This window comes from Melanaphis sacchari, unplaced genomic scaffold (genome assembly GCF_002803265.2).
Source record: "Melanaphis sacchari strain LSU unplaced genomic scaffold, SCAv2.0 Contig7_pilon_pilon, whole genome shotgun sequence".
Classification (NCBI taxonomy): domain Eukaryota; kingdom Metazoa; phylum Arthropoda; class Insecta; order Hemiptera; family Aphididae; genus Melanaphis; species Melanaphis sacchari.
This window is the reverse complement of record NW_020271560.1, coordinates 243960-380180: the sequence shown is the minus strand read 5'-3', so window position 1 is coordinate 380180 and position 136221 is coordinate 243960. Positions and strand designations below refer to the sequence as shown.

General features: G+C 26.5%; 8 protein-coding genes across 16 annotated transcripts; 3 read left to right on the top strand and 5 right to left on the bottom strand.

Annotated features, from left to right (window-relative positions):
• Window positions 1-14804: 14804 nt before the first annotated feature.
• Window positions 14805-27888, bottom strand: LOC112601800 (homeobox protein goosecoid-like). Its single transcript, XM_025349582.1, has 3 exons — window positions 26962-27888; window positions 20636-20904; window positions 14805-15117 (listed from the first exon to the last, which is right to left on the bottom strand). The coding sequence occupies exons 1-3, from the start codon at window positions 27431-27433 to the stop codon at window positions 14884-14886; spliced, it is 975 nt and encodes a 324-aa protein (XP_025205367.1). The 5' UTR covers window positions 27434-27888; the 3' UTR covers window positions 14805-14883.
• Window positions 27889-49305: 21417 nt separating this feature from the next.
• LOC112601836 (ATP-binding cassette sub-family G member 4) lies at window positions 49306-69250 on the bottom strand. Of its 6 annotated transcripts, none has more exons than XM_025349645.1 (12): window positions 68885-69250; window positions 55130-55269; window positions 54227-54344; window positions 53977-54166; window positions 53759-53904; window positions 53456-53694; window positions 53260-53388; window positions 52931-53043; window positions 52409-52577; window positions 52231-52331; window positions 52004-52159; window positions 49306-49848 (listed from the first exon to the last, which is right to left on the bottom strand). In XM_025349645.1, exons 1-12 carry the CDS (start codon window positions 68905-68907, stop codon window positions 49501-49503), a joined length of 1872 nt encoding a protein of 623 aa, XP_025205430.1. In that variant the 5' UTR covers window positions 68908-69250; the 3' UTR covers window positions 49306-49500. The 6 variants fall into 6 exon arrangements, with proteins under 6 accessions (XP_025205430.1, XP_025205434.1, XP_025205431.1 ...); XM_025349649.1 differs by having other exon boundaries at window positions 49307-49848; window positions 55130-55286; XM_025349646.1 differs by having other exon boundaries at window positions 49307-49848; window positions 52931-53040; window positions 68885-69249.
• A 9413-nt stretch (window positions 69251-78663) lies between these two features.
• Window positions 78664-84069, bottom strand: LOC112601869 (cap-specific mRNA (nucleoside-2'-O-)-methyltransferase 1). The gene is made up of 17 exons (XM_025349723.1): window positions 84032-84069; window positions 83728-83974; window positions 82951-83071; window positions 82665-82894; window positions 82410-82571; window positions 82190-82357; window positions 81952-82119; window positions 81698-81893; window positions 81104-81213; window positions 80809-81038; window positions 80548-80724; window positions 80107-80300; window positions 79906-80025; window positions 79627-79846; window positions 79340-79563; window positions 78957-79068; window positions 78664-78895 (listed from the first exon to the last, which is right to left on the bottom strand). Coding segments are annotated over exons 1-17 (2787 nt in total). The 5' UTR covers window positions 84034-84069; the 3' UTR covers window positions 78664-78789.
• A 2317-nt stretch (window positions 84070-86386) lies between these two features.
• Window positions 86387-91123, bottom strand: LOC112601735 (brahma-associated protein of 60 kDa). Its single transcript, XM_025349494.1, has 10 exons — window positions 90893-91123; window positions 90627-90826; window positions 89264-89453; window positions 89028-89195; window positions 88848-88976; window positions 88608-88781; window positions 88394-88539; window positions 88214-88334; window positions 88016-88153; window positions 86387-86713 (listed from the first exon to the last, which is right to left on the bottom strand). Exons 1-10 carry the CDS (start codon window positions 90968-90970, stop codon window positions 86558-86560), a joined length of 1500 nt encoding a protein of 499 aa, XP_025205279.1. The 5' UTR covers window positions 90971-91123; the 3' UTR covers window positions 86387-86557.
• Window positions 91124-91438: 315 nt separating this feature from the next.
• Window positions 91439-96469, top strand: LOC112601719 (mediator of RNA polymerase II transcription subunit 17). The gene is made up of 11 exons (XM_025349468.1): window positions 91439-91709; window positions 91792-91965; window positions 92035-92170; window positions 93340-93520; window positions 94363-94566; window positions 94918-95123; window positions 95214-95473; window positions 95543-95633; window positions 95692-95910; window positions 95998-96146; window positions 96208-96469. The coding sequence occupies exons 1-11, from the start codon at window positions 91615-91617 to the stop codon at window positions 96419-96421; spliced, it is 1929 nt and encodes a 642-aa protein (XP_025205253.1). The 5' UTR covers window positions 91439-91614; the 3' UTR covers window positions 96422-96469.
• A 7277-nt stretch (window positions 96470-103746) lies between these two features.
• On the top strand, window positions 103747-110052 carry LOC112601656 (embryonic polarity protein dorsal-like). Of its 4 annotated transcripts, none has more exons than XM_025349382.1 (12): window positions 103747-104063; window positions 104418-104500; window positions 105273-105493; window positions 105576-105819; window positions 105918-106058; window positions 106147-106245; window positions 106311-106444; window positions 106533-106629; window positions 107778-107855; window positions 108905-108982; window positions 109046-109228; window positions 109570-110052. In XM_025349382.1, exons 2-12 carry the CDS (start codon window positions 104446-104448, stop codon window positions 109980-109982), a joined length of 1743 nt encoding a protein of 580 aa, XP_025205167.1. In that variant the 5' UTR covers window positions 103747-104063; window positions 104418-104445; the 3' UTR covers window positions 109983-110052. The 4 variants fall into 4 exon arrangements, with proteins under 4 accessions (XP_025205167.1, XP_025205166.1, XP_025205165.1 ...); XM_025349381.1 differs by having other exon boundaries at window positions 104392-104500; XM_025349380.1 differs by having other exon boundaries at window positions 104382-104500.
• Window positions 110037-112040, bottom strand: LOC112601657 (ubiquinol-cytochrome-c reductase complex assembly factor 1). Its single transcript, XM_025349384.1, has 6 exons — window positions 111675-112040; window positions 111029-111232; window positions 110878-110950; window positions 110645-110814; window positions 110217-110408; window positions 110037-110142 (listed from the first exon to the last, which is right to left on the bottom strand). Exons 1-6 carry the CDS (start codon window positions 111675-111677, stop codon window positions 110068-110070), a joined length of 717 nt encoding a protein of 238 aa, XP_025205169.1. The 5' UTR covers window positions 111678-112040; the 3' UTR covers window positions 110037-110067.
• A 475-nt stretch (window positions 112041-112515) lies between these two features.
• LOC112601655 (tyrosine-protein kinase Abl) lies at window positions 112516-122518 on the top strand. Its single transcript, XM_025349379.1, has 13 exons — window positions 112516-112651; window positions 114894-115148; window positions 115218-115519; window positions 115595-115867; window positions 116002-116086; window positions 116169-116346; window positions 116406-116577; window positions 116637-116749; window positions 117911-118053; window positions 118124-118225; window positions 118290-118419; window positions 118487-118611; window positions 119121-122518. Exons 1-13 carry the CDS (start codon window positions 112516-112518, stop codon window positions 120836-120838), a joined length of 3732 nt encoding a protein of 1243 aa, XP_025205164.1. The 3' UTR covers window positions 120839-122518.
• The last annotated feature ends 13703 nt before the right edge of the window (window positions 122519-136221 follow it).

The window sequence follows — 136221 nt, the reverse complement described above, 5'->3', positions numbered from 1 at the left end:
ATGTATGACGAAATATAACAATAAAATTTAAGCTTTATAACTCAAGAAAAAATATTTATAACATTATAATTTATTTTATTTATTGCTAAGACTCGTTAGACACGACATTCATACAATGGTCAGAGGTTGTGAGTGAGTTTACGACTATACCAAAGTTATACACATACCTATTATCGTTCTATGTTGCGTCAATCGCCCGGGCCCGCGATTTATCGGCAATCATTGTTATCTAAGTATTATATTTTTATATGACTAGTCTTGTCTAGGCGGTCAGCGTCCAGCGGTTCGGGTACCCGTGACGAAATTATTCACAGTAATAATTTATAAGTTTTTAATTTAATAATAATACACACACAAAAAAAAAAATTACCATTGGCCAAACAGTACCTACATTTTTAAACTTAAAATCATAAATACTCAGTGGGCAAATTAAGTTCTTACACAAAATCTAGTAGATAAAAAAACATACATGTTGACACATGGCAGAAAAATGATATGTACGAATTTCTACTCGGTACGTACCTATGTTAGTTTCTATATGGCAGAAAAATGATAAATGTAAGTACCTATTCCAACACTATTTTTTCATCTGTTATAATAACTAGCGAGTTACCCGTCGCCACATTGTCCTTGAAATTTTAATAGGTAATAAAAATAATAATTTATGACAAGAATTTAATTTTATTATAAAACTTCTATTTAAACCTATGTATAACTAAACTTTTCATTTTATGTCAAAATTACTTAACTTGTCGGCGTGCTGACTCTGGAGCATGACACATAAAACTGTTCATATAAAAAAGAGCCTAAAAATGTGAGCTAGAGGCTCACGGTCTATAAGCGTTTACTCATCGACATATATAGGAGTACAATTTAGTATTTACACGTAAAAATTTGTTTTTTACCAATTTTAACTTCTTAAAATCAAAATTTAAAAAATTCTTTCTTTGTACACCGTGAAGTTATAATATTAATTTACCCTCGAAATTTTAAATCAATAAATCTAATAGATTCGGCTTTGCGTTGATTATGAAATATGAATCAGTGACTCAGGATAGTATCGTTTAAATACTAAGATATAATACCTATAGGAAATACATAACATAAATCATAATAGTAATTAATAATGTATTTTATTTTATATTACCTATACCAGGGATGGGCAACTCAAAGTTATAGTGGGCCAGAACATAAAAAGCAAAAAAAAAAAAAAGGACATTCAAAATATATATTTTGAATAACATTTATTTTGTTTATAATGAAATAGGACATAGGTTAAAATTGTATACCTATACCATTGATTATAGAATCAATACCTAATGCAATTTGAAAATGTAGCACGGGCCAGATATAAAAGGCTCGCGGGCCGCCAGTTGCCCGGCTGTAACACGATTGAGCATAAAACACCTTTTTTGTGACACGATTGAGCAAAATTGTCGGCGTATCAAAGAAAACCTACACGATTGAGCATAAAAAACTATGCAACGTTGTCGTTTTTAAATTTGAAGTGTATTATACAAAATTATTTATTCAAACACATTTATTATTGGTACACTTCCATCTTAAAAGATTATCTTTTTTTCGTTCTCCAATTAATTTATATTTGTATTAATTAACTAGGGCCAATTCTTTGCCTCTTTCTGACAAAATAATAGTTATATTTTCTAAACCCATATTAAAAAATATAGAAACTATACGTATTTATATAAGAAACGCACTTTATGTGACACGACGATAGGTGATCGAACACTGATATTATTTCTATAATCTATAACAATTTTAGAATTGTATCTTAATTATCTTATATTTTCCCCCAATGCTAAATGTTTAATACGCTGTAGAACTTTTTTGTTCTAAAATTAATTTATTAATCGATAACATTGTCGATAAAGTTGGGCCGGCTCACAACTCGAACCTGATTTATTTTAATAATTGGTGTAATAATATGTGAAAATAATAAACTACAAAATGTTCGCAACGTGAATGTGGCAACATCGCATAAAATATTCTATGCTTAATCGTGTTGCTAAAAAGGTATAATATGCTCAATCGTGTTTTACCGAGTTACCCACCCCTGACCTATACAATAAATTTCATAATTTTATAATAATTATAAAAAAGTATACTATATTTTACAAACTGTAGGTATGTTATTAAACTAATGATATTGTCTTAAAAAAAAGGTAGGTAAGTGCGGGTACCGTTCTGGTTCTGCTGTACATTAAGTGTAGAGTGGGTCACTATGATGGGTGCGTTAAATTTGAATCAAATGATATATTTATTATTGTATACAAAAAAATAATCCTGTCAGTCTATATCACTAATTTCATGCTGTTTTTTGATACTACTATTAAAGAAATTTATCATACTTTTATTAATAGTATTAATGTATAATATTACAGCTGCGCACTCAGGGGGAGGGCCTTTAGAGCTGAAGCTCCCCCAAAACAAAAAAAAATTTTTAACATTAAATTATACATTATTATAGCATATTGTCACAAATATAGACAATAATATAGTAGGTATTATAACGATGAATTGATGAATGATAATGTTTTTTTTCTAAACTTTATTATTATGCTTGATACACATTAATACTTAATAGTTCAATAGTACGTAATGTAGTTTGTGGCAATCGCCAAACACTATTTCGTTGAAAATTATTTTTAAATTTATAGGTGCCAGCGTATTCTAGGTACTAGCGATTACGTTGGATCGGCAGCCGTCGACTTTGATAATTATGATAACATAACAATAATAATTAATAATTATGACTGTTGACTGTCAGTAAAGTTGTCAGTGGCATGAAAATCACGTTTGTACTTTGTAGTTTGTACATTTCAGTTTGTTAAATTTAGCCGTTATGATTGTTGTGTTGAATGAATATGTATTTTGTGTAAAACAAGCCGAGTCCAAATGAGTAAAAAGTACAAACCAGTTGGTACTAACTACTAGTAGTACTTAACTATATCAGTATTAAACAGAAAATTCTAAAAATCAATGATCCGCCCAATCCTCAAAAACTATGTGTTTCACCGTTTATTGGTAATTATGAAATTTTGTATTATTATGACATATGTATATTTGTTTATAAAAAACTCAACGATAAAGAAAAAAATCAAATTTTACAAAATGTGTGGCTCCCAAGTATCAATTTTAATTTTCTTAATCAATAAATCAGCAATCAAAATGGAAAATTTAATATATTTTAATTAAGAGAACGTCGCTCCAACATGTATTGTCTCCATCTTACACACGTACGATATAGTAAATTTTCGTTCACCAGTTTGAATAGTGTGCTTTTAGTTTTATTGAGTAAATTGGTTTATTATCAAACTTTTAGGTAAGAACATTTTCTGTGTTGTCTCATTGGTTTTTTACAATATTTTAAATTTAAGCAAATTATGAGCATTTAAAAATATTTATATTTTATACTTTATGAGAGTACCTACTAACGTCCAATTCGCAAAACTAATTTCAAGAAATAATTTAACATTGTTAATTCAAATAATTAGAAAACATATTTAATATATAGTAGAACATTGTTATTGCAGTTAATTCATAAAAAAAAGATTAGATGTAGATTTAGAATTTTATTTTGACAAAATGGCAAAAGCAAAAAACCTATTACAAGACGTGCTTCTAAGTTTTAGGACCTAAGAGGTGAGATTTACCAGGGTTTGCAAGTAAATTCTAAACTTATTTGTTCTCATATTTCCGTAATTTCTTTTGTCAAATATTTATCAATAATTGTGATTTAATTTACAACATTTTTTTTAAAATTGCATTACTATACATTAGTTAATAATAATATTATTGCCTTAGGCTTATATCACATCTATTAAATTTACTAATTATCAAATCAAATAATATGCATATTATTACTCAATGATTTTAGCCATAATAATTAAGGTCATCAATAAATTGACAGTAAAAATGTTGTATTGATCGTCTTGACTATTAGTTATTACTTAACTATCTTGTTCTAATGGGTAAAAAGGTACTTTTTATCTGTAAAATTTACAATAAAATAGTTATTGTATTATAGGAATGTTGTAGTATTAACGAATACATTTACATTTGATTTTGTGACGACGACTAAATTTTGTTATTAAATTTCTACCTACATGTATTATAACTTATAACTTTTAAGTAGGTAAATTAATCATAAAAAAATTTGGAGGTTCCATGTCATAATATTTTGGTAAAATATCTTTGATCAATATATCTTTTAAACTGATTTAAAAAAAAAATCTTTGTTCATAAAATTAATTTAATAAACTGTTATACATATTATAAGTGTACAAAATGGGTACAAATTAACATTCCTGCAAAAGCCAAAAATATAATGTATTATTATTTATTATTATAAATATTAAAAATTCAATTAATTAAACTAAAATTAGTGATTAATACTAGATATTATATGATAAGCCTCTTAAATATTGAAATGTTGGACGTTGGTATTTCAGAGCAATTTTCCATAATTCTTTCTATTTTTTTATCATAACTCTTGTACTTTTTACAGCATGGTGAACTTGATTTTCCAAATAAATGTTTTTCAAATCAAATCTGATATCACGGTATAGCGCTAAATATATTTGTTTTTACCATTGTTATAAAAATATGGAGATATCTATGGTGTAATAATAGGTTATAACCTTTTTGACTTTTAATGAAAGGAAGAGTCATATTTAAATAAATTTTATTTAATAAAATTTAAGGGAGAAAAATCAAAAATAAATTGACAAGTAAAACTCTTAACTAAATGACAATATATTAACTGCTAAAATGTTTATCTCCAGTTAAGTTATAAAAATCCCACCTAATAAACAAATAAGGCTTCTATCATTTTTATCTTAATGGCATAATATTTATACGTAGTAAATACCTATGAATTAGTAAATTATATAGCAACTATTTTCAAATATTATATATCATAAAATTTGAAATGTCGATCGTAGATACAATGATATACATATAATAATTAATAACTAATAAGCTAATAAAAATCAGTATAAATGATATTTTGACCAAAGATATTATTCTGAAAATGTTTTGACCGGTCATCAGATTATAGGTGTTTTATTTAATTAACACCTTATTTTAAATTTAATATTGAAAAAATATAGATCAACAATTTTGTATAATTAATCATAATATTAATAGTAATTTAAAGTATTTATTTATTTAATTTTATTTCATTTGAAAAATATTTAATAATACCTATTATAGATATGTATGTTATCCTATTGGACTAATAATATAAAAAACATTTAAAATCGATTATACGCCATATAACTACCTGTCAACAGGGTAGTAGGTATAATCTGTCGTTACAGACGAGTTTATAAGTATTGTTATTTGTCAAATGTATTTACCGAACGTGCTTTTCTCCCTCAAGCATTATCCCCCTCTGTATATCCACGGGTATTTAAAACTCAATAGGTAGGTACTAAGCTTAGGATTAGATTTTCGCTTAATATCGTACGATAAATAAGAGGAACATAGTAAGTTGAATGTAATAAAAGAGATAATAAGCAATAAGGTCGTCAAAATGATTTTTAAGATTTCTTTGAATCCCAAAAGAGGGTACATATAAACATTTCGCTTAACAAACTACAATATTATGCACCCCTTAGTATACCCTACATATGTCACATAAAAGTGTACACGGGTATACAATACCAACGATAGGTACTGACAATACATAAAATATTATATTTATTATTGATATTTTATACCAGGTCACTACTGCCTATATATATCAAATAAAATTGTAATAAAACAAAATATGGTTTATTCTATCTGCTTGAGTTCATGACTTTCAATACTATATATATTACATTTATTATTTGTATTGATTTATTTTATTTTTGTACCTACTTAATGAAATTAATAATTTGAACTATTTAAAAAAATATCTGTTTTATAAATTAACTAGATATTTAGTATGATAGATATTTTGTTCAAGTAAATTAATACTTAATGATAATGATAATTAACAAGTAAAACATGCTGTGATTATTACGGACAAAAGGGGTGTTTGGTACTCTGATTAAGCGGATGATGGTGATTATTGTATAATATATTATATATGACAACATAGTATTAAAATAATACATAAGTATTAAGTACATTAATAATGGTAAAAAACAAATTAATTCAACTTATATGCTTAATGTAACTAATACTTATTTATCAAAAGTATCACAAAGTTTTTAGAGTTAATACTTAATAGAAATAATATTAAATTATTATTCGAAGAATCACAAAGGATCCAATCACATAATTATTTTGCTTTGTGTTAAATTTAGTATTAACTGATTATTATTACGGAAATTTTAAAATTTTGACTAAGATTTTTTTATAGAAATAAAAATCAAACGTTCAAACAAACAACTCTATGATGCATATAGTATTTCTTAATTCTACGCTCCTTCCAGGTTTATTTTTTTATTCGAAACTATTATATTCTCGCTTGACGAAGCATAAAATGCACTATACTAGCGGATTTCAATGAATCAAACTGTTTACCAATACCTTCCCAAACAAATATATGTTATAATATAGCGTCATCCAAACTCATATCACAAATTATAATGAAATATCTGGTTATTTTTGTTATAAATAAAAATTTTTAAAATATTAACTTTACATATATAAAATGTTTTTTTTCTTGTTGTAAACCAAAATATATTTTTAATGGGGAATTTTACTTATACGGTTAATATTATTTATATATCAATTATAATTTATAAAAAGCATAATACTAGAGATTATTTAAATTATTGATATAATAATATAAGTGTGAAAAGTGTCCTCTGCGGTTATCGATCAAAATATCCAACAGTTAAAGTATTTACGAATGAAATGTTTAAATTTGTAAATACTTTAATTTCTAATGAAATTAGCTCAATTATTAAATTATAAAATTAGCTTGTGAAATTAATTCAACCTAGATTTATTGAATTACTAATAGTAAAATAAATAAGTTTAGTCTCTAATAGTAATAATATCACAATATTATATACTTCCTATAACTTCAAGGCGTAAAGGTATAATACAACAAAGTCAAATAAATAATAATCAGATAAAGTCGTTATAGTTACTCACACTTGTCGAAAATGTAAATGATAAAATACGTATATTATGGCGTTGTGTCTCGTAAAATTTCCAGGTGGAAATAAAATTTTTATTATGTATTATAATTTATAACATATTACCTTCGTCATAGGTGGGTGTGTGTATACAGCGCACGATAAATTAATTAACTTGGCGAGATTTGATAATAATATTATAAACGTTGTTATTTTTATAGCTCTTAGCAAAAATTAAAAGCTCAACTCTGTAGGGGTGGGTGGATTGGAGAAAGATTTCGGCCTGAGAGAATACAAAAGTACTGAACATAAAAGTACATGAATAAAATTAATTCACAAAATCTGTGTATATATTTGTATTTAAAAAAATATATTTTCTTATAAGTTTGCATTTTATGATTTAATATTTGAAGTTTGAACCAAGTTTATTAGAAAATATACTCTTTAATAATCTATGTATTTGAAACGTAACATTTTAACTTAAACTTTATATTATTTGAGTAAATTGACGTTTTAAAATGTTTGCCGCTTATTAAGAAAAAAATAGCTTTTTACTAAATTTTTAAACTTTAATGTTTTGTCCATGGATTTTTGACCTATATTTCGTTTTTTGCAGTTATAATTCATTGTTGTTTGCTAAAAATCTAAAAGGAAGACCTACGTTTTTCTGTGTTTTTTTCATTAGTAATGAAATTGTTAATTAGTTAGTAATTTGTTAAATAAACAGACCAATGATCAATAGGTAATTATATCAATTAATATTTTAGATACGAATAATACTCTATGACAATATGACGTAATAAGCAAATAGTACCATTACAATTCATCAGTGTCATATAAGTAGAAATAGTAGAATTAAAGGATAATATTAAAAGAATTTTTTTTTACTTGGCATTATAAGTTAACATGAATATTGTTATGTATTTAAGGATTTAAGAATTTAAAACAATTGTATATAAATCCTAACTCTAAATTAATACATTTTATGGTAAACTTTGTTAATAGTAACAGGTGTTTATTTATCAATCGTAGGTATCTGCGACTTAAACTGCTAGTAAATACAATATAATAATATACCATTATGATTTATCTCTATATAATTACTGTTAACTAGACGACAAGTACCAAATACTTAATAGTATGTTTAGGTTTTTTATGAATGTGATGAATTGATGGCTAATAACAATTAATTAATGTTTTGAACTAGTTACTTAGTCATCAAAATAAAACGCTTATGTATATTGTACTTGGAGGGTGAAGTTGGGAATACATCAATAGTGCCCGCTTATTACCATCAATGGCCTCTATTTGCACCACTAGAATATATGAATAATAGGAGCTATACAACATAGTAAATAAAGTACATTCATTTCCATGAGAAACTAATTTCGATATTTTAAAATTGTTTTTATAGCTCTTCGCATATTTCATTAAAATAAAATAAATTTCCTATTTTAATAACAAACTAGGCATAAAAAAAAAAAATTAGAATGCATCTATTACGTAAATACTAATTATTTTTAATAACTCGATTACATCTTTAAGTCTATTTAATATTTTATCCGCATTCCTGTGCTCATTACCTTTCACCACCAAATAGTTTATTTTACTCCTGATATTGCCATAGTTTTTAAAATGTTTTAAATTGTAATGTATTCATTGTTTATTGTAGCCAATTGCCTATACACTCCGTAATATAGATTTTACAACATTAAAACGTAACAAAACTACATCTGTGAGATGGTCACATAGCCCGACCTAGGATATTGCACACAATGTGAATAATAATAATTAAAATGTAGCTTGTAAAAATTTCGTTCGATTAATAAAAATTGGTTTATATTCTATAGGATCAAAACGCATATTTCGCGGTTGGATTTGGTAAATTCACCGTCGTTTGATGGAGGACGGCATCTGTATATTATTATAATATACTATCAATTCGCTATTAAAAAATAATAGAATGCACGCGCGTTTACTGTCCGTTTGAAGGAATTCGCAAAAAAAAAAAAAAAAAAAATGTTTATACAGTCGCGATATAGGTATAACATTTTATTCATTATATTATACATCACACACTGTACATACATGAAACCATTTACGTCCTACCTATAGTTTACAGGAATAGGTTATAATATGCTCGGCAAAGGCGGCGGTTCGTCTGAAATAACATGCATATAATAATAAAGGCGGTAGGTATGTTATATGTATATATATATATATATATCAACAGAATAATATAATATTGAAGTGTGTGTGTGTGTGTGCGTGTACGTGTGTATACAGAAGGTAAGAGTAGTGTTAATAAATTTGAAAAAATTGTATTATGGAGGTACATCGTACCCATGCACACAAATAATTGAATATAATAATATGATGTGTATAAATCGATAAAGATTTTGCGGCTACGGATCCAATCGAGTGGCAACGCCGTGATGATCCGAGGCTAATTGTTTGAAAAAGCGGCGGCGGATAGGTTGGGTCATCGACACACACACACACGCACACTTTATATATATATAATTACACAAGACCGACTTCAAATAAACACACACACACACACACACACACACATAGGTAACTATAATATAATATAGTCGTATGTGTACCCGCCGCCGAGGCCACCCCACGACAACGGATTTTGTACATAATACTGGTTTACAGGGTGGAGCCTAAAACTCGCATATAATATGCGTATAAATGTGTGCTCACACTCACAGATATACGCGCGTATACACATATTTTATAGTAATTCACACACACACACACACACACACACGCACACAATGAAAGATCTGTAGGTGGTGTGTGCGTGTGTACACACAAATCCGGGGGGCCACCGGGGTGCAAATCCAAACTCCAATTTCACACTGGAGCGGACACACCGGATCATTGGATGAAACCGGCCGCCGCCGCAGACAATATTATATTATATAAAATACGCCGTGTGCGTGTACAGTATATAATATATCGGTTACACAAAAGGCCAAACAATGCGCACCGCGGATTAACTTATTTATACAACATGTGTTCTGTCGGCTTTAAACGGTTCAGATGGGTGGTCCCAAGCCCGGTGGCCGTACACACACACACACACACACAGACACACGTTGGCACACAAATCACATATATACAATATGATGGTATACCTAAACAGCTAGCCACAGTGGCGGCACAATATAAAATATATATTACCTGGCGCGCGCGAGTGTTTGTGTGTGTATGTGTGTGTGTGTGTGTGTGTGTTTAAAATGTAGGTAATCGCGGAAATTGTTGAGTGAGGAGCAATAATAAAGGACTATATTATATTACGGTGTGCATTATAAAAATATATTGGACGTAGGTATTAAAGGTATATATAGTTTATATATATTTAATGTATTAATATTATGTATGTGATGCATATTATATGATAATATAATGTACACAATAGCCGCGTACAGTTTCTGCCGCAAAGAACGCGCGTCCTACTATTTCTGTAACACACCCGCTCACTAAAGCAATGTCGCTCGTCATTTTTTTTCCCAAAACTCTGGAGGATTATCGCGAATCCAGCTCTTTTTACGCGCATTGTGATAATAATGTGCAGGTATAAATATCGTCATGTACCCATAATACACGTATCACATGTTAATATGTTATTTAACCCATATATTATATATATATATATACATATATAAGTAACTTACATACTATATGAATGCTTATATAAAATGAGACCCTATAAACGCACATTGTACATGATTGGAAAACTTCCGTGGGAAAAATCTCAATGGTTTTGTATTTATTATTATATGGATATGTTTTTACTCGAACGTTTATCATATAAATAATATATACCTACCTATTTTGAAGATTATTTAATATTATATTAATGTATATCCATTGAGGAAAACTAAAGCAAATTTTGATCTAAACAATCAATGTATTTAAATATAATATAATGTATCATTTCTTATAATTTTATAATCCTAATTGTAATTATTATTCTTGACAGCAAGCCACACGTGGCGTGAAATATAAAATACTTTATTTAACTGTCATACGCACGTATGTGCAATATGTGCTTAACATAAATATTGTTGAAATAGTTGAATAAAATACTATAAATGGCTATATATATATATATATATATATATATATTACTGTGTAAATTATAATGTATTAAATATTAGACAAATTTATGTGATTTTATTATTATTGTTATTTTTTTTTTTATTAAGAATAAAAGTTTTAACAACTACAACTTCACTAGGTCATTATCCTACAATGATTACATTTTCATTGCTATAATTTGATTATAGTTATTTGCTTAATTGTATGAGCTGGTAATTACTAATTAGTCACTATTAACATTGTTAGATTTACATTCATACTTTGTTTTATTACCATATGATTATTATATATTATAATTATCTATGTGAAGTATTTGTGGTGGCGTGGTACATATTATATGATGATATACGAAATTGTATGTATAGTTTCTGCGAAAGGACGCGCGTTTTCCTATTCCTGCAAAAACATATTGAATAATTTGATATCATCATTATATATTTACATAATAAATTAATTTTTAAATAAAAAAACAATAACCATCAACAATTTAATAAAATAATAAGATACTTTATTCTTTAATCAATTAAAATATTATTGTTAAAATACAAAGTTGTAGAGCATACAGTTTTTCAATTTATGTATGCACTTTCATGATTTTTAAAAAATGCTCTAGTGATAAAAATACGATATACGTAATATGGAATGATTTCAAACAAATACGTATTGCCTTATTTGTAAAAATAAATATGAATAATATTTTAGTTGAAATATTAAACTTGAAATAAAGTTGAATAGGTTTTGAATTATTAACTCATTTTTTACAAAAATACTGGAAATAATATAGAAGGATACTATACGACTAGTTATCGGCATAGGACTGAAAGTCTCATGTATTCTTCTATTTATTGGATAAGTATATTGATAATTGAATTAAAAAATAATAATAATAATAATATTGGTTAGAAAATAAAAAAAAACAAATGTAATCTTTATTAATTTATCGGCCCTATCGTCAGTGAAGTACGACGTGGGGAAATCAATTTAATATATGAAAAACAACGGTTCTAAAGTATAAAGTTCAAATGTAAAAAGATCTGTTTACCTATTATGTCTTGGTCTATTTCAAGGCCGCTCGCAGAAATTTTTCTCAGGGAGGAGGGCAGCGAAAAATAATACACTTACCATAAATTCTGTTTTTTATATCACATCGTAAAAAAAAATTATTTACTTATTTTAATATCGCAAGTGTCACCTTATCAGTTATCAGTCCTCCTTATCGCCCTCCAAGACGCTATATAAAATGCAAATAAATGCAATAAAAATTAGGTAATATCTTAATTAGCGGGGAGCGGCCTTGGTCTATTTATATTAAGAAGTTTTTAATTTTTAGTGTACTTTTAATAGTAAAATAAACAAAATTAATTATTATTTGTTATTTTTCATTGCCTTTTTTCGAGTAATATTTTACTAGGAAATTTTTCTCAATTATCAAGATAATATCTTTTGCGTTAAACATGTGATTTATTTTCCGGAAGAAAAAAAGCCACATTTAATTTAGTATTTTTGTCGTATAATTGTGTCTATAAACATATTACATTGGCACATAGACCGAGGAGAAATCTACACTTTACCTAGCCGCAGTAACTCTATGTGTATAATGTAATTTTTTACATGAATAAAATAATATTTTTACACTTCCATAAATGATAAGATTTTGCTTTTGTCGATATACTGTCTTAAGTCAGCCTTGCCTTACCCACACGGGTATATATAGTTTATTATAGGTAAATATTTTAAAAGTCACGCGTTTGAGGCGGTGCTTTCGTGAAGGGTGGTGCTCTTCCGAGTTCTCAGTATAGGATTTTGATTTTCACCATTTCACATTGCGCTATTGTTGTCACTTTTTGTTAGTATCGACTGCCACGGGGAAGCGCGTGCTCGAGAAAATCCGATATGAGGAACTTTGAAGGTGCCATGACCTGTGCGCACTGCACGCAAATTACATCTTTTATTTTATGAACGATTGCCGTAGATACACTGGTTTTTAGCTTTTTAGACACTTGAGTGTTTATGAAAATTTTTATATCTAATTTATAAACTCGTAATAAATTAATGAGATTTGTTGAGCAAATTAATGAAGTACTTTTTTACATCCAAAATACATTTTTATCTTTAAAACATGCAAATAATAAACTAGTTACTTTTACAAGTTGTTCAAGGAGTGCTGTTATTGTAAAAATAGAGGTATATACATGTGAGTGGTGATTTAAGAAGATTAATATTTCGATCCGCCACTAGGTCAGGTACCTATAAGTTATGAGTATTCTGAATATAGATCTAAATTATTGGAATGGTTAATTTTTAATAGAAAAATACGATATGGTGTAATGAATTTATATATTTAACTAACTAAAACAATGTACAAAATAATAATAATGCATATTAAGCCATATTACAATAGGTATATTTTATAATATTATAATAATACTTATTTTATAATATGAATATATTAAATATTAGTGACTAGAAATTGAATTAAATAATATTATCATACCTATTTATGTATGATGTATATTATTTACGCATCATTATGAATATAAATTATAAACTATTTTTTAAAACACATTTAAATCTGTTGCAAAATAGCAAGTATAACGAAAAGCTTACATAATTATATAACATCTTGCTAATTTTCATATCCTATAATTATTAATAATCAAACCTACAATGTTTCTGTGAACTATTTACTATTAAACTTATATTTGCTTTAAATATTTGGAATTTGCTTATAGATTCCGTAAAATGCATAGATATATGATGTATACATACAGTAGTGCAGCTATATATAATTAAAAACATGGGAAATATACATTAACAATTTGAGTTCAAATAAACATTATAAGAATATATACACTATGCTTAAAATTTCTTGCTGTCGAATGCTGCAGAAATTTTTATTTAAAATTAAGTAATAACTATCATGTAAAATTAACATGTTGCGTAAATTATTTAATTTAACGATTATTACAATATACACAAATAATTTAAACATAAATAAATAATTCATAAGAATATACACGCAGTATTATTGTGTAATAAAATAAGTAATAACATAGTATGTGAGATGTTTATATGATTATATAGCTTATATCAATTACATTATTAGTATAATACATCGCATAAAGTTTTTGATTTTTTGTCAAATCTTCAAGAATATGAAACTTTGTAAAAGCTCAGCGAATATAATATATAATATGGAACCAATAGTTATTAGTTTGGTACAAATACATTTCGTTATTAACGTTATTTTTATTTTGTTATACAAATTTATAAGACGTAATATAATAATATTATTTTTAAATAATATGAACATTTTTAGTTAAAATATTTAATTTATGTAGGTATTAAATATAATATTGTATTATACTGTTATATGTGTAATATATATAACCTATATGTTGCGTTAGATTTTCATAACACACATTATAATAAGTATAAAAAGCATATAGGTAACAAATGATGATATTTTTAGCTATTCGGGTGTTTAATATTATCAATAAAAAAGACAAATTTTAATAATTATAATTATTGATGCAAAGAAACGCTTTTAAAATATCAAAACACATCTTAAAAATAAAAACGCATCGTTTCAGGTTAAAAATAAACCACTTCTTCAGAAAATGTATAAAAAATGCAAACAATTATTTATTCAGTCAATAGAATTTACTCAAGCAACTTCTAAGTCTGAAGAATCGGGATCTTCTTCAAGTTCTTCTTCGTCCACGTGCAGATGAACTAACCGCATGGGATCACCCCCCCTAGCCGCAGCTGCCGCTACTGCAGCTGCTAGACCATTAGACACTCCAGGCTGTTCCACTAGATGATGTTGCATTTTCCTCAGTCTATCTTGTTCTTCACGTCTTTGCTTTCTCCACTTTGCTCGACGGTTTTTAAACCATACCTATGGACACAAGATATAACTAATTTATTTTAATAAACTTATAATGCAACAAAGACAAAGACTTAATTTAAAATAACGTGAAAAAATTCTAAAATGTCATAAATACCTATTAATATGACTTAACATATTATAGGATATTGTTGATCGAGTCACACATTGAGTAATAATTATTGAAATCTAATTAAGATAATGTTGTTTTTATTTTTTATTTCTGAAACAAAATTTCCCAATACTTTGGATATTTTATAGTTTTTGATATTTTTCATCTGTTAATTATACACATTTCAGTGTATACTTGTAGATTCGTGACTTTGGGATCACTATAACTCCATGGGTATTGATGATAAAAATCGAAATGCGTAATGAACAGTATTTAAAATTTAGCTTAAATATTTTTAAACTCTGTTGTTCGTTACGGATTTTTTAGAATAATTAATTATTAAATATTTAAAATTAATGAAATAAAATTTTTGAAATCTTAAATTACAATTTATCCAGTCATTGAATCTAATTTAAACATATAATCATCTAATTTATTATAAGTAGTGTAAATAAAAACATGTGCACGCTTACATTTTTAGATTCACATTAGAAACTTGTCTTCAATTTTAAAATATTTACTTTATTTAAATAATACCTGAAAACTGTAAATTACATTTAAGATAAGTGCTTAATAACTAATTGCTGTTTACTATATAATATATATTATTGTTTCATTGTAATTTAATATTTTAATAACACCTACAGGTGTCCGAGTGTCTGATGGTCTACGATATAATGTATTTATACGAGTTGATACTTCAATAATAAATAGTAATTCGATAGTAATTATTATGCACATTATGCAGCATAATGTGGAATATGTATTTAAATACCAAATAATTTTATTTGTAAGTATGGGTTAAAATATTTATAAATAGGCATAATGGAACGATCGAGTGTTTAATAAAAAAAAAAAAAACAACAGTAAAACAATAAAAAAGGCTTTGTAATTGAATTAAAATGTTTTATTTCTATTACGTAAAAATATGTCTCCTTGTTTTTCATTTAAATTACAATAATAAATGATACTTTTTAATAAATTGTGATTAAACATATCATTACATGGTAAGTACATAGTTACACTAATGAAATACATAAATGTTGCGTAATATTCAGACAGGCAGATAGACACACACACACACATATATATATGATAAATTAACCTTTAAATATTTAATATTAATACATTTATTATTTTATTTTCATGTTTAAACTATATTTATATCTTTGATAAATAGAATAAAAATAAATAAATGTTGGTGTTCGCAAATGTAGAAAAATATATTTAATAATCTTAGAAGTACGCTTTTACATAACTATGTTATTACCTACATAGCGAACGAGGGGTGTTTTTTTTTATTATGTTTTGCTTTTATTTTACATTTTTATAAAATATTCTTTTTATAGATACAAAGAATTCTGATTATCATCATTGAAAAAATGTCATACCTCCCCTGCGCATGCATGATGAAAACGTCAAAATACGCTACACGTAGCAATAAGATAATAAATTGTAATATTATCATGTATTGGGGAACATCAGTCAAAGACGGCCTTTGTACCAATTATTTCGGTCTCATAAACACACCAATGTTTTCACGGATCAGTTGAATTTTCCCGTGAAACACAGGTAATGTGCTATAGTGTTCAATGGTGTGAGATTTGTCAAATTTTATGCAGACATGATATTTAGTATTTATACATAAAATATTATATTTTTATAGAATTATATTTAGCTCTGGTATAATCATTGTTTTACATTTACTAAACAATTCAACAAAGAGGATATTCAGTTGTATTTGCATTTTGTAGATCAAAAAAATAAATAAAATATAATAATATTAAATATTTGTATATAACATGTCTTATAACGTTGTATAATACACCTATAAATTATAATATGTTGTATTTATCAAAATTAATCTAATTTTTACGGGAAATGCTTTATATTCAAGTAATAATAGTTTATATAGTTCTAGTATATATATGAAAAAAAAAAATTCTAAAATGTTGCGATAATAAAGACATAAGTTGACTAATATAATACATAATATACGTTATGACTATTTTTTTAGGAGGTGGTGCTGAAAATGTTATTATATGAAATATATGCAGAAATAATTCAAATTTTTCTATTGGTTCCAAGTGTCCTTATTTCCCACGTCCGGATTTGAATGATGACCAGGGATGGCACGGCCCTCAGGGAGCTTATTGTATTTTCCGCGTTACAGTTGAATAGCCTTATGATAATAATAAAAAAAAATACTTCAGCCAGCTATATTCTTATGAATATATGGTATGAAAAAAAATATTTACTATGTATATAGTATTATAAAATAATAATATTTTATGAAAAAATAACACACAGCTCGCCTTAGTGCCCTTAGTAGTTGTTTATGTTTCGTTAAAAGGATTCTTTATCAAATTGACGTATTGTTTTTGCGTAATTCCTTCCCTTTTCCTTGCGGGTATCAAGATACATTTTATAAAAAGTTTAGGGTTCTTTCTGGATTTTGTATTATTTTTAATTTTTTGTCTGCTTTTTTAAACTTATGTAAAGATGAGGTATACTTATTAAGTCAACGAAAGTCGACACACAGATGTGCATTGTACACAATCAAAATAAACGAAGAAGAGCGGTTTTATTTTTAAATATTACGACAAAGTATAAGTATTGATAAATGTTTTAAATTTTAATTGTGAGACTAAAATAATGATAATATTTCTTTTAAGAAATACAACAACTTCCGCCACACAATATTTTTATATTGTATTATTATAATGTTACTGATGAGCATTTTGAATTCTTAGAAAGTTTTTTCCATTTGTTTATACCATACAATTTATTTGTGTATATCACATGCTTTAATTTATAAATATTTACTATAGGTACGTACTAATAACAATATATATTTTAGTTAAAATAAGTACTAATAAACACAAATCTTAAAATGCTTATTAGCTAGAAATATATTAATTTTAAATATTTAAAAAAGTAGATTTTAACATTAATATTATAATTGTAATAAATATAAGTACGTTTCGTAAATTGAAGATTCTGCAGTTTATGTTAAAAAAAAAAATAAATAAATAACACATTTTAGTTTTGTAATGATGGTTAAATTAATATATTTTGATGAAAATCCATTATTCTCTTTTATGGGTTTATGAATTCTAATGGCAAAACGGCTAATAATAATAAAAAGCTTTTGACACAATTGGAGATTTTCATTTATAAGGGTTCGAAGATCAACAAAGCACAGAGTGCCCTAAGTTGGTTAATCATCGCCGAGGAAACTGTATAAAAGCCATTTCCCATTAATTCGTCTTGTAAACATGCGAATATTGTTACGGAAATAGAGAAAACGAAACCATATCATGAAATTTAATTAAAATAAATCCAGAAGGTTCATTGTTACCCTAAAGCCATTCGACCGAACCCAATCAAAACACTTCAGAACGTGATTCCTCGCCCCTAAAACGAGTAGCTAAAGAGAGAGAAAAAACCTCTTAACCCCGACAACTACATTATATTATATAGATTTCCTATCAATTACACCCCTAAAATAATAAACATGTGCGAGTTTTCACAATCGTTTATGGCAGGCTTCGGTAATAACCGCATTAGAAAATGAGAGAAAAGAAAATATTGTACCACAACGATACTTACTGTACATTTATATCGTTATATTATTAGATTAGGAATTATTTCTCTTCATGATTCTTTATTAGAATATGTAGTTTTGTAAATGATAATTATTTTTTTCAAAGCTTTTTAGTCATTTATTATTATAGTTTATTATATAAATTAATTAAATATACAACAAAATAATACATACACCAATATTTGAATATTTAAATCGAACATTAAAACGATTTAAATTAATAATCTTGCGGTTTAATGAAACTTGATTTTATATTAAATGTTTAAATATAAGCATATTAATACTTTTTACTTTACTTAGACTTGTATTAAATACAGTACCTTGTTCTTAGTTACGTTTGATTTTGAAATACTTGTAGATAACTAAGTTGTATAAAAAAAAAATGTAATTTTAGATGTGAACGATAAAATTGTTTATAGTGAGAGGATTGACTATTAAAAGGTATAAAACAAAGAAACTAATTGTATATTAGTTAATATTATTTTTAAGATAGCTACACTAGATTTTGCTTAATTAATTAATATTCATAGAAAAATATCTTTATACAATTATTTAACATTAGTATTTGAAATTTAAAAATTAGTTTGTTATTATGAAAATAAGTTTAAAAGTCGAGGATGTTACAGAAATTGAATATTTATTATATGCTTTGCTCATCTTGATGCAGGTTAATAGCATAATATAGATTCTATATAAAGTATATTGTAACATTAAATTGTATTATTGAGATTCACGTCATGATCGTGTTTTAAAATTATTTGACAGAAATTAGTAATATTTTTTTCTCATTTTGTTTGAATAACATTTGATTGTAAACTATCTTTACTTAGTAAGTATTTACAAAATATAATTATTTTTGTTTTTTTAATAGTTTTTCTAAGGAAAAGTTAGAACGAATGATACAAATAATGTACAGATGTTGATTTAATTTTACTTAGCTTTAAATTATTATAAAAATGCTAACATATTGCAGCCATTAGGTTTACAATTCACAATATATCACTATCCAATGTTCAGGTGATTGATATGGGGCAAGTGTATCCAAGTATCCAACAACCGGTTTTCCGGTGTCTTAGGTATTTTAAATCGTAGAATGTGTACTTAAAAGAAATATTTATTACTTATAAATTATAATTGTATATATCTATGTGGGTGCATAGTAGTTTTGAATTGTTTTTTTTAATATGTTTGTTTATATTCGTATAATCTGAATGTAAGTATTTAGGTACTTATCAACTTATTCTACTTAAAAGTAACGTATAGTCTCTAGTATTAAATGTGTAATAATATAATACATAATACCTATGTATAATATACATTGTATAATATATATATATATATAAATATGTAAACGTTTATAGGCTAACTAGGTTTACTTTAAAGCAGTGGCGGAACCAGGATTGAATTTTGGAGGCCTAAAAAATTACTTCTGAGCAATTTATACATTATAATTTTCTAGTTCTTGTGTTCCTAAAAATGTGAAAAAAAATGGTTAAGCGAACGTTATTAATTTTATTATGGCTGAATTAGGAATCGCTTATGTTTAATAGGTACCTATAATAATTATACTATTATAAATTTTAACTATTTTACTTTAAATAACTTCTATTATACAAAATCTAATCTGCACTTATTTTTTAGAAGTAAAGTTATTTATAATTATTATTATAATGCGTTATTACACAATTTAAAATATTTGTGTAAGCAAAACGACTGTTGAAGAGGTCTGGGCGGGGCTGAGGCCTTTAGCTCCCCCTCTGGATTCGCCACTGCTTTTAAGTTTAAATGAGGACTAAAAACTAAGTTCTAACCTCAACTCGTTCTTCTTTTAAATCTACTTTCAGCGCTAACTGCTCCCTGAGCACTACGTCTGGGTAATGTGTCTTTTCGAAAGTCGCTTCTAACTGTTCGAGTTGTTCTTCGGTGAATATTGTCCGGTGCCTTCTCTTTCTCTTGGCTGGTGGGCCGGCAAACATGGACGCGGGACCGTGATGGTGACCGCTGGCAGTCCCGTGGCCTCCCGTCACCGCCATGGCCATCATGTAACTAGGATAGATACTTTGGTAACCAGCCGCGGCAACTAAAACGACCGAAAAAAAAAAAAATTACAAATTAAATAACTAACACAGTGTTTTTATCGAGAATTTAAAAACCGAAAACCTGCAATTACTGCAGCGGTCGCATAACGTTAATTTTTTTTCATCGGTTTATTCGAAGCCCGCAGTGTTTTGGTTTCCCGAACAATATTAGGTATTAGGTATATGGTTATTACTTGTTATACTTTCGGTGACCGTGGAAATTATTTGGCGGAGAACTTTAAAGAACAAATACGCGTCTTATAAATATTGTTTGTTGGAGTTGGGGGAGGGGGAACTGGAAAGCAATTTGAAGAAAAACCCGCGAATAGTGTACAACATAACACGGGCGGCGGGAAGGTCGATATTCGTATATATACGTTATTATATCATGTAGCGCATGTATACATATGCATACATAACACAATACCGCCGGGCACCGTTGATCTGATTTGAACCGCAGACACGGGGAACAATACAAACACGCACGGCCGTCGTTGTGCATTACTTATTCATGGTTGATTAAAGTTCGATCCGCGTGCGCGGGCATTGGCGTGGTCTCTTCGACCCGAGTACAGAGGTGCGTATATGTACGAGGGGGCGAAACAAAGCTCTTAGGATTTGTTAGATTTAAGTATCGCGTATGTATACACACACACACACACACACACACACACACAAACAAACACACACCCACACACACATATATGTATAAAGATAGATTTGTTAACCGCGAGCTCGGGGAGCCGAAACAAAACGTTGAAAACAGAAAAAAAACCAAGGATTTGCCCGGAAGTTGTGAATATTACAAATTAAAAACCGTACCCGCCACGGTTCTAAGTGATTTATAATATACGTAGGTACTCACCTACTATATAGTAGTAACCTACCTACTACGAGTACACAGTATACTAAAACAATAAAATACGAAAAATACAAACTGATTGATTGACTGCGCATTTTACCGATGTCGTCGACGTATAATTTTGTGTTTACGAAGCGCATTACTATTATTGATCAGGGTTTATAATATTATGATGCAATGATCATATTTATTTTTTAATACTATTTTAATCTTTTGATTACGTGTTGTCTTTAGATTATAATAATTTATAAAATTTTCCTTTTCAAAAAAGTGTATGGTTATTGTTTTGATAAACACTGTAGGAAATTTGGCGAGTATTATAATATTTTTGTACGGCGCGAGATATAATTATAACTTGTACTTGTATGTTAGAAAATTATACCAAGTGTGTATAATTATATTATTTTCTTGACGAGATCAACGTACTCGTAGCTTTTCAACTATTTCAATAATGATTTAACGAGTGTAAAAATGTATTTATCATATGTTTTTATTAGAGCAGAAATATTATTCAATACTGCAATCTATACTATATATTTTATTATGTATATCGTATAATGTAATATATATATATTTATATAAATATGAACGCTTGAACGTATTTATTATTTATTAAGAATTTGGAAAAATCACTGTTTCATATTTTTTTCTCAATCTATGTTGAAGTCGTGTTTACTTTAAACCAACGCGTTTATTTAATACGTGTATTGTGGCAGTCAGTGATTTTTTAAATGTTAAAGTACGAATATCAACAAGCGATTTTGTCAGTTTGTGCAGGTTTAAGCGTTTTCGTCATCCCCGCAAATATATCTTCGATCCGCAAAAACCCCATTATGCTCGATCAGGTGTATTTGCATTACATTATTATTATACTTGAAAATATCAGAAATTGAATGTCACACTGTGCACAAAGCATTGCACGGCCGCGCGGCTTCACACGGTTCACGGGATCTTTTTGAATGCGCGAAGCAATTACTCGCGAAGCCTTTGCATATTGCAAATGGATTTAAAATACCACACAAAACACAGATGTTTACTGGGTGGCAAAGGGGAGATTTGAGTGTAATATTATCGGCTGTCCACGTGTCGAAAAAACACAGTGCTTGGAAATAAAATATGCAATATGTTATGTATAAAAGCATTTATATCACGTGAGGCGAGTATATATTTTACACCGTGCCAGAATTGTGCATTGACACTTCTGTGTTATATCGATAAAATTTAATACCTCATACAAATTATATTATTTGAAAATATATTAACTTTATATGCGCGATTCAATAATAAATAAGATGAAGCCAAACTCGGTAATATTGTACTTTTATTCATCTATATTTGTTTTATTCACAATTGTATTGTATTATTTGTTTTTTTTATTTTTATTGTCATTAAAAAAAATCACGGAAGATGGCTCATAAATTTTACATATTATTTACATTTTATTGAAATTTGTCATCAATAGACAATTTCTTTTAAGAATTTTATTATTAGAGTCTCACGCAGTACACAATGTTCTATGCTTTCAGTCATAACTATAAGTAATCACTTTAATTACGGGGATAGAATAATTCAGTTGAAGTCTCTGAAATATTTGATCTGAATCAACAATGTATTTATATTTACAATTAGAAATAATTTTACTTAAAATACATTAAATAATATAGTTCATGTTTAAAAGTTGCCTTCGTGAGCGTCTAAATAAATAATGTTACTTCTACAAAAATCTATAAAACGTTAGTTATTTAGGATAAAACTAAAATGTTTAAAAGTAAACCACATTTAAAATTCTCAATTAAAAATTAGTAAAACTATTTATGAAACACAATTTGACAATAAAACCAACTTTGAAATTTGAAATGAATGTTTACTGTTTAGATAAATGAATGGTTAATTTCTTTTTTACTCTACATAATTTTGCAAAACAATAAATAATTTATCAAAGATTACCATATTTACCCATCCAAAATTAACCCAGTTTCCATATTATGGTCCTGTTAACACTTATTGTAAACAATTATTTTATAGATTGTGTAACAAAAAATTTAAGTTAGAAAATAAATTAAGTATTTAAATGATACAGAACAACTATTTTATACTATTTAGTAATATTCAAATGTTTATATAAAAACAATTGTAGTTTAACGATTAGCTTTTTATTTTTAAATTCCAACTAGAAAAAGTAATGAAAAATTTTCTATTAAATTATGAAGATTTTTGACAAAGCAATAGTACTGTTTATCGGCATTTATAGAAAAAAAAATCAAAAATTTCAAATGGCAATTAAAAGTTCAAAAAGAGTCAAAATATTTAAAATATGTATTTAAATGTTAGTTGAAAATTTCAAGTATTTACGGTTATTTGACTTTGAATTAAAACCAAATTTTGTCAAAAATAACTAATGTTGCTTAAATATTCCTGTTTTTTTTTCTTTTAATTATTCTTAATTATTAAATAAGTAGTAGTCATTTTTCTTTCTTTAATATTCCAATTTGAATTTGCTTCTAGAAACCTACCACTAACTTGAAGATCAAAGCATTTCAACTACTACAAAATGTGTTTTGCTAATAAATACATTTATTTCTCTTCTCGGACTTAAAAAAATAAGTGATAATAATATGAACAAGTATTATATAAATATAGTATTATACCTTATTGTTTGTTTTATCGATATAATTCAAACAAATACTCAATATGTAATTTTTTTCATTGTACACTATTCACAATTTAATATGCGAGGTAATAATATAAATAAATGAGCGATGTATAATATGCTGGGTTTGAGTTGCACTTGCTTGGTATACCTGTACATAATAAGGCGTTTGTCTCACTTCGCTGATATTGATTAATGATTATGAATCCCGTTTTTACTTTTTAGTTGAATTATGTTTGGAAAATATGTAATAAATATTTTTTAATTATTTAAGTATAGATTTGGAAGAATTAGTAAGCAAAACTATAATATTAGTTACGCGTTACCATCATTCAACTAAATAAAAATTAAGTCATATTCAAAAGTCGTAATTTAACATAGTTATATGTATATTTAGGAAAACGATAAATGATTTGATATTTTAATCAATACTTATTGAACTTTAATATATTATGTTATATGGAATAACATTTCATATTTAATTTTAAAACTTTCATTTAATAACTTTAATAAGTATATTTGGAGGGCATTGTTGGAAATTTTGGAAAATAAAATAGATGTTATGGAAAATATACTAAAGAAAATATGAAATAAAAATCAGAAATTATTACATCTTGCTTACGAGTAAATACAATTTTTTTTTCAGTTAACTGTTTAAAATATTTACTGGTTATAAAAGATATGGTTACTAAAATTTTATTTAGATTATTGTGAAGAAATTTAACGAATATTTGAAAGAACTATATAGAAGTGGGCGAATGTCCCAGCCGCTAATTTTGTTAGATTAGGTAGTAGGTATTTTTTTTTCTAAAGCCAATTTTAAAATTGTTTTGAATCAAAAATGTAAACTATAAACTGTAATTTAGATTCTAGATTATCAACTCTGGCTATCATTAAGGATTTATTGATTTATAATTTGTTTTGTACACATTTGACGTTGCTTACAGATATAATATATCCTGTGTCGGTTCATATAATTGTATAATGAATTGATAAGTAGAATCTATAATCCTCACGTAATCACGTGTTACATTGTAAAATATATGTGTTTAATTCTAATAGAGTATGTCCAGAGATTATGAGTAGACTATATAAAGACTTAAATCTGACTTATTATATACATCAGATTTTACTCATCTTTTTAAACTAAATACTAATAAAAATATTTTACAGTAATTACTGAGGCATGTTTTGTACAATTATGTATTTCAACTTACATTACCAAAACACTGAAATATGATGATATAAATTAACTTAATATATTCAATACTCACAAAAAATAAAATGTAAACAGTTAAAATTATTTTATTATTTATACAAGCATCATATTATGATTGTTAAAAAAAAAAAAAAAAAAATAGTAAATATATAATATTATAAGATAAGAAAAAATCATCTATTACCAGTGGCGGCGCGTTAGGGTAGACAATGAGACATAGTCTACCCAAAAATCCCAAAAATATAAAACAATTTAATTAAAAAAATTAGTTATTTATTATAATATGATACTATACCTACTATATAAGTATTTTATTTGTTCATAATTTTATAAATAAAATGTTATTTACACTGATTCGTCTCTACAATGTCTGTGTGAGTAACGACTAACGAGTATGACTAAATAATAAATATATATAGTATAATTTTATTTATATCTTATCAATAATTATGTAATCGCTCCGTTGTCGCCGTCAAATCGGTCGAGACATATTGAATTGTGTCTCACTATTGATGACGAGGGCTTATGACATGGTAAACGGGGACGTAGTGGGGTATTACCAAAATTATATGCATGGACGAGACATGTCTCAACGTAATATTTTAGTAATTTAATTGCACATTTGCATTCCGATTGTGGTTAATGGCACACGTTTAATGTTTATCATTTTTTCTTAATGAAGTGATATACATTTAAAACTTAATATGTCAGATATTATTGATATTATTTTAAATAAAGGTCTTGGTTCTTTTTCGCAACAAAACAAAATCGGCGAATTAATTTAAATTATATTCAAATATAGTTATTTTATGTAATTTACTTTTTTTTATGATGATCTAATTTTTAAATAAATTTTATATAACACCATATTATCTTTGGTTGTCTTGTTGTCTACCCTACGAAATTGTTCACGCGCCGCCACTGTCTATTACCAACTATTGATAAAGAGTGTATTAAAGTGGAATAAATAGTATTGGAGCTTATGGGTTGTAACTATTTCCAAAATTCCAACAGCCTTAATAAATGCTTAGTACGACTAGTAAACTAAGTCAAAAATTTGAAATAACTAACTATTTTTTATTTTATGTTACAACTGCAGTTAATTGTTATAAGAAATCTTATTTGAATAAGGCAAAAGAGTGGCGAAATAACAATAAAAAAAAAAAAAAAAAAAAAAAACACGGTGGAAAATGGTCTAGCCCCCCTCTAGAGTTTAATCACGGACATTGATATTATCACAGTGCTCATAATAAATTAATATGCAAGCTAGACAAAAATACATTATACGTAATTAAAGTACCGCGCAGGTACTCGACGCGAAAACTCACCTAAAAAGTTTGCGGCAGTGGAGTGCGCATATCCGGACGCGGCCGCTGCGGCTGCCAGGTGTCCAAAGCTTAACGGCTGTTTGAAAAACCCGGTGGCCGCTGCCGTGGCTGCGGTCACGTTGTTGCGGCCAGAGGCCACCGCGACGGCCGAGTCGTCAGACGACCTGGACGGGGCTAGTATACTGTCGATGGTGAACAGCGATGAACCGACAGCAGACGTCTTCGGCACAGCCGCGGAACCGGCCGCCGTGCAGGTGGCCATCGCCTGTCTCCGGGCGTCGGAGTCGCAATCGCACTGTTCCCGCGGCAGCGGCGACGACGACAAGCCGCGCTCGTCCACCGCGGTCGTGGCGACGGTGGAGTTCGGTGGCCGTTCCGGTCGATCGCCGTTGTCGCCGAGACCCGCCGAAGGTCCGTAAACAGCACCGCCGCCGTCACACGCCGTCCCGCCGAGTCGTCCGTCCAATTTCATCGGTTTCTGCGGACGCGGGCGCACTAAAAGGATGTTGTCCGGGACCCGGTTCGCGGATATCCGGTGCAAGAGAGTGCAGGCTACGGCGGCGGCGTTCACCGTACGGCCGCAATCGTCATCGCCGGTCCCGTGCAGTCGTGTTTAAAATACGTTATTGGCGTTTAGTGCGCGACAGCGGCGAACACTGCTCGCGACAATACACGCAATAATTATAATGTTTGGTGGGTATCAATAACGTTCGACGGCGAACGAGCGAAAACAACAAAAATCGATTTATCCGATGTACACCTACCTTCCTACACGTGCAATCGCGCGTTCTACACGTCGTACACACGCCAGTGTTATTATTAACATGTATTATATGCTCAGTGTTTTTCAGTATTACGCGCCAACGATAAACGTTTAATAGAGCCGTCAATCGTTTAAGTGCCGCGCGTTACGTTTGATTACCGCCGTCGCGGACTAGTGTGCGGGCTACAGCGGGGTGTCGGCTACACCGCGTCGGGTTCGGGTGTCGCGCGCGCCATTGGTCGACTGCCCGTGGGGCTGGTACACCCCGGCTTGTTCTACGGTCCCGAGGGGCGTGTTCGGCGGCGTTCGCATAATCGGCGCCGTTCGGCATTTATTCGCCACCCTCCTCCAGCTACAATCGCCGCCGCGCCGTGGATCAACCCCGCGCAACGTTTTACCGCCACCGCGCCGCCGCCGCTGACAGCACACCACCGGTCCCTGTCGTTGTATTTACATTGACACATGGGTCGCGCGCGTTCAGTTTCCTCGCCAGCCACCGCCGCCGCTGCCACCGCCCCTGATGCTATTTTGTGATTTGTCAACATAATCTATTGCCAATAGCACCCTACACCCCGGAGGAAAATTTTTTCCGAACGCTCACCGAATACCATTGTAATAATGATATCAGGTTTTCTAAACATTTTAAATCGAGGTATTTACAAACATACTGTAAATTTTACAGCCCGCACATAGCAGTGAGTACCTACCTACCTACCTAAGTAATAATATAATGTGTATGCGACGACCATAGTAATAATATAATATGTATGCGTGCAACGGAACAATTAACGTCTGTAATAATATTATTATATGTGTGACAGGATGCATATTATGCAAGTTGAGCACACTACTACATGAAGGTTTGTTATCTGGTAGTTAGACGTTGCGGCTGTCGCTCGTAAGCTCAAAATATGAGACCTCATGCGCAAAATAACATTCACTTTTTAACGAACCGCATAAGCACAAATACTTTCGTTTTGATACAGTTAATCATTGTTAATATTGTTTCAAGTAAATTTCCGTTTGGCGTTCTTTAAGTATTTACAGATGACCAGTTGTGATTTTGAACCATCAGTATAATCTTTGCCTTGTTCGAAGGTGACTTGGTCCAGAAGTGTGATAAATACTTGCTGACGTTGTCAATAAAATTATGTAGATAATATAGTTATCAAAAAAATTTATTTGACGTAAGTTTATACTGCTTATACTGTATAATATATTGTTTATTTGTCTTTAATGATTATCAAACGTCATCACAATTAGTTATCATAAAATACGATGTAATAAAACCAAATGTTAACTGAACATGATCACTAATGTTTTAAACACCATATAATATATTTGTGAACGAATTATAACAAGCGTTAAATTTTAAACTGAAACTTATACAGAGCAACAGGTAAAATAGTGTACAATATAGTAAAATTTATTTTTGCATTTTGTCTCATTACTAAAGTACTTAATTTTGAGCTTTTAAGTATCACTGATACATTTCATTAGCTATCTTCAATATATCTACGTTATTAATATTATTATATTATGAAAGTATTTATTTTAAGAAAACAATAAAATATTATTAAAAATAATGAACTTTTATAAAAGAATTTGGGTCAGTAATGGTTTTTACAGTCCAAATTGCTAAAGCAAGATATATGCATGTAAGTTAAATAACAGATAGCCTTAAAAAAGATTAACCATTAACATAATATTATAATGTATTTTTAGTGTAACGAGATACTATAGTATTTTAATTTTTAATATACTTTATTAAAAGAAATACAAAATCTGTAGATAAAGACAAATGAGTAGGCTTATGATATGTAAGTAAAATTACGTATGGATATTTTACATTTGAGGCTAACCATTATAAATGACAATAATTGAATTTTAATTGGTGTTCAATTACAATTAACTTAAACATAGTACATATTGTCGAAACGATTATAGTACAATATCGGCTTCTTGCCAAAATTGCGTTTTAAATAATTGAAAATTTTCTCTAGGATTTTGATTATTTTATTTCCTACAATATATAAAAAAAAAAAAAAGTAATATTATTCTTTTGTTGTTTTATATTTCACAAATTCATCAGTCATCACACTAATCAATCATATTAATGGTATAATGATTTTTAACATTGAAAAAGCTAAATAAAAATATGTTTTATGAAGATTTCAATGTTTAGTACCTCCATATTAATTATTGAGCTCAAATAGATTAAAAAATAGTGCTTAAAAAAAAAAAATTGAAATTTTTTTGATAATAAGTTTTGTCAAGAAGCCGTCGATATTATTGTATATTAATTATTAACCAATATAAACAAGAAAAAAATCTTTAAATTAGTAAGTATTTAAAGAGAATCAATCATAGTCTCCTCCTAATGAGTTATAATACAAGCACACCCCTGTGTGATATAAAATATAAAATGAATATTGAGTGAATAACAACTTAAAATGTTTAGCTTTTATATGATACCCGACAACGGACACATAAATTGGATTTCATTTTTGAAGACTTGGATAAATTTTGTTTAAATCGTAATTTAAAATTCATTAGATTCAATAAATCTATTAAAATAAGATTATATGTACATATAATATATTTATACCTACTTATATGTAGTTAAATATAGTATAATAATTATCGGAAAAAATAGAACTTTATAAAATAACAAATACATTTAATTTAATTTTCTTAAATCACAGGTTTTCATGTTAAATTTAATTGCTTTCTAAGAGTTTATTGGAATTATTCTTGGAAATTTGTAAGCTTTTAAGCATTCATGTACATATTACATATAATTTAACTGTAAAGGTGTATTCGTAAATTAAAGAATATTATTCTTAGTTGAATTATTATTTTTTTTATTCATTTTTAAAATTTTTAACTATACGTATTATAAACAGTTATGATAAAATATTGTGTTTGTCACATAAAACAATGCGGTAGACTAAAATATTCTCATGCATAAAATACATGTAGGTACTATTATTGTTTGATATACTCGTAATGACGAAAAATAAAAACTATATTATAGATAAATATCTAAACAGATTGAATATATTGATAAATTTTTAAAGGTATTCTTAAACGAATTTTTAAGCACCCATCAAGTCAGTTAACTTTTATTTTTCAAGGTTTGAGAAGTATTTATGAAAATTTGTAAATTTTAAATTCTATGCAAAATGGTGAATATATTTAGTTTAATATAGTGTACATTTTATTATTATTTTTATTTAGGACTCATCGTATTTCAGAGAAATAAAAATGCTTCCATTTTCAATATCGAGGGTGTTTTCTTAGTTATTACAGAGTTAAAAATTCATAACATTTTTAATTTTTAATTTTAAGCTTGAGAATTCATTACAAAATTTCTCTTAAGAGGATTTGAAAAAAATAAGTCTAATGTAAAGCTACATTAATTTTTATTAGTGTTTGAAATTCTTATTATTTTGTTACTATTAAAAAAACGTTTAACCATAGAAACTTGAATTATTATTTAAATTCTTACTTTCTATGTACAATGCAATTATCAAAATATTTAAACTAGTTTTAAAGTATTTAATATTTTAGTTTTTATTTTTCTATAAATGTTAAGAAGAAGTTTTATTGGTAAAAAGGATAGGAAAATTAATTCAAAACTCTTTTTTCAGAAATCTAAAAATATCGGAAATTCATGTATAATATAAATATTTTTTTTTTCAATAAACATTTTATATTTAAATGTTTATAAAATCGTATTTTTAAACAAAAAATAAAAATTTTAGTTATTTTAAAGTAATAAAAAAAAAATATTATTTGAAGTGATCTTAAACTTTTTACCATAATGTATATTACTATTTATTATGAAAAAAGAAATTTTCATACACGAATACCTACATAATAAAATACATCATATAAATACTTTAATTCTATCAGTATAGCCATATAGTTACTACTTTATTTTTTATTAACTTAGCTAATACTTATAATTAAACATTAGTTATAAATGTTATAATAAATCACAATTCATAATTTACAGAATAATAATTATTGATTTGTCTATCATTCAATACATAATAAATCTTACACATATTACACATACTATAACTTATAAAATACAAATAATTAATTAATATATGACAGTAATCCGTTTTTGTAACCACCCACCCATTTTACAGGGTAGTTAAATTGAACTATATTGAAGTACAAGTTTAGCAATATTGTTACGACCTTCCTCGATAATTAAAAAAACAAACACATACGTCTCATATGTGAACAAAAAAAAATCGATAAATTTTTATTTTTATTTTTATTTTTGAATATCTATCATACATCCATGATGTATTCGGACTCGGAATGCCGTTAAAAATAAAATTCCTGTACGCAAAGGTAACAAAATGGTGTACCTAGGTGTATATTATGTATGGTCAAACAGCAGCTGCTGCAGTCGCGTACAGAACTCTGCATAAACACAAATCGATTTGATCACAGTTGGAAAGATACACCAAAATACATACCATAATACACATAATAATAAGATATTATAATATGCCACTGCAATATTATACTTTAAAACGGTTTAGGACTTTGGCAATGATCGTTTTATTGGGCGTACTTATATATTTCGCTCGCACACACACAAACACATGCTGAACACATTGTTGTATTAAATGCACTGCAACGATGTTACGAGGGCCGTAAGCAAATAAACATTAATCGTTCGAGTAAACAAATAAAATATATAGCAGCAAACGCGACCATCGTGGTCGATGTAAACGTGGACAGAATGTCAGAATACGTGTTTTGTATAAACTATAAATAATATAATATAATGCGGTATACCATGTATTGTGTCGTTCTATATTAAAATATGAGTACGTATATGTATAGGTTTATTTTATTATTATTATTATTATTGTGTTCGAAGAGTGGCTGAGCGGTTCGCGCCGGTCAAAGGTGTATTATTCAATCGACCGATTTGTGTCCCGGTGCGAGAATGCCGCCAGTCGCGGACGCGCAAGATCATCGCGACACCGGCCTGCCGACCCTAAACGAGCAGCACCTCCCTCATGCGAACTACGACTGCGTCAACGGTCGTAACGTTTCTCGTGAGTTATCATCAACTTTCTCCTCCACTATGCTAAGTCTTATCCTTTTCATCTCTCTCTCTTTCTCTCTATTGTCTTTCTTCCTCAACAACCCTTAATTCTAACCATCACATCGCGTTCTCCTTGGTGCGTGGTAAATGTAAGTATAAGTACCTCTGCAGATATGCTTTCACGAAATAATGTAATAGTCATCCGGTGATTGAAAAATTATGTTAATATTACTGTAATTTTAGAAAAGTTATAATATGATAGTTTGTTTATTACCCCGTCGTTGAAATAGATTTTATGTTTGAAATATTATCATTTTCTATATAATATGAGCCGTGTTTTTAACCCAGTTTTCCAACATTCAAAAAAAAATTGTGTAGATAAAAATTTGGGAACAATTTAATTTTTAATATTTTATTACAAAAATTAATTAATTAATTATTTAAAATGCACAAGGTTAATTTTTAACACCTTATTAAAGCTTAAAAATGTAATTATAGATTTATCAAAGATTTTTTTAAAGGAATTTAATCAAGTAAAATTTAGTATAAGGTCTCATACATCATTATAAGAGCTTTATGTTTGTTATTCAAAAACATTTTATATTAACTGTAGTTAAAAAATTCAGAATTTTTTTTTAATTACAAATTAAAACTAAATACTGCGTAAAAATATTGTTTAATAACAATAAAAAATTTCACAAATAATTAAATATTAGAAATTTAGAAATTAATTTGTGAAAATTTTATAATTTTCTTGTTTAGTAATCGGTTTAAATACTGTAATGTTTCAACACTAATCAGGACAAGCTTTTCCTATTATTTTGTTTACTAATATTGAATTGGATAACTTATAGAGAGTGGCAATTTATTAACTACTCATGTTGGAAGTTTAACTAAAATATGTTGAAACTAAACATAGATTTTTAAAGAAATTTGCAATTTATGTTTTTAAATGTTCAAATCTAGAATGTGAAAATTTAAAGTGTTTTACACAGAAAAAGTATTTTTATTTATAATTGTTTTTAAATAATATTAACTAAGTGCGCAATCAGTAGGAGAGTTACCGATTACAATCTCTATTAATTTGTTTATCAACATTTGGTTTAGAAAGAATTGTCTATAATACGTGCGTGAAGTTAGTCCTTCCCCTACTCTATTCTATCTACCTCAAACCTACATCAATATTTCGGAATTTATTTGGAATTATTTAAAACCAAGTTTTTCAAATTTGAAACATTTTTAGAAAATATATAAATTTTAAATTAAGAAAATAATAATTTATTCAATGTAAAAATTATTAAGTTATGGGTTTTATGATTGTTAAAAAATGGTTTTTACTCACCAACTAATGCATCAGAGGCTAATAGTGGGGTGCTCATTATATAAATTTTTAAATTTTTAAAATGTCAATATATAGCACGCATTTGACATGAATTTGCACAATAAAATTTCAATTAATATTTAAAGATTTCTCAAAAATAATATTTCAACAACAATTTTTAATTTCTTATATTCATCAAGATTAAAAAGAAAGTAATTTTTTCAACTTGTGGAAGTTAATTATAAAAGTGGTTAAGAATTAGTCAATACAACACTTAAAGCCTCAAAATATTGAAAACACGGGACTCAACTTAAACTATTTAATAATTAGTAATTGGACAATGCTAAAATAGCATGATGTCTATTTCTATTATCTAATTTTAGAATTAATATTTGCCTACCAAGAACCACTTTCTGAAACACAAATCGAAGCAATATATTATTGCAAACAATTAAGAAGAATATTACAGTCTACAGAGTTTCAATGCTTGTTTAATTTCTTGATAACTTTATAGAACAATATTGAATGAACGATTTTTGAACATAGAGACAAACTAAAAAGTTTTAATTGTTTATTACTAAAACGTTAAAAATAAATTCCGGAAAACCTTTCAAGACTCAAAAATTATTTACAAGTTTTACTATAACATACTAAATAATATATTAAAATTTTATATAATATACTTAATAATATGACTGTATCACAAGCTTAGAAACATATGGATGAACTTAACTTATGATGATATTAGTTGTAGGTATATTTAAACTACCAAAAATAAATAAAACAGAAAATTTTTTTTACTGCAATCCAAAGTTTTACACAGTTAGTTCTAAGTTTTATGCATACTTATTAGTAAAGCTCAGAAGTTTTAACATTAAAAAAGTAAATTTTTAGTGATTTTTTTTTTAGTAGTATAAATTATAAATAAATTTTATATTTATATAAATATAAATTTACTAAGTTATTAGTTATTAGGTACACTTCCAGGAACACCCGCAGTTATTGGAAAATGACTTTCTTCTCCGTTACATAAATTTACAGCGTAACTTTTAAATAGTACAAGTCAAGAAAGATTATATGATTCGAAAGATTTTACAAAGCACAACTTACACCATATTGATCCAATTGTTTTATAACATAAGCGACAAATATATTAAAAGTAAATATCATTTGCACCAATATCAATATTTTATATATTTAAAATATTTAAAATTGTCAGTAATCCATAATAATATATAATCGTAAGAATCTATAATTTTGTTTATCAAACAAAATGCACAAAACGCCTTTATTCGTATTTATTTTGTAAATTTAATTTTAACTACTGTTATGTGTATGCTAATGTTTAATATATAAATTCTAACAATATAATACAATTAACAACCGGAATTGGTGCTTTTATACGATACAATTAATTGTTTTCTTATCTCTTTTTGATGCTTATGTTTTCCACCAGATCTAATATATAAAATAAATATGTATAATTTGTAAAATAACGATAACTTCAAAAAGAAAAGAATACTAGATAAGTATAAGTCAGTAAGTTATATTGTTTATATATAAAATATGTATTTTAAATATGACATACATGTTTATCTTATAATTATTATTACCAAAAAGAAATACATTATTTTTAACATAGAGCATTTCATTAAGAATAAAACAATTTGTTGATGTACTTATAAAATATGTAATACTGTAAATTTACAATTTATAACCCCTTTCAAAAATATATCCGGGTTGTTATAGTATTAATTATTTATTGCCTATATATAAATATATATAATATAAGTTAGTAATATAGAGAGAACAATTATTTGTCTTATATGTTCATCATAACATATTTGTTAGGTACTTGATCTCTACATATGTATGCGTATAGATTAGAAACCAGAGCTTGAATATTATTCGTTAATAATTATACGTTTTAACGCCCTCACCGCCACTAACATATGTGACCAAACATTCATACAATATGCATATCATGTAGATATTAGATTACATTTTATATTTTATCTTATGTATTAGCTTACAATAGTGTCATTTTGTTACTCACTACCAATCAAACGATGATTATTTAAAAGAAATAAATAATATTGGCTATGGTAAAATTAAATGCACCGTTCATGTAAACATGCCAGAAGATAGACATATTATATTATCAATTTTCCTTAAGCCCAATAAAATATTTCTTTTCATCTGGAAATCAGGGGTAGTTAATTTAGTATTATATAATAATAATGTACCGTATATTGTATACCGTGTTGTATCGTAAGAATCTAAAATTTACACATACCTATTCGAGAATACGTTTAAGAGTCTAAAGAGACAATAATAGTTTACAATAAATAACATTTGTAGATACAATACTATAATATATAATATATATTTATAGGTACACACAAGTATTTCACTTAAACTGAACAGTCAACTACCGTAGGGTCTACTGCTGCGGTGGGTCTTCGTCACACATAATAAAATAATAATAATACAATATAACGCTGAATCATTAAACACACAAAACAGTCAATCGTCCGCGTGGTTGTCTAAACAACAAAAGTCTAATTCTGTAACTATAATAATATTTCTATATTATTATGTATAATTATCATACAGGAAATAAAACTCTGTAGTATGAGATGCTTAGAGTGTAATATAAAATTCAAAAATGTGTAATGGCCTAACTATTTTTTTTGATTGATTCATCAATACATATACCTATATTAATATATTTTATCAGAATATTAAAAATTATCTTTTTTGTATACTTATATACTTTTTTAGCATATACATATATGCTAACTTTTAATTATATATCTTTAGTCTGTAGGTACATAGATTAATAATATAATACATATTATTCATACGACGTATAGTATATTATAAATAAATCGAATATTATCAGAGGCCAACCTAGGAATTTAGGGCCCGGGTCTAATTTTTTGATGGAGCTCCAAAATTAATTATTATCTAAATTCTAAATTATTAACTTAAATTATAAATACAGTCTTTTTGCTATATGGATTTTTATATTCAATTTATTTTATAAGATTATAAATAAATTATTCCATAAGTCTATAAGTAACTATTTAATGATGATTAATATAAATAAAAGAATGAAATTAAAAATATAAATATAAGTAAAGAAGTGTAGATACAGTTTTTAATTTAAACAAATGTTTACTGACATACATTATGTACATTGTACACAAAGTCAAAATGGTAATGCATTTTTCAACATAGTTAATGTAAATAATAAAAAAATTTACATGATTGAGAATTTAAGACAACGGTTTTTTCCAGATTTTAGTTCACTAAAATTTTGAATTAAATTTGAAAAATTAAGTATGTTAATTATTCCCTTTCAGTAGATAGAGATAGACGAATGAGTGAGTTTAATTTTTCTCGGTGAAGGAACGTTATTTTGGTGTTTTCAATTAGTTCTAATTTTGAATTTATTTTATACCCGCATTTAGACAAAAGCTGAGCGCTCGGAAAAAATACGGGTAACCCGTGATATTTCTATAGCCAATGCTAACTTAATCATAATGATTAAGTGCTTTTAACTAACTTTATCTTAAAACTTAATTTCTAGCTTATTTTATCGATTAGAGAATAATCATAAATTCCATTACGATACGTGACTAACGAATCTACGTAAGCAATAATATCATAAAATTTCAAAGTGCCACTTTAATAATTAGATATCAACATGGGTCCAGGGTTGCAGCCCCTTTAGCCCCCCCCCCCCACTTAGTTGGACTCTGGACATTAACCATAGGTAATGTTTTAAAACTTGATCCTATTTATTGTTAATTATCACATAGACTATAATTTATAAAGAAAAATAATAATCGACTATTATGTATGTTTATGTATATGATTTAAATATTCTTTGGGGAATTTAGGGAGAGCAAAGACCCTACGGTAATACAAAGTTTAATACTAAGGGTGTAGTACAAGAAAATACACATTTTAATCTCTGCTATCATGTTGAAACAGAGTACAGGTGTGTACTCGTATTTGCATAGTATATACGTATATTATACATACATAACATAGTTTTTCAACCATGTATGTCTTCGATTGTTGTCATCTTTTTTTTATTATTATTATTTAAGTTGGATAAATTTGCCGACAGACGATAGTTAAGCATATTCATTCTAGTTTCTCTTGCATTAGAATATTTATATTAATAACCAGCTATCATTGGGAAATAAAAAGTTATTATAGTTTTGAAGTTATCAAAAAAGATTTATGATTTAAAATATATCTTATCTAACTCAAACAGTCTTCGTGAAAAAAAATAATAGCTCAATTAGTTTTCAAGTCAAAATCCTGTAAATCTACTTATCAAAATAGATAGATATTGTAAATATGAGTAAAGGTGTTCATATATTTTATAATATAGAAGCAAAATATTGAATTAATCATATAAAATTATGTAAATAACATAATATTAACTGGTGTATTTTATTGTTAGTTGTTATACAATCTTAATTATATTATTATGAAAGACATATTATATTATTGTAGACAGGCCTAGAACTAATGAGCTTGACATTATGTGTTTCTTACATATTGTTAATATAAATATGTATGTATGTGTTCTGATAACTTTAATATATCTAGTAAGAATTGTTTCTATATTTCTTTGCCTATATATGTTCAACCTTTATAGTTGTAAAGATGTCACACATCCGTGATGCGTTACAAGGAAATTATATCTTACATTCTTATTTACCCTCATTGTGTTTATAAAATAACTGATTTTTTATTTCCTTCTTATAATTTTTATTTAACCAATATAAAAATAAATAAATAAAATATTTATTTTTTGAAGAAACATCATATTAATTATCAGCATATCCAAATTATATTGTAAAATAATTATAATTTTGAAATAATACATTATTAAATTTATTAGTTTATCATATTACATTAATATATTTTGCATTTATAATTAAGAAAGTTCGATATAAAAATAATGTACGATAAGAACGATGGTGTTGTACGTTTTTAGATAGATTAATATCAACGTTTAATTTCATAAAGAACAATTTTCAATATAATATATATCATGATAAATTAGATGAGTATCATCACAGTTGTACTAATTTTGCGCAGTATTCGCATCTCCTTCACCTCCAGCCTATGTCGTAGTTCTCGAATTCTGATTGGTTAATTTAGTTTCTCATGTTATCATTAGATATTATTAACAAATTTCAATTTTTTATTTCTTTTAGAAAAAAACACGAGCTGAAGCATAGAATAATTATATTTTATTCAGTGATAGAAGTAGTTAAGTAGGTGCACAGAATAAACTTGTTAACGATTTACGAATTAAGATGATAAAAAATTTTTTCATAGATCTACCAAGGAATAATAATTTTATTTTGATTATTCTGTAGATCTACAGTGAATTGAGAACATTTTGTATTTACGCAATAATAATAATGTCAGCTAATAAGAAGTAGAGAACTACGATATAGACGAAGTGAAGAAATATTTGAGCAGGGGCTGCGTATCAAAAAACTGTGATGATACCTATTTAATTTGCCGTGATATATACTATACGTATAGTGTATATTTATATTTTTTTCAACGATAAACATAAAAGTAACATTTTTACTTTAGTTTTTCTTTTGTTTTGTTTTAATCTTACGGCTTTTAAATATGTAAAATAACATATAGTAATTATAATTTATAACCTATTATCAATAAATTTTGTATTTTATGTACTCTTAATTATTGATTATCTATTTATAGAGCACGAAAATTTTGTACATTTAAGTGTATGAAATTAAATCTATAGTGATATAAAATTGCGTATTTATTATATTGCTAGACATTAGCAAATAATTTAAAGTATTTTGTTATTGTGAATTCTGTTATTGATTGTTAAAGCTGAATGATAATCCTACTGTAGCTGTTCGCTTTGCATATTCCACAATATTCATAAAATATGTAGTCTTATGTAATTATTTAGATCTTGTTTTTATTGCTTTTATTTTGAAGTAGAACTCAAATTTGCGTTCAGGAAACTCGGTTAGTGGCTTAGACATTGTTTTTTACACAAGATGCGAATTTTCTATTTGCATAATGTAGAAGCATCATGCTGTAAGACACTAAAAGTTTTAAGTTTTTTTTTTTAATTATAAAATTAAGTGCATTAATAATTTAAAAACCATTTATTTTTCTAAAAATATATTAAATACATTTTAAATTTCTTTGTATAAACAGCTCTTATGGTTGCAGACATTGTAGTATTAAAATATTAAATCGAATTAATTTTATTTACATTGAACAAAAGTCAAGAATATCAAAGAAATTGTCTTGTGTCTAGACGACGACGAAATCATACTCATATATGTGTACGCTCGTAGGATTACCACTTATATGAGTCATCCTTTTAACGTCGAGTGCCCACGCACAATCACGCGTACCACAAACATCACCACATACATGTACACGGGGTAATAAAATAGTCATTGTTGTCGAATTGTTGAGTTTTTATTTCGCTTTCTGATCTCGAGCTGTTTGTCTTCGAAATCCGCTGAGTGCTGCAGGTTAAAAAGTTTTCGTTTGTAACGGGTAAATACACGACAGCGTGTGTACGCCCCCGGGAGTGATAGTCAAAAAGAGGGAGGTGAGTGAGAGAGAGAGTAAAAGATATATATATATATATATATACAGTGAGAGAAAGAGAGAGAGAGAGAGTAGTGAAGTAGGTAAATACACCGGACTGAACACTGCAGCGAATGCAGTGAAAACTGAGCAGAAGACGTGAAATTCGAATAGCTCTAAAGATTGGATGTTTGGGAGTATATGATAAAATAAGAAAAAGAAGTATAAGAATAGAGCAAAAGAGATGAAAGAAGCTTGCGATAAAAGACGAATGTATAAGAAGAAGATAGAGAGAATGAAAAAAAAAGGAAAAAAGGAATACTAGTACACACGGAGAGCAGGAGTCTGTACATATATATATATATATATATATACGGCGTATATTGTGTATATGTGTGGTTTTTGTTGACACGGGAACCCGGTAGTCAAGTGGCCAATGCCTTTTATTTGTTTTTCAAGAATCACTGACATTATCAGCTGCCATAAGCCAGGCGTGTAAAACAATTAGTGCGTGCGTATACAGTTCGGGGGTGGCGTAGGGCGTCGGTGGCGGCGGCAGGGTTGAAACAGAAGGGGATCGCCGCAGCTTGTGTTTCCATTAAAAGGGACGCGCAACCCAAGACCCTCCTCTACGACGCCACCCCTGTTGCCCCGGCGCTGCTATTATATTATTGTATTTATTCGCCGACCTAACGCTCAAAGTCCGCGATATTATCTGGCTGAGCAGCAGCAATCGTCGTCGCCACCGTCTCTAACCGTCAATACTATGTACATACACACCATAATATACTCGCGTGTAATCGGACACCGATTGCCGGAGCCTCGTATAAATATATATATATACAATCGTCGTATACACACACGTCCTACGATTTCTTTTATTACTATCGTAATGGGTTACAAATGTATAATAAATATATATATATGCTGCCCCTACCGCAACAAATGGTTAAAGTGAATAATAGAGGCACAGTGTTGAACGGAAAGAGGAATATAGGAAAGTAAAAAAAATAAAATACAATAAAACCAACAATAGTACTAAATGCTTTTCGGGGTAATTTTTGTGGTGGTTGAGGTAGATAGTGGTCGAAGTGGTAACATTTGATAGAGGGTGAGATATACGTGAAAAGCAGAGAGTGACGAACCGTGTTCCTCGCGTGATTTAATAATACTAGATGCTTATATATCTGTACATATTATTATATATATATATTACACACACCACTATTAAGTGTCAATTATACGTAAACACGTTGAAGTTATTTATAAAGGCTAATGGGCTACGTATAACAACAACGCTACACTTTATATTACTATACCGTGAAAACTCGATTATTATTTATTATTATTATCACTACGTCCCGGAGAAACTAATAACATACGACTATTTATATAAGTGTCGGGACAAGTACACGGTAATCTGTACACGTACGATTGTACTAATATTTGTTCGATTTGCACATTGCAGTTTTCCTCACCAACTGATAAAAAAATACTATATTATCGTAATGATAACGATAATTATTTATAGTTCGGTTTGAACGCATAAAATATGATTAAATTTTGTACGAAAATACATTCAGATAAGGGTTGACGTATAAGTATATATGCGTTTATACTGTATTATCGAGCAGTGGATAATTTATTTACATAAGTGTACCAAGTACCCACCTATTTGTTTGTATTTTACCGGAAAGGTCTCATTGTAAACCATAATCTCTGGATGCTGAATGTCTTTGCAACAACATAATGGTTCTTAATATCTTTGAAAAAATTATAATATTCATCCGATTATTCGAGTATTATCTTCTAAGTTATATTATAGATTACTTTCTATATACAGTGAGTTCCGCTTAATATGATCACATTGGTTAGATCGTTTTAATTCTATTAACCGGTTGATTCCATAAAACTTTTGTTTCTGTTTTTCAACGAGACAACTGCTCAATTTTTGGACTAAAATTGTCTATACCTAATTGCAAATCATCTAATTGTATAGCTTTTTCTTCTATATGGCCGGTACGCTTAAATTTCTAGATCGTTGAAACCATCGTAAAAAATATTCTGCTACATTGACATTTTGTCCAATTCGTTTCCATTTATGAAAAAGAAGCAAATTTTGTTCTCCATAATCAAAAATGTCCTTAAATTTTTTTAAATTTCATTCAACGTCGGTTGTAAAATTTTCAGAACTAATGCGACTTTTCTTTGAGAACATTTTTCCAATTTATCAAAACAAAGGAGTAAATTTTTTTTTCTTTTAGTGTTAAGTTCTTACGTTTGCTTGATGTATTTAAGAAAAATGTTTGATCGCGAACTTATAACTATATATAATATACTAAATTACACGATTACACGACGTACAAAGATAACTGAACGACGTGATGTACAACGATACACTGTCACACATTTTATTCAAAAATAAAATTAGTCTTGTAAATTAATCAGTTTGAAATATCATAAAAACAATAAGAATGTTCACAAAATTTAATTATGTTTCTAATAAAAAATTAATTTAACATTGGTAACATAAGATTTTGTTTAGAATTTTCAATTTTGATTCTAATAAACGGTTGATTATATAAACCAGTAATCTCATTAAATGGAACCACTGTATGTATATAATATTTTTAAAGTATTATTTAATATACAATTATAACGGGAAATAATAATATTTAATTTATGATTATCACGAGAATCTAAATATTTTTTTTAAGCTGTCGGAGTTTTATAATTATTATGCAATTGTTTTTGGATGCGAATAGAATAATATGTATTTGACTTCTGAGAGATTGCGCATTGAAATTGTAATGCTACCGTTAGTGTGTTTTTGACAATGGTTTAAAAGTTAATTATAGTTTGATACCATTTGATTGTGATGTTAATGAGGTTATTGTTGTCATAGGGTGTCAGCGCCAGGATCCAACACCCTAACAATTCAGTCTCGTTCACCCTGTTTTATCACCTTTTGTGATATTATCGCCTACAAAAGATCGAATCTACCCCAAAACCTACACATTATGATTAAAATAATTCACTCAGCAGTGATATTCTTCTTTGAAATTTATGATTTTTAAAGTGGTATAATATCTATACATCATTAGCAGGTATATTCTTATGCTAGGTCGCATAAAAATTGATTTATTAATGGTTTATTAAAATTTAATGAACCAACTATAGACCACTAAATCACGTTTAATGGACTATTAGCTCACTAGTGATTTATTAAATGTTTAATGATTGTTTATCTAACCTGGCATATGTTATATAGATATTTTAAACTCTAAGTTTCTAAAAATTCTTTTCCAATATTATAATAAACAATAACACCATAAATAAAAAATAAAAACATAGTTGCTTTACACTTTTAATAGGACCCTACACATGTATAATTTCGTTTACTTATTATTGAATAATAATAAAAATTATTCAGTCTGATAAAAACCTTAAAATGTAATAAAAGTTCTTCATAAGATTTTATTTATAGAAATAAAAAAAGCTAAGTTTAAATTCACAAAGAACTTTTAAGCGTCTGGGATTAGAATTTTAACGAATTTCGTCAAAATTGCAAAAATTAGCAAATTACTTGTAGTTAAAAAATGTTAAATATTCATACCTTAAACAATAAGAATTGAATACTTAACAGTAATTTACTTATAATTTTTCTTAGAGTTAAATAAATATAAAAATATGAAAAGTTGCAATATATGTAAATTCGTTTAAAGTCAAAATAGAAAATAATCAATCTAATATAGTATAATATACAACACACATAATACATATTATATATTTGTGTATGTATATCTATCATTAGTATATTATGTTATACAGATGAATTATTAATTTTAATATTTACTTTATTTGAAAATGCGAAATGTATTTCTTTACAAATTTATAGTGTTTTGTTTGGTCGTCGGATCGTGAATTTAAAGTTTATATTTAAATAAATATTGACTAGTGAAAACCAAAATCATATAAAAAGATTTGATTGTTCTTTTATTGAATCTGAATACTTAAAATAATCACATAAAGAATTTCAATGCTCGTGGTTATTTATATGTAAAGTGTGTACCTAACATTAAAACAATAATTTACCTAATCAGATATTGATGACAAGTATAAATTTCCTATTAATAAAACATTGAGAAATGTATCTATTGCTAATTTAATTAATTTACAGTTTCTATTAATGTTCCACGTATGACTAATACATTGTTTATACAAATTATGATAAAATTATTTATGTTGTCAACAGAAGTGTTCAGAAATAAATGGAACTGGCTGGTTAGGAAGAAAAAAAAATAACTTTAGAACAAAACTATATTGATACCAATGGTATTCCAATGTGTCAGGTGGTGGCAGATTGACACTGAGGAAAAAGAAGCTATACTCATAAAAGAAAATGTGATTAATTATCGGGAGTAATAATTTTTATTTTTTATAATATTAAATATATATACGTATATATAATATATAGGTGATGAATATAGCAGTAACACAAATAAGTTATTTTTATTATATTACATATCTTAACAGAGAAAATACTGTATAAAAATCACTTACTTTATATTTTCAGTAAGAAAATGTCAGCGATTTCTAAAAATCCGAAGTATTCTACTTTGTTGAGACAGTTAATTAAAACCAATATTGTTAAATTCCTTATAGAAATTCAAAAAGCAATTAAGTATCAAAAAAGTTTTAAGGCACCAAAGCATGAAAAAATACCTAACCTGTCTATTTATAAAAATTGTTTATAAATTCTACGTTATTAAGGATTTATTCAAAAAGTTATGAGAATGATTGAAATTATAGATCTTGTGTGTTGGATATTAGCGATAGTTTTGACTATATATTAGGTTAGCATGATGAATGTGATACATACGTATACTTGTAATAATAAACAAGATATTGGTGAAAACTTAGTGCCAGCTGCATTTCACTTTAAATTAATATCAAAATTTAAATTGGTTGCACAGCAATTTAGTTATAATATTACTAATTTATTACGTGATTTAACAAAAAAATATTTGTGAATAATTCAACAGTATGTTTAATAAATATATTGCGAGAAAACAAATTAACTTTTCTCGTAGGAATTTTCTATAATACTCGTATAAAAGCTGTAATTATATCGTTTAATTTTGATAGAATGTGTTTCATAGTCATTTATACAAAAAAAAAATTACTAACAGTAGTCGAGGTAAACACATCACATTTGATATTATACAGGTAAGTGCTCGTTAATTATTTCACACGCTTTAAAATTTGCATAGCACTTAACAATTTTTTCAATTTCTAAAATAATAATGAGATTGGTGAAAATTGTTAGGCGCCTACATTTAAAATACATGGTTTTTAACAATACATATAAAATATAATATATGATACTAAATAATAACTAAGTACCCAAAAATATAAAACTTATTATGGGAACTTAAGTAGATTGGTAATTACCAAAAAATCTATGCATTTATTAACTAGTTATAATATAATAGAGATTATTTATGGGCACTTTAAGTCATATGTATCAGTCGGTATATAAATCAATCTCAAGATGTCACAGAATTTTTTTTAACCAGGCACTTAATTTTGCACACTTTAATTTTCTGTAGATAATATTATAAACTAGTTACAACTACCATTTACTTTAACGTGTCTTATCAAATTAGACATTGTCTATTATGACTAATGTAACGGTCTACATATAAGCAACCGTGCATAGATGGTGTGCAATAGCTTGCGGTAAAAATAATTTAAATTTCTGATTATTTTAAAGTATTTTTTTTATTGAAATTAATTCAAATTAATTGTTAGTCAAAAAATATACAATTATTTCATAGAATGGCGTTAGGGGTGCTCGCTCTAACTCTAGTTGATCACGTCTGTAAAAAACCTATCTCGGATTATCCTATATAGATCCTATCCCCACTATTTTTGATCAAGCGATGTGCACCGTTGTGTTCCTACGATTCACGTGTCCTCGAATTCATGCTACGTCCGATGATCCTACTATCGTATGGCGTCCGGATAATGTATTACCCACGCTCAATCTCAACAATCGCAGCCGTTGAAGCTGGATGTCCTAGTAAATGCTATTTTATCGTTGTAACTGTTTGTAAATGTACGATATATTACTGTTATAATAAAACATACATAATACGTGGATAGTGTCCGATCATTCCCAAAAATACGAAGAGTGGTTCCTTCCTTTTATTGTTATTCAGTATTTTTAGGCCTGACGCGTGTTTCCAACTCAGATTTCATAAATACCTTCCTCTAATTAAGTCTAAATCGCGGTATATTATATCTATTATAAGATATCATAGCACATAACACTAATATACACTAATTATTAATAATAGCTATAATGTATTTATAAGCTATAATAGGTAACGTATGAAGTGCATTGCAACCAAGTACAACTTGCGCTATACTGTTATATGCCACCGTGAATTGAATTTTACTGTAAAATGTGTTTCTAACTTTAAAATTATTTATGATACTCCTGAACTTCTTATAAAATATTGCCGACAAGTCAAAAAGAGAGAAAGAAAGGGAGGAAGAAAGAGAGAGAGAGAAAGATAAAATGAAAGAAACAGACAGAAACGACAATACGCAACACGACACAGTGAGATCAGCAGCTTTTCACGTACCTCCCGGCATCCTTGCTGTAGGTCCAAAGGCTTTTATATCATATATACCTATAAATTACGATCTAGAGGATTTGGCTCCATTTTCATTTAAACACAATCCGAGATCACGTACTGGGAAATCCTTGTATAGCCCCCAGGATGGCCTGGCCCGTATTAATGTTGAACAGACCAAAATTCTTTTGTTACGTGTCAATATATATATATATAAAAATATGCACGTAAAAACATTACGCCGTTTTCATTAGGATAATTGATTTGCAATGACCTGCGGCAGGGGCCATAAAACAGATTAATAAGTTCTACATAAGTATAAAACGCAGGTGTTACCCGATATAGAAAGTGATATAATAATATGAAAAAACTGTTTTTGTATTTTAACCTTTATGGCTTCGTGGTGCGGAAAATCAAAATACAAAGCATATCGTTTTTGGCGATCAAATACCTGTTTTGTATATATAAACGTTAACTCACCCCTGAAAAGGACGCGCAATGCAAAAAAAAAAAAAAATTAAAATCAAAATCTGTCATCGTCAAAAGAGAGTGACAGAACAGTATATTACGTATTATTATATTTTCATCGAAGTCCTGTATACTTAAAAAGTATATATATATATTGTACATCAATTACTCGCGTTGTCGGCTCAAATCATAACGCACAAAGGAGATTGATCAGACGAAAGTTTTATGAACAGCGTCGCGCCAAACATGGCACCCTTGCGAACGGTATTTTCTGTAGTGCTCCGCCGCCGCTCGGTCCCCACCTTAATTAACGCACAAAAGCCCCGCGGCCAGGGATCGGGTGGGTGTCGGATGGGAGCCGATGGCTTTTAACCTTTGTCCTAGATTACAACCGGCCTGACGAAATGCAATTTTAATAATGCGACAAACGAGCCGTTAACTCATTTGTCAACATTATTTGTACCTGATATTATTATTTTTTTTTTACTTTTAATTATTTTCATAGTATCTCATAGTTTTCTTCTTTATTTATTATTACACTATCATTATTATTATTATTATTATTATTATTATTATTATAATGTGACCAATAATGTCTTTGAGAAGATAACTATATAAATATTGTTTTCATCACTTATTGTCATTTTTATTACTTACAGGGTTTTTTTTTTTTTTTAAATTATACTCGTGTACAAAAAAATAATAATTTCATATTTGATAAATACTACTATAGAGAGTCATAAAAATCTGGCACAACTTATTTAGACACTTTTCATTAAACTAAAATTTAAATTGGATATAATTTCGTTGATTTTTATTCGTGCATATCTTAATCATTAACAAATTACTGTACATATTTTATAATTTTTACTTATTTTTTTTATTCTTAACAGATAATTGAAATACATTTTCTTATGAGAACTTAAATTTGAACAGTAATAATGTATTATTTGTCTTATACCTATTTGTATTTTAAATTATTTCATAATACTTATACTTGATTTATTTTAATTTTTATGACAAATATAAATTATCTACGAGTATATTACTTTATTTATCTTAACAGTATATGATGTAGGTATTTAACTATTTTCTTGGCCAATAAATTATTATCTATCTTATAAAACATAATGATACCTAATCAAATAATAATGAAAAATGTCCGTTTTAATAACAGCTCGATAGTTTTTAATGATATTCTAAATAGCAATAATTATATAAAACTGTATAATAATAAATAAAACATATTCTGTAAAACAAAAAACATCCATTTTGTATGATTAAAAAAATAATAATCATTAAAATTACCCAAATTTAAATTTTAACTCATAATATTACATTTTACAGATATTTATCTTTTTTTAAAACGATTAATATAAAATAAAATACCTACGTATTTTTTAAACCATTAAACGCAGAATAAATTCTTGCATAAAAATATAACAACTATAATAAAAATAAAAATAAAATAATCATAAATAAAAAAAAAAATTGTCACTAAATCTTCACAGATCATACACGTTCTCTAAACCTAAATGTATAAATTTTTATATACAAATTCACAAAAACAGGTATATATATAAGTAAGTAAATTGTATAGTGTGTCGTTCGTTCATACAACGAAGTAATCTTAATATTATAATGACACTCTGGATCTGACTCGAAGTCGTAACAAAAAGTATGCAACTATTCTAGTGATCAGTAGAGTGATGACTAATGCATATACATCATAATTGAAATTATCAGTGGTCATTGCGACTTCATCTAAAAACTTTGTTGGATACTTGTAATGGCAATACAAAGAGTAACATGGCAAAATGCCACGTTTATCATAGATAGCAGCGACTAGTGCATCCAAACCGTATCTCAAGAATGATATTTCTGTTCCCCATTTTAATAGATATGGGATGTCACGGAGATTCACACCAAAGCCACTGAACATCATCAACAGAACAACGATAATGGGTCCAACGAAGTTACCGTTCTATATAAATTACATAAAGAGTGACATTTTTGTTTATTCAAAATATTTTCTATATAAATAATGCATTATTTTATTAAAATGTTATCATAAACTATAATAATATACATAAGTAGACACTACATTCAAATAGGATACACTTTAGGATATCTTTCAAAAGATTATATTATAATTTATAGGTGTTAAATACATAAGAATGTACAAAAAAAAAAATCGATTGGTCGGGATGCTAAGTATGATGAATGATGATAGTTAGATTAATCATTAATATTCTATACTTATATTTAGGAATTTATTAGATAAAATAAAGAAAAATTTTTTTATTTCAAATTTTTAACGACATATTATTGAAAAATATTACCTAAAGCTATACAGTAGATATTATTTATATTGTGTTAAGTAGATATATTATTAGGGCTGGAACTTCGATGCACTTAGCATTGTTTTTCAAAGCTTACTGTGCAATGCTCGTCTTGTCACAAATTTGTTTTATGTATATTTGAATGAGAATAAGAAAGTTTATTTTGTATTTTTTTTTAGTTTTTTGGTCATTTTCTTAATTTTTTAGAGCATTTTAGAGTTTTTGGAGCATTTTTTGAGTTTTTGGAAAGCAAGTGTATGAATTTGAAATTTTATTTTAAGATTTTTACACCAACATGGTTTTTAAATAAATATAACATGTTATAAGTAGGTACTCGTAATTCGTATTATATTATCGGCTTATCGCCATTATCGGACAAGGTTTGAGTAACCTCTATCTGCATTTCCTGTTAAATAATCTTAAATCGGTAAAATCGATGTCCGCGATGATATCGTTCGACATTCAGTACGAGTTTTGTCGTCGTTAACACCGTTTTATTACTCTAGTTAATTTTTTTCGATAATTTAATATAAAAATACCAAAAGTAAAATATTCAACAGCGAGTCGACTGCGTGCGTTTGGACAAGAATTTGGACATAATTTTTTTTTTTTTACCGACGGATTGGTGTTATTCTGTAAAATATGCAATGTGAAAGTTACTGCTGAAGATGAGATTAAGTCTATCTAGCTTTGTGTACAACTTTTTTTTTAGATTTATACTAAAACTATGTATTTTTAGTTTACACTTGTAATAGATTTTTACAAAGCATTTTTTTAAATTTATTATTGTAATTTATACTAAAATTATTTAAAGTAAAAATATTTTTAAATCATAAAAGCATTTTTTTTAGGGCATTTTTGGGGGTTTATTTAGAGTTTTTAGGTCATAAAAGCATTTTTTTTTAGGACATTTTTCTGGGTTTTTCAGGGCATTAAAATCCTAACCCTATATATTATATTTGAACAAAATATAATGATAAGGCTATCTCAAATCAACCTCCTATGTGTTACGAGTTATTACATATAGGCATATCGATCACACATTACTATAAAACGCAAACAGTACATTATTGTTTTATAGCAGAATACTAAATTTTGGACGTTTTCGTTCACTATTGTTCTAATATTTGCCGTAACAAAATAAAGAATACAATTGTATCTACCATTACCCATTAAGTATGAAGTGGAATTCGTTTTCTATAAACCGGAGAAAATGACGCAGATCAACTTCATCGTTGATTAAGTACTGTTTACGTCAATAGTGTAATAAGTGATGGTTTAGTATATGAATGGTGTAGACCAGCGGTTCTCAAACTTTTTATTTCGCGTACCACTTAAGTATATTATCAATCAGTCGCGTACCACTGAAGATTAAAAATCCTACCACCATGCGGCCTTCCGCAGTTCCGCGTACCATCATGTAGTCTTTCGCGTACCACTAGTGGTACGCGTACCACAGTTTGAGAACCGCTGGTGTAGACAATTTGAAAATGGACACACAGATGTGTATAATGAAATAGACCAAAAGTGCAAATAGATTATGACTGAAGTAATGATCCACCAATTGACCAATGTGTTTGAGAAAACAGATGTTTTAGGATTTCAGGTCTTTTAACAAGATTCTCCAAAATTTCTTGTAGTACTCGACACAGAATCGTATCTCAAAATTTAAGTTATCACAAACTAATTATAAATGGCTAAAAGTATTCAGCTTAGTTGGTAATTATATAAATACATCATACACGAAATGATTAATTTCACTTAAATGTTAATAAAAACGACCATTTTATTACTTACAATAACGCTAAACCAAGCGCCAATAATGAATCCTAAACTTTGAGAAATAAGAACCATTAACCAACTAATGAATGTAAACATGCCAAATCTATTCCATTCCAATGGTTGTCCTGTCATTAAATAAATAATCACTGAAAATATCAAACAACCAAGTGTCTGAAACAGAATAATAATATTGTTAATTACAAAATAAAAAAAAAATATATAATTATCAAGAGTTTTCTTACCGTAATTGGAATATCAAGTATATTTGTAGCGATATAGTACGATTTTAATGAATACCATCTATTAAAATGTTCTTTTGTCAATATAGAGATTTCAGCAGGAACTTAAAGAACACAATAAATTTGAAATAACATATTTTCGTTTAAATATTATTATACGTAACGTGTATTAAAAACTTACAATTAATAATATTTAACATTAAAGTCGATCCAACATGATGCATGAGAATGGAAAAAAGTAAATTATAGTTATCAAAAATTTTGCTGCCATCATCGCCGATTTGTAAAAATAGTGTACCTAATAATAAACTTACTGTTATATTTACACCTATTCGTAGATAAGTCAAATCCTAAAGAAAATAAATATTTCAATTATTTGTAATACATTTAAATAATTTATACTTATTATTTGAGTTCATTAAAATACGTTTATTTGTAATTTAACCAATTTAAGTACATTGAAAACTATATCAATAGTTTAAAAAAAAGATAATACAGTATGCATATTAGGTTAATAAAAGATATTTAAATTTCAATCTTATGAAATTTAATAAGTTTATATTTTTTTTATTGTGAAAATTGTTACTTATTTGTCATTGAAATATATTTATAGATAATCAATCAAAAATAATAATAATTTGTTCTGTATCTATTATTTTAAATTCTTAACAATAAATTGTAAATAAATTTAGTCTCAACATACCGGATCTCTTTTACATTTTAAAACTCCTCGATGTAATAAACATTTCAATTGATTGTAGGCAGAAGTTTCATGAATCACGTCGACCTTTTTTGATATTTTTTTAATTTCGTCTGCTTAATAAAAAAAAACAGTGTAATATTAAATATTTAGTTAATATGTATTTATTATTTTGTTTATATTTTTAAAACGCAAGTGTAATTGTTCAAATGTTCAAATTAAAAATTAAAGACTTAGGTTTGTGATTTGTCGTTTTTAATTCAACATTTTTTTTTTAGTCAAGTTAAGGTTATGCTGAATTATTTTAGCAACAAGAAAATAGTGTTCAATACCCGAAGGTGCGTCATTGATTGCTAGTAAATCAGAATGTCCTGTCCATGTTAAACATTTCCCATTTTCAATTTCTTTTGCCATCTTTTGAATTATGTCATTTCCGTGATCGCCACAAGCCAATTCAATCACTATGTTGTATAGCTTATTTAGTTAGGTATGAAAAGAGTAACGTATTATTTTATTTTATTATTTTACCAAAATCGGCTGGATTGTGATAGATGGGACAGGGCAATTCAAGTTTTGTTAGATATGGTATTATATTGCCAGTAGATCCTTGGTACAAACATGTGCCTTGTGAAAGTATATAAACTTGGTCAAACATTTGGAATAATGATGCACTAGGTTGATGAATTGTACATATTATGGTTCTTCCTTGGTGAGCTAATAATCTAAGAAGTGATATGCATTGAGAACACGAAGAACTGTCTAAGCCACTGTTCAACAAGAAAGTAATAATTATTATTTGTAATAGCGATGTTAAAAACACTAAATGCTTACGTCGTTGGTTCGTCTAGAAACATGACCATTGGATTGTTTATTAATTCTAGAGCTATTGAAAGTCTTTTCTTTTGACCACCGGATAATCTTCCAGTTCTCGTAGCCTTACATTTGTCGAGACCCAGTGTAGATAATATTTCGTCCACCTAAATAAAATAATACTCTACCTACTCAAAATTTTGTAAATGTTTATATTTTAAATCTTGAAAATGTCTTACCACAGCATCTTTATATTTTTGAGTTTTATCCATAGAGAGCTTAAGATTTGCAGCAATGCTCATGTTTTCATACACTGTTAACAGCGGTTGCAAGCGATCATCTTGTTGAATATAGCAAGACAATCTTCGGAAACTATCTAAACGCCTTTCTTCGCCATTTACAGTAACGTTTCCTCGGACCCCTTTCAAACTTAAAATAAAAATATTAATTAAAGCGTGATTTTTTTCGGTTTGTCGTTAAACTACATACTTATATCCAGATAAAACGTCTAAAAGTGAAGATTTACCCGCACCTGATGGTCCCATAATAGCAACCAATTGATTTGGTGCAAATATACCATTAATGTCCTTAAGAACATCTTTGGTTCCTATAGTTTACAATAAATAAATATAAATTTCTAAATAATTTGTTATTAAAAATAATATTATTTCATAGTTATAATTATTTTCAAAAAGTTTGAACGGTACTTTCAGATGTATGTTGGTGATGAACAAAATGTGAATGGTTATTTAATTTGAATACAATTATACAATGCATTAGTATTTAGTCTACCTAAGTATTATACATGAGAAGTTTATAAAATAGTTTATTTAAATTCATCTTGATTAGAATAAATATAAGTACCCACTGTATTGCCAATATATACTTTAAAATAATACAGATTTGTATATATGTCAACTGTTAACATTTTTATTGTGTAAAATTTAGTTTAGTATCGAATAAAATCAAGATATTATAATATGATAAAAGTATTACTATTAATCTAGGAATTTCAATTATATATTATGAAAATGAAAAATGATACAATTAATAATAGTAATGTGTTAAAAAAATACGTCTTATTACTCGCTACATAGATTCAAAAATAATTTTATAATTATTTTGGAATAATTCAAAAAATTTTTTATTTAAAAGTTTAAGTTATGTCATTATTAATTTTAATTGTGTAATTTAGTCTATATACATTATACATGCTTATATGAACATTCATATATTGTTAAAAAATATGATAATTCTAGTGGATTCTACTATTTAAATCATTTAACTGACTTTCTTGAATAAGCATCATTGTTGTATAGAAAAGGGCACTTAAATAATTAAAATAAATTAAATTTTAAAAAAAACATGCATCAAAATGTCATTTACACTTACCTTTCCCAATTCCAAGTGAGACTGTGTAATATAAGTTTTTAAACCTTAGTGTGACTTGATCTTGTTTTCTATCTTTAATGAACAGTCCTTTTGGCTCACATAGCCCGTTTGTTTCATCTTTCGACTCCATAGACTCACAACTAAAACATATAGGTACCTATATAACGTAAATAATTGCATAATACATACACTTGAGTTCGATAAAAAAAATAACTACACAAAATAAAATTATATAAATATCGTCTAAGTTCTTTAATCAATTAAAAATGCGTTAATTACCACAAACCTAAGGTCGCCTAGATATAAACATGCACAATGAACGGATATGTACTAATATAATACAAGTTGGGATCTCATATACAACGTCCCCCACTTGGCAGACAAAATATTCGGTAGTGACAGCTGTTCTACGATAAAAGGGTTTGAGATTCCTTTGAAATAACCTGGGCATGGACAATGAAATGCTTATCATAGGTATATATAACTATGTAAGGACATAAAATACGGTTGTTTTTTGTTTAACCGTTTTTTTTTTTTTAATGTACAGAGTGTTTAAAATATACACACCAAAAACGATTTTTAATGTTTATACTTCAATAGTTAATATACTTGATTGATTTTTTTTTATATTGGTCTTGATTTAACTGCTTATTTACGGCTATATTATTATATTTCTCTATAATTTATTTGATTTGAATAATAGTTTAAAAACAAATTAGGTAATTCGAGATTTTTTACTACTTACTTATATTTTTCAAGAAACCAACTAGGTATATCAATGTAATAAATTAATAAACATTTATTTTTTACAGAATAAAAGTTAACATTAAATTACATATAGCTTAATTTCAAAGTCTATAAGTAATTGATAAATGGTAATATATTAATATTACTACTTATAGAATATTAAATGTAAAACATAATCTTTCGCAATGCAATTAAAGTTAATATTACTTACTTGACTATACGGTAGTATAGCCAATTTAAAAAAAAATCTTTCTACATTTATATATTTTAACGCTTGATTGAAGAAATAAAATATCTACCTATACCTATAATAAAATAATGAGCATGATTCATTAGTAACATTTAATAATTTAAGTCTCTCTAACTTAATTTATCTTTATTACATAATTAAGATATTTCTATATTATGTTATCAATCTAAATTTTCAAAAAATATTTTATATTTCATTATAACAATTTAATTATTAAGATAGTAAATTTAAAAAAAACCATCAATACGTATATTGTAATTTGTTATAAATTTAAAACAAACGTTAACACTGTTATGTAATAATCATAATATACTAGTTAAATTTATAAATGAAAATATAAAATTTTAAATTTCAGTATAATTCTTAATCATGGCGTATATTTTCCAGTTTGAATAGACCATGTAGACAATATTATACTATACAAACAATAAATTGTACACGGTTCGGTAAATAAAATAAAAAACAATCAGTTTATATATTAGCAATAAGTAACGATCTGTGAGTAATAATGTATGCAAAAGCAGTTGCTAAATTTCTTACCTCAGAAATAAACAACATTACGCTATTTTAACAACCATAAATTTAATATTATATAGTATGACGTAGTTAGCTCCTATCTGAAAAAATAACTAAATGTCATAACTTTATAGTTAATAAATAATATAGTACCTACCTACTTAATGGGTTACAATTTACCATATTTTTATCTGTGCAATTTTTTTATGTAAAAGTATCATAGAATTTACCAAATACATAAGGTAGGTACTTATTACAAATTATAAACTATAAGTTACCAGGTAGCTTCTACCTATATAGTATTATATTACAATATCCTTATTGATTTTTCACTTATGTTAACACTTAAATCGTACATTTTAAAACCAGTTAATTAAACCATTATACGTCATCATCATAAATTATAATAGTAATATTTTATATTAATAAACGCAGTTAACCTATAACTTGGATTTTTAACTATGGCGTATTAACATACGTGGGTAATTTATAATTGAAAATAATGTAATATGCAATTTATAGGTATTTATAATTTAAACTACAATGTAGAACAAAGCATTAACTTTAATTTATTATTAGTTTACAAACTCAAAACATACAAAGTCAATTATAAATTATAATATATTGTGTACATATTATTATTAGAAAAATTAATAATTGTACTTTTTATAATCTAAATTTAATTTTGCTGTATAAAATTTTATTATATTTATTTTGAAAACAAACAAATTAAGATGTTTACTTATTTTATTTGATTAATTCTCTGTCTTTACCTTAATATTTAAAATAAAGTATAATAATATTGAAAATATTTCAATAATTAAACTTTTCTTTTTTGGAACATTCATAATCACATAAATAAGTGATTAATTAATTAATTATGGATATAATTTTTTTAAGTAATATAAATAAATAATTTTATACAATTTTATTTAAATAATTTAATGTTTTATTCTCTTAATTTTAGATATATTAGATTATTTATTATATTATTAAAAAAAAAAAAAATATGTTAAAAATGATTTGTTATAATCATAAAATTAGAATTAACGTATTTTTTATAAGCTGATGCTTTTCTAATTAATTTATAAAAACAAATTGTGTAGTATGAAAATACCAAAAAGTATTACAATATTCTCTGCTTTGTTTAACTTATTTAGTAATTACTATGTTTCAAATGTATTATATATTAAATAATTTAAATTTTAGAATTGAAATTATCAAGTTTATATTTATAGTTTTTACTAAAAAATCCGTATAATAAATTACCTACCTTTTTAGGCACACAATAATAATTACACTCGATAGTTAAAAATAACAACAATAAAATGTTGTGTTTTTCTACACAATATAAAATATAAAAGTTGTATCTATAATCTCAATTTATTACATTAAGTATAATAAAATAGATATGTAACTCCTTTACAAACCATGATCCATCCAAACAATAAAAAAAGTATTTTTTTATTGTTCGAATCTTGATTAAAAAACTGATCAAATTCTTATCAATATAAAATGTTCATAAATATTTCGAATCGCGATAAATATAAATAATACTTTGTTTTACACGGATATTAGGTACCTATATCAAATATAATCATACAACAAAGCTTTATACTTTTATATTACCTAATTATGTAATTACTGCACAGTTCATATCTGAAACAATACAATGCAATTCAAACATACGAATTGTATGTATTTATACCTGTAAATGGTACTATGACCAATAAGTAAAACATAAATATTTATTTAATTTTTTCATTTATGTATATAAATATACATTAATGACACAAATGATAAATTATACGCATTAAGTATTTTTTTTTTTATGTACATTTTTCAATGTATTAATGTGTAAATCTATATATTTTATATAAAGAATGTTCTGTTTTAATAAACGTCTATGCTTCATACAAGCCGATAAAAAAACTAGATGTATGATATGCGTCTACGCTGCTTAATAAATCACAAAACAATAAGTTTTTAGTGTACTTTCATTATTCTTGGGGATAAATGTAAACAAAGAGAACAGTATTTAGAAATCATAGAACAAAAGAATTTTTATATTGTAGTTCCAATAAGACTGTTATTATAAAACTGTTAGTATCAATTTATGATTTATTTAGTCATATTTAACATACAAATTGTATTAACATCTTTATGACGTGGATATATATATATAAGATAAAAACATACCAAAATGATAAAATATAAAAATCAACAATTTAAATATTCTAAACTATTATTTTAAAACATTATTATACTGATATTATATGATTTACAAATATAATACATACAGAAAGATTAAAATATTTATGTTAATTCATTACTTTATTAAATTTAACTTTGCAAATTAAATTGGTTATTTAAATTTTAAATTGAATAAATAGATACTATATGTATCAACCAAATAATAATTTTGTACCATATAAACACACTTCAGCACTTTTTATGTATCGCCGAATGCAATAGCAACAATTTTTATTTCCAAACTAATTTAGATAAGTAATTTATCATTGCTAATATAATTCATTAAGAGTCATATTTTAATTTGACGATAAAAACTTATAACATATAATAGGTACTACCTTACTATTTGTAAACATATAATTTAATTACATTTTCTGCCAAATATTTGTACATTATATTTTATTTTATTCATTAACCATAGTTCATGAGATTAACACGTAAAAGCTTAACATTTCAAAAATGTATACATTAATATAAAAAAATATTTATTTAAAAAATTAATTAATTCTTAAAATATTTATAATTTTATGTATATATTTTATGTATTTAAGCTTTATTTTATTTTTATGTAATAATCTAAAATTAAAAAGTATAAAGATTTAATAGTATGAATTTCTGTAGAGGGACTTTTGTCTGGTGGAAATAAACAACGGCAAATAAACCCACTATCTACAAAACAGTTAAACATTTATAACACTCTGTATACTAGCTATTAACAAAGTTTTATCACGGTTTATCTTTTTTATTGAAAAAATCTAGGTTTATAAAAATCAAATGTAAATTATATTAAGCTGTTAAATAGATTAATATCCTGTATTGATAAGAATTATTTAAAGGCATTGAGTTGCATATATTTTTTCTGTATTAACAATAAAAAAATAAAACATTGTTAAAATTCTAATAACTATCAATCTGTGGAATTTAACTTTAATTTATAAAATCACATTTTCAAGTAACAAAAATATAACAAATTGTTTATGAACAAACTTTAACAAAATTTATGAGAAAAATAATAATTGGTCTTACAATTAATTATTATGTTTTTTCCAATAAATCGAATATATATTATATATTGTAAAAAAGTATACATATATATATATATATATACCTATATCTATAAATATTCAACAAGTTTGAGCGTTTTTAAGTACAACTTTTATTATAATTAATTTTTTTTCAGTTTTGTGTAAATTAAGCGAAAAGGTCTAAAAAAATTGTATAATTAACTATCGAATAGCAATTCTTGAAAAAAAATCGTACGCATGAATTGTGTGATGAACTCTAAAAGTTTCAATTTAATCAACATTATTTTCTTTTAATTTTTACGAAATAAAGTTGCATACTATTTTCTTTTAAAATAAATGCATATATTATATATATATATATATATATATAAGTATAAATTTGAGTAAAGTGTAAAAGTTTTCCGCAGTAAACGAACAACGTATACTAAAAATGCACTCTTAAAAAATGAATATATATTTTATAATTACGCTCAATAAGGGGTTGATAGAGAGAATAACATAAAAATACATTAAATAAACAAATATTAAAAAAAATTTTAATGTTTAGTATTTAATTACAATAAAATTTAACTTAATATTACTCTTTTTGGCGTAAATTACCTTATGAATGTTAATTTAAGCAGGTGGTTGTCGGTTAATTATATGCTTGAATAATATTGATTCATCGACGTAAGTAGCTATTGTTTGATTGACGAGTGATCCAGCAAATAACACTCACACGCGACTGACCGGAATATAAAAGATATAAGTTTATTACAATTTAATGTACTGACAAAATATATTATTAATGTTAAGAACAATTTAATCTAAACGGTTGAATTTTGACCTCTGAATATTATTTTATCACGAGACACGTTTCCCACTAGCCAACAACGATGCGCCAACATCATTTCCAATATAAGCGTTTTAGTTTGATAATAATAATAATAATATTGATATGTTTTTAATTTAAATTTTTTATAAAATATATTGTACCAACGGTTTTTATTGTGTTGAAACAGCTTAATAAATAAATATTAATGTATTATACTCTTTTATTTTGTAGACTAAATTGTGATTTGATAATATTGTATGTATAAGCATATCATAAATACGTACTTGCAATAATATATACTTAATAAATTGATTAACTGATAATTTTAAACTATATACGTATGAAATGTCTCTAATTCTCCAATAATTAATGACAAATTACAATTTATTGTTGCTACAGTTATATGATAGTTTTAAAATTATCTAAATTTATTTTTTGAGTATTTATAAAAACAAAAAATATACCAACTTTGAAATATTTTAAACTGCATACATTCTAATTTTTTTTAAGTAATTTCACTGGAAGCATCCAAACTTAAGCTTCTATCACATAACTTTATCTTATATTTGTATTTCTTTCCCCACATATTTGCGTATTGTATATGAATAATACAGATTGTAAATATTTTTGTTTTCTATAAACAAATACTATTAAATAAATTAGAATGTAAAGAAAACTTTTTGGCTATCAACGAATATTATATTACTAAATATAATTTTTAAAGCGCTGTTAAATTCTATTCAGCTTTTTAATTTATTATATTATTTTGATGAAAAATCTTACTAAAAATTGTATTATTAATTATTGGTATTACAGCAACATGGTTATTTTATTTAATCATAAAGATTTAATCAAATTTTTTGGATAAGATTTAGCTCATAACATTTTGATAATTTTTAAATATTTATTATTATTATATAACATTTTGTATAGAATTTTGAGCAACAAATAATTTTCCCGTTTACAAACGGATATAAATATATGATGTGAAATGAATCAGCAATAATAAAAAGTAAAAATAAATAATATTCATTATTATTTTTAGTATCCACAATTTTAACTTAGGATATTAAAATTATTACGATAGACTTGGTAAGATCATTGTTTTTAAATGAAACACGCTGGTATTCACTTTACACTATATGGTCATAAGTTATAAAAATTTTAATTTTTATAAATAATGAAAAATATTAACTACACAAATTACTTAATACCAATACCTACTTGTGGCTATGTAGTAGCAGTTTATTTCTTTAAATTTTAAATCGTTGTTAATCGTACGTACAATGTACATATCGTACAATGCAATGTAATGTACAATAAGTACAATGTACGAGTACGTTGTACATACATTTGTGTAATTTAAAGCGAATACGCCACAGATTTAAATACCTTACCTAATAATTACTACGTTGGAACGAGAGCATTGTTATTTTGATGTGTTATATATTACACTATTACAAATTATGTAAACATAGAATCTACTCGTGTACTTCTGCTTTAAATAATAATATAATTTAAAGGCATCATTAAATTAATTAGTTTAATTTATTTAGTTAAATAACCGTATTTTAATATTGCAGATGACACTATTTATTTATTTGTTTCATAATAGGTTTGTGATTTTTAAGAATCTATATATGTGAGCTAGGTACTAAACATATAAACGAGATCATAAAAATAATTATAGTAAATAGAAATTTAAATATTTATTTATTACTTATTAGAAGTAAAACACTACACTATAAACACGTATGTTGGTCATAAAACTAGAAAATAGCACAAAAAACCGATATTTATGCCATAACAATCGTACAACCATACATACTTAACACTTTTCACAAAAACGAAAATTAAAACACTACTCTAGCGCAATACATTAGCATAAATAAAATAAAATTTATACCAGTCTATTGTTTATTACACAAAATGTTATGTTTTAGAAATTGAACATACTATCAAAATGTATAGCTTATGAAAAACTATTTATTATATTACTATTACTAATTTTTCTTCGGTATATTATTAGAATCAATTTTTTTCTTCGTTATTAATACAATATATTATAAATGATGTAAGTATTCTAGTAATAAATATGTTATATTATATTAAATATATTTTATTTATTATTTTAAAGGATATTATTTTACAGCACAAATCCTGCTGCCACAGCTTCGCAGATCACGGTACAATTATTATTATACAGTTATATTATAATATACTCGAGGTCAGAGCGGCACAAGCCCGCAAGAAATACATTTTGATCTGCGCCCGTCACACTACTCTCCTGAACCCCTCTCACCGTGTCATGCAACAATAATAATATAATAACACGCGGCCCTCGTCCTATTTCTCATCTTCGTCCTTCTCTTCGACGCTTCTCTTCGCCACCACTATCGTTTAAACGCAGCAACGATAATATTGTTACAGTAATCGCAGTACAAAGGCGGAAAACACGCAGTAATGGAAAAGTAAGTCTTATTGTGAACGAAAACTATTTATGTATATACATATATTTACCTACCATATAATATATATACACATATTATGTGTATTATGTTTACATGTCTCTTGAGTTTAATCCCACGAAGAGTTAAATATCATCGTATCGCATCATGAAAGCGGTTATAAATTATAATATTATATACCTATATAATATTAATAATAACACGGCGCACGGGTGAAATTTACCAATGTTTATTGTTACAAAGTTCTTGACGCCGTGCTCGTAATCTAAAAGCGTTATTATCATGATACGTTTAAATCTACATATATATCATAGATACGGAATAATACATATCATGAATAGTGTGTACGTATCATGTATATTTACAAAATATAAGTTAATCGATTTCCATTAAAATTCAAAAATATTTTCATGTATTATGTTTTAAAACTACTTAACGACGGCATGTCATGCATATTTGAACATTGGGCGAATGGGCAACGATGTATCTAATTTCTGAGGGTGAAACTATTATTATTCGACAAATTAAAATAAAAAAATGCTCAAATGTCGAATTTTTCTGTCATTTATGAAATTTAGTTGAGTAGATGAAAATATATACGGTAGTGTATGAAAAATTAATAAAATACACTTGTTCAAAGTATTTTTTTAACATATCAAATAAGTGCCATCCTTACTGATAATCTAATACCGCCCTTAAATGGGTGACTGAGTAAGCGTGTCACTGATTCAAACGACAAAATACACCATTATGATTTATGACTCAAATTATATTTAATAATTATGTTGATAATTAGTATGACTATTCAATAAAACATGTATACTGCAAACAATTAAAAATTCTTCAAGAGTGACAATAACCGAGTATTAAACTACCACTAGGCCACTTCATCGATTTACTCACCCTATTTCATCTTACCTAATATATTATCAAAAATAGATTTTAAATTAATTTTTATTGAATCTAAGGCCAGTTCTTGCACCGTGAACGTAATCATAGGTCTGATGGGATTGTTTTATTATTGATATCAATTACCATCTGATTACATTTTAGTTTACTACTATCTGTAAAAAACAAAACAAGATTTAAAGCCATGTGTTATGTGCTCTGATATTGGTGTTATCATCTATCAATTTCGCCGAAAGTTGTCCATCATCATCATCTCTGTCTTGTACAATGACAAGTATTAGGAACAGATAACAAAAAAATTATTTGAATAACGATAAAGATATCAACATTAAATTTAATCTAAGATAAAGATAAAAGATAGTCAAACCAAATTTATCTAACTAAAAGATAGAAGATAAATTGTTTTTATTCAGATAAATTACAAATAATTATATAAATTAAAATCAAAATAACTAATGAGTTATAAATAAATGATATTATATTTTATGGCATTATATATGGCGGCGATTTCAACTTGTCTGTTTCTATTATTCGTATTTTAATTATAATTTACAAATATTTATAAAATCAGGAAAATAATACCAGTCGCGACAAACCACAGTAACATGGGAACCTTAATATAAATTAATCAGTTTATTTTATCTATATATATAATAGAATACAAAATAATATTATAATTTATAGTCTTTTCACAATAACATCATATATTTATAGCCCGTGATGTTTTTCTACGTACAAGCTGCGCCTAAGACAAAGAGAATAAAAATAAAGCATTTTCGATCAAATCTAGCTAATTTTCACAAAATGTAACTAGATAAATGACATTTTAAGTTAAAATAAATACTTAGATAACTTGTATTTATTTATCTAGGATAAGATAAAAAATAAAAAAATAATTATCTAGGTAAGTCCTAATACTGACAATGACTACGTCATATATACTTTACATATTTATGTAAATATTGCGATACATTTTTGACTTAAATAAAATCTTTTTCTATACATATTTTTCATCTGAAAATTTGTTTTTTAAATTAAAAATGTAGATTTACAATAAATACCTAACAATTTTTTATGATTTATCAAATCGTTTTCTTTCTATAATTTTTCTTTTCTTATTTTTGAGCTAAGTATGGATTTAAATTTTAAAATAATGTATTTTTAGTAAAAAATTATAATCGACTCAATTTTAAATATGAGTATCTTTCACATTTAATAACTAGCATACATAAATAGGTAGTCTGTCTAGAAACATCTGAAAAGGATAAAATAATAAAAAGTATATTATAGCATTAACTTAAAATTAAAGCGTAACGGTAGAATTTTTAGATTTCATTAGTATATTTTGATCAAAAATATTTTATTAAAGTTAAAAATTCAAATACATTATTGAACCGCAAGTAAACTCAAAAAAATTTATTTAGCACTTTCATAAATTGATAGCCTTACGTATTTTAAACATAAAACATTTTTTTTCTATTAGTTATTTGATAAGAGCACTCCATTATCAAATATAAGAGACTGTTGTTTATATTTATTAATCAATAATCACTGTTAAAATATTTTTAAACAAATTTTAATAGTTTTATAATAAATTATAAACTAAGTTATAATTTGTTTCTTGGATGACTTCCAAATAATTACTTTCAATATTTCAATTTCAAATGTAAAAATTGTTTGTGAATAGAAAAGAAAATCATCTATATTTATTAATGAAAATAAAATTTAATTATTAAGTCAGATTTTTGATCAGACACATCAAACTCAACATCTATACTCTATAGTACAATAGAAACTAGGTTTTTACTTATTATTCATTATTTTCAGTATTGAGGTTTATAGTATAATAATTATATAGCCTATTCTTCTTACAACCATATTAGGATTATTCAATAATTACATAAATTCAAACTTCGTTTACAACACTCCTGAATGTAGTAGTCATTTTAAATAATACGAGTTCAACATGTTCCTAACGACTTATTTAAATAATTTTGTAAGAAAATATGTCAAATAACTACATAAATTCTATTTTTCTTTAAGACGAGATAACATAGAACAAAAGTCTTCATCCACGTAAGAAAAATTACAACTTCTACGAAATTTAAAAAACAAAACAAAATTAGTTTTATACATATATACGTATTTATAGGTTTTAAATATCAATCTGACATTGCATCGTGAGTAAAAGTTAGACAGATAAAAACAACACGTATAATTTTATTGAAATTTATTATGATTAACAGTCTTTAACTGACCTCATTTAAAATACGAAAGCCGGTGTAAAACCTTGTGCTTTATCCACATCTATGACAAAAAAAAGATAATATGTTCGTATGATTTGTAAATAATATTATTATGATTGCATATTATTATGATTATGTAATCAAAATACTACTTCGTTACAAATCACATTGTTTTTTTATCGATTTTTTTTTTTTTTTTGTTATTTGGTTTCATTATAAGAATGCCAAAAGCAACATTATTATAATGGACTTGGTACGACGCTGAATTATTGAACATGACAATTTATTTTGTTTAGTAATAAATCTTTGTTCTTATTCATTTTATCGATTGTTACAATACAGGGTGGATCACAAACTTGTGATTATTGTTTGCAAATATTTTTAATTAATTATATATTTAAGATCGGATATTAGCGAGGAAAGTAAAATGTCCTAAAATGTTAAGGGTCGAAAAATGTTAGATTTCAAAGGCAACCACTTAAATTTAAAAGTCTTAACTCGAAATAATTGACTACTGACTCAATATTAAATGTACTATAAATATTAAAGAAGATCGTAAAAATAAAAGTATAATTTTCCATTTAAAAATAAAATCACTATGCCGAAAAGTATTAAAAATTCTTTAAATAAAAAGCTTAAATAACTGAAAAGAATTAGGTAACTACAAAATTTAAATTTTTGTATATCCCTGGTTTGTAATCTTTTCGTATACAAAAGAAAAATAAGAACCGTATTATATTGTATTGATCATTTTACATTTATAGTTATTTTAGGTGTATTATTAGTATGTTAATTGTTGGTAAGTAAATGTTGGTGAAGTGTAAGATAAAACTTACCCATTTGATGGTTAACATAATTAATAATTAATTGATACAAAGTAAATAGACATAAAATAGTTTAAGACGTGAAATATCATTATTGTATCGTAGTTTAAACTGTTTAAAGCAATTATATTTTTCACTTATATAAATCCTATAAACATTTACGACACAATTATTAAGTCATAACAACTTTGATACATTTTGTATGTTTTTAACACAGACCTATTTTGAATTAATTAAATTAGTACGTATTAAAATGTTTAACTATAAACAAGATAACATAATTTAGCTATACTTTATAAACATATAACTCATGTATTAATATTATGTAAATACATAATACAATAATATTATTGTTGATAATTTTAAAGGTACACAAAAAGTTTCAACTCAAATTGCAGTAGTGTAATAGTAAAGTATTAAGTCAATAAGTTTGAACCAGAGTAGCTTTATCAAGATACGTCATAAATTTTAATACTTGAATATTTAGTTTTCATAAAAATACATATCCATACGAACTCAAATTATATCATGTAAAAAAATAATTTATTTTATTTATTTACAAAGTTATAGTATAAATTTATAATCTACAACAAATTAATTTTTTACAATAATAAAACATTTAATACTTAGATAGGCACACTAAAAGTATCTTGGCATAGAAAATTAAACTATTATATTTTATTTAATAAATCATCTTTAAAAAACATCGAGACCAGATTAATCATAAAAATATATTGTTATATTTTGTGTTGACATACCTTTATAAGAATACATGGATAGTTAAAATGTTTATAGTATTTCAAATAATGAGTGTTATTAAGCCGAGTCTAGCCTTACACACATCCAAAATGACTCATAAGTTTGATAACATCGCTAACATTCAATCACGTGTGCTCTTATGACATGATTATGAGTAAATAGGTAATGAGAAAAAATCAGAAACATTATCAGCAAATATATAAAACTGTAAACTAAGTGTGGACCTAGCTTAGATCTCAGTGTTGTACTTTTGCTCATATCAACCCAAATAAGTGATAAATTTGTAAACAATGATGAATATTTATTATGAATATTCATGAAATGATTTTCATTAGATCTTGGTTTGCTATAATACCAACTTACACGCATTTCTAATGTTTATTAAAGTTTTTTAATTTCTAGCCAATATTTTTATTTATTCATACCTAGTTAATTAATGTATGATGATTTTTGATACCTACCTACTTATTGAATATAAAAATTAATAACGACATGATAAATATCGACTATATATTATATAGAAGAAACTGGCAGTCAGGAACATACTGCTTATGATAACATTGGTGTGCGTGTCTAATGTCTAAACATACATTATTATTAGATACATATACGTATGTCGTACATAATGTTTAGGTACTATTATGTACTATGTAGACCAGAATTCGTCAAATAACAACATGTGAACGATTTCTTTACAGAAGAATTTTTTTTTTTTGGCGGTGAACTTAATGAGGTATTTTTTAATTTTGATTTGATTTTTTGATTTTTTTTTTTACATGGTAAGCATGAATGTAAACAAAAAAAAAATATATGAGCAACGTCAATAGCACGAAAAGAAGTGTCACATAATTAAGAATACACATCAAAATTGTAATGTTATACTGTGAATGGAGGCGCATAGGTTTTAAAATAAGAAGTCTTGTATAATATATACAGGCACCTACCTACGATAGTGATTAAAATCCATTTATTTTACGAAGACGGTGTAGTAGTGTTGCAACAGTACCGCAACAATCATTATCGCGTACGGTGTTTCTTGCGCGCGATCGATCCTAATAATTACTTTATTTTCGATGGTATATTAACCATCATAACATTTCATTCGCACACAACATACACGATAGACGCGCGCGCGCGCGCGCGTGCACACACACACACACACACACACACACCTGTTTGCACGCTTGCACAATAATTACAATATTATAATAAGTAGGACGTACAGGTAAAGGTAGGCATACAGGTTATCAGTATTTTAGTATACATGCGAAACCGACCGCTGAAGATGGAATACTGATTTCTCGCGGTGTGCACCGTCGTACACGCGAGTCGGCTATGAGACGGCGACTGCGATCGTTGTATAATATTATTCCTACCACAATATTATGTACACTATGTAACCACGGTGTATAACACCTATCGGCTATATGTGTGACCGTGTGCATTTTTACTTTTGCCTGGGTACACGCGTTGTCCGTTCACCTGGCCGTCGTTTTATCTGCCGGTATACATTGTTTTTCGTCCATCACAAACAGGTAAATAGATAATTGTTTATCGATAGTCGAGACGTACACCGACGTAATGGTCGCAAGATATGACGTCGTTCACGGACGCCGGAACGGTTTTTTTGATTGTGGGGACAAACGTATAATTATTATTATTCCTGGGGTTATATTCCATATAGGAGGAGCCGACCAAATCAATTATGATTTATAAGTATCTTATAACTTACGTTTTCTTTCCTAAAAAAAAAAACTAGACGATATCAAAATTAATAATAAATTTTTTATTGTAAAAATACAAAAAAATAAGAAAAGTACTTTACAAATATTGTTGTTGATCACTATTGCATGGCGAAAAGTAACACGCTATATTATAAATAAATGTATGTCTACAGACTATAGTATTGGAGTATAAATTGGTTTTATAGGTACACACGAATAAAAATAAATTCGAAGATACTATTAAAATTATACAGGTAATATACATTGCCATTTTTTACGTCTTTTTAAAGCTTCTAAACAAGCTTGTGTTTTTTCCACGAGGACACAGCTCCCCACGGAAAAACTATTATGGAGCATCGCTCTAGCTGTCCTCATTGTTCCGACGTTTCTAACATCGTTTCATATGATATAATATTGAGTGCCTTGTCGAATTTTTTCGCGAGTTTAACTGACGATTTTTAGACACCTACCATATTATAATAGGCAGAATGAGTGTCGCGATGCCGGATTTTGTTTAGTAGGTAACGATTAATTTAAACCCCATTACACCGTATTCAGTGTTACTGCATTATTCACATGCCTATCGACAAGTATTATACTTCACTGTTTTACTGTACAAATAATATAATATGTACGGCACGTTGTCACCCAACGAATTTTCACGAATTACACAGTCTTCATAAACCAGACTGATTTAGATTTCGCTGTGGATAACATCCATCATTATTCATTAAAAATATATTAATGATAGTTAGATCACCGCAAACAAAGTAAAACGTTAATGTATACAGATAATTGATTGAGTACAATAATTTTCAAAATTTAACAATTGAAGATTTTGAAATTAATATAAAATCAAAAACCGCATTTTTGGAAGATATTCCTACAGTAGAAGCGGTCTCCTTGCGATGTCTATTAGTCAATAGCTTCATAGAAGTACGTGCAACAATCCGTGTACCAGTGGCACAACTAGGATTTTTTAAGGGGAGGATCCAAAAATATAATTATTTTTAAGTGGTAAGCAAATTTAATTATTATTTTATTATTTGGTTATTATAAATATTGTAATTTAATATAAAATTGAATAATAATTAAATTTAAAAAATAAAGATATGTACAATGTGTATACAGCTGTAACAACAATAAAATTATGGTATTTTAAAGATACAACACGGTTCAAGGGGGGGAGGGGGTGTCCGGACCCGGGGACCTTCCGGGTTGTGCCACTACGGTTTACTTATTAACAATTTATATAAGTATTTCTATTAATAGATTTATATTGCTATTTTTGAAGAAGTACTCAGAATGGAAATTAAAATAATTAAAACTAAAAAATTATATTGTAAATAGCTATTACATGATATAAATGCATTAAATTATTCACCTTAGATTATCGAGATATACAAAAACAAAAATTTTAATTTGATATTGTGTTTACGTATTATAATAAATCAAAAAATATATTACAAACTATAATGAATGCTTAATAATTTTCCAAAGTCAAATATAAAAAATGGTTGCCTTATTAAAAAAATTATTGGTGGGCAGTGAGCACGTTACATTTATACACACGCTGTCTAAATTGAATAATATTTACACTTGATCATAATATAAAATATTAATACAGATACAAATATATATATATAATCTTAAAACTATTTCTATCTAGTAAAGAGGTCAAGTCATATTATGCTATATGCAATTATGTAGCCTAATAATATAATTACCATTAATTGAGATATAAATTATAATTATCGTCGATTTCGTACTATATATAGAAATAGAATGCAAATTAAATATATATTTTGTACATAACGATGTAAATATGAATTTATTTCGATATTCATTTGTTTTTAGTGTTCAAATAACCGCATATTTAAAACTTTTTTTCGTAAAACTTCGCAGAATAAAAATAAAAAATCGATCATTGTTCTTTCTTCGCATTCTCATCGTCAGAATTAAGTTGAAAAATGGATGAATGATTATTGAGCAGTTATTATGATAAATGTAATGTTGGATAGACAATTATAGGTATATATATGTAGACAAACTCCGTTGTACGCCTTTAACAATTTTTAACAAATAACTTACTTATTTGCCAATATAGTATACCTATCTAAAATAATTCAATATTTTTCTGAGTTTGGGATACATACTACCTACATTACTTTTAACTGAAGCGCCATCGCAACGTGAAACATACGTTATGAATGTTATGATTACAGATATAGTGATATGTATTAAGAACACTGAACGGGGTTGTACAAAATCATACTAGAATCACACTAATTATGACTCATGATTTCATTTCAAAAAATATTATCTTAGTATCTTACACAACGATATTGTCGTTAAATAATATAGAATTTTTATTTAATTCATATTGAATTTTTTTTTTTTTTAATATTTCGTTATTAGGCAATACTTTGTCATTCTAAATATTGCAGTTAACATGGCAGTATTGTACAATAACTTTTTTATCAATATTATATAGTATGTTATTTACAGTGTTGTAGTTCACTTAATTACCATAAAAATGTTGTATGCTTTCAAAAATACATATTAAAAAGGCTCCTGCTATTTTTAAGCCTAAAATATATTATTATTATTTTTTAAAACATATAGATAACTATAGACTGTAGAGTATACAACTTAGCCAAACAAATGAAGGAAATTACATGTAACATGTACGTTACACCGTTATACGTAAAAATGACAAGGCACAAAACTGTGAAAACAATAAATAAGCATCTTCATACTACTCAACGATTATAGAAGGCGGACAATAATGCAATTAGACTTGACTTCTGAGTTTTTTGAGTACTGTATATACATTATAACTTAAAAGTACAATGCAAAGTAGACAAAATTAAGAAACTGCCGACCATTGATGTGTATTCTTTAGACCACTTATGTTACTTTAATCATATCTGTGCAATGCAGATTATTATTGGAAGTATTATGTAGATATATTATTTTAAATATGAAAGCAACGATATAATATATTTGATGCATGCGAAAAGAAATCGGAGTAAAGCCGTGTTAATTTCTTGATGTTTAAAACTTTTATGAGTTCTCTTTTTTTGAATTTGACTTAAAAAATTATTTAAAGATATTACAATAATATTTATTTTATCTTTTTAGGTACGAATCCACTATAGAACTAATCAAAAACGATTTTAATTACCACAGTACTGAAACAAAATCCAAAATTACAAAGTTAAAAATGAGGGTTTTTCTCATATGTTCTCAAAGACTATAGAACAATTTTAAAAGTTCGTTTTTTTAAGTGCAATCCTCTGCGTTCAATTTCTAATTTATATTCTATATACGGAACTATTTGAGCTTTTAACTGTCTTCAAAAGTTTTTTAGAAAAAAAACACACATCTTTATACTTCTGTACAGTCAATACTTAGGTCATGTCTGTCGCTTAGAATTTAAAATTTATTATTAATATTTGTTATACTAACACTAACACCAACCTATTTCAGACATTAAATGTTCATAAAAAATTATTTCCGATAACAATAATTGTTAAGACCATTTTTCACGTTTGTAGATTTCAAACAGTATTATTAGTAAGTAGGTACTTTATACATATTATGTTTTATCTGGTTCTTATAAATTAAAAATGCATACATTTATATTATAAATTATAGTTATACCATTAAAATAAAATTATCAAATTAGCATTAATAATTAATAAATACAATTTAATATTACTAATTGAAAAATTGAAAAAGTTTGTTTAAATGAGAATTAAAGGGAGAGCAAGCTATTTCCTCGTAGTTGAAAATAGGTATTTAAGAATTACTTTTGTGGAAGGAACTAACCTCTTAAAATACTTAGATAAAAATATTATTGCTACACCTAAATACCATTTTTACGTTTTTTTTTTTATAAAATAATAGATAATATATTACAAAAACTCTTTTTTGTTTAATAAATTTATATCAAAATATATATTATTGTATAATCCTATCCAGAATCATTTAAAGTAGTAATTTACGTTAATTTTTATATTATAATTTATTTTAAAAATATATTTCAAGCAATTATTATCATTTCGAAAAATGAAGAATTTTGTTTCGGTTAAATTATTTACCATACTTACTAAGAACATTTTTTTTCTAGTTTTTTATAAACAATTTTCATAAAGGAAAGTACCTATAAAAATTATTTTACATAATTTTTAAGGTTAATTGGATGATTTTTTGTTGTTAAGCTTAATTAGCCTACTTGATTTTCACCAACAAGAGCAACAGTTCCCCATTCTTTCCGTTTCAGCTAATAACTACACAGTACATTACAGAGTCATGGAAGTATGACAATTGTATACTAAAATTAAATTTGAATGTATCAGATCATACTGATTATAAGCATTCCGCAGGTTTTTGTATCGGTTACAGGCGGTGCAGTATACCTAACCTAACCGGACCTACTGCAGAAGCAGCCCACTTATATATATATTATATCCCTCGGTATGGATAAAAAAAAAAATAAAGTAAATAAAAAGCATGATTAATTAATATAATATATTACTATACACTTTTATCATAATATTCAACAAGGAATTATATAACTTACATAAAATTAAAATAACAAATAATATTATCATTTTTCATTTGAATAACTAATCTATTTTATTGGTTTATAATATCTTATTTTTATTGTTAATATTATTATAATATACTAATTAGGTACTATTAATACTAAATTAAATTATAGCCAATAGGTATTTTTAAATACACATTATATACAACATCATTGATTATAAATTTATAAACACTATTTAGTCATACAAGTTAAGTAAATCACATACGTTTATATAAATGTATAATTTTATTATTATAATATTTACAAATTATTTTTATTTACAACCGTCGAAAAATCAGATAAAAATGTATAAACAAGCCTAAGGCTAGGATCACACTATGCGTTTTGTCGGTTCCCGACCAACCGGAGCCGAACCGCAACACTTTAAAATAAAATAGATTTAAATATAAAACGCATTATCAGGGCCAGACTAGACCGATTTGCGGAACCGATTAAAAACCGTCTGGAAGCAACCGCAACGTGTTGCGGCCCAACCGTCCGGTTGCGTTTCGGGATGTAAAGCATAACACATGCAATGCAGTTTGTCCGATCACATTTGCGCGGATTATCGGTGACCGAAATTGAAAAATATACCTATATTAATAATAATTCTAAAATTTTAAAATTTTAATAAATTTATTTTATTAAATTAAATTATTTTAAACTTTAATTAAAAGCCGTGTAAAATATATTTTTAATATACTATATATATATATATTTTACTATCAATAAATTTTAATATGTTCGATACGGAAAAATTGATTTTAGAGGTTCAAAACTTTTCATGTCTTTGGGACATGAGTTCTCCTTCATATACTCGTAATGATAAAGATTTAAAAAGATCATGTTGGCACAAAGTAGCAGAAAGTTTGTACCCCAAATGGGGGAATCTCGACGAAAAGGAAAAAGAAGAAAAAGGTAAGTGCTAAATTTGATGAATATACTACAATTTATAATAATTATATAATAAATCAGATTTAATTTAATGTAATATAAATAAAAATATTTCAATAAAATCAATAAAAGCATTGATACGGATTATATTAAATTTTGGGTCTAGGGACACGATTATAACTTATAAGTTATAGATACTATTAATTTGGTTTTAGTAATATATATATATAATATTTAAATTCGTGGTTGGGAAGTATTTATTCATTAATGATCATTTATTAATTTATTAAACAGTACACACATAACGATGAGCAAGGAATAAAAGAATTGACCGACTCCCCATAAACGACACTTTTTAGGGGCCTTAAATTAAAATACATAGGTAAGTATTTTAATTTAATTTTAAGTCCAGCATTTTTAAAATTATTCATTCTATCTATGCTTTCAAACAAATATCCACCAACCCACTAAATCTTAAATACATTTTCAGGTGCAGCATTCGTTGCATTCGTGCGCAAGTCTGTCGTCTGTGTCAGATCATTATGATAAACTCAGTATATATCAGTATCTACGACTGTAAGAGTAGAGTATATGTAAAAATGTTTAACCACGATAATTTAAACGTTGTTCTATACTTGACAACACTTTAAAATTCATCAGAATCTTGAATGTAAGTTTTGTTGTACCTTTTGGAACAATGAAAATGATTCAATCTTCAACTTTGTTGGTGGTTTCTTCCTTCTAGTGGAAACTAGGACCCAGTTGATACTTTGAATACAAAATAATCGAGTCTACCTTGTAAATGAGTAAATCACTGTACGGATGTGTATATTTTTATGAAATTGGGTATCTACACATCCAAATAGGTATTGAATAATTACAATATTATTTACCTATTATCTTGTAATTTGACGATTATTAATTGGCAATTGAAAAGACGTGAAACTTTTAACCTATTACGTAGATATTATATAATTATTTTGTAAAGATTAAATGAGGTGATTTTCAAAAAAAAAAAATAGACTTATAATAGTTCTATTTATATTACAAACTAATTATCATTTATCACTGTTCTATCACAGAATAATATATGGTTCTACGTTCTACGGTACCTACGTGGTTTTGACTTTTATCAGTTTTATCCATTACCTAATACATATCCCCTTATCAATTTATCATCCAAGAATAATGTTAGAAAATTGTGTTTTGAACTACTATTTTTTCTCATATAAATAAATAATATTATATAACTTTACATGTTTATATATTATATTATGATTATTTTAGCAAAAATTTATTCAATATGCCATAGTACCTATACCTAATAGAAAAATAAATAAATTATTGTAAAATTATTAATGAATCATATAACTATATAAGTATACAATCGAATTTCAATATCTTTATGTAGGTAATACAAGTTAAGACATAAATTACTAGTTACCTACAATTATACCTATCTACTCAATGATTCAAAACCTATAATGCAGTAGAGCGCTTTCTCGTTTTTTTTTTTTTTTCATTAGATTTAAGTTTTCTATTATTATGTATCTAAAAGTTTATTTATATAGTCTATTCAAATTCGTAATAAAAATACATAAGTAGAATCAGTTAAAAATTGATTTGGTATGAATTGTAAAACATGAATTAATTAGACTCGTAGTTTTTTATCAAGTGTACCCTCTATTAAATATTTATTTAAAATAAATAAAAAAATATATCATTGGTATTGAGGAATTAGGGGAGTAGAATACTTTGTCAATACTTGAAAGGAAATTGAAAGAAAATAGGTAGGTATCTCTTAAAATTTAAAATTTAACAGCTGGTTTGATAATTAAATTATTCTTGAAAATTGTTAAAATACAGTTGATATTTATATGAAACAAGATTTGATGAATATGAATTTTGAATAGTTGTAGATATTAAACTGTTGAAGCTTGCATGAAAGTCAAAAATATGTATAACTGCAAGAGTTGTGAATCACCTATAAATTATAATATAAATATAATAGATATATAAGACATTTTTATACATTTATTTAAAATTATTTGATCTTAATATTAATTTACAATTAATATACTTAAAGGTAGTGCTTTAATTGGTAAATAGTTAGAAGATAATTGAAAATGTGTAAAAATAATTTTGCACATTAAAATATTAAAATGTATTATTGATTAAAATATAACTAGGAAGAGTACCTATAACTATTTTTTTTTAAAGAAAAGAGACCTTGTTTTAAACATTGTTTGAAGGCAATATTAATAACAGTAGATACACAAAATCACCCAATGCAAAATTTTTCACTTGAATATTAATTTTTATATTTTGTATGCTTAAAATATTGTTTGAGATAGGAATACTGAAATCTATAGATTAAATTAATAAGTTGTTATTTATTTAAATTATTCAATGTACTAACAAAATAATTCTAATATTAAAATAAATCAATAATGTCTTTTTATATTTATAAAATAACTAGCTATTCTATGCTTATTTTAGCTTTAAAAATAAAAAACTTATGCAAGACTTGAATTTTTTTTTAACTTAATTTTATGAAATAATGAAGCACTGTTATAGTGAAATTTTCACTTGAAAGTGCATTATTTCTTATGGATAATTTAACAATGTATTTCTTATATCAAATGTTTTGAGTCAGATATATTTGCATTTTATTGTTGTAGAAAAAAATCTACAACTTATAATATATTAAATATTCAATAAAAAAACTTAATTTCTTTAATGTATTGCTTAAGTATAAAAGTTCTGAGTTTAATTCAAGGTTAAAGTTTTATTATTGTGTACCTAACTATAACATAAAACAAATAATTAACACACTTTAATAGTTATAAATTATAATTAATTTTTATAAAAAAAACCTTTTATTAAAATAATACAATCCTTCACCTTTTCTTATAGTTAATTAATAAATTAATATTTAAAATTGCCTAACAGTTTAGTTATACTGGTAATATATAATGATTTATTATTGAATTAAGTATTAACCTTATCTGTTCTTATAGTTCCCAGGAAATATATTTGCATGGTGATCATTTTAAAATAAATATATGATGAAATATAAATTGTTTACATATTTCTCTTGATTTTTGAACTTTATACTTTTTTTTTTATGAAGAAATAGTATTTGTGATCAACAGTACATAGTGTATACTAAAACAAAATTGTATTCTAACTTCTATAAGTACACCAATCATTTATTGTACTTTTGTACTTAAGAGCACGGTAACCTAATCAATAAGTTTTCAATACGTCAAATATAAACATTCCAATGGTTGTTAATTAAAAAGAAATCATTTTTACTATTTCAAATTTATTATGGTTTCTCTTGACCTTATTTCAAGCTACAGCAATGCCATTGATAGCAATTACTATGGATTGCTCAGTGAGTAATTTTTGGTAGTTATAATCAATGATAATGTATTATTGATTGTCTTAAAAAATTTGATATGTTTCCGGAATAATAATTTTTTAAAACAAATTTTTAATTGAAATACCATTTAATTTTTATTTTTTAATTAAGGCAGTCAAAATATCCAATCTAACCTTAATATAAAATGAATGATAATTGTTCATTTATAATTATATAAACAAGAAAAATACTCAAAATAATTTTGAATCACTTCATAAGTTTCTCAAGATCTTCTTGTTCCAAACTTGGGTTTTTTAACGGATTTCCAAATTCATCCATCCAAAACCATATCTTATTAGTAATACGGCAGTCCCTACAAATAAATATATATTTAATAATTTCTGCTGTACACTTTCAATAAAATGATATCTCACCTAAAAGGAGCATATGCAGCAACTGGATTTCCTTCTTCATAAATAGCTTGTTTTGTTGGATGACCATAATACATTGTTTTATATGTACGTGACAATGCCCTCACCCATGGACCTATACAACATTAACAATTAAATATTAATTACAGTTGAATATTATTATTATTGATTAATAATTAATACTGTATCACAATATCAATGGTATGATATAATATCAATAATAGAAAAAATGTATGGTCATTTTTGATTTAATTTATTATCGATATCGACTTTAGTTTTTGATATTCTGATACAATATTAATAATAATAAAAAAAAATTGTCATTCAACATCAATAATAATAATAATAATAATAATAGTAATTAAATTTATAATTAGTATAGTTACTTAATGTGGCTTTAATAAATAATATTCCAGAAGCACAACAATATTTTTCACTATCCAACATATACATCTTCACAGATTTACGATGGAACTTTGACCATCTAAGGTCAATTTTTTCAAATATTTCTGGAATGTTTTCTAAATAAACGGGTTCTTTTACTCTAATTCTTGTTTTATCTGATTCTATTTTATTCATAGACTTTGCAAAATCTTTGCAATAATTTATCCTGAACATAAACTTATGAGTAAAAATTCATTCAAATATTTATTAACTTAATTATAAACTTTACCTTGATAAATAATGTTCATTACTAATATCAATGTTACCAAGCTTATATGCATCTATAATGTGTAACACTCTTACTCTAAGTTGTCCTAGATCTTCACCTTCTAATTCAATAGCTAGTTCACCATATACTAGTGTACCAGGACTCATCATTACACTCTTTAAATATTCATTAGAGACCCATTGATTATTAACTAATTCATAAACTTGGCTACCACCTAAACCTATAAGAATTGTTAAAGAAATAATTTATAATTTACAATATTTTATAATAGAGACATACTCAAAAAATATGTTGGAGGTTTAGAATTGTTGAGCAAAACACAATGCCAGTCATATACAGATTTGATGTGTTTCTGTAAATTTTCTTTGTTTAAAACTTCTGGTAATGATTGTAAGAAATCTAAATATAATAAGATATTATTAAAAAAAATCAAATTACTAAGTATATTCTAATAGTATCTAATACTCATAATATGATTACCCTTTGATCCAGTTATAAGTGAATTACAAGTGTCTTTAGGATCACTTCTAAAAGGAGCACGTCGTACACCATCTTTTACTTCCCATAATTCTAAACATTTTTTTTTTAGATCTTTTTGTCTCTCATCAGCTAAACGTTGATCTTTAGTATAAGCCACAATTTTCGATAAACTTAATGCTTGAATCTGTCCTAATCTAAATTAAAATACATGTTAATTTTATTGAAATGTATTGATGATCCCCTTTTAAAATATATATTATTTATTACTTATTAAGTGTTTTTATAAATTGTTTAGGATTTATTGATATGCACGATTAATATCCACTAGTTAGCAACTATAGTCAATACTTAGTTTTATTTTTCATTTTAAATACATTTAAGTAAAATAACATGTATTACACCTTTAGTATGGAGATCATAAATCAAAATAAATGTACTTACTTATTATTAGAATTCCAAAGGTACCTAAAAAAATTAGAGTCTCTTTGAATTTCTTGTAGCGGAACAATAGATAAAATATCTTCTTTTGAATTTAGTCCATTCCAAGTTAAATTTACTTTAAATAAATATTGTTTTATATCTTGTACATCATCTAATCTCCATTTACATATAACATATCTAAATGCAAAAAAAATTATATCTTATTTATAAATAGATAACTTACATACATTAATTATAAATGTATATTTTATTTTAAATGACCTTTCAGAATTTGCAGGGCGGCTTGTGACTGGTTTATAAATACTAATTTGTTTGAAACTCTGGTACAAAAGGAACAATAATCCAGCGCTAAATTCAGTGAATATATCAAAAAGTTTACACATAAAATGTCCACCAGGTCGTAGAATACTCAGAGCAGCCAAAGCTTGACACAGATATAATCGTTTGGACAAAATTTCTTGGAAACTTTCTTGACCATCAACTGAAAACCCCTATAAACAGATGTTAAGTACAATTTTATATAACAAATATTGTTTTCAATGTTTATATTACTTACACCATCAGCCATAACAAAATGCACACCTTTTCCTTCAGTCATCTTCATAACATACCTTTCTAATGATAGAATATTTTTTGGTTTATAGATATCACCATCTTCATCATGACCTAATAAGACAATAGTTTTGGTTTTAAAATTGATATACTATCAAATATCAAAAATTAATGTAAAATAGTTTTGCAACTATAAAATGTCATTCTTTTGGCAAATTAAAAATCAAAAATTAACATGGTTACTATTTATTTTATAAAAATTATTTAACTTGATATAGATAATACAATAAAATCATATTTTTAAAAGCTTTATGTCCAGTTTACAAAAAGGTTGATTACACTATAAAGATATGATATACCTATTTATTATAATATGATATAATTTTAACATAAGAAAATAATATAACTATAATGGCAAATATCAATTATTTATCATTCATACTATATTTCAAGTTCTAAAATTGTGCACAGTAAAATAAAAATATATTTACATTTTAGTAATCTATACAATTTATTAATTTATACAAGACTATGTTTTTAAACATTGAGATAAAACATAGAACTCTTAGTATAATTATTATTATACATTAATACTTACCATAAAAAGCTTCAAAAGACTCTGGAGAACCAGCATAAAAATCATTCAGTTTGAAATCATTTGCATTACGTAATGTAAATCCTACACCTTTTGCTTTCCAACTTTTTCGCCATAATATATATTCAGAAAAACCTCCGGGTCCAGCACATATATCAGCAAAATAAAGTAAGCTACTAGGACTTGTTAGCATGGATGACTAAAATTATAATAATTATCATAAATAACAAAATAACCCACAAATACTACATACATACACCATCATTATATCTAGGATCAGTGAACATAAAATCACATGCCCAATCAATATTAGCCATTTTCATTGCAGCTCGATTTTGGAATATACCATTTTTCACTGTCTCAAATGGATTTGCTTTAGTTCTAGCATGGCGGAAATCGTGGTCATCAATATTATCCAAAACATTCTATATAATATAAAAATTAAATTTTAATATTTTAAATAAATGAAATAATAAAATGCTTTAAAAAATATACCTTGCTACTATTAACAACTTTAAAAATTTCTGAATCTGCAAACTCTGTTGTTTGATTATATGTTAATTTTTTTTCACCAATTTCAAACCAATAATTCATAACATCAATTGATAATGACAGTGGCTCTTCATTTTCTAACCATTCAGTCACTTTTAATATATCTGTTGACTATACAATTGTATATTAAATATATTTAATTTTTTAATATTGTTATATTTACTTCTTCTTGTTCAGGATCCCAGTCTAAAACAAAAGATTCTCTTGGTTCTCGTGATGCAAAACCCAAGCCTCTACGACCTTTTTGAGTAGGTAACTGTACTGGATTCACCAATCCCTGAGCATTTTTTCCTAATCCTTCACCTTCTTTATAACCACTTTTTTTCTAGAAACGAAATAATTATTAAATACAATTATTACATACTATAATAAATTTATTTATTATTTTAATTTGTAATATTTCATAGACGATAATCACCATTAAAGACATTCCCTTGTTACTCTTATCATTATTTTCATTATTTTTAACAGTTCCATAAATCTTTGAAGGAGGATCGTCTGATAAATTAGAATCAGAATCAACTGTTCTCGAACAAGACGCAGTATCAGATTGTTCAATCTTTGATTGTATGCCATGATTTGAAAAACCATTAACACTATCACTGTCTGAACTATCTTCAGAAGTAGATGATCTTTTTTTTTTATGATCTATTAAAAAATTAAAATTAAATTTATCTGATTTAACTTATTTAAATATTTAATACCTAGACTAATACCACTCTCCATAAATGCAACTGGATTATTTAAATATGATTTTTCATGATTATTTGGAGCATAGTTGTTAGCATATTTGATTTCTTTTGGATCAGCGATAGTTTCATTAGACTGAAAATAATAATAATGAATGACGTAATGATCAAATAATAAACTATTATAACTTATCAGTAAGGCTAGGATTTATATGCAATAAAAAATTGTAAAATATTTATTTGGTTTATTAAAAATACATAAAAATATGCAACTAATATTATACATGCCAAAAATATGAAATGTACACTTAAAGAAAATCATACATTTTAAAATGAATTAAATAATCTTCTTAATTATTTACGCTATTCAAATTTAATACACAAAACAATTACATGGAGTTTTAAATTTTCAAAACTGAACAATCTTTTGTTGAACCTAAATATAGATATACCTTAAATAGGTATTTTTGAACCGCGTCAATACATACAGTTGCATGATAAAAACATCTAGTAATAAAATATACCATAAACTATCCATTTTTTGTGTTTTTATAATCGAAATATACAATAATATTAATTTTATTCGAAACATACTATGATATGTATTTTGTCCAAAATATGTAAAAATATGCAAAATAAAATCACCAATGTTTAACTCATCAAGAAGTGATTTGTGGACATTACTTACAAAAACAATAATCAGGAAGTTGCAAAAAAAATATATTATTGCATATAAATGATTTATAATAAATCCTAGCCCTACTTATCAGCTACTATAAAACAAATATTAACTTTAGACGATGATTGGTTTTTGGATTTAAATTTTTTTTTATATTTGTTTTGTTTTGTTTTTTTAACTTTAAAAACACTATTAGCAACATATGGAAGATCTTCTTGGCTATCATCTTTAGTATAAAACTTTGAGGTAGCTCGATCTTCGATTTTGTGAACTTTCAACTTTTTACTTCTATGTTTAAGTACTTCTTCCTCATCTGATGTTGATGAAGAAAAATCACTGCTGTCTGACAAATTTTTTGCCCTAAATCATATTAAAATATGTATAGTACAAGAAAAAAAAAATAGCTTCAATACTTACATTATGTTTATTCAACTAAAAATCTTTAATTTCAAAACACGCCGCCACTTTTGTTGTAGAAAAATATTGCATTAAATCCAAATAAATTAAACACTATCTATATTGTAAATTGTAAATTATAGTATGAATTAAAAAATTATTACATACATTTTAAGTTTTATAAGCACTGAGGACATTAAAAAAATATTCTCAAGCTCAATAGTCAATTGATATTTTTACAACACTAAAGTCTACCTAGTAAGCTTAATGTCTTAGATAAAATACGTACGTCACACAATATTTATAAAAATATAAAAAATAAAATTTTTTTACAATTGGTCATATAATAGCATGATTTACAATTATATAGTGACTGGTGGTGTAGCAGTATCTACTTAATAACTTAATAATACTATAAATACAATATTTTTAACTTTTCACAAACATTATTTTAAGTTTTGAGTTTTGAGTTTTGAGTATTTTGACATACACAAATCCTAATGAAATCAAACGATAATCATTGAGATAGATAAGAATAAACTATTTTTGTGTACATTTTTCTATATATTCTTATCTGTCATAGTGAAAAACTATTTTTTTAAATATAATATTGATAAGCTGATAAGGGTATATAATATTTTTCAATTTTTTAATTTTTTGTTATCCTTAAGAGCTATTTTTTTATAGTAATAATTGTAGTAAGTACCTAAAAAAATCTTAAATAGGTATTTGAGAATTTTATTTTTCTATAGAGTAAAAGAATGCGAAGATTTTAGTAATATTCATGGTTATTTAATGAATAATAATATTAGAATTATTCCAAAAAAATTAAAACATTTGATTGAATTTTGAATTTATACGGTTATGAATTTCAATCTTGTATAATGCTTGAGCATTGACTATAACTACTTGAGACATCGTAGGTACTTGAAGGGACAACTATGAAGAATAGATCGTGATGAAAGAGATTTGTAATACATTTTGAAGAAACGTTTCATATTTAAGTCTCTGAAAGACTTTGGATTGGAAAATATAAACATTTTATCGACATTTTCTTTTGAAAACCATGATTATAGTGTTAAACCTATCTAGAATAGTATCGAAAATACGTCAGTTATATTTACTAACATATAGTTATTGATTGCCATTCATTAAAAACTATGATTCAGGAAACAAAAAATTTTAGTACACCTCACAGGCTATTATCATTAACTATTTAAGTATTAGACCAGTGGTTATCAATCTTTTTAGGCCGCGACCCAAATTTTTTTCCAAAAATCTATCGTGACCCCCATAGTTTTACATTTACAGGATCAAAAAAGTAATTTCAAAAAACAAATTTTTTTATTATTTATTTATTACTTTAAATTAATAATAATTGTAATAATATACTTATAATAATAATAATATAATACTACTTCTCGCGACTCCCCAAAAATCGACCCGTGACCCACAGTTTGAGAAACGCTGTATTAGACTATAATTCATATTATCTGTGTCCTGTGATACTCCTCTAGTACCATCTAGTACTCATCAATCATTATTCAACCAGACAGTACTTTAGTGATACGTACAATTAAAACATCAATTTTTATTTCAAGTCTTGTTCTAAAAAAAAATGTATGATTTTTAGCAATATAATCAATACACAATAATTTATAACACTGATCTAGTTTCTAGAAAGCAGTGTTTTTTTTTCTATTTATCCTCCATACAATATTCCTGTAAATAGAGTGTACTACATAATGGCCTTGAGTATTTAAATTTTAGCTCTGGAATATATAATTAAAATAGAATATCTTAGTATGTAGAGTTAAATGATTACAAAATATAGTTATGTTAGTAAAATTAATAAATCTATACATTTTAGCTATTTCGTTCTTACTGCTAAAATCCCCTATTGTAGTTGATTTGTCTATTAAATATAATGTATATATTATACTTACTAAATGTTGATAATCATCATACATATTGTATACCTAGGAAAATCTAATTTTATTTGATTAAATAATAACTACTAACTAGTAAATGGTGCATAAATAATAAGTTATGATACTGTGGTTAATTACTTATACCAGATAAACTCGCATTTACTAACCTTGTAATCAGACAGTATAAATTTTCTCATACTTTTTAAAGTTTATTCAGTGAAAAGAACAAATATAAATTAGTTAGAATAGTGTATTATGAATAATAATAATAATTATAAATAGCAATTGTAAGGATACTAGGTATTATAATTTAAGTCTTGAAAATACAATAATAAAAATACTACCCTTATAACTATTCCTTTATTCTTAAAATTAAATTAAAGTAATTTTAAATAATTAGTACATATACAAAATGTATACTACTTTTTAATGGATTTTAGCTAATATACAAAAAAAAAAAAAAAAAAAATAATCTTTTACTTAAAAAAAATGTACAAATCATTAATGAATAGTATCAAGAAAGGTCATAATATGTTGGTTAAATCAACTATAATAATTCTATTACATTAAATACTATCTTAAATTAAATAATAATGAATCATATTACATAATTGTTTTATGAGTTACGAATACCCAATTGATGTTCAAGTTCTGCCCGTTTCTGTTGAACTTTGGAATAGAAATAACGATTAACAGCTTCTTGCGTCCACGGTTGATAGTAAAATTCTGCTCTTCGTTCTTCTTCTGGATTTCCAACTACATCTGTCATTGTCTAGAATATTAAAAATATAATCAAACATTAAATACAGTGATGTTTTTAATTTTTATTAACAAATATTTAGACAAATAATAATTATTCAAGGACGAGTTAAAGGAATTGTCAAATAAAAATCTCTGTTTAAAGATAAACAAATTTCATAGGATATAATTCTATTACTAAAATGATATCAATTTAAGATTATCATATCTGTTATACGATTGATTTTGATTATTATCACCTATAGCATATAAAATAGATCTTAAATAATAGATAAAACATATTGCAGTAGTTTAAGCAACCAAACGTGATTACACTGTTTAGAATTGTACTTAATTAATTTGTAACCATAAAAATATAATATAATATTTATGTATTAAATATTAATGCATGATGTAAATGATTTTTGATGTAATAAAGATAAAAAAATAACATACTTGATTATTTTTGGTATAATAATAATAATAATAAATATTTTGATCTTATAGAATGGTATTATAACAGGCTGTGGTAGGCGAGATCACACTACCCACCTACATATAGCCTGAATTTTCTGTCAATTAGTATAGTCTATGTAGGGTATAGTTGTTTAGCCATACCATAAAACAGTAAAAAAACATATAACTGAATATAACATAAAATAAAGAATAACAAAATTAAATCAGTATACATTTGTGTTGATGTATAGTATAATAATGTAAGTATATAACATGAAAAATTGGGATAGCAGAAAAAAAGATTAAAATACTTTCTTACAAGAATAACAGATGACAAAAGTACATAAGTTATAATATTATGAAAATATGCAATAATTATTTTTTTTTTTTAATAATATATCTTCTTTTAAAAACATGTTTTATATTTTATAAAAATTTAAACAAAAAATAATTTATTTATAAAGATATTTTACCATTTATAATTTATTATGTAAATAATAATTAATCAAATTAAATAAACAATTTAATGAAAATTTTTTTACTGTGATAACCTTGTTTAAGTGATAGGTCATAGGCAAGTTAAAAACTATTTTGAAGTTCTGGTCAAAAATAAATTTTTTAGAAGTTTCTTACATTAAATCTCTACTATATGTAAAAATGTCTATGGACAACTATAATTTTTTAACAAAATTACTAGCCATTAAAATGTATGTACTAATTGGAACATTGTATTGTTCAAAAATTACATGGTGTGTTTATTTATATTATGTTAAATAGTATAAATTTGATACAAATCGTAAATGTAACTTTCTGCAAAATGGAGATATTAATTATGTGAACCCAAAACATATATATTAAATTTAATCTATTTTATACATACCTTTAAGTCTCTTGTTTGTGAGATTATCCATTTATATATAAATTGTTGAGGATCTTTCGCAAAACTCAAAAAGAATTCTCTATTTGTCTTTAACTGATTAATCGTTTCAACTGTTTCATGGATCTTGTTATCAAGGCTCTAGATAAAAACATAATATTGTAATATAAAAAAAAATTATATACAAATTTAGAAAATTACCTGTATTTCTTGTTGACTAGCAGTAGATAATAAGAAATTATTCATTTGTGCCTTTAAAGTATCATCCACTTCAACATCAATATCATAGCATGCAGTTTGTTTTTGTTCAACACCCTCAACACTTAAAAATTAAACAAATTAGTTATAAATACTAATAATTATATGATTATTCAATTTTACCTTATAATATGATTAATTACAATAGGATCAGGAGGATGAAGTAAAGTATTAAGTCTCTGTGGAACTTCAGCAAATTTCATACGGGTACAATTAAATATTTGTTCCAAATACTTGTCACAGTTGATAAATTCTTTTTCATGTGAATCCTAAAAAAAATAGTTAAATATAATTTTTAAAAGATATGCAAATAAAAATATATGTTACAGTGTCTTACTTGTAGTTTATGAGTTTTTATAAACTGCCAAAGAGCACTTATAATCACTGGTCTGGTTTGAGTATGAACACCCAAAAGTCGAGCTAAACGTTGGTCCAATTTAAATTGCAATGGTTGATAATCAAGAAGCAATAAAATAGTACAGCGTACGTTTTTATCACCAGGCCGTTTCACCTTAAAATTTAATAATATTATTATTATTTTTGTAAGAAATAGAAAGAAAAAAAAGTAGATATATACTTGAAATCCATCAGTTTCCTGAGTAGTTGCAGTTCGATGCCATTCAACCAAATGATTATCAGGTCCATATAAATCTTTATCAAGTTCAATGACCAGTGATTTGAAGAAAGAAGAAAATTTTCTTTTTATCTAAAAATATTACAAATTAAAAAAAAAAAAAATTAATGAATATAAAATTACCTTATTTGGCTCATTTTTAGAATCTTCTAATAAACGTCCTTCAACTCTTAATTCCCAAGAAGCAACACTTCCTTCTTCATTTTCTCCAGGTTCTTTGGCAGGATAAAATGTATTTGATATAAATATACGCAATTTACGCTTTTGTTTCATAGGGCGCTTTAATGCTTCCTACAGTTAAATTATTAAAGAGTATAAATATTCATCATAAACTTACGATAATAATAAAAATATATTACTTGTATGTCTAATCGTTTTCTCATGATTGTTGAATCTAACTTTCTTTCAAATGCCAAAAGATCCATATATGCTTGCGATTCTGGAACAAGATCCCTTACTTTTTGTGGTAATATTTTATCTGCCAATTTTTTCTTTTTTTTGCTCATTCCAATATTGCTATTTTGAACTTGTATGTTGTGAGGAAAATCACTGTAAAAGTGGTTTATTAATATTTTTATATGTAAAATACATAGTGTAATAAAACTAGTGACAAAGATAATATTCGTAGAACATTAATTTTAATTTTAAATTAATTCAAAAATTTTGCAAAACAATAAATATTTTGTACATGTATAATAAATAAATAACAACTTATATAACCAAAATGTTGAATTAATAATTTAAAATTATTTTTATTTTTTTTCATTATTAATTTTGGATTTATTATGACTAAAAGTATCCGACAAAAAACATTTAACTAAACATTTTTTTGATTCATATTATTTTCAATGAGCATTCAATGGTTTCAATTTCCTTTTAAAAAATGGTTATCAAGTTAGGTACAATGAAAATTAAAAACTGACAAATAATTTCAATGAGAAAAATGGTTAAATAGGCAATAAACAAGCAACATGAAATAAGAAAATGAAATTATGAACTTAATTTGATTGTATTTATTTTATAACCATTGTTGCTATATTAATAGCTTTTAAACTGAAAAATAAATTTATTTTTTACTGAACTAAATTTATAAGATAAAAATATTTTTAAACAATCAAAATAGTAATAACAGTTTAACATATATTATATATTTTTTTAAATGAATGCATTATCTGAAGGGTCATTTATAAGAGTTTACATATTGATTAGTAGGAAATAATAAAACATATTTCTACATTACAATAAAAGTTGACAAAATAAAGAGTTCTTTATCTTAATCAATGTTTTTATTATTTGATTGAATTTAAAAAGGTAAGTTATTAATCTAATATATATCATTTCCAACAAAGAAAATAAATAAGTTATCATAAGTTGATTTTAACATGTATTTTAAATTAAAAGATCAGGTTTAGTAATAATTTGTAGGTATCTAGTGAGACTTTGTTCTTATTCTATACTCTGAAATATAAGTGATAAGTTTATATTAATGCACTAACCAATTTACTAAATTGTTTTCTAGGTTAAAGTAAAAAAATAAATATTTCGATCTTAAGTAAATTGAAACAATTAGAGATTTGTTTACAGTTCATATTAAAGAAAAATATTTATTATTTATACCATAATGTTAAACTTTTAATTTATCATTTTGGTTTGTATAATATTAAGTTCTATACACTTAAAATTGTACATCACATGCTTAATTTTTTTTTAAAACACACATACCCTTTCACCATGGGAGGTGGATTTCGATTATCAGCAGGCCGTTTGCCAGGCGTAGGCTGGTTTGGTACCATTGGGCCAGCGCCATGTCGCATAGGGCTAAATCCTTGAGCGGGGGGTCCACGAGCTCCCATCATGGCATTGGGTGGTACACCTTGAGGTATTGGACCACCTTGTTGATACATGCCGGGCCTTTGTTGCATCTACAGTATACATACAGTACGAAATTAAAAAATGTATTATAGAAGAATATATACACACAAACTAACCGGATACGTTTGATTCGGGTATTGACCAAATCTATTTTGAACATTCGGGTTTGTAGGGGTAGGCGGAAAATTTGACATCTTAGAATCTTAAGTACAAAAAATAATTTCAAATTAACTACAAAAGAACATAAATGTTAACGTACTATTAAAAACGTTTATATAGAATGCCGACTGCCGAATGAAATATCAAAGAACTGTAAATCGCATTTTAATGATTGTAAACAAACTACAAATTAAGAAATTTTGTTATCATTGATGTTCGGCACAAACAAACTGACTATAAATTTAAGTATGGTAAGAATATTTTATACCTTGGTATAATTATATAAATAATAACTAAGCCGTGACTTATCATGATTTAATTATAACCAATCACAGATCATAGATTTTATCTAAAACTGTTTCATATATTTTGTAACCGTTACTGTGGTTGTGTCAACTGTTGTAGTCAAGGCTTAGAGTATAGATACTATTATCTATAGCAGAGGTTGTCTTGTGTACATTTCGTTCAGTTACGCTAGTGCTTCTATCTATAATCTTAATTCTCACGTAAATGTAAACATTAAATTCAAGTTCGACAATTAGTTGTTTTTCAAGAATGAACGAAAGTTTAATGCCGGTGTTAACATCACTTCTCTATTAAATGGATTGACATTTATAACTAATATAATAAATTTAAAGTTAAATTCTTAATTTAAGTTGATATTAGTTTATTATTGATCATGGCGTATTCTACAAGTGTGAATATAAGTATTGAAACACAAGCAGAAAATATAATCCAAGAAATTTCATATGATGGACAGGAAATCTATCAACCGTAAGCACGATTGATTTCAGTTTAATTACATTAAAAACATATTTAAAACGAATTTAATTGTTATATATGGTTATTTTTTAAGGGCATTGTCTATGTCTGATAATTTGTCAAAGCTTGCACAGAGAATTGACTTTAGTAAGGTTGATGAGGACACTAAGCAACAAGAAGTGGAAGTGAAAAGTGAAGAAGAATCCAAAGAGCCATCTCCTAATGTCCCTGTATCTGGGTGGATTGATTCAGTAGTTTCTAAACTAAAGTAATAGCATAAACTGTTAAGATTATACAAATAATTTGGCTTATTAATTTATCAATATTGCTATTTAAGGAGAGCAGCAACAGAGATCTGTGTTATATCAGATGTGTTAGCTGTTACAAAAGAAAAACGTTATATGATACTTGATCCAATTCCTACTGATTCAATTGAAACCAAACCAATGGCTCAAATCTATCTTCGTAAAAAGGTTTGAAAATTTTAAATTATTGTACATAAGATAATATAAATGTTTATGATTAAACTGAACCATTTTAGTTGTAAACAAACCAGACTATTGTTATTTTTCTTAAATATAATTTATATAAATATGTTACTCATATCAATACATAATTGTCCACTATTATGATTTTTATTGTTAATAATTTTTCTCAGGAACCAAGCTTAATTAAGCGTTAAATAATTTCATGATTTTAACTAAAAAATGTATAAATATAATAATATTTGTCGTTTATGGTCTACAAAGTTAATAGTGACAACTGATATATCCACTTTTATTTAAAAAATAATATACCTATAAGCATCACTATGTTAGCCAAACAGTTTTATTTAATTATTCAATTAAAGAAAAAAATGTTTTATAGAACGTTTACTAAAGAAACTAAAATTTATCAGTATTACAAATTATAAACTTGGCTTATTGATGTAGAATGATAGTGGTATTTGATAAATGATAGACATTTGAATATTTTTAAGAAATGTTGAATAAATAATTTGATAGCAAAAAAATAATTTTTTTTAAAGTTGTGAAATAATTGTTTATTATAATAAAACTTCCTACTAGATTTATATAATATTATCTTTTACTTATTATTATTTTTAATATTTATTTTTTGAAAAGTAAATGATAAAGATGTTTATATTTCTATATTATTTTAAATGGTATTATGTTTAATTTTAATAATATTAGTTGTAATTAATTAATTGAAAGTAAGAAATGATAACAAATTAAATAATTAATGATTTAATCAATACTTTAAATATAAGTCATAGAATTTAGCCAATTTCACATGATGCGAACTATCTACAATGTTAATAAAGTGTCCTTACTTTAACTTGAACATTCACTTAAAATTAAATACAATGAATTGACATGTTCCTCTTATATGTGAAATGGACTTAAATGACAGATATGCATTTTAAGTTTGATTCTAAATTAATCAATAACCTCTAAAGATTGTTCAAATTTTGAGCTTAAGAAAAACAAAGTTTGTATTTTTAAACTTTAATTATTGATTCAAACCACCTTTAATATTTTTTATAATTTTATTAGATGTTCTCAAGATTTTATATAATTTTCTAGTTCTAATTACATTTTATATTTATTAAATCAATGTTATTTTATTATTTTTAAATTAGGCATTAGCTAGTGCATCAAATATAATAATGTCTGCTGTTGATCGATTAAGAAGTAGTCAAAATGAATTCATAAGAAACCGAACTACCCCTGATTTTCATATTGAATTATTAAGATTACGACAAAATTGGAGATTAAAAAAAGTTTCTACTGCTATTATTGGCGACCTCAGTTATAAAACAGGTAATTTAATTAAAATTAAATCTTTAGGATTGAATTGAAAATAAATGTGTACTATTAATTAGAGCTAATTCCCACATATACTACTTCATCTAAAAACAGATACCATGACATCTTTGTTCATCATATCTTTTATGATTGTAATATTTTAAATATTAAATAATTGTAATAAGTTAAAAATATATACAGTGCTCAAAAGGGCAAAATAAAAGTTTTTTTAAATAAAAAGCTTATTGGTGTTTTTATTTACTTATAAAACTTAAAGTAAACAAATAAAAAATAAATGTATTAACTATTTCTTTATAAAGTTTCATAAACTATAATAAGTATTTTGTTTTTCGTCTTTTAATATAAATTTTTTCAGACAAGTTTCTTCTGCATCTTTCTTACTACTAATTATCTAAGATTTTACAATTTTTCTTAGTATAATATTATTAAGTTGGTATAAACATGAATGATAGAACTTAGATTATTGGTGTTATTATTACTATCATTTAAAACTAATAATAAAGGTACACTAACATTGCTAAACAATTAGTTAAGGTATTCAGTACTCCTGTGTCTTCCACAATTTAAATACTAAATTAAATATACTTAAATAATTATCTAAAAATACACAGTTGAAGATAAGCTTGTTAAATAGTATAAGGTGTTGACTTAGTCCTAGGCACGGGTCTTATTAATAATATTGATTGAATTAATATTTTACTCAAAACTCATTTTAAACAAGTAAAAAAATAAAATTTATTTTTTTATTTTTCTTTATATTTTAGAACATAATATTATAAAAAATATATGATGTACAATTAAAATTTGTGAAATTAATAAAAAATTTATATGTGCAGCTGGTTCAAAATTTGGACAGAGTGGTATGTTTGAAGTTACAAAAGCAGAAGATGATATTCAGTCAAATTCTGGAATTTCTTCCAGTAGCCCATCATCGTCTCCTGGTCAAAATGTTTCAATCACTAAATCCCCATCAGCGCTTAGAGTGACTGTACCTACTGAACTACAGGGAGTATCTTACATAATGGTTTTATGCCAAAAAGGTAATTTAATGCAGGTTTATGTTTTATTTTATTAGTAATTAAATATTTTTTATTCAGATAACTAAGATTTATTATTTTGATTAAATTATAGGGTGCTCTATTAAAATTAAAATTTATAAAAATAGACTAAATTACCCTTTTAACTGTGATGGGTTACAATACTTTAAGTTAATTTTTAGAATATTAAAAATTTGCAATCGTGGTTATACATTTTAATTATTAGTTTGTTATTATATACTTATTAATTATAATTATTTATTTTAATTGAATCCAAAATTGATTTTTTCATGTAATTGTTATTTTATGAATTGATTAAAAATTATCTTTATATTTTTTAATTTGATGTTTTAGATCAAGAGAATATTTTTAATACTTCATTTAATTTACTGGGCTCAGCTCCAGCTACTCCTAATCCAGATATGCATTGGCAACAAAAATTAGAAGCCGCTCAAAATGTATTGTTTTGTAAAGAATTATTTAATCAGCTTGCCAAAGAAGCAGTTCAATTGCAAGCTACTATACCACATATGGTTGTTGGAAATCAAATTTCAGCTACGGTATGTGAATGAAAACAAAATATATGTTAAAAATACACAACAAATTATGATATAAAATAATAATTTTAATATTGTTTAATTCTTATATAGGTATTCCCTGGTATTCAGTTAATTATCGGATTATGCCATAGTTCAACAAATGGTAATCCTAATACTATTTTACCATCTAAAACTGATCATGATCATGTATTAGAACACTCTCTGCATCAACTTTTAAGAGAAGTGCACCACAGAAATACTCATCAACCATTTCCACATCCTTCATCTGGACCTTTAGGTCCAAGTAAACGTCGTGCAGTTGCTGGTCCTAATGCTGCTGATCGTTTTGAATTATTAGAAATGTCTAAAAGGTTAAAAAATAAATTTCTATTAATAAGTTAAAAGTTAAATTATTATTATATTTTTAATTCAAATTTTAGCCAAACTTTATTAGAACAAATTATAGAACAAGCTCAACACTTTTTTATGAGATTACGTACAGAATATGTTATTGATACACTAGCTAAAGAAGTAAATTAATTTTATTGTATTAATCAAGAAAAATATATAACCTCTATACTACTTTCAGGTTAAAGATCCAATTATAATTTCTCATTGGAATTCATTAAACTCTCCGACACAAGCTTGTGTTAAAGTTACTATTGTTTCACATGGATTTGATTGTATTTGTCGAACATCTTTAGTTGTGCATGTAATGAAAAAATCATTAAAATGTATTTGCCGAGATGGTCGAGTAATGTATTTATCATATGAACCACAAGAATTAAGAGATCTCATTTTTTGTCAAGTAATTATAGATATTAACTAATTTTAAATAATTATCAGAAACTTATAAGTTTGTAATATTTGTATGTAACATAATAACTGTTAATAGATTTATCAACATCAAATAATGGGAGTACAGTCAGTAGCTAAAACACAAGGATGGCAATTCTTAGCTAGTTCGTCTCACCTTGGATTAGGTCCAGTTGAGCCTATGGGAAATGCCAGCTCATGTCTCTTAGCTTCACCAATAGGAGATAGGTATATTTGTGGATATGATTATATTATATTATGAAATAAATCATTTTACATTTTATTTTAGGTTGATATCCGTAAAATGTGAACCACAAGGCAATGTTAGTGTAAGTATTGCACATTCACCAAAAAAAGACTTCTTTGGAGGTCAGTTGGTAAAAGAAAGAAAATGGGAAAATTTGGGAGGTTCATTTAAAAAAGTAAGGTGGGATAAAATGGAAGGTAAAAACTTCTTAAACAAAATTGAACTTTTAATGGCTAGTTTAACCAATTCTACCTAATTTGCTAGTAATAAAATATGTTAATGTAAAAAAAAAAAAAAAAATGTAATTTATATTGTATATAATTAGTTAGTTAAATATAATTAATTATTAATGTATGAAAATAAATATAACTATTAGAAATATTTCATTTATATTGAATGTATCTTAATTATAATAAATTACTGATGCTAGATTAAGTGTTTACTTACTAATTAGTTATTTAATTGTACCAGTGTGTCAATTTAAACTATTATTCAATTCAAATTGTAAAATATAATAATTATATTTTATAGTTTTAAAAAATAATTCTTTTTTAAAATTTAAATGATGAAACTCTATGACATAATCATAATTGTTATTTTTTGAATTTTTTAACCCAAAATATTAATCGCGCAATTATTTTTGATAACAATTTTACTGTTAGATGATCAAATTCAAAATTATTAGCATTGCCAATAATTTTTTTTAAATAAGTTTAATATGATAACAAAATTAATTGAATATTTTTTAATAGAGTTATTTACAAAACCATCTGGTTCATTTTACCATTTTTGTGTTGTCTATAACAGCCCCCTATAAGTAAATTGTTTATGATTAAATTTGAACAATTTAAAAATAAATATAAAAACATATCTCATTAGTCATTAAAAAGGAAATAAAAAAAAAAAAAAAAAAAAAAGGTAGGCAATTGGATACAGCTGTGCTATACATTAGGTATCGAGTAGGTTACTATTATGGGTGTTTTAAATTTGAATTCAATGACATATCATTGTATACATAAAACAATTTATCAGCCTATATCACTACCTTTATTTCATGATTTTTTTTTTTTTAATATAGTTTTTAAAGTTATTAGTTATACATTAAAAAAATATATATAATAATTATTAGAAAGTTAACTCTTTTTTCATTCTGTTTAAATATTAAATAATATTCGTGCAAGTGTTAAAAGTAGGTACTTCTTAAGACAGTATATGTTTAAATATGTTTCTATAGTTATTTTTTATTGTTCTTATGTTTGACATCTTTGGTTATTAAAAACCACATTAAACTAGGTAAATTTTAAATGTGATAGGTCTTAAGGTAATTGTGGTTATAAAACAATTATTTTAATAACAATAATATTGAATTTCATTAAATATTCTGGTCTTTTCTGAATTTTTTGTTTATTTTTTCCAATTATAAAATAAGTATTAGTAATTTTGACTTCTTAAGTATAAACTAGTTTCAATTTGTTATCCAAAACTATCCTCAAAGTTGTAAATTGAAACTTTTTTTGACTATTTATTGTGTTAAAAACGCACACACATCTTTGTAAAATCAGTTTATTCATCACTTTGTCTAGAATCTATGATCAGATCTGGCTGGATAAATGAAAAATATTTCTTGATTTGTATATAATCACTTTGAGTATACTTCAGAATAAATTGGTCAAAATATTCCCGTTACAATCAAAACTGAGCTATAATTTTTGTATAACTATGATGCGATTAGTTTTTTTCTAATATTTATTATTAACTTGCAAATATCATTAACTTAATCTTTTCTAATTTGGTAAAATTTTAATAATATACAGGTAATGATTTTAGATTCTTGGTGATAATTATATTGATTTTACAATGATGTGTATGATTATTTTTTATGATTTTTAATTTTGAGTGTGATTTCTGATAGCAAATTGGATCTAGTTTGAACTTTAGAGAAGTTAAAATTAAAAATAATCAGTACTTTTCAAAATCACCAAGAAAAAAAAAAGATTGGCAAATGGAACCACTGCTGTCTGTAAATATTGAGTGAGTCACTGTAATTGATGTGATAAATTTGAATTCAACCACTCATTATGTACAGCAAACAGTTCTGAGTGGATACAGCTTGTCAACCTATATCACTAAATGTATTACATGATAATATTTTTATTTTTTTATTTTTAGCTATTAAAATAATTTATTTTACTTTTAATATTTCAGTAGGTTGATATTTAGTTGTATATTTTACAAAAATATTACATTTTATTATATTATTAGTATTTAATTATCATAAAAATATATATTTTTACTCTGTGTATCATATATGACATATGTATATCATTATATCAACTTAAATAATTAAAAATGTAATTACGTATTTATATAAATAGGTACAGCGGCGGACTGGACCAATATGCTACTATGCATCTTGAGCCGGTGTCATGTGATGGCTCAAAGTGTATTGCATTGTTAAAATTAGTTTTTTTTAGATAATCCTAAATACTTATTACTATATGAGTGGTTTAATTTTATGCAAGTTTGATTCCCTGTGTATTACTTAACGTGCTAGTTTGTTCAAATCATACTCATTAGTTGTTATAAATTTGCAGTTGAGTTGGCCAATTCACTGAATTATATGTACCTATCTTTGTCCTATTAAGCATATTAGATACGACTTTAATGTTATTAAGTTTTTTAAGTTTTTTCGTTATAACAAACGCTGTACACTTGACATGATTATTGTTATTAAATACAAGAGACTGCACTTTAACATCTTTAACTTTAAAGACAAATTTTATAACCAAAAAATTAGAATATCTAATGTTTTTGCATGCTAGATGTTGATTATTTTGTACGTAACAGGACGAACAGTGGAATAATTATGTTCCAGTTTGTCTTCGAATGGGTATCTTAAAACAGTAAGAAAGGGTCCATTTATATTAAATACATAACTGATAATTTCTTAAAATAAATAAAAAATATCATCGTGTATAGTAAAATTCATAGTAATATAATATATGTAAAAGTTTTAAGTTCCATGAATAATGTTTTTAAATAATAACAAAATAATTAGATAATATCATTATTTATTATTTCAAAATTTTAAATAAGTCATTTTGTCTAAATTTGAACTTAAAATGCTTATTACTTAGAAAAATTGATTTGATTTTCTAAAAAAAATTTTTTTAATAGCTCAAAAAACTTCTAATAAACCTTGTTTTTAATTTTCAACTCTTTGGTAAAAAAAAAATTTGTGAATTTTTAACTATACAAAATAATTTGTACATTTTTGAGATTTTAACGAATTTAATCAAAATTCTAATTTTTAATATTTATAAAAAATATTGTAATTTGTGACCATAGATTTTCAGTATTTTAATTAAGAAATGAATAACTTATGAGAAGCTTAATATTCAATTTTCAAGTATTTTTATCTAGCAAATAACTTTTAATCAACATTTAAAAAAATATTAAAAATTTCTTATGTCTATAAATAGCTTAAAAAGAATCTAAATATTTGAAAATTTGGTTGTGAATAGAAATTGATAAAATAAAACATTAAGTAAAATTTCAAGTACTTACATTTATTTGTTTTTTAGTTACTCCAAAATTTAATTTTGCTGAAAAATCCCCGTTTTCTGATTAAAAAAAAAGTACCTACTTAGATTTTTTTACTCTTGGTCCCAAAATACTAACTAGATCCAATTTGTTACTAGGTACCACCCTCATCATTTAAAATTGAAGCATTTTTAACGCCTTAAAATATTATGACAGATAAAAAAACACATCGCTGTAAAAATTATAAAATCAATACAATCATCGTTTCGCTCAAAAATTGAAGTATATTATTTAGAATTCACATCTTATAAATAAGTGAAATTTGAATTTAATAATATTGTTTTATGTTTAATTTCGCATTTATTTTATTACATCTTGTAAATAGATAACTAAATGCGTCAATATGTGTGAAAAAATTAATTAATTAATAAGTTGTATCTACTGTATTATTACTAAACCTAACTAATTTTATGACCATAGAGTTAGTTTAAATTTTTATGATATTGGATATTAACTCGTATGATAACTATTTTTTTTAGACAATTTCTGTTTTTTGTTCTAATTCCAAAACGAATATTTGTAAATATCTTCTTGAATATTTACTAAATGCTTATTGAATCAATAAATTAAAGCATAATTAAATCTTTAGTACCTAATAAAATAAGCAAAATAAAATCTTAATTTACGTTCAAAATAAATTACAGACGAAAAATGCATATCATATGTGGCTATGTGCCTATACAGGTATCTAGTTTTAAATTTTAAGTAGTGCGTTGGCTAATGAGTTTATTGGTTTTTCAATTAGGTATGTGTTTGTTTTTAAATATTTTAATCATTTGTCTGTGCACATCTTTAGGGAGTTAGAACAGTAATGCAATTCTTCGGTTTTCAACGTCATAGATGCTGTTTTTTAGTGTTTCTGGTAGAAATGTTCTACTAAAAAATTGTATTTAGCTTAAAGTTGTGAAAGGATCAAAAGTGAACAATTATTGCCCCCTTACATCTAAAAATAAACAGGAAAAACAGGAATTATCATGCTAAACTGATTTTATCAAAGGTTATTATTAAACTTAATTTTGTAAAAAATTTCAGTTGGGGTCAACTTAACCTAACACCTAAGTTTAGATGATGTCGACTGTTAGGAAAACTTATGATAATAATAAAAAAAAAAAAAATTAATTAAACGTCAATATGATACATAATAAATATTATTATAACAATTAATTAAAAAAATTTAAATGCTTAATTAATTTTATTAATCTTAATGAACTAACGACGCATATTAATTATTATGCATAATTGTATCAACATAGTGTACAGACGTATAGTGTATTGATATTGCCGATATAGGACTTTAAAATATTAAATATGTAGGTAGTAGGTGAAACTATATAAACTTGTGTAAGCAACTGTCTAATATCATACCTTCACATGTTCTTAATCATATTCTTAATCGCTTAAATAGGTAACTACCTACCTAATACGTTGAAAAGTAAATTAGGTACATTGTAATTGTAGAAATAAACCTGATGGCCGTTAGTTGTGTATTTATATTTTATACAATATAACATACCTACTACATATATATAGGTATATATAGATGACGGGCGGTGTATGGACACCTATAAAATAGTATAAATATTATGATACCTACAGTCTATACTAGGATAGTTTTTTAAAAATTCTTATTATAATAGTATTATTAGTTAATAGTTATTAATTATTATGTATTATACGTACAAGTGTATAACTACCTGCCATCTCATTACCCACACCCTGATTATATTATAGAAATAAAAAATATAAAATAAGACTTGAAATTTGCCACCGTTCATTAAGGCGATTACAGTTTGTGAAATATTATGATTTTGTGAATCATAAGTTAATAATCGTCACCTTAACAAAATTCAGCTTATTTACAGAAATTTATTTAAAGATACAAGGCGCTTTTACAAGGGGTATTAGACATTAGTGTATTACCATGATGTACACCACTAGTTCACTACTCGTCTACGCCTAACGTAGGAATAAAGTGCACTTCTTTTTAGTATTAAATTCACAGCCCTATACATAATATATATATATAGTATGAGATTGGTAGGTCTTAGGTGTGTGGTGTGTCAGGTATTAAAAGAAAAAAACGATGTTTTGAAATAAAAAAATTAAAAATTAACAATATATGATGGTTATAATGATATAATTTATTAGGTATATAGAGCAGTTCGTATTCGAGTTTTTTGATTTGATTATGTACCTATAATTATTTCATTATAGCCTATTCTACTTATCACAGTTTTATAATATTTATATTATTCGAATTTTGTTAAGTCGTGAGTGGTAATTACTAGTTAGGTAGGTACAAATCAAATTTACAATATGATATATTATAATATCACCATTAGTCGAATATTAATATAAAAATCGAATTTCGTTTACATAGGTATACGCCCTATTTCTATATCTACCTACAGCAAAATAACTAATAGCCTGAATTTTAATGTAGTAGTCGTATATTAATATATTATAATTAATAACATAAAATATTTTTATGATGTATTTTTATGTTTATCATTATTCATTATCAATTACTTTTATTGGTGAACGTTAATTGTGACTTCATATTGTCACAACACTCACAACATAGTCATAAAATTTTAATTTCGCCATATAGGTAAATGATTGTTGTTTATATTGTTTATAAACTAAAGCTCAGATGTTAATGACCATAAATTCATTAAAATATGCAATTATGTGCCTAAAAATTTATTAAATATGAATAATGATAATTGATTATTTTCCACAAACCAAAAGGTAAGTAATAATTATTCAAATTCATAATAATGTATTATATGCATTAAAATTACATAAATAAATTATAAATACATGAACGTAAAATACATTAAAATGTGAAAAATATGTTGCGTAACTAAAAATCGTTTACTCATACTTAGATGTTACATAGGTACTCGAAGTCGAAGGTAAAACCCACTGAACTACGAGTATACCTCGAATATTAATTCGGAAAAATGATTTAATGCGTCGTATACCTAATTAATTGTATATACATTTACTGGTCATACTTCATACTTGTGAATAATTAATGATAATATTATCATTAATCGTTCTCCTAAATGTTCAAAATAATAATAACAATAATAAAATGGAACAGTTTTAATTAGGTACTTATAATTAATATTATTAGAAAATTAGAAATATGGTACCTAATAAATGTTTAAATATTTACGATGTGCAAATATATGCAAAATAAGTAAGGAGATTTGTTATCTAGACTTAATGAATCGAATTTAAGTCATGTCTTGATATAATTTTGATTTCGCTTAAAAATATGATAAGTCATAAATATTATAACTATTTAAAAATATATAATAACATTAATAACATTGGTTGATCGTGGATTGGGGGAGGGGTACTTGGTTATTATACATAATAGGTACTAGTTTTACATACGTCAGCAGTCTTAAAATGTCTCTGAAAATTTTTTTAAAGATTCAATTAAAAATTGAAAAAATAACAATAATAAAAAAATATTTTAAATATATTATAGACCATATACGGTCATGTGAACATTATTAGACTAAATTGGAATTATTATATTAATTTTCACGTTATACATTTTTTATATTAAATATTTATGCACATAACATAATAATACATTTAGGGCCGCGGGGACCAAGGTAAAATACTCGCGCACTCGGCCCCTCCAAATTCTACCAAGTATTCGCACAGTTGCACCTAAAGCTGGTATTAAACATTCATATCGTCGTAAACATTTTATACGTTAAGTTAAACACTATATACGTTTAACATTTAATAGATAGAATTCTGTACAATACAATAACTTAACTAATAATTAATAATTATATTAAATTAGGTATTTTATATTTTAATAACATTACCATCAAAAATATTATATATTTTGTAATGTCGAAGACGGTATGGACTACGGGCTATCTGGAAACACTGTGGCACTGTGCGGCCGAGTCGGCCGACTATTTCCGCTACAGGTTTTGGCACCCTGCGCATGGGCCAAAGCAGCGGCGCGCTCGTCTTGGCGATCGCTCATCGCCTGCAACAGTTGCAGCTTCTCCCTCCTTTATCTATTTGTTTTGTTTTTTTTTCGTTTTATTTTTTTCTCGTCTCGTATCTTGTTCATTACATATCTGAAGTTTTATTTTTACACTTTACTGCTTTGGTTGTGTCGCTGTTATTACACTTACGAAGTTACGAGTTACGGCGTCGTCGTCGCTACCACCTGGGCTGAAAGTACAACAAAAGTACTAAACCATCGTCACTTTCGATTCGGGCAAATAATGCCCTTTTGCCGCATAACACTGGTAAATCGAATTTTCAAATATCTATTTAGAAACACCGTACACGTTCAGTGAACAAATAATAATAATATTTTTTCGCTGCTGGTTCGTTACCGCAATTTGTGATTACCTACCTTCCTATATGTACGGGGTTTCTGCCTTGTATATTATTGTGTTTAGTTTATGTGTGCTTGTCTCTCACCTGACAATTGTGGCATGTGATTACTGTGTTATTACTTATTACTATTATTATGTTCGTTTAACTAAGACTTGTCAACATTTTTTTGTTTTGCTTACTTATACTGCACGTATTTGTTGGAATGATTTTATATCTCAGTTTAGTTGATTTCAGATGTGTATGCTTGTTTGTTATTGTAGTTGTTAATAAATTGTGAACCGATTGATTATGGATCTGAATGATAAACAATCTAATATTCCCGATCTCCATCTTAGTGATGTCAGTAAGTAATAAAAAATAACAATTGTCAAATTATTCATTATAATATTAAGGTTATATAAATGAATGATATAGATAGGCTATATTATTTAATTGATAACAATATTTAGGTTTTAGTATTTTTTTTTTTTAATTTTGGGCTTTAAGAAATACTGTAATTTTTAAATCTTTGGAAAATTAACTTGAAAATTGAAGTATGATTATACAATAGTAATTAGATTGTTCTTGAGTTTCATCAAAATATTTTTACTTTATATTGATTTTCAAATTTTAATAAATATGTGTATTTACTAGTTGATGTTAAGTGTTTTGCTTACGTACGTTAAATTATTTACCTATGTATTGTCTGCTGTATTAATGTGAAATTGCATCAATAAATATTTTTAATTGTATTAGCTTGTGAGAATTGGGTATTCAATACATATAATTTAAAGACATACTAAATAATTTTATTTAGAACATATTTATTATTCAATATTCACAGTAATAAATATTAACATTTATAAGTAGTTATAACTAGTTATAACTAGTTTATTATAATTTAATTATAGTCATTAAACAAATCATTATTTACATATTTTTCTTATTTTTTATTTGTTATCTATATTATGGAGTATATTAATAACAATTAAAAAATGTATGAAATATCTAGTTAAGATATTCAGACAAATTTTGCATGTTAATTTAGCTTTAGTTATATTGCATTTTATAGTAGTATATTATTATAAATATGTTAGAAAATTAAATTATTATGTGTAACATATAACATTATTTAGTTGAGGTCATTGAAGAGCACGTAAGAACTGATACTGTGCAACAAATGGACGGTCCATCATCAAACAATGGGCGAAGACCAATAACTACACCATATATAAAAATAGTTGAACAGCCTGCATCAAAAGCTTTGAGGTTTAGATATGAGTGTGAAGGTAGATCAGCTGGGAGTATACCTGGAGTTAATAGTACGACTGAAAATAAAACCTACCCAACAATTCAAGTAATGTTATTAATAAATTATTTTTATTAATTATCAAATTTACTTTTTTTTACTATAATATTTTTTTGTATTTTGGTTTCAGATAGTGGGATATAAAGGTAGAGCTGTTGTTGTTGTATCGTGTGTCACAAAAGATAGACCATTTAGACCTCATCCTCATAACCTTGTGGGACGTGACAACTGCAAAAGAGGAATTTGTACTATTGAAATTAATAATGAATCAATGACAGCAAGTTTTCAAAACTTAGGAATACAGTGTGTAAAAAGAAAAGATATTGATGAGGCTCTTAAAGTACGAGAAGAAATAAGAGTAGATCCTTTTAGAAGTAAGGAAGTTGTTAAACATATCTATACACTATTTAGTTATACATTTTATGAAAACTAAAATAGAATATTATGTGCATTATTTTTAAATATTTTATAGCTGGATTTTCACATAAAGATAACCCAACTTCAATTGACTTAAATGCAGTAAGGTTATGTTTTCAAGCATTTCTAGGTGGTACACAAAAAGGAAAATATAGTATCCTTGAACCTATTGTATCGGATCCCATTTATGATAAAAGTTAGTTTGTTTAAACTTTATGAAATGATTAGTGTTCAATTGTTATTATCTTAAATAATTTATATATTTTGTAATTTATCATTTTTAGAAGCAATGTCAGATTTAGTGATATGTAGATTAAGTGATGCAGCAGCTTCAGTTGTAGGTGGTAGAGAAATCATATTATTATGTGAAAAAGTAACAAAAGGTAAAATTAAAATACATTTTTTTTTTTAATATTTTAATGTTTTCTTGTATGTATTATTAATTTAGATGATATTCAAGTAAGATTTTTTGAGGAAAAAGATGGTGTATGTACTTGGGAAGGTTATGCTGATTTTCAACCTTCAGATGTACATAAACAAGTGGCTATTAGTTTTAGGACTCCAAAGTATAAAGTAATGCAGGTAAATTTAAACTTTTATTTTTATAATTTTCAATGTGCAAATTTACACATTTATGGTTCAATATTTTTTTTTTTAATTTTTAATTTAGATTGATGGTCCAATAAATGTATGGATTCAGTTAAAACGACCTACAGATGGCATGTGTAGTGAAGCTCGTCCATTTTTGTTTACTCCAGTTGATTCAGGTATGTCCCCTCAGAAATATGATAGGCTACCAGAAAAAAGTTTCAATGATTACTGGGCAGATGATCAACCAGAAGCAAAAGTACCGCTTAGCGTTTTTGATAAAAATAAAGATAATGAGGATGAAGATAAAGTGGAGATAAAAGATGAACCTATGGAGGTCAATGAGGATACATGTTATGATATTAATAAAGAGAATAAAGAAGATTCAATTAGTTCTTCTTCAGAGGTTATGGGTGAAGATTTGCGTGGAACTTACTCTAGTCTTCAAATGGCATTTAAAAATCCATGTTCAATACCTGAAAGATGTCAGAGTTACGAGGATGTGTCAATTTTACCACCTAGACCTCCTAGTAGTTCTAAACCAAAGTTTGATAATAATACTGCACCACCATTGCCACCAAAAAGAGTTAAAAAAAATCCTAGACCTACAAAATATCTTCCTACAGTACAAGAAAAACCATCAAAAATCAAACTGTTGCATAAGTTATTGAGTATGCGGAAAAGAAGTAAATCAATGTGTTCATCAAATAGTAGTATCAATGAACCTATTAATGATACTCCTTTGACAGAAGCAGAAAATTATGCCTTATATACTTCTGTAGCACCTCATGCAGCCATGTCGGAGTTTGACGAATCGTCTATGTATTATAGCACTGTTGAAGGGGGCACAGTTACAACTGTAAAATAATGTTATCGAAAGATAAAGTTAACTATCATCATTTTGCTCAACATTTATAAAACAAATTGTTGAATTAAAAAAATAAACGTATCAGGGTTTTAAAATAATTTAATTTAATTATTGACTGGCAGTAAATATTGATATATTTTGCTTATACTAACAATTTATTTTTACTTTGTTAAATTATTGACTAGAGTATAATTTAGTTATAGAAATAGAGAAAATTAAGGTCTAGTCCATAGTTAATAAAATTAACATATTAACAACTTATTTTCCTTTTTTCATTATATAAATAATTGTGTAACTTTTGTTTTTGATCATAATTTTCATGTTCTTTTTCTAATATTGTTTATGGGTATATATTTTTATATTGCAGTTAAATATTGTGAGCCAAGTTAATGTTCAAAAATATATTTTATTATTTTAAGTTTATGCAATGTTTATTGATTTGTTTATTGCGCGTTATAGATCCAGCCATGTTGAAAAGGAAAAGACAGAAATTATCTAGCGAAAGTGAACTTTTGAGGCAATTACAGAGTGACCCTAGTGAGTAAAAAAAAATATAAATGACATATAAGCTTTTATAAACAACCCTGGGCGATGTAAGGTGATTTTTAAAAAAATGTTACTATTCGGTGCCGGTGTCATTCAGTTTATGTCAGTTTCATTTAATTAGCATGATACTAGTATTTATAAATTTAACGAACACGTGATAATGTGTATATCTCTGTACAAACATAATTGTGTTTCTTTCTTTTTCTATACATGTTCAAGTATATATACATAAATATTATATATATAGAAATTTTGTAGTTTAATATTTAGTCTGTGAAAATACAAGAAGAAGAAAGGATCAAATAAAATTGAGGAAGTAATAAGTAAGTAAAAGTGGGGTAGAGTATTTCTTGGTTTTATGTGGTTTTTTTATGTAGATTTCAAGATACTGGATGGGATATAATGTGTATTAGATTATTTCCTATTTTATTTAAAAAGAATTTATGTATACAATACTTGATATGAAATATTTATGTATATTCTTTACATAGTGCTTATATTAATTTTTATTTTGAAAAATGGTTTTTTTGCCAAAATTTAGTTTAACCTTTGTTGGCTATTTAAATAATATTTCATCGTTTTTTAATCAAGAGTGGTAAATGGATATTATCTTCCTTACCTTTAGTAAAATGTCCTTAAATACCTGCGCAGTTAATAAATTTGTATGTAGATCCAATAATAAAAATTCACCAATAAATATACATAAATCAGTATTATAAATTATATTATATATATATTTTTTTTTAAGTAAATGCAGAGATAAATTATTTTTTAGTTGATTTTATACACCTGGTATTCCATCCTGTGTTATTTAAATATTTGTTTTTCTAATTAGATTTCTTAAGTAATTTTAGATCATTATCATCTTTTGTACACTATTTTATTTTCTTAAAACAATGTGATTTTTCATGTTTAGAATGTTATTTTTGTTTGTAATTGCTTTATTTGTTAAGTGTTTTTTAACAGTAACATTTGCATGCTATAGCTTTATTTTTAAATTGTAACAAAATACAGTTTTATTATTAATTATATTATTTTAGGACTTCTGGCTCAGCCTTCTAATTTTATTGATGGAATGGTTATTGACCAATTGTCTATTAATGTCAAAGAAGAACCAGGTTCGAATTATATATTAGAATTTTTACATTCAAAAATTAACATTATTTATTTTTATTGTATAGAAACTAGTCCCAATCCTTATAGTGGCTTATATCCACTTTCAAGTTCAAGTGTTCTTGGTCAACATTCACCTATGTATAATTCAAGAACCCCTTCACCACTTGAATACCAGTTCCCAAATGTAAATTCTAACTCAATGTTTGGGCAAACTACATTACTGAAGACCAATATTCGACCACCTACAGGTAAACTAGTTTTTATTCTATCTAATAGTGTGATTAGATTTTTTTTTAAAGTTATTGATTATAATATTTAATAAGTACTAATACTATTTTATTATTTTAATTAAATCAATGTTATCATTACAAGTTAGTGCTTAAAAGTTTTTTCTTTATTGAAATATTTGAATATTAATTAAATTTAAATTTACATAAATAATAAATTTTGTCCAAAATTGTTTTATGATTATTTATTTTAAGTTAAAACATATATTTATTATTGTAACCTCCTATTTTTTATTTTATCATAAAATTTTGTTTTGAAATACTTAACAATACGTTTTAATAGTTTTTATGAAATTGTGCAGGAATTCAAACTAATTGTGGTACAATAAGTGGTTGCACTATCACTGAAGTATGCCCTACACTTAATACTCAAAATACATCATCTCAAAAAAATTATGCTTCACCAACAACCATAACTATAGCACCTTTACCATGTCCAACAGAAGGCAATAATGAGCCTAATCTCATGGAAACTACATTCTCAAGTTTAGATCGTTTAGATTCTAGTGATTTGAGAGAATTCACCTTGTTGGAAGATAGTGAACATGTGTTGTCAGCTAATTTGTCCGCTAGTCTACATTTAGCTGAAAACAATGCTCAAGGAAAGCCTGATGAAGAAATTGTAGCCCAAGAAAATAATATGTCAGACAGTTTTGATAGGATTGCTAACAATACCCTTAATGAATTCTGTGAGATTTACACTAAACGTAATTAATTATTGTTTGTTAAAATATCTATTTATAACTTTGTTAGGTAAAATATTATATATAATATATACCGTTTTTCTTTTTACAATACTTCTATACAAATTTTATCCATTTGACATCTTTTTTTGTAAATAAACTATCAAATGTTTGCAATTGAAGAATGGACATCTGTTGAAAATATATAAAATAAAATATTGACAAACTCAAAGTTACCATATGAGTTATTATATTTTTTATCTTACCTGTTTCCTAATATACTTCACTACTAATTCAATTTGTTCTGGGTCATTACATTCTTTATTGAATACTCTACGCCATACCATACTGGCTAAGACCATATCATTACTGAGCCATCCTTCATCATAACCTACTAATGCTCCTCGTAGTTGATCACTCAATTCCTTTAATTGACGATGCCGAACATCTGCATTTACCTAATAATATTAAAGTGGTTATTATTTATATATTTTATTATGTTAAAAGTTCCTTTTTGTTAATTAGTAATAATGTTATTTAAACTATATGATTATTTTTTTTTCTCAAACCATATGAGCTTATTTATAGATCTGTATGTTAAAAGAATGTAATATAATACTACATATATATAGAATTTATAAATACGTGTATATTTTTTAGCTGTCAAAAAGCAACTATCTCCCAAAAAACTTACAATTGCTAATTTTTTAGAACGAAACTCAACATCATTCCATAATGCTTCCATGATAAAATTTCTAATCATTGCTCCTTTTGTACCTTCATTCATTAAACGAACAAATATCATCCATAAGTGAAGTTCTGTTATAATAAACCATGAATTGAATGTATCTGGTAAGTTAAGTTCTGAAAATGAATAATAGCTTTGAGAAAGTAATTAAAATATTTATGTAATGCTCATTTTATTACTTGTCATGATATCATCAAAAGGAATTTGATCAACCAATTTTTCATATAAAATCCAACTGTTTGCTTCTAATCTCTATAAAATATCAGTGTTAAAATAATTAGGTATTATAAGTTATTAACATATTTACGTGAAAAATAAATATTTACTTACTGATTTATTTAGTGGGTTCATTATTTTAAATCTGTCAATAAATTCAGAAATCTTACTTTTAGTACTAACACCAACAAAGTCTGTGACAGCATAACGTTTAGAAATTACAAAGTTTTTATTATACATTAGGTTATTAGATTTTATAGCAACACAACATAATGATCTAGTTTGGAAAGCCAATATATTTCTAATCGGTACAAGCAACTGAAAAAAAAAAAATGTTCAATTATTTACTTATCATTATAAATAAGTTTATAGATTCTTTTCATCTAATTCTCAACAAATAATTTATTATGTGATGTCTAAAGTAATTAAAAACAGTTTATACAAAGTTTAACAAAAGCAAGGATTTGAATAATAATACATTAATAATGATGGCGGTGTAAAAGTGAATTAAATATTGGTTAAATTATTAATGGTAAAACTAAAATATTATATTTTTAATATCATAATTTCTGATGATTAATAAACAATATTTTTCATTCATTTATATTTTTGTTTTATTATTTATAACCTAACACGATTAATTACGATTTAAACTTTAAAGGTTTTCTAAAACTAGATAGGTACCGTTAATGCATCAAAATTATGTATAACAATATGTTCTAAAGTGGAATATTATTATATTTTATGTATGAAGACTTACCATTTGATCGAACTTTTATTGACAATTTACGTAGTACGAATAAATAATTTATAATATACGTATTAAACTATGAAACCATTAACCATTAATTATTGGACAATTTTGAATGTTGCGCACGGTTTTGTAATATTTCGCTAGCTTGTAAACAGTCTGTCAGTAGTTTGTCTTCGTTGATGAATTGGCTATAACAAGCTTTACAGCTGGTCTTCAACCGGGCTTATATATTAGTTGGTACCATAAAAGTACAACACTCCCGATAACGCTTATCGGCCGTGTCGCAGTAGTATCACAAAATACATTTCAAATCTTATCCAATGGTCATATAACCGGTTATCATCAACGAACCAGGGTATAGACGAAAACTTGGAGCATACGCTGGTGTTACGGCGATAAGCGATAAGCGAGAAAACTGGAGAAGAAAATCAGACACCGTACATCACCGTAAACGAAGTCGGATGTCAAGTGATGAGCAGTTGACGAGTGACGACCGACGTAAAACAAATAACAACAACAATAACAATAATAATAGTAACGACGAGCGGTAGTAGTGACAATAATTACCACAATAAGTCCGTCGGTCCACCGCGGGTTTTCTCGCGCAAGTTGCCGACGTCGTTGCCTTCTCAGCCGACTGCCGAGTCAAGTCGGCGCGGAAGTTGCGTGCGTGCGTATTGTGCGAGATCTGCGCCCGTCCTGGTTCAGTTTTCAGTGTTTTCACGGCAATGCGCCCCGCCGGCCAATCAGTGCTTGGTCAACGTTCGCTCAGAGGTGTTCCCCTGTGCACGTCCGCCACCGTCGCGGATTGAACGCCGTCCATCTGTCCGGGTAATGGTCTCTAATCATGGGCGCGCAGCAGACCAAGGATCGCGCCCTGAACTCGGGATCGCTGACCGTGCGCAGCATCAGGTCCAAGCCGCGGTTTTCCAACGTCAAAGATGGCAAGAACCAAGGGCTCAACATATTCACCGAACACAGTGGTGAGTATGCGCTACTCTTAAATTATTGCATCATTATAGATGTGTTAGATGTGAGTATAATAGTAGGCACTATCGATGATCATAATATGTGACTATAATACATCTATGTGCCATGTTCTATTAAATTTAAATTGCTAGCAATTTGCCATTTTCCAGTATTTAGCTAACAGTAAAACAAATATTAAGGTAGGAGAGTCCTCTGTTTAGCTGGAAACACAATTAAGTACAATTTGATACATTTTTGTTTTAAAATAATTTATAACAATTTATAATATTAGCACACACTTTCTAATAGGCTATTCATATAGTAGATGAAGTAGATAAGTGTTGACTCCACTAGAATAATCTTCTTAAGAATAATACATTATAATAATATTTGAAAATTTTAAAGTAAAATTTGTAGCCGATAGCTAATACTGATGTAAACCATTTAATGAAATATAAATTATATTTAGTGTTCATCTATATATTTTGTTTAACCTAATCAATATAGGAATATGTTATATCCGTGAATTTAAGTAAAAACTGAAAAAAATGATAAATTATAACTTTAAAGAGAAAGTTAAGTTCATGGTGTTTTATTACAAGTTAAACATAAATGTAATTAATAATTTATAATTTTAAACCAACTTTTTATTACTAAATTCATCTATTTTTTGTACCTAGTTTTGATTATGTGGCAGTTAGTAAATGGGAATAATGTATAATATAGGAATAAAGTTTATACAAAAATAATTAATATTCTGTAAAAAGTGCACAGATGCCTTTATATAATCAAATAGTAGCATTACTGAGTATAATTTATCATTAAATTAAATCTACTTAACTAAAATGTATTATAGTTTAAAAAACAATAAATTATCAAATTATAGTTTTTCATGTATTATTGAGGTATAGATATCTTATTGATGTTAAGTACTAAATAATTATAATTTCTTACAATAATTATAATAGGTACTTAAAATTAATATTATTCATGTTTAATAAAAATGTGTAATATAGGTATTAAGAAAAAAAGTCTTCTTTTGAGAAAGTTTCTTTATAATTGATGATATTTTCTGCTCTATAATTTTTGTAGTTAGGTTTTAAATATATTAATTATTTAGTATTTGTTTGTCAGATATTTTTAATTTATATTAGGTATATATATCTTAAAAGTAATTGACCATATTTTAAGTATTAATTTTAGGGTAACAGATTTAATTAAAATATACAACAGTTTAATTAGAATTAGAATATCTAGCTTAATTTTTAAATTGATTTAATTAGATATACTTAAAATGAAAAAAAATATGTATAATTATTATTGAATAAGATTAGATTGTAAATATAAAGATAGTTTTATGTATTTATACCAGACATTATACTGATATACTTAAAATGTACTGTTATTTAAAAAATATATTAAAATGTTTTCTAAAATATTTTAAATTTTTTGTTAATTTTAAATGTACTAATCATTAATCAATATTTTATCTACATAGAAAAAATTTTAACTAGAACAATCTTAGTATATCTACTTTGAATACTTAACATGTTGATAACCATGTGACTGCTAGTGTTTGCACAGCATTAGAATACAACATCATTTTTATGGATGCTGGCAATTCCACCATGTTTTTATTTATATCCCATATATGACCACTAGTGACCATAAATTAATATGGTTTTAAATTAATGGTGAATTAGTTTTTAATTATTATTAACTTCAATGGCACTCCAATAATACATTTTTTGATATAATAAACATATTTATATTTTATATGTTTTTATGTTTTTTCAAATAAAGTAGTATACACAAATTAGGAAAGACATGGAAAAATATGTTTGATGTGTCGATAATATATATTGCGTAATTACTAGTGGTCACATAACAATACAAAAAATTTAAATTGATTTTTTAATAAAATGTGTCTTCTTTATATTAAGCCATAAGTTTCATTAAACTAATTTGGTTAACTAGAAATTACGAGTGTACTTATTAATTATTTTTGTAGACCAATTATATAGTTTATCATAATTTTTTAAGATAAAATTGTGAAATCAATTTAAAATAATTGGAAATATAAATAATGTTTTTAATATTACTGAGTATAGTACATATTCTGTAATTTAGTAAATATTGGTTAAATTTATTTAACAATTTTTAATTTAATTAAAAAATCTATTTTATCTCATAATTGATTAAAAAGTGAAATTTAATTTTAATTTAATATTTTAAAATTACAATTTATTTTTACAGAAGCATTATTACAAAGCCGACCTTTACCTCACATACCAGATCTTCCTGATGGTGATCCTCCTGGAGCCATTCCTTCTGGTGGTGGGAGTTCTGGTGGTTCTATTGGTGGAACAATTTCAAGCAATTTAGAATCTTCGATTCGATGGACATCAAAAGAAAACTTATTGCAATCCCAAGAAGATGATGATCCTCAGTTGTTTGTTGCTTTATATGATTTTCAAGCAGGCGGTGATAATCAACTTAGTCTTAAGAAAGGTTATTGTTAAACAATCACTTATTGATTTTTAGGTTATAAATAATGTTTTTACTTATTTTTGTCTATAGGAGAACAAGTTCGTATCTTATCTTACAATAAAAGTGGTGAATGGTGTGAAGCACATGCATCACCAGGACAAGTTGGATGGGTACCATCAAATTATGTTACACCCGTTAACTCTTTAGAGAAACATTCTTGGTATCATGGTCCTATATCAAGAAATGCTGCTGAATATTTGCTTAGTTCTGGAATAAATGGTAGTTTTTTAGTTCGGGAGAGCGAAAGTTCTCCTGGTCAAAGATCTATTTCACTACGATATGAAGGACGTGTTTACCACTATCGTATTAATGAAGATACCTCTGATGGAAAAGTATATTATTAGTTTAGCTATTATATGTTAATTCTAAGTGGTATTTAATATTTATAATTACCTTATTATATCTAGGTATATGTAACCACTGAGAGTCGCTTTAATACCCTTGCTGAATTAGTTCATCATCATTCAATGCATTCTGATGGTCTTATTACACAACTTTTGTATCCAGCTCCTAAACATAACAAACCTACAGTATTTGCACTTAGTCCTGAACCTGACGAGTGGGAAATTAATCGGACAGATATTGTTATGAGACACAAACTTGGTGGAGGACAATATGGCGATGTTTATGAAGCTGTTTGGAAACGATATAATATGACTGTTGCAGTTAAAACCTTGAAGGTAATTAACTTTTACATAAGGAGTTTTTGTAAATTAATTTTTTTTTAATGTTCCTGTTATGATGTTATTTTATTGTGGTAATAGTGTGTTAATTTACAACATTTTTCAATTTGGTAAATTTAATAATTTTACAGGAAGACACAATGGCACTCAAAGATTTTTTAGAAGAAGCGGCTATTATGAAGGAGATGAAACATCCAAATTTAGTTCAACTGCTTGGTATAATATAATAGCTTAAAATAGAAATTAAATTTTTATATTTATTATACATTCACATTTTTTGTTTATTCAAAATGTTTAGGGGTTTGTACTAGAGAACCACCATTTTACATAATAACAGAATTTATGAGTAAAGGAAATCTCTTGGATTATTTACGACAAGGCAATAGAGAAAATATTAATGCAGTTGTGCTTATGTATATGGCCACTCAAATAGCTAGTGCAATGAGTTATTTAGAAAGTCGCATGTTTATTCATAGGTAAATATTTTTTAAAAATATTTATTTGTTTTAGCTGAGTGTTTAATTTGTTATTTTAGGGATTTGGCTGCACGTAACTGTCTTGTTGGAGAAAATCACCTCGTTAAAGTTGCTGATTTTGGTCTGGCTCGATTAATGCGGGATGATACATACACAGCACATGCAGGTGCAAAATTTCCAATTAAGTGGACTGCTCCTGAAGGCTTAGCTTATAACAAATTCTCAACTAAAGTAAGCATTATTTTAGCAGTATTTTTATTTTTAATGTAATTTTTTTTTTTTTTTTTAAGTCTGATGTGTGGGCATTTGGTGTTTTACTATGGGAAATTGCAACATATGGTATGTCACCATATCCTGGAGTTGATCTAACTGATGTTTATCATATGTTAGAAAAAGGATACAGGTACGATAATACATTTTTATAGAATTTTTGTTTAAACTTTGTACTACCAAATTTAACTGCTAGAATCTTATAATATTTTTGTATCAAAAATGAACTAAACCAATATGATTAAGTTTAAATAAGTGAAATACATGTAAATCTTAAAAATGTTTAATGATAAATTTTGTGAAGTCCTGGGAAGTTGGCATTGTCTAGATACTGTTATTATGATAAAATTAAAAGAGAAATTTCTTTGTAAAGAAATGTCTGGTTAGATTTGAATTAAAAAATAATCTACTATAAACATTTTTGGGAATTTTTAGTCAAGTCTTCCTTGAATCCCTTGATACTGTTTATTCATATTTGAAGAGTTATTGTTTTATCCTTGAGTCCATATATTTAATAGACTATAGTCCGCGACACGAAAAGTGGCTCCTGTGTACCATGACCCGTTGCTGCTTCCTTACCCGTTAGCCATTGATATTCAACCTATACCACATAATCTGTGGCTATGCCACTCGTAATACAATTTTAAGTTTTCAATGTTTTCTATTTGATTTGAATAAAAAAATGATTGGTTTATAAATTTTTCAAAGTTTTTTAGTAAATCAATTTTTAATTCAAAAAAAACGTGGCAATTAGTTTAATTACGTTATGAACCACTGAGGCGAAACGGTCACTAGGTTTGTGATGGGCAGGGGCCACTTTTCGTGTCGCCGACTATAACATTAATATATTAATATAATTTAATTTTTTTAAGAATAAGTAAAATTTAATTCAGTTGCTAAATGTACATTTAATAAAATTATTAGCAATGAATATTATGAGTTAACAATATTATGAGTTTTTTAAGTTAATACATTAACTTAAAAAAAAAAAAAATATATTATTCAACGATATGACATAATATGTGTTATATTCTAATACTGACAGTGTGCTACTCCTGATATTACATCTAGAGGTTTTTTAATTACCTTTGAAGAGTTGGAAGTGATTAGCCGATAAGGATGAAAGTTATTGGTGATGGTAGTGGTTGTGGGGAGGTTATTTCTCCTTGTCAAAATTTATTGGCATTGGGTTTTAAATAGAATATTTCATTTTTATTTTTATACATTTTTTGTTGCTTTTAAACTATGAACATTTGACCACCATTGATTAAACTACATCAAACACATATTTTAGAATGGATTGTCCACCTGGGTGTCCACCAAATATATATCAACTAATGAAGCAGTGTTGGCAGTGGGCTCCAAATGAGAGGCCGTCTTTTAAAGAAATTCATCATGCTTTGGAAAATATGTTTCAAGAATCTAATATTATTGAAGGTAAAACTTATTAAATGTATATTTTAGAAAAAAATCTTTTCTAAAAAAAGTTTTCTGTTTCTTATTTTAGAGGTGGAAAAACAATTACAAGGGAGCTCAACACCTCAGCTATCACATAAAAAGTCTCACGGTAATAATTCAAATATCATGGGTACTTCTTTGGAATCTAATGGTAAATTATTTTATTATTTGAATTAAAAGTGTGAAATATTTTATTGATATTAAATATTTTTTAGAAGCGATTACACAAGTTGAACGTAATTTGTCTACATTTGGTGGACCAGTGGTTAAAGGAAGCCTTGTACAATTGCGACGTCCAACAAATAAACGTGGAAAAACAGCACCGGCACCACCAAAACGTACCAGGTAATTTAGTTATAGTTTTGGTTATTATCTAATTATTAAAATACCTTTCAATATTTAATATTTTCAGTTTGTTGTCATCGTGCAGTTCTTTTAGGGATTCACATTATGGTGGTCCAGTAATGGCTGATCAAAATGATGCAGCTATGTCTCTTCCTCCACAACATTTTTTCGAAGACAACTTTCCACCAAATGGTTTGTTTTACACACAAAAAGAAATAAATAAAAGTTCAAATTTATACTTTATATTATCTATAACATTTAAAATATCAACATCATTTCCTTTATGAGCCTAATAAAAATAAATATGATAATTAATCAAACTAAATTTAACAATTTATTAATCCAAATTGGACTCAAAAAAATTATAATAATATGATAATATACATGAAAGTAAGTAACAGATTTAATTTTGATTTAGTTTTGAGGATGGATGATTGGAATTAATAATTAAAATACATTGTTTTATATTAAAAACTTATAATTTGCATAATTTATATAGGGGTGCTTATAATTCATAATTTATTAAAAATTAATAATTATTTTGTATGTATTATAAATTCTTTTGATCGGGCATTATTGATGAGCTATCATAATGTTATGTATAGTAAATGTTAAACGTTGATATTTGTTAGTAGTTTTTGGAACGTATTCTTAAGTCTTTGTCTATTAAATAATTGTTATGGGTTTAAATATGGTTGCAGGAGTTACCAAAGAGTTGCACAACGTAGTAAACAGCCTTGCTGATAGCGATGGCGCCAGTGAGGAAAGCGCCGAACCGGCAGAAACCGAAAACGAGTGTACCCACATACCGCAGTTAAACCGAGTCCACCGCGGTTCCCTCACAAAAAAGACGTCCAAACACCAAGCGTCACATCCACTTTACCAAAGAGACACTAGTAACTTAGACACGCCAAAGGTCGCGGCGCTAGAAGTGCAGAACGTAAAGCGCGCCATCAACCGCTACGGTACGTTGCCAAAGGGGGCGCGCATTGGCGCGTACCTGGAGTCGCTGAGACACGGTAACGGCGAGTCGACCGAGACGAACACATCCAAACCGCCCGCCAGCTTGCACCGTAGTACCAACATGCCGTTACGCCGGCCTTTTCAACAACCAGGTAATATGACTAGGAGTAACTCGTCGACGAATTTTCAGCCCTCCTCGCCGCGGACTGTTCGCGCCCAACCGACAGCACCCCCCAACCTCGCGGACCTCGAATTCCCGCCACCACCGCCGCCCGAAGACCTCGACCACGAAGAGATGTCCACGTTCCGATTCGGCGTGAGTCTCAGACACAGAGAACCGTCGACGGATTCGTGCAGCAGTGCCAAATCGGAACCGGCCAGACTGAAGTGTGTGGCGGCGCGCAAGGACAGACTGCATCCGGCCGAGCACAGCAACAAACCTGGGGCGGCGGCTGCCGTCGAGCCGTCGCCCGTGTTGTCGAAAAAGAACATTGCTGTCGCCGAAGTGTCACCGTCGTCGGACGAAGACACTGCCGCCAAAGACGTGAAAAGTCTCGTGCCGGACATCATGAAAGAAATGATGGAACTTAAACATCAATCCACGGCCGGCGACAAGAAGACGACCACGACGAGCAGTGGTGCTGTTCCGGGCAAGGAAGATCAGCAGCAGCGGCCTACGTCTCCGGTCGATTTCAAAACGAGCCTTAGGAAGGTGAGCGCTAAGGACGACCGCGATCAATATCACCCCCTTCACCACAATCAGCAGCAACAGTTGCAGCGCATCGACAACAACATCGCCGAAATCAAATCGCAGTTGAAAAAAGTGAAAATCGACGAGAAAAAAGACGGCGGCGATTTGGTCGAATCTACCGGTGACGGCGGTGACGGCAGCGACGACAAGAGGCGGAGCACCGGCAGCATAAGCAGCTTGAAAAAACTTTGGGAGGGCGAGAGCCCGCCGTCGGAAGTGGCAGTGGCGGTGACGGCGAAGGAGAGACGTGTCTGGCCGCCCCCGCACGACGACAACCGACCGGCTGTGCCGGTGAAGCCTTCATCGGCGGCGGCAGCCGCGGCCGCCGCCGCCACCAAGTCGTCCAACAAATCCAACGCGATATACGCGACGCCGGGCGCGGTGTCCCCGTCCAACATCGTCGAACAGTGGCAGACGGTGGACAACAGTCTGCGGGCCCTACGCGCCGCGCCCGCCGTCACGTCGGCCGGCTGGCTGTCGCTGTCCGACAAGGTGGGCGGCTTTCACTCGTCATGCCTCAACTACGCGGACACGGCGGCCCCGCCGAACCTCAGGTTCCACCTGCGCGAGCTGCTCAACAGGTTGGAATCGCAGTCCCGGCAGATGCGGTCCGCGGGCGGCGGTCGTCAGCAGGCCGACCACTCGACCATATTCCAAACGCTGGACGGCACCCTCAAGGACATACTCAACGTCATACAGAGATAGAACTCGCCAGCCCGCCGCCGCCACCGAGTGTAGTCGTATTGTTCTACACAAACACTTACCTTACTACCTATTACAATATATTATTTTATTATCATATATAAATATTATTATGTATTACACGCTTACTCTGCGAATACCAACCCGACGCCGTGGTGTCACATTCCTCTAACGATATATTCTATACGAAATTATTTATTATTTTTTTTTTTATTATTATGGTTATTATTATTATAATTATTTTGAGTTTTGACTGTACAGACTTTATACTTTCTCTTAAAATAATATTCGAAAACAACAAAAATAAGTGTATACTTTAAAATTGGCATTGTGTGCGTGTACGTACGGTGCGTGTAATGTGTGTGACTTTGATGTTGACAGGCTTCTCGTTTTTTTTTTCGTTTTTGACAATAACGTCTCGAGGCAAATTTTCATTTTCACCGTCGTCGAATTATTTATTTTTCTTTGTGTTTCTCGATTATTGATCTGATCGGTTTTAAATTGATTTACCAGCGAACGTATATATTAAACAATTTGATTTTTTTTACATCGAGTTACAGTTGTTCCCGCCTGTTGTGAAGTGCGAGTAACAACAAAAATGTTTCGGTTCCATTAATATCCTCGCTTTTTTTCGTACAGTCGATTAGGATACGATACTTATCATCTGCAATTATCAAGCGTTTAGTTTTTCGGTTAAAAAAAAAAAAAAAAAAAAAAAAAATAAAAATAAAAATAAAAAAATGAGTGGTTGACACGTACTTCGTAATGATACCTATACAAATTAGAACCATAGAAGATATTGTGTTTTTTATTAAATATTTACTATTAATATTTTACATTAATGAAATCATTCCAAGTGTTGTGCAGTAATAATTAGGCTTTGACCCTTTGCCTAGTCTTTCGGTAAATGCATTCCGTCATTTAATATTCGAATTGCTCATAAAAAGTACACGAGAGGTTCCCAAGAATAAAACATAATATGCAAATTGTAATATAAATAATAAAATTTCCGCGACGTTATGTCAATTTTTTTTTGACCTGTGGGTTTATTCATGTTGTTATATGAAAACATATTTATACTATATTTATTATGAATCCCAGTTGAGTGTCGTTTAAGTCCTGAACGATTACTTGTACTCTACTTAAATTGGTTTTTACTTGTGTGTTGACAGAAATTTATGTGAGCAGTAAGGTCGGCACACAAAGATTATTATTATAACTATTTGTTTTTTCTTTTAATGTGTTTGGTGTCTACTTATTCTATTCTGAATGACCGATAACTTGTTTGCGTGCTTGTGTGTTTGTGTGAATGAGTGAGTTTATTTCATCGCTATTTTTATTTTTTATTTTTCTACCTAAAGAATTAAACTGCCCATATTTTGTTGCTCAATGATTTGTTAATTTTTACCATACCTGTAAGATGATTACACCACGATATCGATTTATATCCTCTTTGTGTTTTTTATGTGTATGATTTTTATTATTATTATTATTATTATTATCATTAATTACATATTTAACTTCACCCCATTTCCTTGTTTTCCCTTCTTGTTCGATACATGTATCGTTAATGAATCGTACGCCTACATCTTATTGTAAAAATGCGGTTTTCGAGTCTTTGATCAACGTAATATTTAATTCGATTATATTATATATATATATAAAAAAAAAAAAAAAAAAAAATTGAAAAGACTGAAATGATTTTGTCCACTGGTAGGCCTTTATAAATTATTAATATTGCGATAGTGTACCTACACACGTCATGTTCATCGCAATATTATGTGCGTAAGAAAAAAAAATTATCTTTGAATATATTATGTAGATCTATGTACCTAATCATTTAATTTATATATATATTATGTCTATGTAATAAAAATAAAAATGTTTCATTTTAAAATACTGATCTAGTCTTTATATAGTAGTAGGTTATTTTTTTTCGTATCAAAAATGCACGTTATATCTAAATATTATATTATTTTAATATTTTCTAATTTCTATTAATGAATCTTACGATGTTTACTGTTTTTGCGCTCCGTCTGTCTTGACATAAGTTTTTCGTCTATTATTATATTAGATATATAGAACTTACTGTGCGGAAGCAAATGTAAAACATTTATTACAACGATATTATTTTATTTTATAAATCAATAATGTATGTTAATATAATATATATATATAAAAAAATAATAAAAAATAGTGAGTACTATAAAATATACTATTGACAATGTTACGATTAGAAATAAATGTAATTTTTATAATATTTAAATATTGTTGTAAAATAGTTTGTTCATTTTTTCATTTTTATCGATTATTGACTGACTCTACTTTGATTTCTGACTTTAATAGTAGGTACCTACATTCAACGATTATTTATATAGCGATTTACAAATCTTGCAATTCAATAGTTTACGCGCTTCTGCCACTGCAATTCATCACGTGCATTCATCTTGTGCTGCAAAAGAAATTGCCATGGTCTGTCGAAAATCGGTTCTTGTGCGTATCACCACGTGACATATTGATTGCAACAACCGGTCTCGATGACAAGGTGTCACACAGGGATGCGAAGATCTCTCGGCGAACAAAGTGTGTAATCGTATGCGGAAGATCACAGGAACGTGCGAATTTAAAGAATCTCCAATGAAGTTTACAAATCGTTTGTCAAAGTAAAATGAAAGACGAGATTTTCCGAAAATTCATTATGAAGTTAATACCAAGTGAATACTAACTGTATGATTAAAGTGATTAAACTCCTTCTATAGGTGATATAAATATGTCGAGGGATCTCGAGTGGTAAGAGTACAAGTATTACTTTAGTATGAATACGAGTATAATTACGATGTTGGCATTTGAGGATACTGTGCGAATTTATATGGCTGACTGACTCGTAACGATAGGTATGTAATAAATTATAATAATTTAGGCGTTTTGAAAACAATTTTGATGATTTTATTGATTTAACAACGATGTGCGTTTATTTTATGTATCTATGTGTCATCACAAAAATCATCAGTAAAAATGCTTAAATTTTTAACTTCAGTATCTTGTCTGGGCAGGAAAGTAAATCTAGTTGATACTTTTTGGTGTTATAAGTAAAAAATTATCAGTATATCAGTACAATTTCTAATTATCAGGAAGAAAAATATGGAAATGCGAAGGAATATTTATTCGTAAAAAATTTTTGACAAATTCGATTTTTTAATTTTGTTGTAATTAAACACTAATAATCAAAAATACTTGAAATTTTAATCAAATGATTACCTAAATTGGTATTATATTGGTATAATTGGTATAATTTAAAAAAAATTTTATTTTTAAGCTATTCATAAACATTTGGTATTCTCAATTTTTTTGTTATAAATATCGGTAAAATAATTTTTACTCGGTCAAAATATTTGACAATTTAACTCAAGATTTTACATACATTTTTTTCATTATAATTATTTAAAAACTCTCAATTGATTTAATCCTTAAATCTTATTCCCTCTTATTCCATTTAAAGCTAATTCACCATAAAAATCCTTTATTAAATCGATTTATTTCCCGTGTAATTTCTGACAATTTCCAAAGAAGACCTTATTTGATCTGTTGTATGAAACTACTGATTAGTGAGTACCTTCCCACCTTGTAATTTTCTGCTATTTAATTTAATATAAAAATGTCTTAGTGTTACAAAGAAATGTATAGATTGTGATTATGCTTTTTAATAAAATAAAAAAAAAGCTTTTAAAAACTTTAAGGATACATTAAAACGATTTTTTGTCTAAAACCATTTGAAGTTTAAACTTAGACAAAATTAGATATTCAATCAAAATAATAACGTTTTTAGTTATTCTGTTTTAATTTAAAAATATTATTTTTGAAGCTTTGAAACTTTTACGTATTATGTTTCATATTTAAAAAAATAATTAGATTAATTTTTTGCAATTGCTTATTTATACCACGAACCTATTCATACAGTTTTATAGTTAGTTGATAACGATTCAAAAATAAATACAATAATTATAATAATATATGATATAAATATATATTGTTACAATTATAAATATTTATGATGTAATAAACGTAATGTATTTTGCAGAAATTAATTTAACCTACTTTTTCAATAAAAATTAGATTTGCTAAAACTCGAAGGGTGTTTATAGCTTATTTTTATTATACATGAATTTAGAAAGTAGAATATTTTTTGGTTTATTTAAATGGCTATCTTTGGTTACAGATTGTATAAAGATTATTAGTTGAATTTGGCATATATCTACAAATCTTAACAAATTCATTATGTCTATATATATATTTTAAAAACAAAAATTAAAATTAAATACTTTTGAACATGGTTTTAATAATTGCTCTCATAATTTTCTTTCTCAATTTCGGATAAATGTTTATTGAAAACATTAGAAAACGATTATTAATCTTAACTATATTGGATTTATGTCGGTTTTTAAGCATTTGTTGAATGTGTTTCTAGTTTTTTGTGTTTACATAAAATGTGTCTAAAATAAAGAAGTTGTAAGTCATAAAACTAATTATTTTAATTTGTTTATATTAAATTTAACGCTTATAACTCTTATATTTATTTATATTTTTTATTTTATGCTCTACTAGATGTATTATTCGACTTCGTCCGAGTTAAAATTAATCTATCTCCTCTATTTTATATTTCTATCGTTATCTATTTTGTGTATATAAAATTTTCGGTAAAATTGATAACGATAGAAGTATAAGACAGGAGAGATAGATTAATTTTAATTTGGACGAAGTCGAATAATACAGCTAGTATAGTATAAAATTAAAAATATATTTAAGTAGTAATTTAGGCTATCAGACCGTTTACGCTCAGAATCGTTTTTCGTATATAATGATCCCTAGTTTGATTCAAATTTAAGACATATGTCTCAGAGACTTCCTCGATGATAAGGCATACTCAACACTTTTAGTACCTACAGCATTTTCCACTTTATGTTTGTTTGTCGATATCTCTCAAAGCAATACTTCAATTTAAATCATAATCATCACTCATGTTAACAAAATATTAAATGCGAGTTAGTATCCACACGTGAATATTAAACCTTTTTAACGTCACCGTGTGCAGATATAGTCCTTGTAAATTATTGATCGCAGAATTTGTATAGGTTTGATAGCTGTGAATATAAACTTTACAACAAGTTTTTGCCCAATATATTTCACGCTCAGTAATAATATTTTATATTCGTTGCGCGGCGTGTTGTATAGGCAATGTTGGTACATTGGCGTTTAAGTAGCCATTGTATTAACTATAGTTATTATTATTAACATAAAATATATACGCGAATATAATAAAGATACTATTTTTTTTTTTTTATATATAATTATGACAACAATACAGTGGTGTTAAGTTTTTTTTGGGAGGGGAGGGGTAAGTTAATACAAGCAAAATTAATAACAACTGTTGCTACCGCGCCAGTTAAATGAAACATACCATTTTCATGCAGGTCCGCCTAGAATATACCGCTTAAGGAACATTAAGAAAGTTTAATTATCTGTAAAAGAACAGGTCAAAACTTTTCTCCAGTCTAGAAAAATTTGAAAAGACACCATTTATTTGATAACAAATGTTTACTCATGTGCTACTATAATGTTTATCTGTGAACGACGGAAAATTCGTAGATTTCAAACAGCACAACAAAAACTGTAGATTATTTTAGCTATATCATACACAGTTATGTTTACATAATAAATTCATTTTACATGTATAGAATATAGTTGCATTAACAGTGTTTTTAATTTAAGAAAAAGGCATAATAAGCATATCCAATATTAAAAATAATAACACATCATTATTGAGTTGTCTTTGATTTGTTGGAGAAGGATCGGGTAGATGGTTATTTTGAAAATTGTCACTATTGTCAATTTGTGATTTATAAGAAGTCAAAGGCATCTAAGTATATTATATAGGCACAATATGTCAGTGAATAACCATTGTAAAAGAATTGTTATAATCATTATACATATATTATAATTTATATTCCTATTATTTATTAACGACCGTTCTTTGCGGAAGCATCTGAACTTTTTAAAATTTTGAAACACCAATAAAAGTAAAATTAAAATAATTGAATGATTAAATACTTATTATATTTTTAAGTTTATAATATATATATGCAATATGCATGTATAAATATATACTCAATTAGCCAAATTAAATTTTTTGTATTTTTTGTCGCATCTACTGCAAAAATATAGTGATTGTTAATAAAATTCAGTAAAGTATACAATTATTTATCTTATAATATACTATATACTATAATATATTATATTTTATTTTATTATAATTTGTAATTTACAAATTGTTATTCGCAGTAAAAATCAAGTTATAATTATTAATCCGAGAAACTATTACTTTAAAGCGCATGTCAAGTACAATAATTTTAATAACGTCTATAATACTGTGGTTATTATCTTTATATGTTAGGGATTTAAATGGTTTTTGGCGACGTCCATTGCCCAAAAAGTTTTTTAATTTTCAAGTATATTGGATATATGTACAGTGGATAGCGTACCGGCCAACGTCTGGTAATCGCCCCGGGTACATTTTATTATTATTTGTACCAGTTATATTGCTATAGATATTCTTCGGTAGTGGTAACCATGGTCACCGTGCCCATAATTTTGCGTTATAAGTTCGGGAAATTCTAATATTACCATTGTTGTTATGATAATACTATGCAATTATTTATTTATTTATAATAGGAATGACCAAGAAAATAATGAGTAAATTTTAAATATGAGATAATGTAATAAATAAACTAAGGAAACAAATACTAGAAAACACGTGTCAAACGTTTTAACTTAAAACTGGTATTAAAGAAAAATCTCTATTAAAGATTAAGTTACGCAAAGTGGTATTAATAGGACTGTGTATAAGTGTATAACAAAATAAGAATTACTGGGTGCAGTATAAAATAAGAAATTATGTGTGGTACAGACTGGATGGGCTCTAAAATGATATAACTTTAAATATAATTTCATAAAATGAATTAATCACAAATTTAACATATTTCACCAAATTATTATCAAAACCAAAAAATATTATTCATAACACTTCAAATTGTTCCATAATTATTACATTTTTTGAAGTTATGGGGATAAAATGAGTAACTATAGAATGGGAATCATTATCAACATTAGAATAGAATTTTCATGATATGATGGTATTATACTTATCTTACTATCAACCTCCATACATTTATTTGATAAAACATATAACGGAAATATTCGAATAATTTGGAAAAGCCTGACCTAATCGATGATTGTCATTCAGATTCGTTTAATAACGTATTGCATTGAAATAATCTTAAAAATGAAAAATATGAATAAATATGAACAATATGTTAACATGGAGCGAACGGTCGATAGTATAAGTAAAATCATATTATTATCCAAGAATGCATTTAATAAATTGTAATTATCTATTACAATGTATCGCGTGAACACACCTATTGACGATGAAATGAACTCTAATTTATCAAAAAGACTCGTAAGTAATGTTCACGTTAGAAGAAGAAAAATTAAACAAATACCAATAACAAAAATATCATCATTGTCAAAATTTACGCACTTAAAAATAAGCATGTATTATATTTTATAAGTATGAATGATGTGGTGAATTGATTTGTACTAATTTTTCGACATTATAGAAGCAGCATTTATATTTCACGTGAATTTATAGCTAAAGCGCATGTGTGTGTGTGTGTATGTGAGAGAGAGATAAATAAAGAAAGCTAAATGTTGTACAATATACAAGTAATATAATATATGTACTATAATTTATTTGTGTATGGCAATAAATTATGGCAGTTCAATGTATAGAAACTAAACGATTTTCATTTTTTTTAAATTTTCTTTAAAACAAAGTTAATTTTTGTAATTTTATACTAATTAAATTCTTAATTTAGAAAAATTAATTTTATATTATGATAGAATGTTCGTGAAATATAAAATGTAAGAATAAATAGGCATAATTTATAAACCAATATTATTATCGTTACTTGTAGAATTTATTTGTTGGATAATAAAAGATAAAATATAACGAAAAAGTTAAATTATTGGCACAGTTTTATAACTATATACATTACATCCTTTATGGTTCTTATGTTATAAATAATATATGCATTAACACAAAAAACTAAAATACCTTAGATTTCCGTGTTTAATCATATTAGAACTGTTTATATTTGAAAATCTTTACATTATTACTTTAAAATTTAAATGTAACCTTTGAAAACATCGGATATAATCTATTACCAATCGTATTTTTTGTGACAAACTAAACAAAAAGAAATAGAAAGTAAATTTTTAAATTTTACAGTTACTTCAGTCACCTAATATGGTTTTTACGCTTTCAATATTTGTAATAAGGCGAGTGAGGTGTAAGTCCGAGAAAAAAAATTAAAATTTACTTAGTTACTTTCAGTCTATAACATGAGCTCGGATTCGGCCAACGTATATATTTATATTTATTAGTGACCGTGATATATACCCAGCTATAATATAATATTAATTGGAAATTGGAATTAGTTTATTTTTAATATTTTATCTATTAAAGATATGTGGTAGTGGTATGAATATATATTTTTTTGTAAAGAAACTTAACATATTGAATTCATAAAATTCCATGTAAAGATTGTAACATTTTTCATTCATTTTTTATTTTTTTATCAAAAATTTGGAATATTACTATTATACATTAGTATATTACACTAGCATTGAACAATATTAAATTTTCAATAAAATAATTATTGTTTATCAGTTATAAATGTATATTTTTATATATAAAAAAAATGTAATATACAAAATAGGTTTTTGGAATAATATTTAATAATATTATAAAAGTATTTAAAGTTTAAATCTAATATGAAAAATTAACATTTGGTCAATTTTATATTATTTAAATAATATTTATACAAACAAAAAACATATAGGTATTTTATATTAATAAAATTGTCTTGAAATATATATATCATATCAGAGTAGATTAGAGATGTATGTTATTCTTAACCTTTTATTATACAAATTTTTAAAAATTAAATTCAACAGTAGGAAATACGAATTAAAATCTATTATTTTTATTATATCGATTTTATATTAGAGATTAATTTAATTTGTTTTTCAATTCCATTGTCAATTATTTGATATATTGATGTTGGTATGACATAGTGTAGAATTTGTATTTTAATAAAAAGATTATTATAATATATACTACAAATAACACATACAGAGTTAAGATCGTCCTACATAATTTCATAAATGCCTCTTGATTTTTATGAACAACAGACAAATACTAATTGAACAGTCCGTAACAGGGGCGGATTTAGGTATGTAGTGGCCCCTGGGCGGAATATATTGTGGGGGCCCCTTATACATAAACAAGGAAATATATTTTTTTACTTATTAAATAATATTTATTATTATGTTTAGTAGTAGTAACAATTAACTACTATTTAATAATAAATAATTATAAAAACAATCAAATCGAGTATAACTAGTATATTCAGTAATATTATCATAATATTAAGTGTAAGTAATTAAATGAAAAATAATAAAAAAAAATAATAAAAATAATAATGTTGAGTAATTAAAATTAAATACCTGGAACTTTTCTTAATTTTATTTGTACAAACTTATCAATAACGTTTTGAAAATCAAGTTTTCTTAAAATATCAGACTCAGAGCTCATTATCGCTAGTTGATTGAGCCTGTCTTCGTCCATAGAAGTACGCAATCTATTTTTTATGTGCTTTAAATTAGAGAATGATCTTTCACTACTGCTGTTTGTAATCATAATAACAAGATAAATATGAAGAACTATTTCAACATTAGGAAAACAATCTTTTACTTCCTTGTTAATTAATATTTTATACATTAAATGTTCTTGATTAATATTGTGAAATTCAAATAACGATAATTTATCTTACAGACTATCGTCTGTAAAGTGTATTTTATATTTCCGAAAACTAATTTCATAATTCTGACGATGAATTACCTATATGGCTATATTCTTGTTAACCATCATGTTTTCTACGACATTCGACATATCATTCAGACCTACATGTGTATATTAATAGAATCACATTTACTAATATTAGTAATATTATTACAATCGATGGTGCACATCGATCGCGGACGGCATAAACTATCTTATCTAGATTTTTAGAGACCGTTCATTGTCAATAAACGTAAATACATCTATTATAAGTTAGTAAAATAAAAATTTTTAAATGTTCAAAAAAAGTTCAATATTATTTAATTAAATATGTGTAAATATAAATAAAATATTTTTTCTGTATTCTAATATAAATATCATAAAATTGTGGGGGCCCCGAATTTTTGGGGACCCCTGGGCTGCAGCCCACTCAGCCCTCCCCTTAATCCGGCCCTGGTCTGTAATACATTCTGAGATGCATCTAGGTAGACGACTTACATGAATGACTCACACCAAAACAAAAAGAAAAACTTTAAATATCATAGGCTTCATCAATTTTTCCTTAATAAAACCTAAACCATCACAGTAAATAATATTAATATACAAACTAAAAGTCTTTCCTTTGGCCACTTATGTAATCTAATTTTGAGAAGTATCTTAAAAAAATTTATCTGATCCTTCTAATTAATATCCCTCAGAACAATAATCAATAATGCCGTTTCATGGCATGTTAGTAATCGAACTCTCCATAATGACCGTTTCCGATCGATAGTATTTAAATTCTACAAATGTTTCCATAATAAACTACAGAACTACTCCAATTCTCTCATATAAAATTAATCCTCTCTAAACTTGCCCGGTAAAATACGTCGAATGAAAAGAAAATGATCCACAGAACTTTTTTACTTAGTTATTATTCACACTCAAATTAGAGAAAAAACTTCAGAATTTTAAAACATTTATTGTAATGATTATTTTAATGACTTATTAACTCATATATAATGTATATATATATATTTGTAGAGTAATGCCAATGGGTATTTGTTTTACTTTTTTCATTGCTGAAAATATTCCTCAAAAAGTAACGAATAATGTACACGTTACATGTATCTTATGAAAGTAGCGTGAGCAAAGTGAGTTACTAACAATCAGCCAGATTAGCGACTTAAAAAAATAAAATAAAATCACAATGAAGGTAAACAGTATCTTTAGCTATGATAATAAAACTTATCAACGTAATAAAAATAAATAAAATAACATTTAAATGACAAATAATAATTCAAGTTTACCAATTGAATTTACGATAAGTCACCGTGCTGGTTGGCATGTGGTGGTAGTGTTATTGTTATTCAATAGACTTGTCAGAAACATAAATAGATGCAAAATCGAAAATATGTTTGCCTTTTTTTTTTAATCTTTGTTGTTTTGTTTTGTTAATCATACTTTAAAATATAGTAAATGTTATGCACACATTTACAGGGCATATTTGTAATGAATTATCATATTGTAAAATAAATTAAGTCTAGATTTAATCATCAATAAACTAACGGTTTTTTTTCTTTCAATAATTACTTTTCGATCGAATTCAATGCTTTAAGTGCTTATAGTTACTGCAAATACAAGTTATTGATAACATTTGTATAAAGTACTCATTGTCATTATATTAAATTGTATATTTTATCTACACGTAGTCCTAATAAGAAACCTAAATAATCTAATGTCGTTAATATTCAACTCTAGCTATTTTCTATTTTAAATTGCTTAAGGGATCAAAATTTAATTATTAATATTTTAATAACATTCCTTTAGATTATCTCGAATACACTTTTATCTAGGTAACCATAATAATTTTTAACGTTTCTTAACTTCATAATTATATTGTTATGGACAAAGTAAAAACTTATTATTATATTAATATTATTACTGTTATGGTTGTTATGTACAGTTTATAAATTGTATGTCATTTTTTAACTTGTAATCTTCAAGTTGTTTTTAATAACACCAATGAAAATAAATCAAACTTACCAGACATGAAATTCTTTATAGTTTTTCTAACAAGAATTGTTTACCAAAAATTACCGTAATTACAACTTTATAAATATTAGCCATATTGTAATTATTATTGCATTAGTATTAAACTCAGAGGTTAAAGTGAGGGGATGTAGAGCGACTCAATCCCCCAATCTTTAATGGTGGTTAAAAAGCGTCCCATTTAACAAATTATTCGTAAGGTGCGTCAGAGTGTTCCAATTATAATTAAACATTTGTCAATATAATTCAGAATTCCGTTGAGATTAAATCTTGGTTTTTATTTTTTTTTATCTACTTTACTTTTATTAAATGTATTTAATACAAATTATGGACTATCTGATATAAGTATAAAAATAATTGATTTTATTAGTTATTGTAAACGGCTATATTGTAATAAATAGGTTAGCCGATAACATAATATTATGTAAAATTGAGCTTTATATATTCATATTTATGAAGGTAAAGTGTGATGTGTGAATGTGTACATTTTTAAGCAAGTTCTAAACGCGTAAAATTTGAATTTTTTCTTCCATAATTTTAAGCACCAAAAACATTATATTTTTATGATATAAATATTTTTTGTCGAGCTGATTTAGGTATTTAGTTTCTTTTGAATACAACCACCACTTACAACTAAATATTATCAGAAAAAAATATTTGCTTTAAAAATATGAAATTTGTATTAAATATTAGTTATTATTAAAAATACTATTTGAGATTTAAATTTTTCATGAAATAAATTGAACATTATTAAGGGGTTATAACGAGATTAATATGTCACACAATCACTGTTTATACAGTACATAATATACTATATACATTAGACATTATATATACAATGATTTGTAAAACGCTTAAAACTATATGGAGACATTAGCCCCCCTTGTAATTTTTTACAAATTTAGCCCCGGTTATACAAAATTTTATAGAGCTGTTCTTTTATCGATTTTATCGGTTAACATTGTAACTAAAATTAAACTTAGGAGGTTTACAACTGTAAATTGTAAGTTGAAAGTTCCAAAACATTGACTAAAATAAAAAGTACATAAGCTATTGATAGTTGAGATTACATTATTACTATAATTACTTGGTTTTGTTAAATTATCATAATATATGTTAATGGTAGAGCATATTTCACTAATAGTGAAATAGATAACCGCAGCAGATATATTAATAGTTTACAGAAGCTGTAATTAAAATTTGTTAGATATAGAATTTAATGATGTTGACAAGAAAAAAAAAATTATATCAATTTTAAAAATGTCATGTTAGAAATTATATTTAAAAAATAATTATGCTTTTTTAATAAAATAATTTTTTTGGTCGAAGAAAAAGTGTTAAACTTTTTCGAATTGTGTATAATAATAGGGTTTTTATGAAAACAATGTCAGTTAGGAAAAAAATTAATAGATTATGTTTAAAATACTTGCAAGTATGAGGACAAAATCAAAGAAACTAAAACGTATTTATAAATATAATGTTATTTATGTATTATATTTCTGAACACTGCAGTTACGTATAATACATTTAGGTAATTATTTTACAATTGCATTTAAGCGATCAGTGATATAAATCATAATATTATGTCGATATAGTAATTTAACTTTGAATCACGAATATACTAGGTATAGCATTGTGAATTTAGAATTTAATTCAATATATTATATGAATTAAACTGTATAACGGCACAATAAAATGAAATCTCTTTGTATAACTTTGTACGTATCTATCTTTGTAAAGTATAAACTTAAATAAAAATCTATACAAAGTTAGTTCTTAGAAAATATAAAATATTATTTTGTTGGAAACTAAAATGCTTGGATCGAAATATTTCAAAAATTGCGGACGGTTATATTTTATAACAATATTGCTTATGAGTTTTACCTTAAAGTATAGCATTTAAGCATTAACTAATTAAATTCAACGATATTTCGATAATGATGTATTTGAAGAATTAAGTCAAATCGTGTGTTTTATTAAATCAACCATATTTTTAATAGTAACTTCTTTATACGTAGTATTATAAAAGTATAAAGAAAAACAAACCATTATCTTAAAGTACGTTTTTAGATGTTGATTTAGCAGTTAATGTGGTAATATCTTTGATTTAGCGTTGATACTACAGATTGTAGGAAAAAGGAAGGATTTAGTAAATTTTCAGAAATTTGGGATTTTTCAAGGATACGAGTTAACGAGAGAACAGCTTATTGGCAATAGCTTATAATAAATTCAATTTCATACTTTTTAGAAGAAATTTTGTATTGTTGAACAATAGTTAAAAGTTTTTTTACATGATATGTTATGGTAAGTTTTAATATTACACTATAATCATGAGTTATAAGTTATATCTGTTAAATAAAAATAGAAAATAAAAAATAATAAAACGGTTGCTTGAGAAAGGGGGTTAAGTTAAAACACTAACTTTTTAGCAGAGAAAATTCTTGACTCATTATACTATTTATAATATAACTTTTTTTACTTAAAACTTTTTTATAATTTTATCGTTTTTCCACGATTTTAAATTGTGTTACTGTTAGAATAAAAAAAATTGATTACAATTAATTATTTTATATTATAACCAATTTTGATTATTTTCAAAAATAATCCTCTTTTCCTTAGCCGTTTAGGTAATTAAAAACTTAATGGAAAAATAAAAAAAAAATTATTTATGAAGTTTTTATTTCCACAGAGATAAAATATTTTTACAGAGAAATAAGTTTAATTGTAGTTAGTATTTACTATTTAGAAAGTGAAATAATTACAATAATAAAAAAAAAGTTGATCGCGTGGTGTGTGTTTTTTTTATACCTAATAAAGGAAATTTTAGTTGGTTGCTTAATAAAAAAAAAAAATTTGCAGGTTTCAACATAATTTTTATGAATGCATTTATACAAAGATATTTCTTGTATATTTAAAAATAAAATAAGATTAAAATCTATTTTATTTGTTTAAACTTGCTTAGATATTGTACTTTGTAGATTTTTGTACCTTTTGAATAATGAGTAAATAGGTAACATTACGGGTTATGATTGAATTGCTGAGGGTTAAATTTATCATCAAAGAATTTCCCTTCTCAGTGTTTCAAATATTTTAGTATAAAGGATACGATTTGTTTTTTACACTAAATGTGTTTTATAGTTTGAGTAAATTATACAGACATTTTCTTAAAATTAATTATGACTATGATTCAACATATGTGTTATGGTCTTTTTAAAATAATGTATTTTTTTTTTTTTTTTTTTTAATAATTTTTAGTGTTTTTGAAATTTATAGAATATATTTATGTATATTTGTAGTACTTTTAATAAATATTATGTACAAAATGTATCTTGTAAAATATAAAACCAAATATTCTACATATTTTAAAATAATTTGTAGTAGTTATTTCATGTCAAAA

Bases quoted from the DNA above. Each gene is read 5' to 3' on its own strand.
- LOC112601800 (XM_025349582.1), bottom strand. From the start codon at position 27,433: ATGAAATTGGACGGACGACTCGGCGGGACGGCGTGTGACGGCGGCGGT. The intron at 20,905-26,961 runs GTGAGTTTTCGC...CGGTCGTTTTAG, and splicing joins CACTGCCGCAAACTTTTTAG to TTGCCGCGGCTGGTTACCAA. The intron at 15,118-20,635 runs GTTAGAACTTAG...TTGTGTCCATAG, and splicing joins TAAAAGAAGAACGAGTTGAG to GTATGGTTTAAAAACCGTCG.
- LOC112601836 (XM_025349645.1), bottom strand. From the start codon at position 68,907: ATGGATTTTAATCACTATCGTAG. The intron at 54,167-54,226 runs GTATGTAGTTTA...TTTTATTTTAAG, and splicing joins GACGTTTTATCTGGATATAA to TTTGAAAGGGGTCCGAGGAA. The intron at 53,389-53,455 runs GTAAAATAATAA...TATACAACATAG, and splicing joins TCACAATCCAGCCGATTTTG to TGATTGAATTGGCTTGTGGC.
- LOC112601657 (XM_025349384.1), bottom strand. The intron at 110,951-111,028 runs GTAAGTAAATAT...GATATTTTATAG, and splicing joins TGAACCCACTAAATAAATCA to AGATTAGAAGCAAACAGTTG. The intron at 110,143-110,216 runs GTAAGATAAAAA...TATTTTCAACAG, and splicing joins TGAAGTATATTAGGAAACAG to ATGTCCATTCTTCAATTGCA.
- LOC112601735 (XM_025349494.1), bottom strand. From the start codon at position 90,970: ATGTCAAATTTTCCGCCTACCCCTACAAACCCGAATGTTCAAAATAGA. The intron at 88,977-89,027 runs GTAATTTTATAT...TAATATTTTTAG, and splicing joins CTAAAAATGAGCCAAATAAG to ATAAAAAGAAAATTTTCTTC. The intron at 86,714-88,015 runs GTATGTATAAAA...TTAATATTCTAG, and splicing joins CACAAACAAGAGACTTAAAG to ACAATGACAGATGTAGTTGG.
- LOC112601719 (XM_025349468.1), top strand. From the start codon at position 91,615: ATGGCGTATTCTACAAGTGTGAATATAAGTATTGAAACACAAGCAGAA. The intron at 95,124-95,213 runs GTATGTGAATGA...ATTCTTATATAG, and splicing joins GAAATCAAATTTCAGCTACG to GTATTCCCTGGTATTCAGTT. The intron at 96,147-96,207 runs GTATATTTGTGG...ATTTTATTTTAG, and splicing joins GCTTCACCAATAGGAGATAG to GTTGATATCCGTAAAATGTG.
- LOC112601869 (XM_025349723.1), bottom strand. The intron at 83,072-83,727 runs GTTAATATTTGT...TATTATTTTCAG, and splicing joins AAAACCAATCATCGTCTAAA to TCTAATGAAACTATCGCTGA. The intron at 79,564-79,626 runs GTAAAGTTTATA...GTTTATGTTCAG, and splicing joins AATGAACATTATTTATCAAG to GATAAATTATTGCAAAGATT.
- LOC112601655 (XM_025349379.1), top strand. From the start codon at position 112,516: ATGGGCGCGCAGCAGACCAAGGATCGCGCCCTGAACTCGGGATCGCTG. The intron at 115,868-116,001 runs GTAATTAACTTT...ATAATTTTACAG, and splicing joins TTGCAGTTAAAACCTTGAAG to GAAGACACAATGGCACTCAA. The intron at 118,420-118,486 runs GTAATTTAGTTA...TAATATTTTCAG, and splicing joins GCACCACCAAAACGTACCAG to TTTGTTGTCATCGTGCAGTT.
- LOC112601656 (XM_025349382.1), top strand. From the start codon at position 104,446: ATGGATCTGAATGATAAACAATCTAATATTCCCGATCTCCATCTTAGT. The intron at 106,059-106,146 runs GTTAGTTTGTTT...TATCATTTTTAG, and splicing joins GGATCCCATTTATGATAAAA to AAGCAATGTCAGATTTAGTG. The intron at 106,246-106,310 runs GTAAAATTAAAA...TTATTAATTTAG, and splicing joins ATGTGAAAAAGTAACAAAAG to ATGATATTCAAGTAAGATTT.